Source organism: Protopterus annectens, chromosome 6.part0 (genome assembly GCF_019279795.1).
Source record: "Protopterus annectens isolate FY-2018-M chromosome 6.part0, PAN1.0, whole genome shotgun sequence".
In the NCBI taxonomy this organism is placed as follows: domain Eukaryota; kingdom Metazoa; phylum Chordata; order Ceratodontiformes; family Protopteridae; genus Protopterus; species Protopterus annectens.
Window position 1 is genome coordinate 1,948,281,723 of NC_056737.1, and position 144,179 is coordinate 1,948,425,901.

Sequence of the window (144,179 nt, forward strand, 5' to 3'; positions counted from 1 at the left end):
AGGCCTGTAATGAGTGGTGTACCCCAGGGATTGGTCCTGGGTGGGGCTTCTGTTATTCAGGATATACTTCTCTGAGGTGCAGGCCAAAACCAGTGGGCTATGGCTGACCAAGCTTGCAGATGACTGCAAGTTGGGTGCAGTTATCAATTCCCCAAGTGATGTGGACATCCTCCAAGAGGGTCTCACCCAGACAAATGACTGGTGCCAGAAACATGGCCTCAAGCTGAATGCCAAACATCATCCCCTTTGGGGAGAGGATGTCCCCATATATTATCACATTAATAACAACGTCCTAAGTATGCAATCAGTAGTGAGGGATTTGAGCACCCGGGTTGATAGCAACCTGACTTTTGACTACCATGTTGCTTCTGTTGTACGGAAGGCTTTCTACATGGCCCACCTCATAAGTAAGGATCTCTCATTCAGGGACAAAGAGGTCATAACATCCTTGTATTCCTTCCTTATAAGGCCAATTACTGAGTACAATGCCCCCTTCAGCATGTACCTTGCAAAGCACATGCAGCAGCTGGAGAGACCACAGAGGTTCCTCACCAGGAGAATCCAGGGCCTCAAACATCTACCCTACACAGATAGGCTAAAAGCTCTGTCCCTCTATTCAGTTTCATACAGACTCTTCAGAGGTGACCTCTGTCTGGCATACAAAGCAATCTCAGGCCCTGTCTTGATGGGACTGCTGCATATCTGCAAGTCAAGCTCCACTTGCGTAACCCATATGTGCGACCTCAACCTGGTCTGTGATATCAATAGAACTTGTTGGTGGGACAGATTTGTATCCCAGAGACTCCCCCATCTGTGGAATAGACTCCCTCTCCATGTCAAGCAGAGTACCTCATTATCCCTTTTTAAGCACAACCTGGATAACTGGATGGGAAACAGAAAATGCACCCCTGGCATCCCACCTGTGTCCCTGCTGGACGGGGGCTTTGGGTGCTGACTTGTCTAAACATGGGCTAAACTCTTGGCTAGGCTTATAAGGACCTCAGAGCCAATAGCCTAGTAATTTCCTATGATCCTATTATAAGATGTCTTATTCTGCCTTCTTTAAGATGCACACTCAAGCACACTAGTAAAGAGCTTAAATAAACTCTCAGGAAGTTCAATGCTGAGTATGAACTTAAAATGGCCACTAAAACAACAACAGCAATCACTAAATAAATAAATAAATAAATAAACAAACAAATTAAATAAATAAATAAATAAATAAATTACTACAAATATTTATTTAATTACAAGACCTGGGATAAGTTAATTTTATGTTCTTGTTATGCTTTAATGTAATAGCCAGTGAATTGTTATGGCTAGGCTTGTTTAGGCCCTGGGGCCAATAGCCTAGTACTCACCTATGAACCTATATTAGCCATGTACTTTTTGGTGATTTTCCTGAGATCTAGCTAAGAATTGCTCTAGTTTAACTCCAGTGGGAGTAGAGAAAGAACCTAGCCATTTCTAGGCTTCTGGTTGCTGTAGAGCCTTGAAGAGTGTCGTTTTGGTACTGGTCAGCGTATGTATTTGCTTTCTCATCTTTTCTGTGTTGTTTTAAATTGTCAGTGTTTGCATGGCCTTAAGCTCAATTTCTTTGAGTGTCTACATGCTTAGCTACAAGGCTACTAACTGGACAATTTTATACTTCATTTGATTAATATACAAATCCTGAGATAAGTACATTTTATGTTCTTACACTTTTTGTATGTAATAGCTGTGCACTTTTTGGTGATTTTGCTGCACTCTAGAAAAAAACTGGCAATTTCTAGGCCTCTGATTGTTGTAGAGCCCTGAAGTGTGTTACTTTGCCACTGACCAGTGTACATGTTTGAACATTTTCAGCTTTTTCATCTTTTTCTGTGTTGTTAGAAATTCCCTGCGCGTGCACTCTGATGATCACTGTAGCACAGTTTAGATGCAGACATCTTGAGAAGTTTATCGCTACACCTCCTAAGCTGCTCATATCATTACTCATTCGCGTGATTGTCAGTATCAGTTGTACAGAAAGCTGCCCGCAGCTGTGTAATGAGAAGCACTGTGCGTAACTAGTCTGAAAATCAAATGGCTTGCAGACATTTAAAACCTTAACTTTCTTTATACAACCTACTCCCACACCTCCTACTGCCCTTTAAATACTCAGTAGTTAAGTGAAGAAACTCTGGTTTGAGCTGCATTGTGAGTTGTTCTTTGTGTGTTGGTGTGTATAGTTTGTTTTAAACAAAAAACACCTCCAGTAGATCAACTCCAACCCTCATATGCTCAACTCTGCCTTCGCCCCAAATTAATAGGTACCAGGAACCACGGATTTATATTTTCCAACCATCTGTGGAGCCAGTCCATTTGAAATGGGCATCCTGACACAATGTAGCAGTAGTCTTATGCTTACTGACAATACCTACTAATTAATACAGCTGAAACAGTATATGAGAGATGTAGCTCTACAATGTTGCTGGAGGCAAAATTCTCTTACAAAGCCACAACACATAAGATGCAGGTTCTCAGTACCACACAACAGTACGTAAAAAGTGCACACTGCTCAGACCAAGCACATAGATCTAAATATATGTTTCTCTGTGCTGTGTGTAAAAGTAACCCACCTAGACAACAAAGGCCTCCTAAATTTAACATTAGAAACAAGCACATCACACTAGTAGCACCCCATGAAACATACATCTTGGACTTTGACTTAGCTCAAAAGCCATAAGGCAAACCTCCACACAATCCAATATTATAATCGTAGGTGACTCCACAGCATGTCTCTCATCTGTACCAGATTAAGTGGGTTACGAACTCCCGATCAGTGCCTCTGATTTCTGTTCTCTCTCATTGGTAGGTTTGGGTTAATATAGCTAATGAGAATCTGACACTGGAATGAGGACTTAGAAGCCATTGGTCAAAGAGACCTCATCAATCATCGTGAAGCAATACATTTTAAAATCACTGTTCCTGTGGTATGGGTCTTTTATTATAGGAAAAAGATGTCTTTTTTTGTCTGCAATTGCAAGTTGTCAGACACAGATGAATTATTGAGCTTCAAAGAAAAAGAAGCAGGACCGTAAGAAAGAGATGAATCTTGTGTGCAGCCATTGTCTTTGGTGGGTGGATGTGGATGTGATGAAAGGATGTTTTTCTCTCTATCTCTCTCTCTGTCTCTCAGGCAACAGTGAAACTTGACGGGAGGCTGGGAGCCATCCGGCAGCACTGTGGAGTGAGGTAAGCAAACTACACAAATGTCCCTGATTAATGTATCTTAATGTTGCTTTGTATTTATGGTCTAATTCTCATAAACGTTGTGAGTTTTACACTTTATATCCTTCAGAAAATGCATGCTAATGCAAAATCTGTTATTCCAGCGATGGTATGTAACAACATCATTTAAAATCTTTTCCTGATATTTGGGTCCTTGCCCTCCAGAATGTTTTGTCTTTGTCCCTGATTCTTGAACTAAGAGGTGGAGAGCTATATGCCTCTCCCTTGTATTAATGGTCTGTCTATCTGCTCCTTGTAAGATCTGTGGTTTTCTAGTAAACTGTTGATAACTGCAGTTACTACATCATCACACATATTTGAGTTTCCAACGTCATATCCTTCAGAAAATGCATGTTAATACAAAACCTGTTAATGACAGGTAACTAATTTCAGACTTCATATCATTCAGAAAATGCATGCTAATGCAAAACCTGCTCATGACAGACATTTCAGTTTCAGATTTCACATTGTTCAGAAAGCACATGCTTATGCAAAACCTGTTATTCTAGCAACAAATACAGCAGTAAGTTTGCAGAATGTAAAATAGTGTTCTTAAATTCCAATTTGTTGTCATTTATTAAAGAGTAATACCAAAACACAGTATCAGAGCATTATAGTTTGCTCGACACTTTGCTAAAAAATAAAAGCATTTAGTTGAGAGACTATTTTCACCATGCAGTAGGAAACTGGTTTGTGTTTCATGCAGCATGAAAACAGGGTGCTCCACATTTTGACCATTTGTCACACATTACTGAGGTCTGTGTTCCATATTGAGCTCTTTGCAGGTTAAAACCTATACTCCATAGTGAGACACACCAATGCCCCACTCATTAGGCTATTTCAAGAGAGGGTCAGGATCAGTTGCCTATGACGCACCAGGATTCATTACATCATGCAGGCATGCAAATCCTGTCAGCACAGTTACACATATGACACAGTTGTACATGTGGGTGCAAATGACTTAAAACATACCTCCTTGGACTATATGAAGAGTGACATGATGGAGCTCTTGAACTATGTGTCTGAGGCTGTTATGAGACTAGCCTTAAGAAGTTTTCTACCATCACTAAGAATGGTGCCATTATATGATCAAAAGATTGAGTTCATCAATTGGCTTAGATTCTGGTATCATTCAAAAGGGGTACAATATATATCAGCCTGGAATGAAATGATAGTCCAAACTGCTATGCCATGGATGGCCTGCACATCTCCCTACAAGGCTTTTTTATATTGCCTAAATCATTGTCCACTGCCATAGCACCTTTTTAGGTAATGTCAGTTTTCTAAAGCTTCAAATATAATTTATTTATTTATTTTTATTTATTTTACATTTGTTGACCGGGATAGTCCGACTGGATACATGTCCATTTTCAGCTGAGGCCCGGGGAGAAAAGCTCCAAGATAATAATACACAATGAACATTTAGTAAATGCTAGTTTCAAGCAGATTACAGTCATAAGCAATACCAGCATTTAGCACACATAGTACTTATTATAAAACACTTTACAAAACATAATATTATTTTCAAAGTTAAACATACATAGCATTGCATTCAGGTTTAAGACACACTGAGGAGCAGTTATACAATTGACCCTTCCTGAAATGGAGTGGTAGAAAAAAGTTAGACGTAGTTGAAGGTAAGGCACCTAAGATAATTAAAGATTTAATTTTTAATATTTTCAAGATGTAATTTAAGATAATTAAACAGAATATGTAGAAATAAAAAGAGATTTGGAAAAGAAAAAGGTATTGCTGCTCAATGCTAGGAGCCTTAAGGAACTCCACTATGTACAATCACTCCTTACCCTGGAAAACATCAATATATGCACTGTAACAGAGACCAAGTTCAAAACCAGTGAGAGCAATCCATCAGTGTAGGATTTCAATGCCTATCACATGTTTAGGTTCAACATATTAAACAAAGAAAAAATCTCACCTCCTGACTTGTTAAACAAGATAAAAACCTTGACCTCCTCCATGCCCAACTTACTCTTAACAAAACTCCTTATCATATCATGTCTACTTAAAGTAGTCCTCTAAGTCCCCACTTGAGCATACCTCCTACCTAACTAATATGGAGTCCCTTTGTATTAAGCCAGACAACTTTCTCATAGGACAAGTCAACTATTCCTACATAAAGTAGTACACTTAAATACCGTCAGCCATGTATATCCAGAGATGTTTAGGCTTCATTAATGCAAATTATCTAGATCAGTCAGTGTGTATTTTAGTTAGGGGTGATAAAATCCTGGATTTGGTCCTTACTGATACAGGGCAATTTTGCTTCCCACCAACAGTAACTTCCACCCTGGTCTAATCATACCATAAGTCAGTTACATTCACTATAAGACAGAAACCTGAATTATCTTCTGATACCTTGGCATTTTGAGATGATATAAAGGCTAATCCGCTAAAACTGAGCAATGACCTGGCTATATACAAAAGCCCCTTACATCTTGACAATTCTACTTATGCAGAATCCTTTACTGCCAAATTATGTGCACATGTAAATTACTGTGTAGATGCATCTGTCCCCCTCAGAAATAATACAATGGCAAATTCATAAATGTCCCCTCCCCCACACATGTTGGAACCCTAATGTAAGCAGGGTCTATAATAAAAGAAAAAAAATAATTGTACTCATAAAACAATAATTCTCAAGATGTCAAACATGCACTTGGTAAACTAAACAATGAACTCTAGACCCTGAACAAAGCAACCAAAGCCAGATATGAGATAAAAATAGCAGCCCAGATAAAGAATAACCACAAAACTTTCTTTAACTATGTTAGAAATCTCAGAGACAATGTCAAACACTGTCCAGAGTTAATAGTAAATTATATCACATGTCGCCTCACAGTAAGACGCTGTCCGGTTCGATTCACAGCTAGAGCGTCTTCTGCGTGGATGGGTGTACCTTCGTTGAAGGTTGTGCATCAGGTCTGGTAACTCGGCACATAAAAATCATCTACCAATCATTAGCGGACCGGAGTTCCGCTGTGGTGACCCCTAACCGGGAAAAGCCGAAAGACACAAACAAACTGAAACCTGGAGGACATATCCAATCTACTAGTGGACAAATTCACCTCAAACGTTACCCACCCTCTCCTCCAGCATTGTCAGATTACATACCTACATCTACACACCCCCACAAATCTCCCCAAAACAAGTTCACAAGACTCTGTCTAAGGCCAAGAACAGTTTGTCTATGTGGCCAGACAATATACCAGGATACCTACTGATCAGCCTGAAACTTGACTTGCTATACCCCCAGAGGAATAGGCAACATGCAGGATGAATGGACGACAGCAACAGTCATTTCATTGTATAAAGGTGGGCTTCAACAGACCCAGGTAATGAAAAACACATACGCTTGACCAGTCTCATCTGTAGACTATAGAAAGGATCAACAGGCAAAAAGAAGATCGAGTCCAAACCAAGCCAATATAAAAAGATTTATTAAAAAATGCAGGTTAGCACTTTCGGGTGGATACCCTTCTTCAGACAACATACATTGATTCTAAAACATCTTATATACATTTTAAAAAGTCATTAGACAATTAAACAATTAACTTTTACATTTCACCCACCTTTTTTTCAAGGCTGGTTTTAAAGGAACACAATTATTAAGACCTGGTGCTGTGTCTGCTGCCAAATTTAAAATCCATTTAAGCTCTGCATATTAAGTTTTGTTAACAATGTCACCCCCCCCCCACCTTCTTGTATTATTTACATTACCAAAAATGAAAAACTGTGACCCAGAAAGCATTTAATATGTTGATACAAGGCATTTTTCTCATCTCTTAATCTGATAGAAGACATATGATTTAATATTCTAGTTTTAAGTTTGCAGTTCATTTTTCCCACATAAAAACTTGAACATTGTTTACATTTTGCAAGGTAGACCACATTTGCAGTATGGCAGTCAGCATAAAAATCAAAGCTATATTTTCTATTAGTGATTGGATGTACAACATAACCTGCACTGTTTAGCAAAGTGCATGCCTTGCAATGTCTACATGGAAATGTCCCCAACCTTGAATACTTTATACTACTCTTCTGCCATTTTTCAGGTTCATGACATAGTAGGTCCTTTAGGTTATTATTATGCCTATATACAAATTTAGGTTCTCTATCTATACTATCTCTCAAGCCTTCATCGCTTAAAAGAATCTTCCAATTATTCTTGATAATATTACTGATATCATAGATCTTACTACTAAACTTTAATGTCACTTTAGACTTACTATTATATCTATAAGATGTTCTTGTAGGCTTTCTTGAATATTAAATCTAAAACTAGAATATTAAATCATATGTCTTCTATCAGATTAAGAGATGAGGCAAATGCTTTGTATCAACATATTAAATGCTTTCCGGATCACAATTTTTCATTTTTGGTAATGCAAATAATACAAGAAGCTGGGGGGGGGGGGGGGGTGACATTGTTAACAAAACTGAATATGCAGAGCTTAAATGGATTTTAAATTTGGCAGCAGACACAGCACCAGGTCTTAATAATTGTGTTCCTTTAAAACCAGCCTTGAAAAAAAGGCGGATGAAATGTAAAAGTTAATTGTTTAATTGTCTAATGAGTTTTTAAAATGTATATAAGATGTTTTAGAATCAATGTATGTTGTCCGAAGAAGGGTATCCACCTGAAAGCGCTAACCTGCATTTTTTAATAAATCTTTTTATATTGGCTTGGTTTGGACTCGATCTTTTTTTTGCCTGCTGTTTCTACTTTTGCACAGAAGAGTCCTTAAGAGAACGAAGGAAGTATTTTTGGTCTATTTTCTATTGAATTTTGCTGTTCCTCCCTCCCACTATGGCTGATATAGAAGATGATGTGGTAGAACTGGGCTACCAACCGCACAAACAAGTGATGACTACAGTGACTGAGAGATTTAATTATAATGTATTTATGTGTACAAATCCTCTGCTAAAAATGGATTTACCACGGAGTGAAATGGAAACATCAGAACAAGCTTTAGGTGAGCAATTGACTAAGACTTTTTTTGAACTTTTGAACTGTATTGATGACTCTTTAAGAAAACTAAAAAGGTTACAATGGCAACGTTTTCATCTAGAGGCATGTTTGCAATATAAGATAGTGCCCAGAGGGATTCGGGTGCTATGCATGCCTTCTCAGGGAGATAGTTTCCCAGAGCTACTGGCCAAATGGCAACAGATTAACATTGACACTAGTTTTCAGTACATGAGATTATTAATAGAGTTTTGTACACCAACTGAACAAGGTTTAAGGGAAGAAGTAAAAAGACTTCAGAAAGATCTACAATTGCATTATACCTCAGAACTTCATTTACAAAAGATCACAGATGTGTTAAATAATATAGCTGCTTTTGAATCTAAACTTCAACAAGTGAAAATGAAAAAGATCCAAAGAGACTATAATGATTTTGTATTAGGTAATATCTTCATGTGGCCAAGAGAGACTCCTAGAGCTGAATTTAGCGTAGGGGATGGAGATCATCAAACTAATGTTATTAATAATAACTTCTCTAATGCTGATAATAATCACACCGTGACTGGTCCATTTAATCAAACTATTCCCTCCGCTGTAACGCCTACACCAGTTACATCTTCAGCAGCCAAGGAACAGCTGATACAAACTGCTCATCAGACGCCAATACATGACATCAGCCAGCAGAAGAGTGAGCCAGTGCTGGGGTTGGGAGCGAGACCAAAAGTTCCCATAACGAAAAATGTGACAACTTTTCATTTGCTTCCTGTGCCGGTGAGAAAAAAGGAATACAAGAGGGGACGCTCAACCCAAAGAGAGGTAAAACGAAGGAAAATAACGAAGTGACTGTTTCTGGTTATCACGATTTTAATTCCCATAATGTTAACAATGTTTTTAGTATATATACTGTGCAATTAACAAATGTTCAAATGCAAGTATTGGGGAAAGGTCTTTCATTTGTACCAAGTAGAGCATCTGTTTTGAATGATGTTCTTTTGGATTTAAATCTGTTTGGTAGGAATGTTGCCTTAAACGTTATGTTTAAAGATAATATGCATGAAGCTAACACATTCAAACAGCCAAGTACCTTTGTGCCCCCAACTAATTCAACTGTAAAAACTTTTTTTAAAAACATGTGAACCGAGATATTAGACAGTTCTTTGAGAATGTGCACTGTTGTTTTAATAATTTAAATCAATCTGAAAGGATAGCTTTAAATACCTTAATACAAGACCCTAATATAGTAATAAAACCAGTGGATACCCTATGCTGTGGAACAAAATCCCGGTACATGTGAGGCAGAGCACCTCACTGGCTTTGTTCAAGAGAAATTTTGACCAATGGATGGGAGATCGCAGGTATACCCCAGGAATAACCTCAGTGTCACTGCTTGACAGAGGCACAGCAAAATAATGGGCATAGTATCCTTCAAACTAAAGGGGTGGCGAAAGCCACAAAACTCTGGGCTAGGCTTATAAATGCCCTAGGGCAGATAGCCTAGTATAAACCTATGAACCTATAAAGGGGGAGATATTGTAGTAATGGATTCAGAAGCATACATGAGATCATTAAAGACCTTATTGAACGATCAAACTACTTATGAAATGATTTCACCACTTAAGATTCAACACATTATTAAGGAAGTAAATGATAAACTTAAAACATTATTGACTGAACAAATTTTAGATAAAGAGTTATTTACATTCTTTTGTATTGAACATCCAATAATACCCCTATTTAAGGCACTACCGAAAATCCATAAGCATATACTGCCACCACCACTGTGGCCCATCGTCTCGGGGAGAGGATGGATCACTGAATGTATTTCAATGTGGGTAGAAGCTAAGCTGAAACCTTTACTTGAATTATATCCAGGTATTTTGAAAGAATCTGCACATTTTTTTGTCTGAACTATATGCGACTTGTCATGATTTGAATCTTAATGATGTACTATTAGCAACTTTAGATGTAAATAATTTATTTACAGTTATTGGCAATGACTTTGGAATTAAAGCTATTGAGGAAATTATGAAAGACAAAAATGTATATGATGTGATGAGAAAACCAAATGTCTGATACTAGAAGCGTTATGGTTGATCTTAGAAAATAATGTTTTTATTTGTAATGGTAGTTACTATAAGCAAAAACAAGGTATTGCTACGGGCACACCATGTGCTAACTCATACGCAAATCTGGTGTTTGCGTATTGGGAGCAGAAATATTTGCTTGACACAATGCATTTATGGAATGAATATGTCATGTTTTACGTAAGATTTGTGAATGATATTTTTATGTTATGGGCACATAATGAAAATTCCCTCTGTGAATATGTCAAATACATGGATACTACAACTGATTTTCTAAAGTTCTCTCTTAATTTTAGTAGTGAAAGAATAGCCTTTTTAGATGTAAATGTTATTAAAAATTAGCAAGGCATTCTGCATACTACCCTTTATAGAAAAGAATGCTGGAAAAATCACTTTTTGGATGCTCATAGTATACATCCTCAGTATACCTTTTGTAATGTAGTGAAGGGTCAATGTTATAGAGTTTCACAGCTATGTACAGATATTGATGTGTTTGATACAGAAATGGATATCTTGACACGACATTTGGTAGATAAGGGTTAAAAAGAAAATAAAATAGATAGGGATAGACATGAAGTGCTCTTAAATAGACAAGATAGAGCAAAACCATGGTTCTCAGAAAATTCAAGAAAGCCTACAAGAACATCTTATAGATATAATAGTAAGTCTAAAGTGACAATAAAGTTTACTAGTAACATCTATGATATCAGTAATATTATCAAGAATAATTGGAAGATTCCTGTAAGCGATGAAGGCTTGAGAGATAGTATAGATAGAGAACCTAAATTTGTATATAGACGTAATAATAACCTAAAGGACTTACTATGTCATGAACCTGAAAAAAGGCTGAAGAGTAGTATAAAGCATTCAAGGTTGGGGACATTTCCATGTAGACATTGCAAGGCATGCACTTTGCTATACAGTGCAGGTTATGTTGTACATCCAATCACTAATAGAAAATATAGCTTTGATTTTTATGCTGACTGCCATACTGCAAATGTGGTCTACCTTGCAAAATGTAAACAATGTTCAAGTTTTTATGTGGGGAAAAGGAACTGCAAACTTAAAACTAGAATATTAATTCATATGTCTTCTATCAGATTAAGAGATGAGAAAAATGCCTTGTATCAACATATTAAATGCTTTCCGGATCACAGTTTTTCATTTTTGGTAATGTAAACAATACAAGAAGGTAGGAGGGGGGTTGACATTGTTAACAAAACTGAATATGCATAGCTTAAAAGGATTTTAAATTTGGCAGCAGACACAGCACCAGGTCTTAATAATTGTGTTCCTTTAAAACCAGCCTTGAAAAGAAGGCAGGTGAAATGTAAAAGTTAATTGTTTAATTGTCTAATGAGTTTTTAAAATGTATATAAGATGTTTTGGAATCAATGTATGTTGTCTGAAGAAGGGTATCCACCCAAAAGCACTAACCTGCATTTTTTAATAAATCTTTTTATATTGGCTTGGTTTGGACTCGATCTTCTTTTTGCCTGTTATTTTTACTTTTGTAAAGAAGAGTCCTTAAGGGAACGAAGGAAGTATTTTTGGTCTATTTACTATAGAAAGGATATTTGTAGAATTAATAAATAAAGGTATAGGTAATCTACAGACTTTCCACTCAACCCAGTTCTGATTTGTCTAGGGCAGGGCCTGTCTATTTAATCTGGAAGCAATAAAGGAGGACAAATTAGTTCACAATGCATAGCTGGACCTCATGAAGGCATTCAAGACCATCCCACAATCAGGAACCATAGATAAACTTCCCATGCTAAATGTTATTCACTATGTAACTTGCTAGTCAGCAAATTGGTTCACAAACTGAATGCAGGAAGTAAGGACAGGTGGCTCTACCTTCTCTAACAGACCATGCACTAGTGGAGTACCCCAGGATTCAGTCCTTGGACCACTCCTCTTTTGCATTTACTTCTCAGATGTTAAAGTTAATGTGAAGGGTCTGTGGCTGGCCAAGCTTGCAGATGACTGTAAACTTGGTGCCATCATAAACTATCCAGAGGACTTCAAGATCCTACAGGAGGGCCTGTTCCTAACAAACAGCTGGTGCCAGAACCATGAAGTAGAACTAAAAGTAATGAACTATATAATTCTATCCTTCAGCAACCATGACTCCCATTGTATCTACCACATTGACACAATACCCCCCCACAAAAAAAAAAAAAAGAACCCGTAGTTAGTGATTGGGAAACTAGTGTTGACAATGAACTGCCCCTTGATCACTGTATATCCATTAGGAAACCCTTTTTCATTGCACAGCTTTTAACTAAAAGTATAGCTTCCAGGTTCAGGGATATAATCATTCTATTGTACTCAGCACTCATTAGGCCAGTCATTGAGTATAATGCCCCCTTGTGTATGTACCTGCCCAAACACTTGTCACAAATGGAATGATCTGAAATTAGATGTGACCTCTGTGTTGCATTAGAGTCTCAGCAGACTCTGTTCTGTCAGATGTGCTAAATGATTGCAAGTCCATTGGTATCATAAATACCCACTCAGGGGATCTCAGTCTCATTTGCAAAATTAACAGGACATGTTGGAAGGACAGGTTTTTATCAAAGAGAATACTGCCTCTTTGGAAATGCCTTCCATGCCACATAAAACAAAGCACCTCTCTTACTTTATTCACCCCCCACAGGTTTATCAATACTTTTCTCATGTATTGGGAAGTATGTACATACCCTAATATATCCTTGTTTGTCCCATCTTGGGGTTATTCTTATGCAAAATATAAGGGCTAATAAATATCATGGGAATGGTACCATAGGCTGCTTAAGGTTCTGATAGAGAAATAGCCCAGTGAGTACCTATGAACCTATAAAGAATGTCAGGAAGTTAAAAACTAGTACCTAACAATGTTCAGAATGAGTACACAACAATAGTAATAATAATAATAATAATAATAATAATAATAATAATAATAATAATAATAATACACATTCTGATCCAAAGGAAATAGTTAATATCCTATCTGGCAAATATAGTGCAAATGTTACTCCACCCACAGTTATGGCTATTCCAAATTCCACAGTTTCAGCCAACCTCTCAATTACTATGGAACAAGTTCTCTCAGTCATCTCAAAAGCTAAGAATACCTCATCCATAGGCCTCGATAATATAACAGGTTGTTTGATTATTAGTGACAAATGTGGTCTATATGAAACTCTACTTACCCTCTTTATTTTAAGCCTCTCCAATAGTTACATTCCCAAAGTTTACAAACCAGCTGCTGTAATGTTGTTACACAAGGGTATACCAACAACTGACTCTTGTAGTTATACATCTATTAGTCTCACTGGTATCACATATAAAACTGTGGAACATATTATCTCAGACTTCATTAATTTGGACATTGAAAAATCTTTTAACCCTGGACCTCATCAATCCAGCTTTATCAAATGAAGGTCTTGCCTCTTTAAACATATTAACTTTTTTGAAAAAGTAACCAAAGCAGTGGATAGCAGTTATATAGTACATATCTTGACCTGGCTAAGGCCTTTAACACTATTCCCCTTGCAAGCATTATTGATAGACTTGTAAATGTCAAAATAAGTTCTTATGTTGTGTAATGGATTGCTAACTGGTTGACTGCCAGACCCCATTATTTAGAGCCACAAGTGCCACTTCTGAAAGGAAAAAACATACTAGTGGTGTACCACAGGACTCAATGCTGGACCATCTTCTGTTTGACATCTCTTTCATAGACCTTCAAGCCAACTCTCTTTCCTTATGTTTATCTAAGTATGCAGACGATTGTAATTCAGGTGTTGTTATTCAATGTTCCATTGACTCACAATTGCTATAACATGGGTTAGACCATCTTAACAACTGGTGAAAGGACAGTGGTCTCAAATTAAATATGAAAAAAATGTAACATCATTCATTTTAGTAAACAAATCATTTTCAAATACCATATAGGTGATGCACTCCCCTAATCAGACACTGCTGTAAGAGATCTAGGCACTCTTGGTGATAACTCCTTATCATTTGACCATCATGTCTCTGCGTAGTTCAGAAAATATTTGGTCTGGCTCATCCAGTTTCCAAAGACATGTCCACTAAATTGAAAGAACTGTTTATTTCCATTTACTTTTATCTCATATCTCATCAGAGTCATTGCTGAATATAATGCACCCTGTGGCAAGCATTTGCTGAAACATATCACTTAACTTGACAGACTTCAGAGATTTATAAGTAAAAAGATCAGTGGTCTTAAAAATCATAGTTATCAGGATAGACTGACAGCCCTCACTTTATACTCAATCTCATGTAAACTCCTCCATGGAGATCTGTATCTAGCCTTTTGAACCATGAAAGTTTCAGTCCTCTTTGATGTCCTGTTTTTCACTAGGTTAAAGGAGCTAAACTTTTATCAACAGATAAACATGGCACATGGGGAAATCTCAAGAAACAAGGACAGACTGGAATTTTGGATGTAAGCCTTTAAGGGGAATAACAGTAATCACACAGAATATTATATCCATTGAGTAGCAGAAAGTATTCTAAGAGCTAAACCAACACAGGAATGGAAAAAGGAGGTTCTGCTGATAGAGCTGACTGCAATTAGGGATACAGACAATAGGCAGGAGGGGGGTGGAATTTACTGGAGAAAACTGGCAAAGGAACCAAGGTAGTGGGAGCAAATAATTAGAGAGGTAATGAAGATAGAATGGGAAGATGCCAAGAATTTATTTGGACAGCAGGCATACCTCTCAACTTCTTTGAGCAAGAAATCTGGACAAAGTCATAAATAAAAGTGGGACAAAGGCCCCAGAATAGGAATAATTTTTAAATATTGCTTTTACAAACTTAGAAAGTTGATAGAATAACAACCTTTACATGAACATGAATTTTCTGAAGAGTATGAATTGTGAAACTCAAATGTTTATCATTATTTTGTAATGTTAGTCCTTAATGATTTGTGACTAGTTTGCCAGAAAAGAACACAATTTTATGAAAAATGGACCAAAAATATGTGGCAAAAATCTGGACATTCTGTGAAAATTTGTACAGTTGATAGGCATGAATGTAGGTTAGACATTACCTTCCCTATCAGGGATTGATATCAGAGTACAGGCAAAGAAAAGGAAATAGAGGGGTCCTAAATGAAAGACCAGTACTGGTAGAGTTTTTAATAGAATCTAGAACAGAAGCTGCCATTAAAAAGGGAATAATTAGTAGAGCATAGCAAATATTGTATGATAACTATAACAATCAATCAGAGGAGGATAGAAAGGATTGGGAAAATAGACTGGATAAGCAAATCCCAAAGAAACAATGGGAGGATATATGTATGTCTCTCAAATATGCAACAAAATCTAGAAGATTTAGGATTTTTGCCTGGAAATGTTTACATAGATATTTGTGTACCCCAAGTAGATTCCAGATAATTTTCCCTCAGGCAGACTGCAAAAGTTGGAGGTGTAAAGGGAAAGAAAGAGGTAATTGGGAACATTTTTCTTGGAGTACAGTCAGTTGGTGGACTTTAAGGATTCCCTGTGGGATGCTCTGTTGAAGATGCTGAGTGGGCAAATTAATCTGATGAGAGAGAGAGAGAATTTTTCTGAGCTTTGATACATAATTGGAATTGTCTAGACATGGTAAGGCCTTGCTATGCCTAATAATGGTGGATGTGAAAAAAGCAATTACTAGAAAATGGGAATCAAAATGTAATCCAACTATACTGGAAGTAGTGAATATAATAACAGAGATAAAACAACTAGAAATGAGATCTTTAGAAAAGGGTAGGAGCAAAGTGCATAGGAAAAAATGGGAATTGTGGGAACAGTACTTACAAGGGAGGAATGAGGGTTAAGAGGTAGCAGGACTTAAATGAGTGATGTCTAATGTTTGCAGCTGGGAGTGTGTCAGTATGGTTTGTGATATAAAATGCTTGCAACTAGGATTGTGTTGGTGAGGTTTGTTTTCATTTGCATAAATATATGATTACAGGAATAAAAACAAGTCCACAGAGGATAAAGTGTCCCTCAACGACAACACTTGAAATTTTACCAAATAACAGAGGCATAAGCACAGCAGGTATAAAATCCAAATAAACTTTTAATAAGTGAGTGCTTTCACGTCAAATTTGATGCTTCATCAGACTTTCAAACAGTTACTAAATACAACAGTTTAAATACCTATTAAGTCATTTCAAACTGACCACTCACAACTCAAAAAACATTAAAACAAGACTCAACATACACTAAAAACAGCATAAACACATATAAAAAGCATATGAAAACAATGACATAAAATCAGAACATCAGAGTAAAAATGTTAATACATATAATGTCTAAAATACATATCTATTTAGTAAGTGGTTTGTCTATCAAAAAAGGTTTGAGAGAGATCCTGTCATTTAAACTGAAGCCTTTATCGCTTGAAGTTTAAGGATCCACTTTATCTCTATTTTCTCAGTAGTATTTTAATATTACCTGACCTAGGACTCCTCAAGGCTAATTCTAATGCCGTGAAAGTAAACTTATGTGTGGTCCCATTCTCACAGACATACCTTGCCAGTGCATTCATAGTATCTTCTCTATTTATAGCATATATGTGTTCACGGACACACTCCCTAAGGTTTCTATTAGTTTTTCCAATGTAAAATGCTTGGCATCTATTACATGATGCTAAATAATTAAGTCCCTTGTCCTGCAGTCTGCATATTTTGAGAATTCATAGGATCTCAACGTTGTGGGGTGGACAAATCTGTTAGTATTTCCTATGTAATTGCAAAAATTACACCTTCTACAGCCAAAGGTCCCTATCCTCTCATGTTATATTAGCCTTATTCTTCATACTATTCTCATAACATAACAAGTGTTTGAGAGATTTATTATTCTTGTAAGTAAATTTGGGACTGTCTCCAACTAGTTCTTTGAGTTGTTCATCAACCAGTAGTAGACCCCAATTTTTACAAATAAGATTACATACTTCTAAATTATTTCTAGTAAAGGGAATGACTACTCTACATGTATTAGAATCATAGTTCTGTCTTTCTTCTATGTGTCTCCTATCTAGGTGATGGTTCCTAGAAAATGGTCTACCTTTCCTTTTCAATCTATATTACTTCCTTCTATAGACAGAGTGCATTCATTATCTTTATAGCCTCTCATTCTAAAATTATTTTCTAATCTCTGTAATTCATATACACACTCATCATCTCTATTGGTCAACCTAGATGTTCTTAAGACCTGTCCTTTAACAATATTTTTATAAATGTGGGATGGAAGCATGCTGTTTCTTTATAAGAAATTATTCCTCTTGCATACTTTTTTATAGACAGTAGTACAAATATCATGTCCATTCTTCATTAGATGGACATACAAAAAATCAATTTGTACATCAGACCAATCACCAGTAAAATGCAAAAAAACTGGTGGTGCCATTTAAATATGGAATAAATTGTTGTAGCTGAACTACAGTACCTCCCATAAAAAGAATATGTCATCCACGAACCTCATATAATACAGCACAAGTTTAGAATAGGTGCTATGGCTTTTAATATGGGTGTTCTCCCAAAAGGCCATCACAAGGTTGGCATATAAATTGGCTCATGGGGTCCCCATGGCCATACCTGTCTTCTGAAGAAAATATCTATCACTATACAGAAACACATTATTATTCAGAACTAATGCAAGTAACATACAATATAAAATAATTTTGTCATGAGGAACCTGAGACAACTTTAATAAAAATTGTCTAATGCACTGTATCCCTTTGGTGTTCAGAATGACAGTAAAGAGGGAGGTAACATCTAGCGTAACAAACATAGAATCAGAATTATTCTGTCCTGAAAACATAAAGTCAGAGAGAGACATGAGGAAATGTTCAGCGTCTTTTAAAATACTATCTGTATCATTAACTAAAGGTCTAAAGCTTCTCTCCAAAAATATCGAAATGGGCTCAGTCAGCCAGCTCCTACTAGACACTGTAGGTATTAGAGGGGGATTAGTTTCATCTTTGTGTATTTTAGGCAACCCTCTAATGGTAGGTATAACCAGATTCTCAACCAAAAAATACTTACAGAGTTCACTATCCACTTGTCTATACATTAACATATCATATAATTATGTACAAACATCTTTCATTAATTTATCCAATTCTTGCATTGTTAGCATAGCATAGGTATTGGATTCAGAAAGCATGTTATCCATTTTTAAGTCATACACACATCAGTCCATAATAACAATCGACCCACCTGTATTAGCGGGTCTTATAACAATGTTTTCATTTCACTGTAATGATTTTATAGCCTCCCTTTCCACACTTGTTAAATTAAAGAACAGGTTCGAACTCCTATGACTATTCATCACTGATAATAAATCATTCTCAACAGCTCTATCAAATGCTTCAAGAAGTGTGCGCAGGTTAGGAGTAAATATGCTAGGTTTTTTAAAAATATTATGCTGCACATTCCCTTTCCCAAACATTTTCTTTAACATTACATTCCTTGTAAAGTGTTTAATATCAATAATTACATTTTTAAATTGATATTAAACACTTTACAAGGAAAGACAAATGTATAGCTGTAGCAGTCCTAACTAAAGCCAAATATAATTTTGATTTATTATAAATTTATTTTATATTTGTTTACCATTAAATGCCTGACTGGGCAGAGATGCCCATTTTCGGCAGAGGCCCGGGGAGAAAAATCTCCAAACAGTATTACATAAGATATTAAAAAAATACAGTATTAAATACAGTATTGAATACAGAAAAATACAGAGATAAAACTAGACAGTAATATAAGTAGCATACAGTATAACAATAATAATAAAGATGCACAGGGAACTATAGATAATTGGAGAATACAGCATTTTCATCTTGGACAGCATTTGTAGTTAGATGTTTTTAGCTGGGTTAGAACATACATTTAGCAGAAACAGTACTGAGACTCAACTGATTTTTGGCTATTAAAGAACATATATTTAACAGAAACAATATTGAGACTCTTGACTGGCTTATACATTTGATAAATATAGTTCAATTTAGTGTTTGGTGATGAAAGTATAAGATGGTGATATAGTGTGAAACTTAACCCACCCATCAGTTAACATAAACTTTGTTTCAAAAGCAAATAATCCTTAAGTTATATAGTAAAGCTGCCACTCATTGATATAAGAACACTATAAGCAAATTCACAAAAAAAACGAAAAGCACTGTAAGGACCAGCAAACTAACCCATGAATGGAGGTAAGCATTTGAGGTGAAAGATAACTGTAAGATCTTCTTTATCTATGTTAGAAAACAAAGAAATGACACTCAACATTGTTCTAAACTTTTCCATTATGGGACCCCTCACTCTGACCCCAATAACATCATAAAAATATTTGGAAATAAGTTTACCACCTATCTCTCCACCAAAACCCTTATTCCAACACCACTTTTCCCAGAATCCCTCACCATCAGTAAGGAACAAGTTCTTAATGTGCTTTCAAAGGCCCAAAACACTTCCCCTATGAGACTTGTTAACATACTGGGTTGGTTAGTAAACAGTGTCAAACATGCTGGTACCAATCCTCTTCTTAAATTGTTTAATTTCAAGTGAGCCACAGGCTATGTTCCTGGATATTGGTGCACTGCTATAGTGATACTCCTCCGCAAGAGGATGGGCCTTGAAAATTACAGACCAATCAGCCTCATAAGTCTGATCTGTAAATCCTTGGAGTGTATCATAACTGACCTCATTAACTATGGCATCAAAAATCTCATTAGGTTCATCCCACAACTATTTGGCCTTGTCAAGGGTAGACCTTGCTTGTTAAGTATTGCAAACCTTTTTTGAGAGGGTCAGTCAGGTGGCTGACTGCGGCCATGTTGTTCAAACAGCTTATCTTGATCTGTGCAACACACTTGATACAATACTGCAAGCAGGAATTGTAACGACACTATCTATCTTAAGCTTTGATCCTTATGTAGTAAGATGGATAGCAAACTGTATGAAAGACAGAACACACATCATCCGTGTATCAGGTGCTTCTTCAAATAGTGATAAGGTAAGCAGTAGGATCACTCAGGGGTTTGTGCTTGGTCCTTTCTTGTTTGGCATCTATTTCTTTTACCTCAAAACTGAAAAGCATGACCTCTAGTTGACCAGACTTGCTGATGACTGCAATCTATGAGTGAATTTCAAAACCCAAATAGATTCCTGTACCCTTTAGAAAGTGATTACCCCAGTTAATATCTGGTGTAGAGATAATGACCTTAAACTGAATGCTACAAAATTTAGTCTTGTTTCTTTTGGAAAACAAAAAGAGCCTGCATGTTACTGTATCGGCAGCACTCTGTTATAAATCAGAAAAGTAGTTCTAGGTACTTGAGGAGAGAGCTCCTTCTCCTTTGATGATCAGTTGACAACTGTAATCAGTTAATCCTTCTATTTTGCTGCAGCTAATTGCCAAAGGTATTTTATCCAGAGAGAAGAAAGCTATTTTCCCCTATATTCAGCACTAGTCAAGACACATTATAGAGTTCAATGCTCCCTTTGATATATACCTCACTAGACATATCAAAAAACTTGAAAAACCCTAGAGGTTCTTAACTAAGCAGATATCTGCTCTTAAGAACCTCAGTTATATGGAGAGGATGGAAGCTCTGTCCCTGTATTTTGTGTCTTCTAAACTCCAGTGGACTGATCTGTGGCTTGCTTACCATCACTTCATTTAAGATACTGTGGTCCTTGATTAGAACCAGAGATATGAACTTTTATCAGCAATTAAAACACATCTGAGTGATAGATTTATCTCTCAGCACCTTCCCTCTTCTCTGGAATAAACTTTCACTGCAAACTGTGAAATGCGATTCAATATCTTCCTTCAAATCTAACCTGGATGATTGAATGTGTACCCTCAAATTTAGTCCAGTACTAACTGGCCTCACCATCCTTGAGAAAGAAGATAAAGGCTAAGGATGTCTGTTTGACAGGGGGTACATGGTCATGGTCATAGGTCCTATAATCATAACACTAGCTATCTGATTCTGCTGTAAGTGCTCTTAAGCCGTTTAACAACTTCTAACTAATTTATTTACCTTTATGTCCACCTATGGGCCTTACCAGCCATATTCAGACCATTGTTTTAACAAATATACAAAATAAATGAAACAGAGCACAGATATTACTGTCAGTGAAGCTTTACTTGCTAGAAATCCTGGTGGTTTGTCACACTGCAGCTGATTGTCTTTGTCTCTACGGCATATCAAAGTTCTGCTTCTTTGGTGATCCTGTCATTGTATCTTTATTCAAATGGCCTGCCATGTCCCTTTCATATGTTTTTCATTCCATGAGTCTCAGTAATCCCAGTTTAGCTTCATTTTCACATGAATTACTGCTGAATTTATATCCCAGTAACATCTACCCCGACTTCTCCCTTGCAGTTTCATTCCAAGAATTGTGGTTCCACCACTACATACTTGTAGTGTACTTGTTTCAGTGTAGCAGAAAGTCGTATCCTAACAGCCTATCTGCATTTTACAAGGAACTTCCTCCTCTGAGTGACACAGCAGCATGGCAATTTTGTAATATTGCTACCATAAGCAACAGGGACTCCAAAACATTTTTCTAAGCCATTTCTTTGTATGCCAGTGTTATGTGCTTGATTGTTTGTAATACATTGTAGGCATAATTCCCTGAAACAGAACAGCTGAACTGCAGCAGTATGCCATTCACCATCACACAGGTGAGTAATAATTAGTCTTGACAATAAATAACAATTTTGGACTTTTTTGCAGGGGACTTTGTCCCCACACCCCCTTTATTTGAATATGTCAACTCTGACAAGAGAGGGGGGGGTATTCGAATATTCCCTCTTCTCTGAAGTTCTATGACCTCAAAGTGTGTATATTTAAATAAGGGGAGATGTGGGGTATAGCCATCCCACATTGGATGCACAGGGTTTGTGCCCTTGTAAAAGTCCTTAAGAACTACATATTTTTGTCATGTTTATGTACGCTGTCTATTACTCAACTTTTTTATTATGAAACTACATTACAGTGATCTGTGGGTGAACAGCAGAAGATCAAACATATCTCACTGCAAAACAAAATGGCAGTTCTGATACATGACTTGTCTTCAGGGAAACACATGTAGCATTAGTTCTGAGTTAGCAATGAAAACGGTACTATCTATCTATACCTGATATAACCTCTTACCATGTCCCGGAATTCAATATTATGTTTCTGTTTACTGAACAGCAGCATTGGAACTACAGTCAGGGTCATGTGTCTGATGCAAACAGGCTTGACTACATGTTCTTAATGCTTTACAAGTATTGGTATGATTTGAGGATGTTTGTTTTTGTAACCCAAGACCACAAGGAAGTACATAACTTTAGTCAGTGTTACATGTCAGTAATACATAATTCAGATACAGGATTCCACGTTTTGTAACTAAGTGTCATAAAACACAGTTCTGATGTGCCTCTGACAGCTGGTGTATCAGCACAGAATGCCATTTTATTAATCTTTTATCCATAATAATATTACATAATTAGTAGCATTAGTCAGCTTTAGCTGTTTATTAGCTTCTGGAAATTTACATAACATGTCAGTTTAAAATGCCTGGCTTTACCATTGCTTTCCTGTAAATGGTTACATTTATATTAAATGCATTTACAGCCTTGTACAAACTAATAAGAAACATCACAGTCTCATATCATTGCCTGTTTTTATCACTTGTCTGTGGTGGTACACTTTTGAGATATCTACCAAAATAGCCATCGAGAGAGAGAGAGAGAATAATGCTAAGTCTGGCACTTAGTGCAGATGATTAAGGTATTCTGCTATTAATTTGATGCTCTCTATAGGTCAAGGTACAGGGTTTGATTCATTCAACCTCCATATGCCTGCTGTATGACACTGAGCAAGTCACTTGACCAGGTAGTGCTTCAGAGTTGGTCCTGAATAGGTTTAACAACTGTAATAACTAAAAGTACTACAGTATTGTCCTCAGTGTTCATAATCAGGATCCCTGTGACTAACCACTTTAAATGCTATCAGAAAAAAATGAAAGCAAATGAAAAGTGAATAATTCAGGGTATCTTACCTGATTTTAAAACTGCATAAACAGGTTAGAGAGAGACAGGGAGATGTAAAGATATAGAGAGATATAGTCAGATAGACAGACAAAGCTCAAATTCTTTGCTCAAGAGTCAAGCGCTGCACGCAGAACTAGAGACCATTTTTAAATATTACACTAATTCACTTTTGATAGAATAAAAAGTTTTTGCATCAACATGCATTTTTTGAAGAATTAAAAGTATGAAAATCTAATGTCTGGCATTACTGATTAACTGTAATCCCCATAATCTGCACTGATTTATCAGAAAATTAAACATTTATAAGGAACAGGGCAAAAATAGCAGGCAGAATCAGGCTTCTTACGCAAAATAAAAGTTAAGAGTTATGAAAAGAAAGTGAGAGAAAGGCAGCAAGTGACATCTTTGCCGTATTCTCTTTGAGTATTTTCTGTTTTGGTAAATTGACTTGGTAGTGAAAAGGAGTTTTTATTTTATGCCATAATAATTTTAAGGAAGAGCAGTATACCTGGCCTGCACATTGGTACAAGCATTATTAGCCAGAAGCAGAGGATGATGATATGAGTTTGAACAACTGTGTAAGGAGGGAGGGGTGTGTGTGTGTGTGTGTGTGTGTGTGTGTGTGTGTGTGTGTGTGTGTGTGTGTGTGTGTGTGTGTGTGTGTGTGTAAAAGAGAATGTGCTTGTGTGTGTGTGGGACATGTATGCACTGTGAGGGGTGTGCATTTGTGTGCACTTTTGTAAGTGCATGCATGTATGTGTGTATCTGTGTGTTTGTGTGTAAGAGAGAGTGTGTTTGTTTTTGTGCTTTTGTGTGTGTGTGTGTGTGTGGGGGGGGGGCATGTATGCACTGTGTTTGTGTGTGTGTGTGTGTGTATGTGTGTGTGTGTGTGTTTGTGTGCATGTGTGTGTATGCATGTTTGTGTGCATATGTGCATCTGTGTGTGTGTGTGCATGTGAGACAGACAGAGGGAGAGAAAACATCCATATGCTTAACTTTTTGCATTATCTACTCTATAAAGAACTGCACACATAAAAAAAGTGTTGTGTGATGGTATAGCAAAACGGAGTTTACCTTTATCTCTCACTTTCTTAGGATGTTGGGCCATTAGGACCAGTATAATATGTATGTGTGTGTGGGGTGCACACAGGATTTATCAGATTGCTTCTTTGAACTCTGTCTATCTCTAACACAGCCTGAAGTATCTCTTCTTATGTATGTCTGGCATCTGATAGGATACTCTTGTGCATGGATATTCCTGCATAAAGTAATTTCAAATATAGCATTAAGTTTTATAACTCCAGAAAGTGTAGGCTTAAGTAATACCCAATTAGCCAATTAGGCATTCTGAAAAAAGAGCCATTTAAAATATATATAACTAGATCACTTAAAATATATATATAACTATAAACCAGGATAAATATGCAGTATCTTAATTTTAGTTCTAGCATATCTCATTGACAAATTAAATCATCTTCTTAAAAAGTGTTTAATACAGCATAAACAGTATATGCTTGGCTACCCGCATATTTATAAGAAATATACTACAACAATATAATTGTAGGAGCTACCTCATTGTAGACTTGTTCTGAATGACTGCATTTTGTAGTGGTGAGAGTCAATAATTGTTAAAGTTACATGTATGTACTTCTCAGGAAAAAAAAAACTTTCAGGTAGTATGTTAGCATTTTTATATATTTCAGTCACATGCACTGTAAAACACCATGTACCATAAAAATGTTTACGCACGTATGTGTGTGTGTGTGTGTGTGTGTGTGTGTGTGTGTGTGTGTGTGTGTGTGTGTGTGTGTGTGTGTACAGGCATGTATTTTGTGTGTGTGTGTGTGTGTGTGTGTGTGTGTGTGTGTGTGTGTGTCTGTGTGTATGTCTACAGGCATGTATTGTGTGTGTGTGTGTGTGTGTGTGTGTGTGTGTGTGTGTGTGTGTGTGTGTGTGTGTGTGTGCAGGCATGTATTTTGTGTGTGTGTGTGTGTGTGTGTGTGTGTGTGTGTGTGTGTGTGTGTGTTTATGTCTACAGGCATGTATTGCGTGTGTGTGCATGTGTGTGAGTGTGTGTGTGCACATGCAGGCATGTATTGTGTGTGTGTGTGTGTGTGTGTGTGTGTGTGTGTGTGTGTATATGTCTACAGGCATGTATTGCCTGTGTGTGCGTGTGTGTGTGTGTGTGTGTGTGTGTGTGTGTGTGTGTGTGTGTGTGTGTGTATGTGTGTGTGTGTGTGTGTGTGTGTGTGTGTGTGTGTGTATGTGTGTGTAGGTCTACAGGCATGTATTTTGTGTGTGTGTGTGTGTGTGTGTGTGTGTGTGTGTGTGTGTGTGTGTGTGTGTGTGTGTGTGTGTGTGTGTGTGTGTGTGTGTGTGTGTGTGTGTGTGCGCGCATGTGTGCAGGCATGTATTGTGTGTGTGTGTGTGTGTGTGTGTGTGTGTGTGTGTGTGTGTGTGTGTGTGTGTGTGTGTACAGCACAGTACACAACAATGCACCTACCCATACTTCTTACTGTTTTCAAGGACAGCAGTCACACTGCGGTGTCAGGCCTACTATTTATCTCGATAAACCCATACACTATTCTATACAAGGCTGACGATTATTTCATTTATTAAAACTCTGTATGTGATCTGAATCAATGTCATTGAATATGGTGGAACTGATTTAATACATAGCATTTCAGACATTTGTTTCCTGTGGCAGCTTTGGATACCAATCGTACCGTACCTCTTTTTATGTAAAAAGGTTATTTACTTCAGTTTGCCATGAGGAAAACATATGTCATATAAAAATCTTGCTTTGCTCTCTCTTTCTCGCTCTCTGTTTTTTTCATGACATAAGCTAAGATATTTGGGTATAAATATTGTACCATTCTTTTTTCTGCTATTGCGATAAGCACATAGAATTGACATTGTAACGTCTCAGCTGCAGTTTTAAAAAGTGAATATGAGCAACTGAGGCAAAGCGGCAGAATTTTAATTCACAGAAAGGTAGATAGAAAATTCATCACTCTAGCCAGTTAATGCATTTAGAGGGACTGTATTCCTATATAACTAGTGAGTACCATGTATTTTATTAGATTATTTGTATTTACTTAACGATTCCAGAAGAAACACTGCAGATTTCATCAGTGCCCCTACTGATTCTGTAACTGCATGTATCATTTACCAAATATATCAGATGTCTGTATTCTTGGAATATTGTATTTTTGCTGTCACTTGTCTCTGCAACATACTTTTGATGTTTGGTGTTGCAGTCATAATAGCTAAAGAGTAGTTGTTAGAGGCTGAAGTTGCTGACAGCATCTGTGATGGGGTGCTCCACCATAGGGGCATATTTAAATCCTATCATGTGGACATATTCACCATTCCACAGCCAGTAGACATGTCCATGGAATCTTTGAAGTGCATGAAATATTGATCCCTCTGGACACTAAGGTATGTATAGCTTTGACAGTTCTTACTGGGTCCTTCCAGTGACCATTAGGAGACATGATGGGTGTATCACAGGCATTTGCCTCACTTATACTGCACCAGTTCCTTTATGTTATGTTGCAACACATGGAGGAAAATATATGTTTCCCAAGGACCACAGAGGAGAGAATTAACATTATCTGGGCATTCTACAAAGTACCCCATTTTCCTGAGATTCTTGGGGACTATTGATTTCAGCCATATCACAAATAAGCTCTCGCCTAGTCCACATGGCATCTGGTGCATCAACTGGAAGGGATTTCATTCCATTAACTGCAAGGTGGTCCACAGTGAAGTATATAGAATATGGCTATGTACCACCCAGGAAGTACCCACATTTCCTATATATTTCATTCATTCAACCTAGACAACCTCCCAGCATTTTGTTTGTGATGATGTCACACAAGGACATCTTATTAGTGATGTCAGATATGACCAAGGCTCATGACACTGATATGCAACTCAAAGAGCATGGCTAAGATACAATATAATGCTACACTGTCACAAACCTACAGCTTTGTGAGCATGTGTTTGGATTGTTAAAGGCTCCTTTCTGCTGCCTAGATTTCCCCAGTAGCTCCCTGTAGTATGTTCCAGGTCCTGCAGCAAGATATCTGCCTCTGTGCAATTCTGCACAACATGGAGGTTCATAGCTAGAGTAGGGGACTCAGAAGACTAGATAACAGATACCAGTACTGGAGGAGGGGGCAGCTGAGAAGTTATCTGAGGAACCGGCTAAAGGGGAATACTATGTGAGGCAGAGGTGGGTGCAGTGCATAGAGGTATTGCCAAAGATGATGTGTCTCGTCTACAACTATGGGTGTGATTAGGCAAAACAAAGGTTAAAATTGTTTGGCTCATGCAATACTTCACCCATTCTGTGCTGTACAATACACTGACTGGCCCTGCTGTAGTCATTACCAACCCATATAACACATAAATGAGGGCAAGGTACAACTGTCATTGTATGCACAGGTTGGGAGAGGCACAGTGACAGGAATCGGCAATGGGTACAGTGATGGGGTTTAACTATGGATGTGGAAAGGAGTGTGCAATATGGACAGTTGATTGGCAGAAGCTGTATGTACTGTACTGGGAGGGTGTTGTGCTTCCTGAGAGGAGAAGTTATCCAGACCTCAAGGGTATTTGTACAGAATTTGTTCCAGGGGATGCAGCTCCTGCAGATTTTGTTGCACTTTGTACACACACACACGCACGTGTGTGTGTGTGTGTGTGTGTGTGTGTGTGTGTGTGTGTGTGTGTGTGTGTGTGTGTGTGTGTGTGTGTGTATTGTGGTACCTCAGGTGGGAATGATACAGATCATGAACAGCCCCTGCCATTGATGGCACTGGCACCAGCATCTTTGGCAAGGATGAAGGAAATAGCAAGACCATGACTGCCTGGTTATGCCATGATTCTATCCACCATACTCTACACATCTGCACCAGGCACACCATCGATGGTTGGTGTGGAGGAAGTACATGAATCTGACCTACTTGACCCATGGGGTGTGCCCACAGGGGAGTCAGATGAGCAGTTTCCAGTTGAATGGAATTAGGCTTTGAGTCAGTAGGCAGTGATGGAACACCACTGCCTGTCCAACATACCAGTTAGGTGTTGTACATCATCATGCAGCTCGCACAGTACTCCTATAATTTCTGCCATGGCAGTAGTAGCATCCACCAGTGTCTGGATGACCACTTTGCATATCCATTTTGTAATGCCCATAGTGGCTCCCATGTCTGGCAAGGAATAAGAGACAGGGAGGTGATGGCCACAAGTGCACTGCTTTTAACCCCTGTCTCCATGCTCTGTGGAGGTGCCATTGCCTACTGTGGGTGCATAGCCAGGGAATAAATGTGCTCCCCATAGTAAAGTTGCCAGGCATGACCAGTCCTGCCATGGGTTCTAGAGAGGTGGGGTGGTTTCCACAGGAAACAGTGCTGTGTCACTGGCTGTGGGTAATATTGCGGCCTCCACAGTCACCATTTCCAACAGAAGCTCTGTGTCCTCAGACTATACTACTACACCATTTCAAATGTTGGCTCTGTGTCCTCAGACTATGCTACCACACCATTTCCAGCAGTGGCTCTGTGTCCTCAGACTATGCTAGCACACCATTTCCAACAGTGGCTCTATGTCCTTAGACTATGCCACCATGAAACCATCACTGTCAGCATTCAATGTAGCGCCAACATCAGGCATTCCCTGTTCCATGCTGGAGGACCCCGTAACTGTAGCATCTTTGAAAGTAGACAAATAGACACCTGAATCTAACAGTTATACTGTATGACAATCCTACATCCAAATGATGCAGCAACTGTAAAGATGGCAGTTATGCAAAGGATGTAAACAAATGCACTTTGGGCATTATGTTTTTATGCCTCTATCCTCGATGTATTAACAAAGGAGATATGGCAGTGTTGAGCATCCCCAGTCTTACTGCACAGGCATGCCCCTAAAATCTTTAACTGACATATGGACATAGCAACCTGGTGCATACTTAACTGAAACATGGGATAGTGTCTCCAATTTAGCTCCTATATCTCTGTCTCTGCTTTGTATCTTGGTCTGTTTAGTTACCATAGGCTAGGACTACTGGAACTGTTCCATGGCAGTGAGGATGGTCTGTAACAGCAAGCTTCCACACTTGGCCATCTTCTGTTGTGCAATGTAGCTGGCCTGCTAACAAGCATGCCAGAATATGATGGTGACCTTGCAATGGAGTTGATGGACTGCCTAGTTGTGGCCACCAACTGCATTCAAATCTGCCACCATCTCATGACATACATGTTCATAGAATACCCACTTGCTCTTACCTGTGTCTAGTGTCTGATCTCTGTGTTTACACAGTACATACATTTACAGTAATACATTACTATATGCCTGGAAGAACTTCACTAGTTGCTCCCTCTTTACTGGATCATTGTATCTACCTGTAAATGTGGACATATATCTATGGTCAGTGAGTGGACACATACACAGCACTGTCTGTATTGGTCACACACCCATGTGGTGACTGCAGTACCATATAGTGCCACACCTGCAATACAGTAATATCATAGTGTGAGGATGGATTGCAGTGTGATATGTGACCTCTCTGATTTACCACTGCAACCTCCCTGTGGTCCCCAGTCCCTCTCCACAGGTAGCAGTGAACTTCCCAAAACAAAAATAAAGACATCTTATGGTTATCCATGCAATCTCTTCACCTGCCAATGGTCTGTGTACCCTGACCTCATCAGATGTGCCACACTCTTGTAATATGCAGAGCACTATGGTTATTTACTTCAGTGCTCAATCACATCCTCTTCCTTTGTCCCCTACTCCTTTGTCAGTGGGTAATTGTGGAGTGACACCACTTGCACAACAGCAAGAGAGTTCTACAGTTATCTAGTCATTCTCTCCACTTGCCACTGGCTTGTGTACCAATAGTCTAGCAGGTACAGAGTGGTCTGTTTCTGTACAGACTAATATCAGTATCAGCAAATTGTGTTCCCCTCAGTATTCCTGCAAAATGCAGTAGCACTGCAATAGCTGCTACTCTTTTTATTGTGCATTGTTAAGGCTTGTAGTGCAAGTATTATGTTAATGAGTCACTTTAGGAAAACTCTCTGAATTGTGAATTTAAGGCAAAGCTTTCCAGCCCTAGACTATGCAATGAAGTTTTTTTCCAGGTGTGCACACACCTGGAGGACTAAAAAGTGATCTGTGCATTTATGGAGAAGCCGATGACCCAACAGTGCCATGGGTGTCTTAAAACTCTAGTAACCTCTAGGAGCACTGCGCCACAACCATGGACACCACCATTGTTTCTATTGGGCTGATACTTTTGGGCCAGCATGTTTTACACCCTTTTCACCCCAGCATAATGATTGCACATCATGACTGTATGGTTGCATTAGCCTTCATCAAGCTTCCTTGCTACCTAGCAATATGTGCCAATCGGTGCCTTCAATGTGTGATGTCATAGCTTTGCTTCCATATTCCTGTAAATAGTGACTTCTTAAGTGGCCATTGTTTCTGAGGGTGCTGCTTGTGGACCGGATACAAAATGGATGCATTTATCTGCCTTGCCAGGCCAAGTAATTTATCCACTAAGTACTGCCCTTTTAACCTGGATTTCTGCCCTGTCAATATATTTAGAGAAATCCAGACATGTTTCACATCCCTTCTGAATTTAAATACTCTGAGTAGCACATCTAAGTATAAAGCGAATAGTAACAGGCCCAGTAGGGCACCCCTCCCTGACCCAGTTTCTAGATTAACATTCTCCATGCATAATCATTAACTGCCAAACTAGCAGCCTTTCAATAACAATTTATCAGAAAATGTACCCGCTATATAGCTCTATCTATCTATCTATCTATCTATCTATCTATCTATATGCACTTTTCCTGTAATGCAATATCCCAATAAGATCTCATAATCCACAGTATCAAAAGCATTCATTAAATCATTAGAATGCCTTTACAGTCCTTGCCCTTTACCTTGAAAGAACTGCTACAAGGCACCTTAAAGATGATTATACGCAGTACTTTGCCTAGTTGTGCTGTTTGTTTGCAAACAAAGTAACCTGGTTAAACACCACTCGTTTCTTTGAATGTTATAAGATTCACAGCCATAATTCACAAAACTAAGCCATTTCCATATACTGAATAAATATTTGCTTCCTGCCTTGCAAAAAGTAAAAATCTCCCTGCTCAAATTCCTCCTTGATCACACCTTTCTTAAGAAATCATTATATGCCAGTTAAAATTATACCCTGCTTAATAATCTTTGCAAAATTCATGAGCCTGTTAAAATATATGAAAATGCTCCCTTCTCAAAGCACAGGCATTGTTACTTTTATTGTTAGACAGGTAAAAATGTGTATGGTATGCAAGTCAAGTCTTTGTAGAAGTTAAATTGTAAAGAAGTTGACAGGAACTCATTTGATCTCCTTTGGCTATTTTCACCAGGGAGTTTCACTGAGACTTCTGCCTTCCTATGCTAAATGTTTTGCTCTCTGTAAAAGGTTTTCTCTCCTAAGTATTTCCAGTTAAAATATGGGCCTTGAAAGAAGAAAATAAGATGAAACAGAAGTGCAGGTGTCTCTGAATTTACCCTTTTTTGATAATGATCTCTAGATTTGCACATGGACCTTTTTGCTGACTAGGTTCTGAGGGAAAATGTTTAATGTATATTATAACGTGAAAAGTGTATTCAGACTGCAGAAGACTTTCTGTTTATACACAAATACTCAAGTGTAAATAGAAGATCATTAGAACATATTAGGTTTGGGAGGTGAAGGGGCTCATTTCCATATAAGTACCACCAATGTGTCAGAATGTCTTTCAACTCATCTGTACAAAGTACCTTATATTGCTGCTAGGACTGTTAACAGGGACACAGACCAGCTGCACAGGGAGATGCATAGAAAAGTGTTGGTATGACAGACATGAGGGGGAGGGAGGGAAGATGGAGGAGTTCTGGAGTTGATGGATGTGTACAATACAGATCTTTAATTTACATTTCCAATACAGTTTTCAGGACAGAAAGAGAAGAAAGTAGTTAAACTGCACATCAGGAAGATTGCCTGTACCTTGACTTTAAATTAACACAAGAGAATGAATGCCTTCATGTGGATGTTCCTGGAAATAATTGCACCGAATGCCATTAAGTTTGCACTAGTCCACACTACCCCAGAAAACCTTTCTAGTTTCTTGAAAGTACTAGCTGATGATGCAATGAAAAGGAAAGAATCTGCAGAATGAACTAAGTCAAACTTTACAAACAAGAATTGCCTTATCATCCATCCTGAGAGAAATTTTCTTGAGAAAAAAATCCTTCTTTTTGGCATGGAAGGCACTTTTGCACTATCAAAGCCTTTCAATGATGAATGCAAGCTTAGTAAGTTATAACAGATGATACAGCTGCTAGCTAGTTTGGCTTAACAGATTGCTATCAACTGAAGTAAAAGAGAATTCAAACAGTACTTCATGAAGGCAGTCTGTTAATATCCTTAAAGTTAAAAATAAGGGGAGTTTGTGCACAGAAAGTCATTTCTGGCAGAAGGACACAGATAAGACACCAGTGGTTTCAAGGGAGAACTAATTTCATGCATTGCACCAAACCAGCAATGAAAGTACTTTCAGCTATTGGGGATCCATCTAAAGAGAACAAAAAAGAGATCAAGTCCTTACACAAACTGGCTTTGAGGCTACTGGATTTTTTTAAAATGTCTAATAGACTACATCAACAAGATTTCTCTGTTTTTCCTGATTTTCACCCTGCACCCTCCTTTACTAAATTATAAACCCTATTCTTAGTACTAGCCATAGACATATATGTCATAAGTGCCACATGTTCTGTCTTGACATTGCCAGCTGCAAAGTCTCATAACCAGATTGCTAGTGCAGTTGGCATATATTCCTGTTCTTTATTAAATATCACATAAGATAACTGCTGTCTAACAGTGATAACAAACACACTTTTCAATATACATATATTTTCTTTTAATGTAGCACAACCTTAGACTCACTGTCATTTGTTGCTGCAGCCTTATTGCCTTCTGTTTTGAGCTGTGCAGACAATCATTTGAAGGACTTTATACTATTTGGTTTCTATGCCTAGAGGAGTTTCATTAGAGCTTTGCATGATATATTTACATAACCACATACCTACAAATGCGTATGTGTTTGACTATTGTTATGCAGTACTCTTGTGAACTACTCATTCTGTGGATTGTGTACAATAATAGACAACTATGTGAGTAACTGTGACGTCCCCACTCTGGGCCAGTAATCAAGAACCCTCAATCATAACCACTGACACTGGAGAGGTATGTTCACTTGGAACAAAAATGGATACAGCCAGTATTTACAGATGCAGCTCTCTGCATCAAGCACAATTTCCCTTAAGGAACAATGTCAGTCCAGGGGCTGGGTCCCCTCTCTCTCTCTGTCTCTCTCGCTCTCTCTCTCTCTCTCTCTCTCTCCAGATGCACAGTAAGACTCCCCACTGGCACAGGTGTAGAGTTGAGTCCTCAGCTGAGTGTCCAAGCAAAGACCTTCAGCACCCTCTCTGTGGAACTATTGCTTTGTCTCTCTGCTTCAAGAAGATGACACACACACTCTTTGAGATTTGATTTAAAAACACACACACACACACACACAGACACACACACACACACACACACACACACACACACACACACACACACACACACACACACACGTCTGGGAAAGGCTAGCACAGATTTACTAAGTATGCCGCATTATAGCCAGACACTCCAAAGCCAGCTGTAAGCCTCTTGCAAGAGTACCCAATTATACCGAGTAAAATTACTATTAATACAAATGGTAGTTTGACCAACACCAAGGCTTTCAGGAGCAGCCAGAGCTATCACCAAATCTAAATAAGTACTCTCAGGGATTAAAATATTCTCTAAAAGACCAGCCACAAGGAAAAGTTTAAATATATTTAATAATATGTAAGAAAAGAACATGAAAATACTAAATGTCAGATCGCAATAAACACCAGAGTTTCAGACACAGGAAATATTAAAATAATACAGATGAATAGATTCACACAGATGCAGAAAAACAGTACTTAACTAATCTCACTATATTTTCCTGACTGATCTAAATAATTACTATTCCCTGGTCTCTTGCTAGAGCAAGGCAAGATGAAGTAGGCGATGGGTCCTTCCTTGTCAGGTTCCAGGAACAGAGTGCAATGAAACTTCAGTCTCACCTACTAATATTTTTATTGATGGATGACAGAATGATATCACATACATCTGGTCATCTGACTTCTGGTTCCCATGCCACTCCCTTAGCTAGAAGCTGTCAGGATTTAGCACATATGTGTCAATAATACACACACACGCACACACACACACACACACACACACACACACACACACACACACACACACACACACACACACACACGCACACAGCCTTGCTAAGATCTGCTGCAGCTCCTGGAAGTCATAAAGCAATTTAAAACCTCCACCCTTCCAGAGTAGCAATTAGTTCAACCCAAAGACAATGCAGGAAGCTTCCTAGTACAGACTTTCTTTGTGTCTGGCTGCATTGAGTCCTGTAAGATATAACCTTTATGGCCTAAGCCAGGTAATTTAATTTCAAATGATTTTCAGAGTTTGAGATTGACCTCTTCTCTTTAAGTATCCTCTGTTAAAACAGATACATTTAAAGAGTTACAAAAATTCTTGTATATTTCGTTTTCTGTCCAGCAGAGCACGCTGATGGTAGATTTTTAATACAAATAACCTTACAAATACATTTTCAACACAAACATCTGTACAAATCAGTTTGATATTCAAATAATATATCATTCTTTACTAAATTCCAGCTAGCTGTGCTGGCATATGTTAAACATCCACTGCCCTACTTCTCCTGGCATAGCTGGCAATACCTCACATTGCCACACCTCTCCCTCTTTGAACACTCAAGCTAGTTTTGCAAGTGTCGCTTGAGAAATGTTGCCTGAGAGGAATGAGCCCTTCTGGGAATACATTAACCCATATCCTGTCTTGAGAGCCCATCTGCATTGGTATTGCCAACCCCAGTATGGTGCTGTATTGTCATATCATATGCCTGCAACCCTAGTCTCCACCTTAGTAACTTGGCATTTTGCTGGCTGGCTTGATGTACCCATGTTAAGAGGTTGTGGTCTGAAACTACAGTGAATTTCCTTCCATACAGATAGAGTTGAAGTTTCTCCAGTGCCCATATTATGGCTAGACATTCTTCTTCTATTGCTGCATAACATTCCTCCATAGGTTGGAGTCTACAGCTGAGATATACCACTGGGTATTCTTCTGCCTCTGAGGAAACCTGGCTGAGTACAGCCCCCACACCATTGTTTGAAGCATCCACCTGCACAACAAAGTCTTTGCTGTAATTTGGACTGGCTAACACAGGGGGTCCTCCCAAAGCCCCTTTACGCTTTTGGAATGCCTGCTCACAGGCTGGGGTATACACTACCTTGTCTGGCCTGTTTTTCCTCATCAGGTCTGTGAGGGGAGCAGCTATTGTACTATAACTGGAAATGAACTTTCTATAGTACCCTGCTGTCCCAAAGAATGCCCTCACCTGCTTTTTGGTAACAGGGGCAGGCCATGCCTGAATGGCTTCCACTTTGTCAGGTCCTGGCCTGATCTTACCACTCCCCACTCTATGTCCCAGGTAGGAGACCTCTGCAATACCCACCTGACACTTACTGTGCTTAATGGTCAACCCTGACCTTTGCAGTCTACCCAGGACTTCCTTGACATGCTGAAGGTGCTCATGCCAGGAATGGGTGTAAATGGCAATATCATCCAGGTAAGCAATGGCATAATCTCCTGATCCTGCTAGGATACTAACTACCAACCTGTGTAAGGTCACTGGGTCATTTTTCATGCCAAAGGGCATCTTTGTGAACTTGTATAATCCAAAAGGAGTCACAAAGGCTGACCTATCCCTAGCAGTGGGAGTCAAGGGCACCTGCCAGTATCCCTTGGTCAGATCAATAGTGGTCAGATACGTAGCCCCACCCAACTGCTCTAAGGCTTCACCTGTCCTAGGCATGGGGTAAGCATCTGACTCTCTGTGACTAGTTTCCTGTATTCCACATAGAACCTGGTGCTGCCATCTTTCTTTGGTACCAGCACAACTGGGGAGGCCCAGGGTCTGCTGGAATTTTGGATTGCCCCCAGTTCCAACATTTCCTGTATCTCCTCCTTCAGAGTCTGTCTGACTCACGTAGGCACCCTGTAAGGGGTCCTACTTGATAGGCCTTTGGGGTCCTGTTTCCATATGGTGCTGCACCAGGTGGATGCACCCAGGTTCCCCAGTGAACATGCCCCCAACTTTCTGTAAGGTTGTTCAGATTTCTCGAACCTGGGTAAGGGATAACTGCTGGGACATTGCTATCCCTTCCACTGAGGTGTCAGTCCAAGTCTCATTGAAGAAATCAGTCACCAGATCCCGTTCAGAGTACTCCTGCCATCCACAGCAAATGCTCAGCACTGGGGCCTCCCTGTCATGGTAAGGCTTCATCATATTAACATAATGCAATTTGTGCCCCTGCCTCCTGCCTAACAGTTCTACCATGTCGTTAACATCATTGACCTTCAATACAACTTTGAAAGGTCTCTCTTAAGCTGCCTACAGCATATTGTGTCTGACAGGAATGACAGAAATAACCTGCTGTCCCACAGCATACTGTTAGGCTCAAGCATTACTGTCATACCAAACCTTTTTCTGCTGTTGGGCTCCTGTCAGGTTCTCCTGGGCCAAACACATGAGCTGCCTAAGTATTGTCCTGAGGTTTAGGACATATGCCACAACAACCTCCTTGTGGGATTCACATTCACCCTCCCACTCATCGTGAGTCAAATCTAAAGTCCACCCTCACCCTATATCCATACAGTAACTCAAATGGTGAAAAATCTGTGGATTCCTGGGGTACCTCTTTGTATGCAAACAGCAGATGGGGCAAATATCTGTCCCACTCACTCTTAAACTGTTCTGCAAATGCCTGTAACATGGTATTTAGTGTAGAGTTTAACCCTCCACAAGACCATTAATCTGGGGATGGTAGGGGGTGTTTTCTAGGTGCTTCACCCTACAGTGCTTCCACAGACATGCCAGCAGGTCTGACATGAAATTGGCACCTCTGTCAGTCAGTATTTCCTTTGGGAAACCTACTCTGCTGAAAATCTCTAACAAAGCATTTGCCACCTTTTCTGCCTTGATGGAGGACTGAGCCACTGCCTCAGGGTATCTAGTAGCATAGTCTACTACCACCAGGATACACTTCTTCCCGTGGAACTTGTGGAACTCAGATGCCCCACAATTGTCCATAGCTACCCTCTGAAATGGCTCCTCAATCACAGGCAAAGGCATCAACGTAGCTTTGACCTTGTCTCTTGCCATGCCTACTTTTTGGCACTGCTCACAGGTCCTGCATTACCCTGTTACATCCCTTGCAATTCCAGGCAAATAAAAGTTCTGTATAATATCTCTCTTGGTACCTTTTATGCCCATATGACCTGCAAAAGAAACGTCATGGGTTGTAGCTAGAAGTGCCAGATGGTAGGCTCTAGGCACTAACAACTGATGTATTACCTCACCCTATTGCCCTCCCTCAGGGTCCACTCTCTATACAGTAACCTTTTGTTCCAGTATATAGTCTCCCCTATTCCTTGAGAATCAGGTGCCTCCCTAGCTACCTCCCTCAAGCATCTTAGTTTAGGGTCAAAGAACTGAGTCTGTCTCAACTCTGTTTTTGTAACTCTTCCCAGCTCCCCTCCCACAGGAAGTCTGGTATTCTCTGACAGCAGTGCCTCACTGTTAGCCTGGGTACTACCACTCACCTCTGCCTTTGCAGTCACTCTGTCCAAGGGAACATCAGTACCTATCAGCAGCTTTGGCTCACCTTCAGGCTCACTGCTACAGGGTAGCGCCTTCCCTGAAATAGGCAACTCACCAGGCCTGGCTTCAGGTGTGAGGTCTGTCTGGGTCTTCCCAGGCTACCAGACCCACATGCCTGTCTCCAAGCCTGACTGCATGTAACCACATGCACACAAGGTACTGCATTATCAAAATAATTCTTCATCAAGACATCTGCAGGGATTTTCCTCAAACACACCTACTTGCTTACTCCCTTTTCCACCCCACCCAGTCAAGGTGAACCCTGGCCAAAGGCTTTTGGAATGGGGTCCCTCCTAAAGCCCTGACTGTAGTGGATTGCCCAAGCAAGTACTGCTCCTCTTTAACCACTGTAGGCTTCATAGTAGTTATGCCAGAGGCTGTGTCTCTCTTAGCAATGGCCTGTTTTCCATCCACTAAGATAGGATATAACCTCTGGTGATAGTTTGGTACTCCTGTTGTCTCCAGACAACTTACCACTGGCATACTGTTATCCCACTTGCTGGGTCACCCACCTTTTGTTCCCAACCTTGCTTTCATGGACATCTATATGATACATGGCCCCACTGGTTACATTTAAAACATTTAACTATTGATCCTGGCCATGTACCTGAACTAGTGGCTTCCCCTGTTACTGGTGGACTCTGTTGGGTTGGTTTAGGCTGCCCATCATGGGTTCCCTTATATCCATGTACAGCACTGATTATCCCCTTCCTATGCAGTGATGCCTGCTTGCTAAGAAGATATCCCCTTTTTTCCTCAGCTCATCTGCATTCTGCTCATCTTACATTCTCAGTCTGCCAGTCAGATTCTCATGTCCTCAGGCAAATTGCCAAGGGCTTGTTCCCTCACCAAAAGGTCTGCCAGCACTTCAAAATTGGTGACCTGACACCTGCTCACCCACCTATGAAAATAAGTGCTTAACTCAGCAATATAATCACACATACTTTCATCTGCCTTGCGTCTATGGTCACAAAACATTTTCTGTAAGCTTCAGTTGTTAATTTAAAACATTCAAGGACACTCTATCATAGTTTAAACAATCAATATCAGACAATTTAGAAACAGCAGTTACAGCTTTTCTATGGAGTAAGGGGTTCAAGAACTGGATCCAGAGCCCCTGCTCAACATAGGTTCAAAGGTTCATAGGTAGGTACTAGGCTATCGGCCCAGGGTTCTAAGTAAGCCTAACCAACAAAGTTCCCTGGCTTACACCAACCCAAGAAAATTAATTTCCTGTACCCCTGTCAAGCAGAGCCACAGAAGTGATCCCCAGGGTGTATTTCCTATTTCCCATCCACTCATCAAGATTTTTCTTGAAGAGTGTTAATGAGGAACTTTGCTTGATATAGATGGGTAGCTTGTTCCACAGTATGGGAAGTCTCTGGAAAAAGGAATCTATCCCCCCAGCAAGTCCTGTTTATTGTGGTGACAAGGTTTAGAGCGTGTAGCTCAGGGATTGGGATTTCTTTAGGTGTAGCATGTCCAACAGCTCTGGGTTTGACATAGCTTTATATGTTAGGCAGAGATCACCTCAGAGTAGGTGATATGCTACAGAGTAAAGCTGGAGTTTTTTGAGACGATCAGTGTAGGGCATCTGTTTGAGGCCAGTAATTCTCTTTGTGAAGTACTTCTGTGGCCTTTCCAGCTGCTGCAGATGTCTTGTGAGGTACATTCCAAAAGGGCGTTGTACTCTATAATGGGTCTAATGAGTGTCAAGTAGAGGGGAACAATGACCTCTTCTTTCCTGGAGGAGAATCCTTTTGTGATGAGGTGTGCCATGTAGAAGGATTTCCTGACTACTGTGGCAATGTGATTTTCAAAGGAGAGACTACTGTCCACCTGGGTCCCAAGGTCTCATCACACATTCAGTGTTAAGAAGACTGCCAACTATGTGGTAGTTCATGGGTAAAGAGTTTTTACCAAAGGGGATAATAATGCACTTTTTGGCATTGAGCTTGAGGCCATTGCTCTGACACCAGGCATCTGTCTCATGAGGCCCTTCTGTAGGATGTCCACATCATTTGGGGACTTGACTATAGCTCCTAGTTTGCAGTCATCTGTGAACTTCATTAGCCAGAGGCCTTCTGTGTTAGCCTGTACTTCAGAGAAGTATTTACCAAACAGGAGAGGTCCCAGGACTAAACCCTATGGTATTCCACTTGTCACTGGTTTGAAGTCAGATTTGGAGTCTGCAACTTTTACAGTGTGGGTTCTGTCAGTGAGCCAGTTGGCAACCCATCTTGTGACATAGGGATTTATACCTAGTTTAGTGAGTTTAGCTATAATTCCAGAATGGGGGATGGTGTCGAAAGCCTTGGTGAGGTCAAGATAGGCTGTGTGAACCACCTTACCCTCATCTACTGCATTGGTGACTGCCTCAAAGAAGTCAACCAGGTTTAGGAGGCAAGATCTGCCTTTCACAAACCCAGACTGGGTGGGGTCCAGAGTTTGGTGGTTACCAATGTCTTTGTTTATGAATTCCATGATGATATGTTCCATGGCCTTGCAGACCAGGCTCGTCAGGGTAATAGGGTGATAGTTCCCAGGATCAGTGGTGGCTCCCCCTTTGTGGAGTGGGATAACTGTTGCTGTGTGCCATTCAGTGGGCACAAAGCCTGAAGTGAGGCTATGATTGAACATGGTGCTTAGGTGAGGAGCCAGCTCATTCTGAAGTTCATGTAAAAAGCAGCCTGAGATGTTGTCTGGTCCCATGGATGCTGTGTTTTTGGCTTTAGAGAGTGCTGCTGTTACTTGTGAAGCTGTGATTACAGGGATTCTGCATTCTTTCTGTATAGATATGTGCCCTTTAGGGGGTGAGAGGGGGGGTAATGTTAGCACTGAACCTATCTGCCAGGATGTTGGCAATATCAGTTGGTTCTGTAATTTTTGTACCATTGTGCTGTAACTCAGAACAGATCTGGGTGTTACCATTGAGATTCGTGACATAGCTATAGAATGCTTTGTGGTTGTCCTTAGAATCAGTGCCAATCTTGTTTTCATAGCTAGCTTTGGAGGATCTTATACGGGATCTCAGCTTCTTGCTGAGGCTGACCAGGGAGCTCCTCCATTCATGGGATTTTACTCTCTTTGCAACAATTTCTTCCTTCTGTTGTAGAGTTTGTTTATGGAAGGGGATGACCAGACTGGCTTCCTTTTTTGGAGGATAGTGTCTTGGTTATGTTTGGGATAGCACGATCCATGCACTCGTGTAAGTGCTTATAGAGTGCATTTGTGAAGGATTCATCAGTTGTAACTGTATTGTCCATCTGCATGGGTGTCATGAAGTTCAGCACTTCTGTCTTAAGAAGCATGAAGTTGGCTTTGGGAAATTTTTTTACCATGGTTTCCTTAATGGGGGGGGGGGGGGGGGCAGGATGTGGATATCTAGGGTGTGGATCTGACCAATGAGAAGTTGACTTTAGGTGTGGAACACTGGTCACTCATGTTGATAATGACTAGTTTTAGGATATTGTTGCCCCTGGTGGGGGTGTGGATAAGTTGATCCAGGGCATTGGAATTTATGAATTCCAGAAAGCGCTGAGCAAAGGAGTTGGTACATGAGTAATTTTCCCAGTTAATGGTGGGGTAGTTGAAATCGCCCAATATTAGGGTGTTTGGTTGAACCCTAATATTTTACAGTATATCAAGAAAAGAGGAGTGGGAATCCTGGGGCATGGTGGGGGATCTGTAGCAAGCTACAATTTGGATTGCAGTTTTGCCCAGAGTTAGTTGCACTTGGATAACCTTGGCTGCATTATGCTGAGCAACTAGCCTGGAGGTGTGGATATCCTTAATTAATATGGACACACCTCTGCCTTTGGTGTTCCAGTCCAGGTTAGATGGCTGAAAAGTGTGGTATGTGTTATAGCCTGGTAATGCAGGGGTGCTCTCTGGAGCCTTGAACCAGGTCTCAGTCACTGCACAGACATCGATGTTCTCCATTTTAAGGAGTGCCTCGAGTGAGTGCATTTTGAGATTTAGACTTCTAGCATTGAGTAGCATTACCCTCAGTTTTTGCTTGCCTGTTCCTGTTATGGTGGTGAATTTGTCATTTGAACCTTGCTTAAAAAAGGCACTATACAGGCAGCAAGAGCCTTTGTCAGTATCCAGAATCCCAGGGGTGACAGGTGCAGGCCATCTCTGGCAAAGCATCTTGGTCTGTCGACCATGTCGCCCCAGGCAGACAGATACTGGATCCCCTTAGAATGACACCAGAAGCTTAGCCATTTGATGAAGTCAATCAGTTTGTCCTTGTACTACGGTATCATTCTGGGCGATGGCAGGATGCTACTCAGGGCTAGAGTCATACCTGCCTGGGCTACAAGATCAGAGAGTTCTTCCATGTCTCTTTTCATGTAGTCCAGGGAGGTACATCTCAGGTCATTCACACCAACATGGACAATCACAGTGTCATATTTGTACTTGTTATGGAGTGACCTGAGTGTGTGGGTTATTGTTTTCATAGCTAGCTTTGGAGGATCTTATAAGGGATCTCAGCTTCTTGCTGAGGCTGACCAGGGAGCTCCTCCACTCATGGGATTTTACTCTCCTGGCACCTGATAGGCAGCTGACAGTGACCTTCTCCTTGTTTAGCTTGGTGAGTGGGACATCAGTATGCCTGACTATAGAGTCACCTATGACTAGTGTGTTGAGTACGTTGTTTTGCCTTATGGGCTGTGGTTGAGTGGCACACTGAGTCTGTAGGCTATGTGTCATTTGGGTTGTGTTGGTGGTGGGAGGTTGCTTGCATTTCTGCTTTGGACATATCTGTTGCTTGAGCAGATTATTACTGAGAGCCTCCATGAATGTTTTTGTGTTTCTATGTGTGGATTTTGGTGGTGTAGGTTTAGTGGGACTATGTGATGAGTGTGATATGGTGCAAGTGTTTACCTTTTCCTCTTGACTATCAAGTTCAGTCTTAGTTAGAGAGAGCTTTACCTCCAGTTTGGCTAGATAAGTGCATCTCTCACAGGTTGTAGTGTTGGGTGGTAGGAAGAGTGGGTTGTCTGTGTACATGAGGCAATTGCTACATTGCCCCAAGATGCCCAGATTCATCAGATAGACAGGAGAGAACACTGGGAGCTGACCCTTGGACATGCCTGAATAAAAAATAGTTTCCTCTAGACAAGGGAGGAAAGTGAGTACAAGAGCTGTTTTTCTCTTAGCAAGTGAGGAAGGTAAGTACCAAAACTGTTTTCCTCTAGGTAATGAGGAGGGTGAGTGCTGTAGTAATTTGTAGTTTATTTAGTGATTACAAGTTTTGAACAAGTGCTGAGCACGAATAAGCAAATTCAAGTGCTAAAACTAAGAATCTGTATCTGGATCTTGTTGTAGATAGGCTACCTAGTGCTTACCACTCCCACTGATAAGCTAGAAGGCTTCCCTCCAACACAGAAAGACTTGGGGGCACAGAAGCTTACAAACAGTCCTGGATACAGCAAATCTGTATCTGTTCTAAACTTGTTACAGGGAAGGTGGGAAGCAAGCGCAAATGCAGGCTTTTAAACCAGAAAGTTGAAGGAGATGGAAAAACTGCCCAAATGGCCAATAAACTACAATTTTGGGCCAGAAACCACTCTTGTGGTAGATAGGCTACCCAGTGCTTACCACTACCACTGATAAGATAGAAGGCTTCCCTCCAACACAGAAAGGCTTGGGGCACAGAAGCTTACAAACAGTCCTGGATACAGCAAATCTGTATCTGGATTAGACTACTTACAGGAAAGGCAGAAAACAAGCTTGGAATTTATATATATATATATATATATATATATATATATATATATATATATATATATTCAGTATGGAGAACATCGATGTTTGTGCTGTGACTGAAACCTGGTTCAAGGCTCTGAGGCACCCCAGCACTATCAGGAGACCATCCAGGTGCAATTAACCATAGGTAAAACTGCCCTACAGTTTGTAACATGCTACAGACCACTTCTCAAACTCATAAATGTCTCTCAAACACCATCATATCCTTGAGTTCATAAACTCAAATGAAATGCTCCAGGTATCCTTCACCTTTCCACATACTGGCAGACAGGTTCAAAATTTCTCCCTCCCTCTGATCATGAAGGATTCATCATCAGATCAGGAGGGGTCATTCCTGTACTCTTTCACTTATCAGACAATGATGATTGAGTACAACTCCCCGGAATGTACTTTTACCCAAAACCTGCAGCAGTTGGAAGACCCCCAAAGTTCCTCACCAAATACGATGCCCGACGAACTCCAGCTCTTTTCAGTCGCATACCGCCTGCTCAGAGGTGATCTGTGCCTGACATACAAGGCCATGTCCAACCCAGAATTAATGATAAAGGACGTGCTGGAGGGACAGAGACTCATCAGAGAGAGACTCTACACTATGGAACAGAATCCCAGTCCATGTGGGGCGAGGCCCACTAATGAGTGGATGGAGAAATCTTGACAGTGGATGGGAGATCGCCCCGGTTATCCCTGGACCATCTCACAGCAAACTGCTGGACTGAGGTACACAGTATAATGGGTATAAGGGGTGGTGTGGACACACAACACACACACACTCTGGCTAGGCTGCCTCTGCCTAGGCCTAGTATGAACCTATGAACCTATGAACCTATGTGTGTGTATATATATATATATATATATATATATATATATATATATATATATATATATATATATATATATATATATTCTTTTTAGTTAAGTGGGCTGGCCTTCTCAAAAAGTTCTCTCTGTATTAGAAAGAATGAGCTAATGACAGTAGCAAAAACACTTTAAATGCAGTACAAGCTGGCACACTTGAGTGTGTAGCAATATTAAGGCAAATACAGTTTAAATAAATGCAGATACGTTAAAAATGACAAAAACAAGTTTATGAAAAATCAAATAAGAGCACTTGAACACTTAAAAGCACACATAACAGCAAAGTAAGATATTAAGGTAGAAGACAGTTATGTAAGAGCAGCTCAAGAAACTGTCATTTTTTTTGTTTGGAGAGTGAGGGAACAGAGCAGATTAAAATGCTGTAGGAGATGTCCTTCCCAAGTGCTCTCTTGTAAACATTATGCTGTTTACATACTCTTTCAAATATATGAATAAAACTATCAAAATTATCACCCTCTGTAAACTGTTGAAGAAATTTTCCAACATTTATTGCTTCTGGAGTTTGGTTATTCTCTTTCCCATTGCCTGCATGACCCTGGCAAAGAGTCAGCATCTCTCTCTCATGTTGACACTGCTTCTAATTTTCTTCAGCCTCCAAACACTGCAGTCTTTCATTTTCTTCAGCCTTCAAATGCCACAGTCGCTCGCTGATTCTAATTTCAAACGTTTGTCCTCCAATTATTCAAGTCTCTTTAATTCCAGATAAAGTTTTAAGTCTTCTGAGGAAAAGGTGAATTGTCCAATTTCTGAGGGCTGAAAATTCCCATCACCAGACTGGTTAACCCCCAGGTTGCTGGTCTGAGCTCTGACTAAAGCTCTTTAGTCATTTCCTCTTTAGTCAGGTTGGCATACACCAGTCCTTTGGCTTTGCACATTTTGACCAACTGCTTCTTTGTTAGCTTGCCATAATCCTCTGCTGACATCTTTGCCTGCTTTCCCTGACTAAACTAAACTAACAAAAAATAAATAAAACTGTTGTGGACTTTATCTTGTGGCTGCAGACAATACACAATTCTTTAGTGACAACTACTTACAGGCTACATAAGTTCAATTAATATCCACACCACTGCTCACCAATATGTCCCCACTCTGGGCCAGTAATCAATCCTCACCAACGACAGTGGAGAGGGATGTTCACTTGGAAAAAAAATGGATACACCCAATATTTCCAGATGCAGCTCTGCATCAAGCACAATTTTCCTTAAAAGCACACAGGGAACACAGTCAGTCCTGGGGCTGGGTCCTCTCTCTCTCCAGATCCACAATAAGACTTCCCACTGGCACAGAAGTAGGGTTGAGTCCTCATCCGAGTGTCCAAGCCAAGTCCTTCAGCACCCTCTCTGTGGAACCAGTGCTTCATGTCTCTGCTCCAAGCAGCTGACACACACACTCTTTGAGATTTGTATACAGACACACACACATACACACACACACACACACACACACACACACACACATACACACACACACTTGGGCTGGCACAGATTTACTAGCTATACAACCTTCTGCCTATACTATAATATAGTTACACCACCACCAGACACTCAAAAACCAGCTACTGTAAGGCTCTTGTAAGGGTACCCGATTCTACTGAGTGAAATTAATATTAATACAGATGGCAGTCTGACCAACAGGAAGGCTTTCAGAAGCAGCCAGAGCTGTCACCAAATATTTATAAGTACTCTCAGGGATTAAAATATTCTCTAAAAGATCAGCCACAATGACAAGTTGAAATATATTTAATAATAAAGAAGAAAAGAACATGAAAATACTAAATATCTATTTACAGTAAACACCAGAGTTTCAATCACAGGAAATAGAAAAATAACACAGACGAATAGACTCACAGAGATACAGAATAACAGTTCTTAACTAATTTCACTATATTTTTCTGACTGATCTAAAGAATTACTATTCCCTGGTCACTTACTAGAGCAAAGCAAGATGAAGTAGGTAAAGGGGCCTTTCTTGTCAGGTTCCAAAACAGAGTGCAATAAGACTTTAGTCTCACCTAATATTTAAATATCACGTTTAGTGATGGATTACAGAATGACATCACATACATCTGGTCATCTGGTTTCTGGTTCCCTTGCTACCCCCCCTTGGCTCGAAGCTGTCAGGATTTAGCACATATGTGTCAATAATATACACACACACAGAAGCCTTGCTAAGATCTGCTGCAGCTCCTGGAAGTCATAAAACAATTTCCAACCTTCACCCTTCCAGAGTAGCAATTAGCATGCAGGAAGCTTCCTAGTACAGATTTTTGTCTCTGGCTGCATTGAAAACTGTAAGATACAATTTTTATGGCCTAAGCCAGGTTATTTAATTTCAAACTATTTTCAAAGTTTGAGAGTAACTTCTTCTCTTCCAGTATTCTCTGTTAAAACATATACATTTAAAGAGTTACGATAATGCATGTATATTTCTGTTTCTTTCCAGCAGGGCACACTGATGGTACATTTTTAATACAAGCAACCTTACAAATACATTTTCAACACAAGCATCTGTACAAATCAGTTTGATATTCAAATAACATATAATTCTTTACTAAATTCCAGCTAGCAGTGCTGGCATGTGTTACACATCCACTGTTGTACTTCTACTGGCATAACTGGCAATACCTCACATTGTCACAGTAACAAGCATGTCACTTAACATTTCTCAGTAGTCTACATTACACATATTATTGGAAGGAATATTTTCTACAAATATCAAGTGAATTATTGCTGTTAATACACGGTATTCTGTGCTGAGCTATAATTATTTAATCCCATAAAACTCTCTTACCGTACACACACACACACACACACACACATATATATATATATATATATATATATATATATATATATATATATATATATATATGTATAGGGAGAGAGAGAGAGAGCATGCTAGAGAGAAATATACAGCTTTAATTCACTTACATTAATTTGTTTATTTGTTATATCTGAAAAAAATTCATGTCTTTGCTGGAATCTGCAGTTCTTTGAATTTCATTCATTATAAATGTAACTTTGGTGTGTTAGTGCTTGTTTCTCTGTGACTTGCCTGAAAAAAGTGTTTCATCTGTGAAATCAGTGTGATACCCAGGGTGCAAAGCAAAAAATCAATAAAATGCATCATATGATTAAGCCGCAGTGGTACAGCAGTAGCATTGTTACCTCACAGCAAAGGTTCTCCCGTTCGATTCTCGGCTGGAGCACCTTCTGTGTGGCATCTGCATGTCCTCCCCGTGGTCGAGTGGTATTCGAAAGACATGCGTGAATGGGCTTGCCTTGGCACCATAAAAATTGATTGCCAATCATTAGCGGACCGGAGTTCCGCTGTGGCAACCCCTAACTGGGAAAAGCTGAAAGAAAAACAACAACAACTGTGTAAAGGTATATTTAGAAAGCACTGTATGATAAGGACTATAATCATTTACTCACATGAAGCTATTTATTATGTACGAATGTCTTACATTTGTTGATGTGCAAATAAGAAATTCTGCATAACAATGCATTTATATTACTATGAAGAGCCTATATATTTGTAGAAATGCAACTGTTTAACTGCTCAAAGTCAGTTATAGGTTGTGCTATGACAAGATCATACTTGGGTTTAAACTATGCTTTTAATTTTGACTGCTGTCACCTTAGCACTCAGGGTGTTACAGGAAACAAATAAGAGATCGAATGGAAGAACTTTGGTGGATGGAATGTGTGCAGGGCAAAAAGTAGCCTAAAAAATTGAATTGCTAAAGGAATATAACCTCTGTCATACTGGACAGAATGCTTGATTAAAACAAACAAGCAAGCAAACAAACTAACACATTTTTAGGGAGCATTGACACTGTAGAAAACATTATAACCTCAGATCAAGGGAAACAGGGCATAAGACAGGAAGTGCGTAATAGTATCCTTCGGGAAGTCATCCACCCATGGTAACTATCACATTGACAACACACCCCTTAGAGTTGACTCAGTAGTCAGGGACTTAAGGATACACATAGATAATAATCTGGTCTTTGACCATCACGTGTTTGCAGTAGTAAGGAAATCCTATGTTGCACAACGTATAAACTAAGGTATGGCATCTAAGTCCAAGGAAGTCATTGGTCCACTGTATTCCACATTCATCAGACCTATCATTGAGTACAATGCCCCCTTTGGTATGTACCTAACCAGGCATATCCAACAACTGGAATGTCGACTCAGATTCCTCACTACAAGAATACAGGGCTTAAGTAAAATGTCCTATGCAGACTGCCTCAAGGCTCTGTCCCTGTATTCTGTCTCCTACAGGCTTTTGAGGGGAGATCTATACCTAACATACAGGGCATTGTCAGACCCCACTCTGATGGACCTCCTGCATATCTGCAAAACAAACAGTGCCAGAATTACCCATTCTAAAGACTTAAACCTTGTCTGTGATATAAATAGGACCTGCTGGAGACACAGGTATGTATCCCAGAGATTACCTCATTTCTAGAACAGGCTCCCCATCCATGTGAAGCAGAGTTCCTCCCTACCCCAAATCAAGTGCAACCTGGACAATTAGATGGGGAACAGGAAATTCATCCCTAGTTTGACATCTATGTCTCTAATGGACACAGGCAACCTGTAAACAGTTCATCTCCCAGGCCCTAGCTTGTAAATGTATCACCTCCCAAAGCCCTGCTTACACTTAACAAGGTTATCAGAACTTGTCAGAGATTTGGGATGCATGACTAGGCTTAAAAAGGCCCTTGTGGTTGTTAGCCTAGTAAACATCTAGGAACCCAGAATCCATGAAGGCAAACTCCTTCCAGCTTGCTCATAAATCATACATTTCTATCAGTTCCAAACCCACAATATTTACTAATCAATTGAGACAATAAGGCCTAAGGAGACCATTTAGGTATTTACTTACTCATCTCATGTAAGGGCCAGATTCCAAAAGAGTTGCTCTCACTGTAAATGACTTACTCTGGTATAATCCCACCTGAATTCTGAAAGACTTGCTCTTGATGTAACTGACACTTTGGTGCAATGCCTGTCTATAAACAAGCTTGCTCCAGAGGCCCGATTCCCAAAGACCTGCTTTCAGTGTAAATGACTTTAAATTTATTTGCACTGAGATAATTTTTTTTTTGGAATTGGGCTCCAAAGTTCTAAATGTTAATAAGCATATCTTACAGACAATGATTTGTCACACTGATATCCAGGGCAGATCCGGAAACAAGACCAGCGGTATGAGCATTTTCAGACTAGCTAATCAGAAAGAATGCAGACAAATTCTGCAGAAGTTGGAAGGATAGTGTAAATCTCAACATCATGGCCTGAATAAAGTGAAATACAATAGCTGATACTCATAGCCGGCCTTAGGCATAGGCCAACTAGGCAGGTGCCTAGGACGCTGCTATAGCTGGGGCATTTTTCCAGTATTTATTTGGTGTAGGTAAACCAAGATGGGGGCACCAGGTGGTGTGGTAGGGAGCGCTGTGGAGCCCTTTTGCCTAGGGCACCAGCTGACCTAAGGCCGCTCCTGCTGATAGTACAGGTACTACAACTAAGGCACACAGGAACCAGTTTGGATGCATCTGTACTGTTCACCACTAAAGCAACAATTATTAACAGAAGAAAGAAACATGTGACAGCCATCATGGAGCCGAGCCTTATGGGCATTGCTCTTAAAGTAGACACTCACTTTATACATTAGTTCTTATTCTAGGAATATGATGTACAACATTATAAATATTACTGATAATGTTTTACTAGGATTGTCATATAAAATATGATTAATATACTATCATATCAGCATTTTGTGTTACATTTACATATTTGAGCATTTGTCATATTTAAAATTATGTATAGCAGATCTAAATTATTGGTCTTTTCTTTCATTAGAAGACTTAATAATGCAGTCTTTCCATCTTCTAACCATCTTGACTTGCCTTTAAAATGTAGAGGCTAGATAGTCTCAGCTGGTAGAAGTAGTCAGAGCTAGTAAAGTAGACATGGTAGGAAATATAATGTTACTCTGAGAAAGATCAGGAGAATAACAAGGTGAAATAACCTAGAATGAGCCAAAAAGGGGCAAAAAGAAAAAAGAAATGCTAAGTATGAGTACCGATATTTAAAATCTATATGTAAAATACAATAAACTACAACTCAGATCTGGAAAAAAAGCAACTGGATTGTGAGGCTTTGGCAGAAGAACAGTTTCTTTTGTTTTATGACAGAAAGAGATATGAGATATGCACAGAATCATGACTAGTAAATAATCATTCTGGGATATACAACACATAGAGAAGGAGGGTAAAATGAAACAGAAGTGGAGGGAGTATAAACTATATGTAAGAAAAATGGTTAAAGTAAAAGAGCAACTGAATAAACAAGGACAACAGGACCACCGTGGGTTACAATGGATGCTGAAAATAGCAACAGTTTGCGCGAGGACTATATACAGAGCCCTGACTTGTGACGACACAAGATGATAAAATATTAGAATGAAATATTAGGATGGTAGGGAAAAAATTATAATTTATGACAGACTTGAATATATCCAATATTTAAATGGCTACCTTGTGGCAGCAACATTCAAAAGCAAGATTATTTATAATTACATTCCTTGTACTATAACCTAAGAAAGAACAGTTTTTGACTTTGGTAACAGAAATGAAGAGATAAGCAGATCTAAGATATGGAAATGAATAGTCATCTGGTATCAAGATCCCCAAAGACTTTTGTTCACAATCAACTTAACTTTAGAGTCAGACTAAACAAATGTGAGCGTTTTGGATTTCAAGAGAGCAGACTTTCACAAAATGAGCTAGTATGTCAGGAAAGCCCTGGAAAGCATAAATGGCAGTCTAGAGGAGCAATGGTGATACTCATACCTGTCATCACTGAAGTAACAATCCTGTGTGTGTAAGAAATGCACAAATCAAAAAGGAAGACATCACTGTGTTTCTCAAAACAGGTAGTGCCAAAGGTTTGGAAAATGTAGGGAACTTAAGAAATAAAAAGCACCACAGAAAGGCATAGACATTCAGAAAAAGAAGTAAAAAAAGTATTCCATACCCTGCTAAAAGGAAAGGACAACCATTTTAGTCAAGATAGGTGATAAAACATTTTAGTAAAAAAGAACATAAAGGAAAATTGGAAAATGATATTGGAGAATGAATTTGAGAAAATAAATGGGTAGAAAAGATGCCGACAGTAATATAATTAAGCAAGGGCTGGTATTTACAGTCAGTTACACAAATGTGTTAAGGATTTTGGGGTCAAGCATGATCAGGCGCAGCTGAGCTATGATTCATAAAGGTAATTTCCTGTAGTGCATGGTGTCTGAGAATGTACTTTTGCTTCTGAGCGGATCTTCTTCTCCTTTCAGCTTTTCCCGTCAGGGGTTGCCACAGTGGAACTATGGTCCACAGAACAATTAGCAGGGGAGGTTTACTGTGTTAAGTTGACAGCCTGGCACCCAACCTTCCACAGAGGGCAACACACACACACACACACACACACACACACACACACACACACACACACACACACACACACACACACACACACACACACACACACACACTCACACTTAGGGTCAATTTAGAGTGTCCAATCCACCTGCAGCATGTCTTTGGGATGTGGGAGGAAACTGCAGCACCCAAAGGAAACTCATGCAACCATAAGGAGGACATGTAAACTCCATACAGAAGGCACCCCAGCTGAGAACTGAAGCAGAGAACCTCTTGCTGTGAGGCAGCAACCCTAACCGCTGCACCACCACGGCCTTCCTGCATATGAGCACATAATGAGATGGAAATGAGGAAAGATGTAAATATTTACAGACAATTAAAAGGCATATTCATCATATCCAGTCAAATGAAAGTGATAATGAAAATACATCTGATCCCGGTTCTTTCAAAGAAACTGGCCATGAAGGAACTTCAGAAGCTAAAGGTACGCAAGATAATGTTGTTGATAGGAATCACCATAAAATACTCACAGAGTAGAACAGTAACTTATTCAATGTACTGGTTTCAACAAATGATGGGAGCAGGGTAAATTCCCCAAGACTGGAGAAGAGGAGCTATGATCCCTTTTCACACTACTGTAAACAAGACATATACTGAGAACTTGTAACCTGTCAGTCTGACAACAGACGTAGGTAAAACCATGAAATCAAGTCTCAAAGAATAACGTTAACATATTTGGAAGCCAGCAGAGTACCAAAATAGCATGGTTCCTCATGAGGAAGGTCATGCAGGACTAATCAAACTGAGCTATTTCTTAGAGCAACCTGAGTAGTAAACCAGAAAAAGATTGTGACTGTGACCAACTCAGATATTAGAAAGGCATTAGACTCAGTTTCATATAAAAAGTTCACTAACAAATTGAACCGCCTTGAACTTGGTTACTAGCATGCCAGTATGGTTTCAGCAGTGGCTAGTCAACAGGACATAGCCATAGTAAATAGATTCTGTTCAGATGAAAGTATAGTCACTACCAGGGCATCACAGTATTTAAAAAAAAAAACTGACACCATTTCCTTCCAATATCTGTGGAAGTGACATGGCAGAAATGGAAGGAAAATATGATGTTTTGCTGACGACACAAAGATATGCTGCAGAGTCTGTATACTAGAAGGTCTAAAAAGTATAGACAGGAGCCTAACAGGATTAGAACAATGAAGTAAAATACGTAGATAATTTGGTGCTGGAATGGAAATTGTTGCAGATGGGAGGTGATGACCTGTGAATTCATAACTGTAAGGGAAATAATGGCAACAAAATATTTATTTATTATTATTTATTTTACAATGTTTCTCAGGAAAGTGCAACTGGCCAAAATCTCCTTTTTCAGTGGAAGCCCAGGGAGAAAAGCTCCACATTTATAAATAACAGTATGATACATATACAACGTACATATACAAATGTTTATTCAATCTCAGATACAAGCACAAGATGAAAGACAGATGTTATACATTTCATTACTGCAATCATATAGTCTAGGTAGGAATACAAAGAATAACAGTACTGTGATTGGAGGTAAAAAACAAGCAATTTAAGTATACAAATGCTTAGTAGGGTATGCTATTCAAATACAAAAAATAACTGGTTGTGTTCTTTTAGCTGCCTTAAGACATCTATTTCTTAACCAGGGTTTGTACAAGAGCAGGTCCAGGATTCAGATAAGTGTGATTTGAGAATTTATTTTTAAAGTTGGAAGTGTTAGTAGTTGTTCTGATATTTAATGTCAAGGAATTCCTAGTTTTGGCTATGCAGTTTGAGCAAAGTGAAACTCTAGCTGCATTGTAAGGTATGGATATTTTTAAGAAGGATTTGTTAGTGGAATGCAATACCCTGTTATTGGAGTAGTGTATTAGTAGATTTTGAAGTACTGGTGTTTTTTCTGGCTGATTTAGTATTCGATGGGCGAAGGTGAGTTGGTTATAAGCAAGTAGATTTGGTATTTCGAGACAGGATAGTTGTCTTAAAGCCAAACAATAATGGGATCTGAAATTTGATTCTGTAGCAAACTTTGCAATTTTATTATAGCAAGCTTCAAGTTTTGTTATGTCAGATTTCCTAATATTTGTGAGAATTTGTGAGGCATATAGTAGCATAGAGATAAGATGGATGCTTGCTATAGTGGCCTTTGAAGATTTGTTTAGAAAGAGCCAATTTCTGTACTGGTTTCCTATTTTTTGTGAACTAAAATAGAAGTGAGCTAGCTATACTGAACTAAAATAGAAGTGGGCTAGCTATACTCATATCAGATGATTTAAAGGTACAAGGGAGTAGAACATACCAGGAAGGCTAAGTTGTATTTATTTGATATCTTATTTCGGGGTGGTGCAGCAGTAGCATTGTCGCCTCACAGCAAGAGGTTCTCCCATTCGATTCTTGGCTGGAGTGCCTTCTGTGTGGAGTCTGCATGTCCTCCCCGAGGTCAAGTGGCGTTTGAAAGACATGCATGAATGGGCGTGTCTTCTTTGAAGGTTGGGCGTCGGGCTGGCACCTTGGCACCATAAAAAAAAATCGACTGCTAATCATTAGCGGACCGGAGTTCCGCTGTGGCGACTCCTAACTGGGAAAAGCCGAAAGAAAAACAATAACAACTGGTTTAGAACTTTGAACCACATGGACCTTTCCCAGGTTTAGACCAAGGTTAAGAAGAAGAATCAGACAATAAATGTCAGAAGAAATATCAAAAGGTAGAACTGGTTACACAAATATAGTACAAAACATTAATTACAAAAGTTATAACATTTTGGACCTCACTAGAGTTATCTACAGTATATAAAGAAGCAGAAATAAAAGTGGAAGCAGTAGTAAGGAGGAAAGATACATCAATGGGAAAAACAAGAGAGACAAGACAAAAGAAGGAAAAAATGAAGGGGTTGGAGTGAGGGTAAAGAGATAAGAAGACACATATCAGGGTCAAAGAAGAGTAATAAGAGGGAGGAAAAGAATGAGTGAGAAAAAAAGGAGAGGAAGGAAAAATAAGAGAGTAGGACAGGAAATGCCATTTGTTAGTGAAGATGTAATTTGTATACGAAGATAATGTATGTGAGTAAAGAGTAAAGAATTATAGGTAGATACTTGTATTATGAAAATGTTTGCATTGTGGTTATTTGAATAGGAAGGTTCTTAAGTCTGAATGAAACTTAAAAAGTGTTCAATACAGCATATCTTGATATATGGGGGGGTGGGCTTTAGTATTTTGGTGGTGGAGGGCAGGAGAGATGTTAGGTTATAAACAGTTGATTAGTAATGAAGTCTACCCACTAGAAGGGAAAATTATTTTACTCATGCCCCAGGATTTAATAAAATCCATGTAGTCACCATGTAGAGCCTACACAGAATATTATTGTGTTCGTGTACACGGTTCCCCCCCGGCAGCACACCATGCATATTAATGATGGCGCATTGCCAAGGGAGAGACGGGAACAATGGTTATTGAATCAGTGTAGGTAGAGGTATAGTGCTACCTGTGTCCACAGATTAGTAAGAGACTCCCTTGACTGTCCTTTTATTTTATTTTAATTTTATATATTTTTTAAAGAAAAGCACGTTTGTGCAGTGCAAAGCGCAGCAATGCTAAGCAGTGCCCATAGATAAGATAGCAGACACCTGCCAGACATCTAAAAATAGAAACTGGATGTATTTAATTACTTATTTAAATGTGTGTGTAAGCATATCTGAGTGTGTTTGTGCAGCCTGGTGCAGTGCTCCGCACTGCTTATAGGTAACTCAGTGGTATATGTGAGGGTATACTAGATGTGCTAATATCCATGTAGCCTAATGGGTAGAGTTATGGCTCCATATGCAGTGGGTCCAGGGTTTGAATACGTGGAAGGGAACACATGTATTTAATTTTGATAGTCATATCATGTAGACTATTTTAAAATATGACCCTACTGCAATCTGCTAAGTGCTGCTTGACTGTGCTTAGACCTACTAAGCACTGCATAAACATGGTAATGGCTGCCAATGTTTATGTGCTGCTTGGCTGGTTTGCACATTGCTAAGCTCCGGTAAGACTATGGTTCTTCAGGTTTTCCCACTTTTCAGCTCAGCTGTGCTGGTTTGTGTGGTGCTAAATGACACGGTGATTTTTTAATGTTGCCCAATATCATGTAAGGGCAGGGAAACAACCTATATTAAGCTCAATAGGCAGGAATACAGCAGAATCCATTGGAGTGCTTTCTCTGACAGTTACTATGGCTGGTGTTGGTGAAGGTACGCAATTTCCGGTGCAGTGTTGGGGCATTCTGGAGTCCAGGGTCATGGTTGGACTCCTAGTTAAAAACCATGATGACCGGCTGTTGCAGGGAAGTTTCCAGGGCTTGGAGTGTAAGGAGGAGGTCTGGGACTGGCTGGCCAGAGAACTCACCAGTGTTACTGGTATCCCCCGCACAGGTGAGCAGTGTCATTTATCACCATGATGACCTGAAATGATGAAAGAGGGGACTCTTGAACACCTGGATCCAAGAACCTTGGGCAGGGAATACCCCACAAGTTTTTAAGTAATTTCACCTCTGTTTTAACAATATATAATCTGAATGTCTGCAAAGCTGGTATGCATAAGGGTGTTCTTCTGTCCCAACAGCTGCAGGGAAGTAAATACTGTGGGGCAAAATAGCCAGGGAATTGTTATGGATAGGCTTGTATAAGCCCTAGGGCCGATAGCCTAGTACCAACCTATGAACCTATGAGAGAGCTCACAATGTCGAGTCACATGCCGGGCACTTGGCCAGGTTGCACCATGAGTGCGGTGACTACGGATATATTATGCTAACTGGAGTGAAATAAGCCAGAAAGAGTAAAGTATTAACTGCATTAAAGTATATACAGTAAAGTTTGTAGTGCCATAAATGTGGAATTGCAGCTGTATTGCAAGAAATGTATAATGCCAAATGTAGTGCAATAAAAACATGAAACAATACCAGTAACTGGATTAAAGTATATCCAATAAAGACAGTAGTGCAATAAATGTTTTATTAGAGGTATATTGCAATAAATGAATAATGTCAACTGTTGTGCAATAAAATATGAAACAATACCAATAACACCAAGGAAAATGGTGTACATCAGGATTGTCTTGTTGTAACCATTGCAGTAGAGCTGTATGCATTTAGGCTGTAAGATAAGTTGCTGCAGTCAAGTATAACACTGTCATAGCTGTAGAATGCAAATCAAATGGATGCAAATTGTATTGGTTAACTCATATAGTACTGTTAAAGGCAGTCTCTAGGCCAATATTGTTCACATAATGCTTTGTCGTCCGTAGATATCAGGTAGTAAAGGTATATGAGTGGGGTAGCCCTCTCCATGAGCTGATATTGTTTGTTGACTTCACAGATATTTCACACCACTAACAATAAATTGTGTGCACCAGCATTGTTTATGCTGATATATAGCATACCTACTATATGTGTTATGCTTGTATTTCATGCATGTGTGTTCTACTGTCACTGCAGTCTAGTATAACACTGTAGTAGTACTATCAGGTCATATTTTGGTTCCAGGTGAGCTCTAGGCAAATATCAGTCAGTCAGTAAACAGCAGTGACTCAGTAACTCAGTTTCTTAAATCCTCTTTATATAGTACATTTTGCCACATACAGACCAGGGTTCAAATCCAGCACTATGTAGCACTAAATATTACAGTGGCAGTCACATAATGCTTACAAATTCTCTCTCCACAGGAGCTAAAGGTAAATGAGTGAGGTAGCCCATATTATGAGTAGATAATTGGGTGTTTAATGTCACAAGCTGTTAAAATCATTACCAAGAATGTGTTCATCAACAATGTACAGTCAGACATAAAATATAATCCTGGTATGGCTGTATGCCTGGAGTGACTGTTAAAAGTTGCTGCAGTCAATGAATACATCTTATGCAGATGTCCCCTGCAGTCACTGCCATTGGGTTTTATTCCCATGCCTGCCAAACAATGCATGACAGCTGTTTAGTGTCTGTAGTGTATACATACATGCCTCTCAAGTGTCATGATTTCACGTTCTGTAATTAATAGTGCATAATCCATTTGTCACAGGATTACCATGGAAATGATTACCTAGATTGCAAAGTATCACCAAATCAGCTCACAGAACACCTCGGTAGTTTTATAGGTTCACCTGATGTACATGTGTGACCTGTAGTTGTGTACTGCAGTTTTTAATGCTTGGCCCATACTGTCCCATGCAAACAGCTTGAGTGGTATGTACATGCTACATCAGCTATAAGAGACTTGTAGTCACTGTACACATAAACAAAATACAGACCCATAGAGTAGCTGGTTATACTGTTGTAAAAAAAATAACCAGAAATGTTATTAATGGACTTTTCTCTCTCCCCTACCCCTAATCTATATTTATTTCTTATTGTTATTCATTAGTTATGGTTTACTATTAAGATATGTTGTTACAATAACTGTATTTTGGGACATGTGTTTTATTATTGTTTAGTTTTATAATGGTTGCATATTAACATATCTTGTTACATTACCTATTTTAAAGGCATTATGCTGTAACTGTTACTGGGATGCTGTTAACATACTGACTTTATTTATTGCTGTGTTTCACATAATATGCATTGATATGTAAAGGAGTTATTTCCAATGTTCTGCCATGCTGTTATTACTAACAACTAACCTGTACTTATTGCTATACCTCCATTACTACAACATGTCAGGGTAGGCCAGTTCTGGGTGATCCACTTATCTTGCCTCAACCAGCCATGGCACCAGATCCTAGCATGTTTGGGACCCAGATCGGTGGTGGCCCCTCTGCTGCCCCTGAACCACCTGCAGCTTCGGGTGGGACCACCTCAGGGGATGGGGCCCTGCCTCCCCCTGGGAGCAGTGGTGGGGGGGCATTGTCACCCAGTCTGAACTGCCAGTCATGGTGCAAAGGATTGTTCATCAGAGCTATGAACGCTGCCTGCACCAGACTAAGGGCATGCTGGCCAACCTGTTGGGGCAGCCTCACCCTGGTGCCAACCCTCTAGCACAGCCACCCTCAGGACAGCAAAGAAGCAGTGTTGACAGTCCAATGGTCGGGAATGTGGGTCATGCTGCTGCTGTTTGGAGGCACGTGCGACTTGGATTCCACAACACCCACCCCATCCAAGGTGTTCACCCACCTCATGTGTCACACACTGCCCCTGTCTGCTGTCTTGTCTGTCTGCAAATGCATCCTCTCTGACACAGCTTACCTCCACATATGTACCTAAGTCCCTTCCCCAACATTCCACTCTCACCTTAATTAAAAAAAATGGGCACCTGTCCCCCCAAAAAATATTGCCCCATGCATAGCTCTCTATTTCATACATGTGCCCACTGGACACATGTAATTTGATCCAGTTGACTTGACAATACAGTTATGCTGTCCTCACCTTTCTCTCTGGGGTTTGAGAGTTCAAATTCATCTACAAAATCTGTCAAAGTGCACAGCTGTTGTTGTACAAGAAATGGATAGCTATGGTTCTTTCCTACACCCTTCCTGCACATCCCTACCTGCCTTTCACTATGTTTTCCCCCTGCTTGCCCCCATTTCACCACTTTCCTATCTCCTGTTTTTTCTTTATATTTTTTAGTGCGGAGCTGCACAGTGCGCCTCATCGTGCAACTTCGCTTAGCTCAGCTAAACAGAGCTCTAATGAGTATATGCTTATAACATTGTAAGTGACATGTACAAAATAAACAGCTCTTCTATGTTTCAAACCCAAGCTCATCACACCTGCAGTTCATTGCATTAACCTACCACCCCATCCAGATTTTAATTAAAGCAGGCATTTTCAACAAAACATAGTGATTGCCATTTACAGTCATTAGGCGTGTCTCAGTGGAGCTGTGTGCCATGCAGCATTGCCCAAACTGAAATTAAAAATTAATGGGATAAATGGGAGTGTACTTTGGAGTCTGGTGCAATAATACACCACTAGACAGCCAAAGACATAAAATGGATGTAAGTGAGGCCTGTGATAGTAGGTAAATGTGCCCTTGTAACAGCAACATGTAGAAAGACACCTGCTAAGGCATTCATGGTAAAATACATATTCAATTGAGAATCTGTTGCAGAAATACATTCTTATAAAGCCATACACATACTGATGGATGTAGAAAATGTTTGTCACAGCCTGTATGTGTGGACATATATCTTGCAAATACACCTGCTATAGCAGTGACTCAGTAGCTTAGCCTGTTAAATGCCTTCCAAGTAGTACATTTTGCCACACACAGTCCTGGGTTCAAATCCAGTCTTGTGTTGCAGTTCAATTATGTTATTGTGAAGACAACAATTAATGACTGAGCCATGCAATCTTTATCCGCACAGGTTACTGCTAATTAATGAACTGTTATCCAGTTTTGCAAGTCAAAGGCATGCAGGAGCTGCCACACTGCACATATCTGTATAGCATGACTATATGTCACCTACTACTCTGTTATTGGCACTGTTGCATAACAGATGTATCTTAATCACATGCCTTGATTGGACTGCAAAGGGTACCCTTATCCTGGCTCTGCTGTAACGACAGGGCTGCCATAGCTGCCACAGTTACATGCATAGCTTGTTGTCCTCCAAAGTGTTCACACTCCCCTGTACGTGTTCTAGGCTGCAGCAGCAGCTGCAGCCTGCAGCACACACACCTGCATGTACAGGTAGCTACTACAGACCTACCATACCTCCCAACCTCCTAGCACAAAGAATCCAGACACATCCATACTGAAAGGGGGGACAAATGTCCAGCGATTGGGACATGTTTTACAGTTTGCTCCTAAACTGATAGTAAGTTGATATAATAACATGTTTTGCATTAGCATGCATATTCAGAGGGGTATGAAGTCTGACACTCAAATGTGTGTCTTCCATTACTGACCTCAACCCACAATGTTTGCCAGTGAATTGCCAGATGACTACAATGTCATGGGACACTGACTACACATATGAGACAAAACTGTGGACATACTGCATAAATCTCTACAGTTTACAATTATGGTACCTACCCTCTGTGATGCAGTAGTCTCCACACCTCAGTAATGTCTGTAATGTCCATCTTAACAGCTAAGAAATGGACTACATGAAGGCCTTATATATTGCACTGTGGTGGCTAATGATAGTGCAATTCAGCTGCTTTGGCTGAAATTAACATATCAGTGCCACAGACCGGTGTAGAGACAATTACCTGCTAATGAGCAGTACCTTAAAAAGGCAAGCAGCTGGTTATGGGGAACAAGTCTGTATGACACTTACCTCACACAGAGGGCATATTTTCAAAAGATTACTGGAAGCAAAGTTCAACAAAGGATTATTGCACTCAACCAGGTATGTAATTGATTTCTCCATGTAACAGGATGCAGATGGGCAGGTGGAGGCATACCTCTCAACTGTACAGATTTTTGCCTCATGTTTTTGGTCTATTCCTCATAAAATTTGTGGTTTTCTGGCAAATTACTAGGATGACCTGAGGACTGAAATCCCTAAATAATGACATACATTTGAATTTCAAGCTTCATATCCTTCAGAAAATGTATGTTAACACAAACCCTGTTACTGTAGCAACTTTCTAAGTTTATAAGAGCAATATCTAAAATCTGTCCCTATTTTTGGCCTTTGTTCCCCCATTTTGCCAGGCTTTGTCCAGATTTCTTGTACTAAGAGGTTGAGAGGTATGGATGGAGGTATGGGGAATAGGGATTACAGCAGTAAGCCTGTCTTAGATCTATGGTAATGACATGTTATTAATACTCAGCTGTCCTACACCTACAGGCATGCCTCTCAACTGTTCCTGATTTCCAGTCACATCTTAGCTCTGTCCCTCTTATTCCCACCTACAATGGTTGGCTGTTGTAGGGAAGCTAGTGAATGGCACATAAAACATAGTGACAAAAGGTAAGGGTTTATACTCCTGTAACATCAGACGATGTACACAAATTCACCTCCTTTCATTCTGTCAATATCACATAAATAGTTCTAACATTTTAAAAGTGTCCCTGATTGTCTCTGATGTACTCTGGCTAAGTCTATGATTCTGTTTACGTTGATTCCTGTCTGACTGAGAGCTATGCCTAACATAGCTGTCAACCTGTTGCAGAAAGATATATGAACAAAGCCATAATTAATGGCGGGACAAAGACCCAAAATTAGGCACACTGTAACTATTGCTTGTGCAAAGTAAGAAAGTGAATGGAATAACAGATATTACAGTAGCATAACTGTATTCTGAAGGGTATGATGTCTTAAACTCAGATGTCTGTCTTTATTTTCTGACATCAGCCATCAATGATTGGCCAACCTTTTGTCAGAAATCCACAATTTTGTGTGAAAATGACCAAAACTATGAGGCAAACATCTTGATATTCCGCAAACATCTGTATAATGGAGAGGTATAATGCCTACAGAGAAGATATAGTACAGCAGATTTGGATTGTTTTCTGTCATTGTGGCACAGCAGTGTGCCGTGCAAATAGGAACAGCTGAGCTCCAATGAGCTTACAAGTCATCAGACACCCCCCTCCTTTTTCTGTCAGCTACCTCTTCTCTGGACACCAACACGATTCTGTGCCTACATAAATAGGATCTGCAGACACAGATACCCATTTGTGCTATTTAGTAACCCCACCTCATTTGCATAGGGATCCGTGCAAAAAACCTGGAAACTACATGAATCCAGGCCCTGCCTCATTGGCAACAGCACCATTCCACCATTGTAGATACTTCACGCATGGTCCTATAATACATTACTGTCACATACTACTAAATCTGGCTTTTACAATATATATATATATTTTTTCATAACAGCATGTTTGCGCACTGCAGCGTGCTGTGCAACATACACAGATCATTAAAAAAAATTATTTTAAAGTATTTCCCATATGGTTTTGGACACACAGTGGATAATTCTGCACGTACCTGTATCTGGTTCCATTGAACTCTACTTTTGTAGCCCCTGTTGTCTGTTTAAATTCCTGTACATGGACTTTTTCCATGTACACTACAGACAACAACACGGGGTCTGTAAGACTGCCTATCTACTTGCTGGATCACTCCACCTCCCTCATTTGCATGCAATTCACCTGCGTATGAGGTGATTTGGATGCCATGGATACGTCCGTATTGGCATGTGCTTGTGTGCCACCCAGCTCTGTTTACTGGATCGCAAGTCTGCTTACATTTGTGTAAGCAATGTGCCATGATGCCTACATGGAAAAAGGTCTGTGTAGGCCTTATTAAATTTCCCCCATTAGCTCTTACTTGCTAGAAGGGAAAATGATTTTATTCATGAAGTCTATTAGCTAGAAGGGGAAATGATTTAAGGTTGATTAGTTTATAGACTAGGTCTGCTATAGTGCTTCTGACATGCCGTAGAAGTTATTTGGTTTGAGAGAAGTGGGATTCTCTTTGTGGGGTTAGGATAATGGCTCAACATATATTGTTATAGGTAGTTTTTAGATTCTTTTTTGAGGCAGCTGCAATGATTGGGAGACCATATTCTAATCACTGTAGCCCATGGCAGCTCTCCTTTATGGGGAAAGGAAACAAGATATTTTCTTGGCCCAAAAGAGAGACTATTTACTTTGGACTTTGTAATTTGTATGTGGTTTTGAAATCTGAGGTTAGAATTAAGTCTTAAATCAAATTATTTGCAGTATTTGACTGTTTCTTTTGCTTCTTGGACAGAATTAAGTAACAGCCCAATTAGCTGTAACTCTGACCATCCTTTGAGGAGTTCCAGAAAACTTGGCCATGTATTTTTGCAATTAGTTTGTGAAAATGTAGGTTATTAGATAGCATTGTTAGGTCTTTTGTAGTTGCTTTTCTAAAATTGTTGGGGAGGGATTTGATCTGCAAATGACCATGTTATTAGGATATAAAATGATGGAGAGGTTGGGAAGTTCTGCTGGAAGTTTGTTTCTGAATAAGGAGGAAAGTCAGGGAGCGATTACTGATCCCTTGAGGGACACCTTTGAGAATGGAGGTGGAGGGGAAGATGCATGGCCGTAGTTGTATTTTAAAGTTTCTGTCTGTCTGTCAGGAATGCCTTAAATAAGCTCCAGAGCTGATCCCTACTGATTTCGGTGAATTTAGTAAGAGGTCGTGCTTCACTTTATCAAAAGCTTTGTGAGGTCAATAAATAGTAGTCCCATAAGTTCACCTTATTCGCATTCTGGAGGAGGCTTCCGTAAGAACATGAAGAATAATCACTGTATATCCAATCAACTATTAAGCTATGAACTGTAGTCTCTGCTATAAAAACATATTTTTTTCAATTCAACATTCTTCTTTGATTTCTATCAAATAGACTCATATTTAGTCAGACCACCTCCTGCATACTCTCCAACTAATAGTGTTATCCAGTGGTCTTTAAGTAGCAGGGTGATAGTGGAGAGAAGTACAAAGAGACCTTCAATCATTGTACAAAACAATGGAGTTAGCTCACTTAATGATTTTCCAATATGGAATTCAAGCAATGACATGGGCTTAGTTTCATTCTATAAACAGTGCATAAACTTGCCCATATGATAGTCTGCCACAATTTATATGCACCTTGCTGGGGGCAGTAGCTGCACACTACTCTGTTTGGAATTGTGCAGAATGTCCAGATTTGAGTCTTATAGTTTTGGTCTGTGTTCCACATAAAACATATATATTTTATGGTAAATCATTGAGGATTGAATGACAGACATTTGAGTTGCAGACTTTATATCCTTCAGAAAATGCATGCTAATGTAAATCTGTTATTCTAGCAACTTTCTAAGTTTATGAAAGCAATGTTTAAAATCTATCCAAGATTTCGGACCTTTGTTCCCTGATTATTTTTTGCTTTGTCCATAATTCTTGTGTTAAGAGGTTGAGAGGTATGGTTATTTGCTAAATGAACCCCAGTCGAAAATGCACATTTGGGAAGAAAAAGAATCACCCATCTAATCCACCACAGTCATTATTGCAAAACCTCAGCTCACATCTGGAGACCCGTGACTCATTTCTTTCCTTATCAGTTAAAAGAATAAGGTGTTGATAATATGTCATCTGAAAGCATTCTGTCTTAGCCTGACTGTCCTAACAACGAATCAACTTACCTCAAAACTTCACTTTAAAGAAAATGGCTTTTGACATACACAGATGTCTCTAATCTGCTTTTAGGTCAAGTCATGTGCCTCAAATTAAGTGTACAATTTGTCCTTCTTTAGAAATTGGATAATGGGGAATTATTAGTTCTCATTCTGTCAGTCTCTTTTCAGTGTTTGGGTTTCTTACACACTTTATGATTTGTGTGTTTACCAAATGGAGTATAGAGAACTTAGCAGTATAAAATTAATTTTGTCCTTCTAACAAATTATGATAAGCAATCTCTCACTTGCATTGATGACCTGCATTTTTGCCTGGCAAAGTTCCTCACCCTCATTCTTTGATCATTTACTTTGTGCACCCCATAGTTTAATGGTCTAGTGTAGCTTAGTCCTGTTATACAGATGAAAGTTTCAACCCTTTCCACTTGGAGCAAGCAAGTGCTTCCTTAAAAAAAGTTAAACATTTATTAAACAATTACTCAGACTGTTTTTGAAAGTGAATGTTTTGCAGTTGGTAGAGACTTTCTGAGACTTTAAAATGGTCAAATGGAGGAATGAGAGATGTGCTTGCTCATTCTCCAGTTTGGATTGCTCTTCATGTGACATGCATTGTCTTGGAAAGTGTCTCCTTAGTGACAATCTTTATTGAATAAATGTGTGAATTTTGGTGCTTGACCAAATGAAGCTAGTTGTCTATGCCTTCTGAATCTCTATGCTTTTCATTCCTTTTAAAATGTTATCTAATTCTAGAAAAATACCTACCACTTGTGGTGTACATTCCTATAATATATAGACTTGACTATTGCAATGTTCTGTCCCCCAGGAATTAAGGGGATACTTAACCACAATTAGTACTAAGCACTTTGAGTTTTACACCAACAATTTGGCCATGAAAGGGTAAGGTGGCTCCAGTTCTGCAAGGTCTATCATGCTTGCCTTTCTGGAGAAGAATTATGTTATGTTTGGGCTTGCTTGCTTATAAGGTTTTATATAATGCTTTTTTTGTCTTCTTGTCATATTTGATAATATGGTCTGTCTCAAACCATTTCTCAACCTTGGGGATTTCCTGTAGATGTCCTTTGTTTAGATCACTCTTGTAAAAGTCCTAACTAATGAGAATTCAGCTGCAGAAGGTCTGACATCTGCTTGTGCATAAAAGCAAGAGTGATGTTTCATTTTCAAAGTTTGCATGCACTTTGCTGTATTTTTTGTTTGCATACTTTGTCAATGTTTTGATGATTTTTGCGCAACTGAGAGTCTAAGAAGTAACAGAAAAAGTCTACAATTTATCTGAAGTAGATGTGATTTTAAATGATCTCTTGGAGATCTTTACTTTGGGAAATCACAGCTTAGGCTCATACATTCATAGGACTGATTATCAACTACCTAATAAACATCAAGAAGTTGTACAGTATTCAATAATGTGTCAAGTCAGTGAGGTACAATGACCCTCTTGGAGTGGCTAGAAATGTCCTTTAGAAATAAATGGTGTCTAGAATATAATTTTCTGATTCTGTTATAGGCACACAGGTCAAAGTTTAAATTGTTGCAAACCATTGTTCTTAGAACTTACCAGTGATGTCATTTTTATGACTTGATCATTTACCTTGAAATCATAATGCATGTCTTTTTTTGCTAAGTCTCTTGATACTACACAGACATTAAAATAAATGCCATTACTGTTGCACCAGTATATAATTTGTGTAGCCTTATTTTGGGAACTTGGACATTTTTATTTTTCTGTAGTCTTTTTTCGGGTCTATGTTAAATATTCGAACGATTAAATGTTCGAATCACTAAAGATCGACCTTTAGTGATCGAACATTTAAATGTTCAAATATTTTAAAAAATTAAAAAACAAATAAATAAAAAAAAAACTAAAGGGGGTAAGCAGGGAGGCAAGCCCCCCCCTGTACCCCCACACTCCCCACTACTTAAATATACCAACTCCAAGATCACGCTACAGTGTAGGAAATGGGAAATTTTCCATTTCTGCACTGTAGCACACTGAAGTGCGATCTCGGAGTTGGTATATTTAAGTAGCGGGGGGTGCAGGGGGGCTTGCCTCCCCTGCATACACCCTTTACATTTTCTTTTTTTTTTTTTGTAAATATAATTTTTTTTATATGTTCGAACATTTAATTGTTTGATCACTAAAGGTTGAACAATTAAGTGTTTGAACATATAACATAGACCCTCTTTTTTCTCCCCTTCCCTCATTCTGACAACCACCCTAGTGCCTCATGTCCTTGCCAGGTTTACCAGTTAGCCAATCTACCACTGGTCCAAGGCCCGAAATTAAATTAGGGCCAGTGAAGATCTTAAGGATGTCCTGGGTCAGTTGGTCAGCCCTACCTTGTTTCATCCCCCACTCCTTTGTGCAAGACCTGTGGTATGCCAAAGAGGCTGGTGTGCAGTGAAGCAGTGTGGCATATTGCCCCACCTCTGGAGCAGCTCATCCATGTCTGCAACCTTTTTTCCCTTTTAGATCACACCTTCCATCGAATCATCCCTAGCCTGCATCAATGAGAATTGCAGGAGATGCCCACAGGGTCGCCCTTCCTTCTAGGGATAGTAACACCCATCCCTCCTTGCTTCTCTGTGAATCACCTGAGCCACTAATTGATCCCAGGAAGGCAGAGCCACAATCAAGGTTTTATCCCTCTATGCCATATAACTTGGGCATCTTTACTTGAAATATGTATGTTACTCAATTTCAGATCCTAATCATCAACATATTTGGTTTTCCAGAGCATGTTTTCACTGTCTGTCTAAGAAAAATAATCCCAAAATGAGTGTCCAAGTATTCCCAGTAGAGATCTCTGTGGAACATTAGTAGTACCCCCACCACACTCACACACACACACACACACACACACACACACACACACACACACACACACACACACACACACACACACACACACATACACTAGCTGGACAGGCCACCATGCACACTGACTTTTTTAATTCTTTTACGCAGCTAGTATTTTACCCAGTGAGCTACATTTAAATACTCAGTTTTCTCCCTGTGCAGAAGAGTGTCACAAGGCAAACACAGCCAGGATAAGCAGTATGCACTCTCACTTCTTCATTAAGTGCTGCTGATACCTCTTTAAAGAGTACTGTGAAACTGAGGAGGGAAAATCTCTTGGTAACAACCCCCTGCTGTACCATGTCTTACAGAATTCGGCCCCATATGTTATTTTGGATAAGCTGTATTATGAATTTGCCCATGATTTCACATAGAATTCTACTGAAACTGATGTATTTAAAATTGAAATGATCTGATGTTGCTCTCCTCCTTTGAGAACAGGTCCTACATTCTGCACCACAGATCAAGTATATATCTACGTGCTAACATTTCAATATAGCCGATATAGAAGGACACGTTTTTCCTGAAAAAATAGTACAGTTCTAGAATTTGGATTGTCTGGGTACTGACAAAAATAAAAAGGTTTTCATGGAATTTGGCATCTGAGGCCAAAACAGTCATTCACCATAACTTGTATTTCTCCTTACGTTTACTAGTTGTAAAACTGTAATTTTACTTTATTCCATGTTCAATATTTAGAAACTGTTAAATGTTGCTTTCAAACAGATAAATTAGAAAAAAAGTTACTATGGAATCATGCCAATGACCAAAAATTGCACTTAATTAAATATGTAATTTCTCGAATTTCAGCTTGTGACAGTAGAAATTTATTATTATTGCAGTAAACATACATCTTTATCCCTTCCCTTATGTTTTCCTTGATTCTGGTCCCATGGGACTTTTGTTCTAAATGTTATCTCTGGCAAAGTTATCATATCTACAGTTATATAAAGAATGACTCCAACTGTGTCTGATGCACTCCAGCATATGTTTTTCTTTATTGTGAAGACTGCACAAAAAAATCTGCAAGTACAGTCATTTTCTAGGGTCTATGTTAAATATTCGAACATCCAAAATGTCGAACATTACATGGTTGAGACCAAATGTTCAACATTTGGATGTTCGAATATCAAAAAAAAAAAAAATAAAAAAAATAAAAGCACACCTTAACAGTATGAGCAGGGGGGGGCAAGCCCCACTGCACCCCCCTACACCCCCCTACTTATATATACCAACTCCGAGACCGCACCTCAGTGCAGAAAAGGGAAATACTCCCTATCTGCACCGTACAGCACCGTTGAAAGTCAGTCTTCCAACACTTGCAATTTCGAACGTTTGGTCTCGACCATGTAATGTTCAAAATTGTGAGCGTTTGAAGAATTGACATAAACTCATTTTCTATGTCTGTGTGATGAATTGTTAGAGTCAAACTTTTTCATTTCACTTTCCAAATGTAATTAAATAATGCTTTATTATTGTTTTTGGCCTTTCAGATTAAACTTAGTTCAAAGAGCTGGAAAATTTGGTAAGACATGTAAGCAGGTTCTGTACTTTATATAACCTAGACTTGTTATATAATCCAGGATTGTTTTTATGAGTGGTGTAATTTTTTGAAAGTTAGTACCCATTTTTCTTACTTATACGTTCATAATTTTGTTAGTCCACCAAAAGTGTTTTATTGACTGTATCCATTTTATCTATTTCTTACCCATTTGTTTTCATTAATGTGGAAATTAAGTCTTATAGGGCTCTTTGATTGCAATAGTATCCTGAGCAGATTTATTTGTGTCTTTGAGGTCAGTATACCAGTCTGTATTAATTGGTATGTATATTATTGCTCATAGCTTTTATTTGTAAAGTTTAAGAGGGTGAAGTATGATTTATTTACAACAGAGCTTTTGTTTATTCTTTGGTTAAAGATAAGAATTTATATTAGTTAATAAAGGAATATATAATCATGGTAAGGAGCAGGAAGGTCCTAGGTTTGTCAATATAACAGCTAAGATATTATTATTCCTACTTGGATGTTGTACTACTTGTTCCAGGTTGTTTTGATTAACATATTCAATTAATATTTGTACATACTTAGTCGATGTTCATTACCTTACCCCGTCAAAGTATGGGTAGTTAAAATAAGGACTGTGTTTTCATTCATTTTATATCCTAGAGTTCTATCAGGAAAACCTCATGTTCTGTACATTCTACAGTAGGGTTCTTAAAATATTATATTCAGCATTGCTGATTTTAATGGTGTATGAGCAGTTTCCATTCTGAAATCATTGTACTTCTAAGTCTATGTCTGTTTTATGCATATCAGAATCCCCCAATGACTAGGATGTTATGGAGGTTACTGGGTCAAATTGTTTACATATAGACTATTGAGTCTGGCTTGGTTAAGATTTAACCCCAGTTATTTTGTTATTAAGGACTTTCCATGCTGCCTTGTTGTGGTGATCATCTATATAATTAAAGTATTCTGCTCAGGGAGAGATCCATTAATGTGTAATTTGTATGCAGTTCTGATTTTGTGGAATGCATGGATTACCGAAGTGTAGCAGGATTTTTATGTTTGTCCATTAAAACCTTTGCTCATGTAAGAACATAGGAAAGTATAATGAGGCCCTGGTTAAATGGTCTGCAGAACACATTCCTCCCAAGGTGTAGGAAAAAGCACGAGAAGACAGTGCAAAACTTGTTCTGGTAACCCCAGGGTGGTTGAGCTAGACCATGTTCTCTATTGCAGTACAGCATGCGGAGAAGTTGCTTCTGTTACCCTTCAAGGAAGAGCTGTTATTGTAGAGTTATGGCAGGGTCTTGTATCTAGATGTTTGGGGTTTTACTTACCCACAAATAAATTAGTTCCTGTAAGGTGCTTCTTTTTTTATATGTACTTAGGATTTTGAATGTAAGGTTAACAACCCGCTGGAAATCTTGTTTGCCCAACTGGAGAAAAGCTTTACAGTGGTATCAAAAAGAAAGCATCTCCAGAGGACAGGACAGGTGGGAGGATGACATAATGGTTAAGGTGCTTACCTTAAAGACACAAGATGCAGGGTTTGATACTCACATGGGGGTAACTGGCTAGGCTTCAAATGGCCCAAAAGGGCAGTTAGCCTGGTACTAATCTATGAAACTAGTTGTATTGAAGTATCTGGAACATCTGACCCAACTGTAGAATAAGAACTGGTCCTTCATTAACATATTGTATACCATTTAGAACTGTGAGTGTGTCAGCTATGTGAAGCTTCCTTAGGTTTTCTCCCTTCTTTTAAGCTCATTCAGAAGTGATATTCCATTTTAAACCAAGGTGAGTGGTGGTTGAAGAGTGGAATGCAAAGTTTATTTTCAAAAGTCTCTCCTTGAACTGACTGCTGCAGCTCCTTAAAAATTCTTATCTTGACCCAAGTCTCTTCTCACCTCTATAATCATAATGTATCTTTTCTATTTCAAAGGACGCTCTTCCTTACTCCTAGTAAATCACTTCCCATACCTACCAAGCTAACCTCATTAGGTTCCAATACCCAAATCTATGACCCCTTAGAAGATAGATACCTATCCTTACTCTATTCTAAATTAGTCACCCTCCTCCTCCGCTCTGGTGATATACACACTAACCCAGGGCCTTCACATAACTCCACTTCCAAACCAAACTCACATAGTTCTCCCCTCCCCCACAAATCTCTTCTCCTTGCTACACTTAATGCCAGGAGCCTTTGTAATAAAATACCTGCCTTTCATGCCTGGATCTCCCACAATAAATCTTACTCTTCTCCTCCTCCTTAACAGTGACACCATATACTAAGCCCATACCCTCATTTGACACTGCCGAACTAACCCTCACCCATCTCAAAGTAAACAATAATAAATGTTTATGCATTGCCACCCTGTACATACCACCTGGTAACAATATCCCTATTCTGGAAGATATTCTTACCTGGTTTACTTCCAACATAAACAATGAGACAATAATCTTAGGCAATGTCAACATTAACTGGTCTTCCATTGACTCATCTACCCCTTCTCAAAGCATCAACCTATGTCATTTCACTCAGCTAATCAAAACTAATACTAGACCAAATAAAGATTACACCACAGGTAGCGTCCTTGATTGGATACTAGTCTCCCACCCAAACCGAATTTCTGATAGTGGTACTCTCCCTGACTCCCTTAGTGACCATCTCCCTGCCTACATACACCATTCCCCTTCCCCCCCTCCTCCTTCAGCACAAACACATTACTACCCGCAACATGCAAAACTTCAACCCCCTACTCTTCTCTAATGCCTTAAAACAGATAGACTGGAACCCTTTAAGGTCCCTTCGTTTAGACACTGGTGTCTCACACTTCAATACAATTTTTACTGATCTTCTTAACCACTTTGCCCCATGCAGAGCCAAAAGACTCAGATCCAAAACAGCCCCCTGGCTAACCAAAGACACAAAAGTCCTTATGCACCTCCGAGACAAAACCTGGAAATACCATCAAAAATGCATAACTCCCAATCCTCTTGCCGAATACAAGCAACTGCAAAATCAAGTAAAAAAACAAATAGCCATTGACCATAAATCCTACTGTCTTAAACTTCAAAATAATCATAAAACCAACCCCAAAAAGTTTTGGAGTAGCATTGCATCAATACTATCTCCAGGCAAAAAAGAGAACCATTGCCCTGACCCAGACTAACCTGACCTCCACCTAGCTACCCAGTTCAACTCCTTTTTCATTGACTCCATAGGCAAACTCACCTCCTCTTTCTCTAATGATATCCCCAATAACTCTCAGTCCTCCCCTTTCACTCTCAAATCCATTCCTACCCACACTATAAAAAAGCTCCTACTAAAGTTAAAACCTTATTCTAATGCCCCAGATGACATTCCATCCAACTTTCTCAAACTAGCCACTGATGGCTTAGCCCTTCCCATCAGCATCCTAATCAATCACTCCATCCAGGAGTCCTACGTACCACACCTCTGGAAAAAAGTCTTCATCATCCCCCTCCACAAAGGAGGTAACAACTTTTCAATCCCTAACTTTTGCCCTATTGCTATCCCATCCCCTGTCTCTAAGATACTCGAAAAATGTATTCATCTGCAACTTTTACCTTACCTACTGGACAAGCAACTACTGACTCCTACACAGCATGGGTTTAGACCAGGACATAGCACCACCACTGCCCTCCTTTCCTTCCTCAAAATCATCAACTCTGCTCACGACTCCAGTAACATAGTTTCTACCTTCCTCCACGACTTATCCACGGCTTTCGATACTGTCTCCCATGATCTTCTGCTTTCTAAACTCTCTCATCTTAATCTCTCCTCCTCTTTTATCAAATGGTTCACCAGCTATTTTTCAGCTAGGAAACAAGCTGTAAAATGGAACTACTGTACTTCCTCTTTCCTTCACACCCAACAGTTGTACCTCAAGGCTCTATATTGGGTCCCTTACTATTTAACATTTTTATCAATGATTTCCACCAAAAGATCCCCAATGCTAAACTCGTACAATACGCAGATGACTCCACTATTATCTGCTCTGCCAAAACTCTACCCATATTAATAAACCTTACTCAAGAGGCCTTTTCCTCCACTGAGTCCTGGATGCTTGACAACCATCTAGCCCTTAATGCCTCCAAATCCAAAATAATGATCTTTACCCCTTCTAGACATACTGCTGTTGACAATGCATCCTTCTCTATACTCAGTCTAAACAAAACATCTATTGAAATAGTTCCCCATGCAAAACGTCTGGGCATCCTTATCGATGACCAGCTAAAGTCTGACATCCACCTACAATCCAATATAAAAAAAAAACATAAAAAACTCAGAATGCTTTATCGTCACAGACACTACCTTTCTCTTTCTTCTAGACAACTCCTATCTACCACCTACCTCCTCCCTTTATGGAGCCCCACTACTCAGTAATCTCCAATCAACCCTGAAATCTAAACTATTCTCATGCTATAATAAAATTTCCAAGTTTGCCACAGGATCCAAATCCTCTACTCATCATTGTAACTCCCTCCATGCGCTAAACTGGTTGGAACTCCCAAGCTACCTAAATTTCATTCAACTAACAACAGCACACAAGCTCATTTTTAAACCCTCTAGCTGTATATCACTCTCATCTTCCTTAAAACTTCACCAGCCACACAGAACACTTACATCCACAAATCAGAACCTCTTGGAACTTTACAAGCCTTTAATTCACAAGGGCAACTATTACTATCATTCTTTCTTGCTAGATTATGGAACTCTCTTCCCCCCTCACATTAGAACTACCCAGAATCTCCCTTCCTTTAAAATATTACTCCACTCTCACCTCTCCTCTCTCTGGGAGTGCTCCTGTACCCATCCTAACTGAATCCTGAGACCTGTCTCTACCTTATCCTACTCAAAACTCTGCCACTGCTTACATTTTTTTGTCTACAATTATGATGTACTAAATGAACATAAATTTGTTATTTCTTGTAAATATCTTATAAGTGGTAGACTTAGCTCATATATTTCAATGTTTTGACAATATTCTCTTTCTGTTTATAGAAGTTAAATTGTTGCTCTTATATGCTGTACTAATATCTTTTAATATTGTCTTTCTGCCTGGAGCTTTTTATCCTCGGGCCTCCATTGAAAATGGGCTACCTTGGCCCAATGGAGTTTCCCAGTTAACAAACTGAAATAAATAAATACATACATACAATATTTTTGACAGGAGTAATTTGATCTGCTAATTCTATCTTACCATCTGGCACCTAGGTTTTGCGTTACTATTTTGGTGTTATGTTGAATTGCCTTTTATTAAATTCACATGCTGACAGCCCTGGCTAAAAGAAATCCTTACACAGTCATTTGGATTCTGCTAGGTGCAGATATTATTGGATTGCGGTATCTGTTTCATCATCTCAGGGGCCCTGGTTAATTCATGTACCCTAAAGATCAATCCCAATCTTCTACATTCAACAGATATCTTTTTGCATCTGCTTTCCATCTAACGGGTCCTATTTACCATTAGTTCCTCAAAACATACTTATTATTCTCCACATTGTAATATATTTTACTGCTTCTATATTTGAAACCTGATGTAGTTTTTGGACTTACCATCCTTGCCAAGCTGTAATTTTAGTTTCGGGCACTAATTCTTATTTAGTTTGGGCAAATCATTTATATATTTTCTGTCCAAAGTGTATTAAGGTATCTCTATCCATTAAATGTATGGTTTGGCGCCAACATGACATATGTAGTTTATAGTATGACTGGCTAGGTAAATAATTGTTTACAGCGTAAAAGTGATCTAACAGCATGCAAATTTTTTTTGTGCTCTTCAGCCCCTTCAGGTGAATTTTCAGGCATCTTACCTGGGCAGGAGATTTGGTATCCTGAGGCAGATATGATTGGATATGGTTCACTATGAATAATCCTGTCATTTTGTTGATAAATATAAATATAATCTAAACTAAATCTAAATAAAACATCTAAATACCGGAAAGGTCACAGTCTCAATCATGTAACACTCTTGAGATTAAATCTAAAATAAAACATCTAAATACCTGAAAGGTCACAGTCTCAATCATGTAACACTCTTGAGATTAAATCTAAAATAAAACATCTAAGTACCCGAAAGGTCACAGTCTCAATCCTGCAACACTCTTGAGGTTACAAACACATACAATCAATTCATATCACCCCTGATTTGGGGACAAGCACTAACACAAGTGACCAGAGCCAGATCATGGCCAAATATAGCCCTAGGCAAGGTCAATGCCCAGAGCCTCTCAACCATACCAATATCCCACTAATGGGCTGTCTTTCCAAAATGACCATAAAACACCATTCAAACCTATCAGTGTGTGTACTGTTTTCTTCTTTACTTATAAAATTATCACAGTGATTAGGATTTAATATAAAATTTTTATTTCAAATTTTGCAGCAAAAGCATTGACAGCAATTTACTAAACAAAACAAAAACTGCCCCATTGAAACCAGACTTATCATGAACTACACTAAAACTTCTCCTCCACTGAAACTCTCATTGTTTGAAAGTGCATCTGGCAAGTCATTAAACTACAAGAAACTGTAGGGGTTCACAATCAAATATACTGAAGCAATATTTAGTGACTTTGTGAAGGGTCCAGGCATTCAAAGACAATGTGTAATGCATTTTGTTAATGGCCTGGCACTGTCCACTTGGTACAAATGTCCCTTTTCAGAGGCAGACCAGGAACACTGTCTAATGAAGTGACTTTGTCAGAGTCACACAGACAATTGAAAGCTAAGGGACTCTAACCCAGTACTACAGGAAGCAGCTCATTAACCTTATAGCCTTACTCATCTTGACTATGTGCCAGACACTCTTGTAGCTAAACACAGTGCAATTCACACACAGATGCCTGTAAAACAAGCTAAATTAAGGATGCACTCAGAGTTAAAACATTAACACTAAACTAAAAGACTTCATTTTGTCCAGTTTATTCATAACTATATAATAGACACAAAGTCAACAGCCAACAAAACAAGGAAAACAAGGTCTGTACCTAAAGAATGTGGCTAATACGATGACATTCCTCTTTAGAACAATCATTTCCTTCCTTTACACCATAACTACTTTAGGGTGTAGGAACCAAGTATTACTACACACACACACACACACACACACACACACACACACACACACACACACACACACACACACACACACACACACACATGCACACACAGACACATACACACACACACACACACACACACACACACACACACACACACACACACACACACACACACACACACACACACACACACGCATGCACACACAGACACATACACACACACTCACACACACACACACACACACACACACACACACACACACACACACACACACACACAACTATCAGCTACAGCCTTTGTATGATTGTGTACACTGCAGATGTTCACTTGTGATCAAATGAATGAACAGATACATAAATAATGACTCAGGAATGTATTTTAGCTTACTGTTGTGAGAACAACACAGTGAAACCAAATGCACCCCCCTATAACCTCCCAGCCTCTTAGCTCAAAGACCCAAGTTTAAAGGTCACACAAGCTATTCAATAAATACTCCAAGGAAAACTTAGCAAAGCTAAAGTTTTCATTGTGTAATACCTTAAACCTCCTGTAATGGAGGCCCATGGGATATAAGCAAATGACCCTTTAATATCATCATTTGCATATACCCCATAAGTATCCATTACAGGAGGTTTAAGTTATTACACAGTGAAAAACTCTAGCTTGGCTGGGTTTTTCTTGCACACACACACACACACACACACACACACACACACACACACACACACACACACACACACACACATGGATGGCTTACCATACTATTGTTGAATGCCTGTTTGTCAATTTGAAATAACCTTCTGAAGATAACAGAATATCAAGGGTAAGGGGATTTGTCCTTTACCCTTGCATTGTGCAATCTTGCAGTCAGCATGTTCATCAATATATCTATATTATCTATATGTCTATATAATCTGTAGGTATTTATCTATGTGTGTATTACACAGGTACACACACACACACACACACACACACACACACATATATATATATATATATATATATATATATATATATATATATATATATATGGGTTCACTTTACATGCTCAAAATGCTAAAATATCGAATTTTAGAATTTCGAGCTTGTAAAGTCAAACGGACGGAAACCGCGAAACCTAGAACTGTCAAATGGATTATGTTGAACCCACGGTAGGGATAGAGCGTTAGGTAAGTGTACTGTTTTTAGGGTTTTGGGGAGAGTTTGTGCGTGTTTGAGTGTGTTGGGATGTTTGAAGTGTGGGTTAGGATAGGTGTGCAGTGTGAATGTGTTAGTGTTGGGAGTGCTGGTGTTTGTGTGTATGTAATGTTTGTTTGTGCAGGGGGCTGTGGAATGTGTGATGCTGGGTTGTGTGTGTTTTGGAGTGTTGTGCGACCTCAACGTTAGTATATATAAGTAGGGGGTGTGTGGGGTGCAGGGGGGCTTTCCCCCTGCATATACTAAGGGTAGGTGCAGTGGTGGCTGGTGACTTCAAATTAAAGGAGGGCTGCAGGAGACAGCTGAATGGGTGGGGCCAATGGGAAAAGGGTGTGGCCAACTAGAAAGGGGTTGGAGCTATGCTCAAAACCACAACAACTGGAACTTTAATTAAATACGCTGCCCTGGGTGCCAAACAGTCATTACGAGAGTCCAATCAAGACAAAATGAAGTGTAGAAAAAAAAAATATTTCAATGCATTGGCTACATGACAACTTACTTAATATCCAGACGGAAACAGGTTGTGAGGCATGAAAAAATAAATTACTTTTTAAATACATTACTGGAATGCCAGTCAAAATCAAGTATAAAAAAACAAGCAGCACTCAACTCAAACCACTACTCCTTGCACTGCAGTTCTAATTATAATTTATACTCAGCTTTATAAAATTACCAAGTAACATGCTGAAAGTAGCAATCTCTGTGATACCCCCACTTGTAAAAATGTTCCTTATCCAAAAAAGACCTGCTGCCTGACACAACTATCTACTTGTTTCATGGGAAGACATGATCAAAGTAAAAAATGAACAGCAAACAAGAAACAAGCTCAAGATAAATTGCTTAAAGGATTCCTGCACAAGTTATGGACCACACATGATAGATTGGCATTCTGTTTAGTTTACGGGTAAGCCTGCAAAGATGACTGCAAGTCTCCAACAAAAGATGACTGCAAGTCTCCAACAAATGTAATGAGCTTCTGAAAATACTGTAATCCTGTCCTTTTATTACAAATACTGTCATATGCATTTCAATACCCAAGGCTTATACATTATCTAGTTATGTAAATATTCTCGGCATGGAGACAACGAAAAGGCTTTCAATGCTGGTAATTCTTTAACAGTATGCTTATTAAAGCTTACTTGCATTTTACAATCTCCGACAAGCTTACCTGATGGTCATTAAATCATTGCTGCTTAAATAGAGCAACAGGGCACTGTGACAGCATGCATTTCCTGAATAATAAGAAGCATAAATCAACAGTATAAAAATCTGACAGAAAACCAGAACATTCTGCAAAATCAAGGACAGATGAAAAGCCACGGTCGTACTTGTGGTCTACCTTGGATGGTGGAATACTCTGCACACTTACACTGCATAACAGCTCCTTGCCTTCGTTGGACACATCCAGAGCCACTACAATGGGGAGTGGGGTGCAACAAGTATGTCACAATTTAAAATGTCTCTGGCTGACAGTGATGGCTCTGACACTCATACCTCTGAACTTCAGAGCAAGAAATCTGGAAAAAGCCATATACAGAACTAGAAGTGGGACACAGGCCCAAAAATAAGGACAATTTTTAAATATTGCTCTTATTACCTTAGATAATAGAACAGTAGTAGGTCTTGCATTAGTACGAATTTTCTGAAGGGTATGAAATCTGAAACTCAAATGTCTGTCATTATTTTCTAACTTCAATCTTTAATGACTTGCCACTAATTTGCCAGAAAACCACAATTTTACAGACCAAAATGTGATGCAAAAATATAAAGTTGCCACACAATACAGCTGGGAACCTGTCAAAAAAGGGACACCTTTTTAATATTAACACTGTTAACTTGAGCAGCTAACAAAATAAGAGCATCTACATGCATTTCTGAAATAAAAGTAATCTATAACTCTGATCATTACAGTTATATATAATTGTAAATCCTCCACATTTTTTCCAAAATTGCCAATTTGAGGAGGGATTATTAGGGGAGAACAACATTTTGAGCCAAAACTGGGGACAATGGAGAGGTTTGGATATTCCTAATTCTATAAAGCGATTTGCACATACCTCTCAACCTCTTAATGCAGGAAATCTGGACAAGGCCAAATATATTGGGGGAACATACAAACACTACTAAAAATTGCTCTTGTATAAACTTAAGACAGTTGATAGAATAACAGGTCTTATATTAGCATGCATTTTTCTGAAGGTTATGACATCTGAAACTCAATGTATGTCATTTAGTGACTTCATTCCTAAATGATTTGCTAGAAAACCACAAATTTTATGAGGAACAAACCAAAAATAAGAAGCAAATATCTATTCATTCTGCAAGCATATGGACAGCTGAGAGGTATAGTTCAACCGGGGCTGTCTGAGTTTGCTACCCCCCCTCACAAAATCATGGTCGAATGGAGCCTCCCCCCTGCAGCCATTCCAATGTCCCATTCCTTGGTTATTTTACCCCATTTACAATAAACACTGTAGTGTGCATACTGCTTTACTTCTGCAATGATTTAGATTTCATTTGAAAGTTTTATTTTGCATTTTACAGCACAAACCCTAATAGATATCTGTTAAACAAAGCAATGCAGTCTCACAATGAAAATAAACTTAGCATTAAAACGTCTCTGCCCTTGAAACTCACATGCATTGAAACCCACATTCAAAGAAAATACATTTTGCCAGTGGCAGATAAAGATTAACTCTGGGCTGTTTTCAAAATCATAGGCCCCTTGAACATGAAACATACACATGCTCTTTGATACACCTTCCTGACTGTATTACATTATATTCCTTGTACAATACAGTACAGATGTTAAAGGGCATTTTAAATTTATTGTTTTGAACATTTTTCCAGTAAACAATGAAACAAAATGCATACACCAATGACAAAACTGCCAAATTCAGAACATTTCCATCATAAAAAGTCTACTCAACCTTCTATAGTCCACTAGTATCAGTAAATATGCACAATCTCTGAAGTAGTAAAATCCACATTAAAGAAATCTATAACTAATAAAGAGGTTGCTGCTAGCAAACAACTTTATATGTCATTGTTTCAGCTACAAATAAAGTGCCTGTTGCCATTGAAGAATAAATTGCCTATGTTGCATGCATTAAAAAAATGATAAGCTAGTAATACCGCGATAGGGAATGGATAGCAAACTGATAACAGGTTCATAGTTACTAGGTATCTTTGCCAAAAAGGACTGCAGCATCCACCCCCTTTACAACACAGTACAGTATCAACAATGCATCTACCTACTGTAGGAGTAGAACCCACAGCCTTCTGCATCAAAAGCAAGTACACTACCTGTTGTGCTATTAACAATGCAATCAGACTTAGCATAAGCAGCACTAAACTTTTGTTCCCCTGCAGCTCTCAGCTCCTTGCAAAATCTACTCGACACTCAGCTGTATCTCTGAACTTTGCAGCACAAGAAATCAGGAAAAATCCAAAATGTATTGGGGGGGGGGGCAAAAGGTCAAAAACCAGGAACACATTTTAAACATTGCTTGTATAATGTTGGAGAGTTGCTAGAATAAAATGCTGTGTTACCACCATACATTTCACTGCCAAGTCTTGAACCGAGAGGACCCTGTGCAAAACAGTCAGAGCAACATACCACTATGCCATATCAGCTGTTTTGTGAAAGAGGAAGACAGAAACTTAAATGGCTACCATTTAGTGAATTCAGTTCTCACCATAGCACAGCTGTCAACCTCTTAGCACAAACCACCTGAACAAAGCCAATAATGGGTGAATACAGCCCCCAAACATATTCAGTGAATTCAGTTCTCACCATAGCTCTCAACCTATTAGCAAAAAACTAGTAAAAAATAAAAAAAACACTGGTAATACCAAGGTAAAAATCACCAATACTTTTATTTGAAGTATTAAATATAACTGACTAAGCGCTTTCACCCTTGTAGGGCATCTTCAGAGTCAGTTTTCCACATTTAATCACAGCCATTAAATACACATTTCAATTAACAATACAATCAGGATATAATTAATTACAATAAGTCTATCTTCCAAATCATCAGGTTTTAACCCTTACACTATCATTAAGCTGGTTTTGTATATTTGTGTATCTATCAACACCAAACTTTTCTTGTAGTGGTAACCTATACAAATTTCTTTCAATGCCAAAACTGAAAAAAAATGTACCGGTGTGAAAATAACAATACTAGTGTATCTTTAGCAAAAACAATATATATATATATATATATATATATATATATATATATATATATATATATATATATAAAATGTTAAAAGTAAGTAAATACAATGTGTGAAATACCCTTATACAGCTACCCAGAAAAATCAACATATACTATGTTGTTTCTGTGTGTTAAATACAAGCAGCCTTATGTTTTAATATGCATGCTAAAGATAGAGTGTCATTGATGCCAGGTGCACTGCTAGCGTCCAGTCGCACTTGCCACAGGCATTCTCTGACCTCCAAGATGGTTTTATAATCACCCCCAAAATCCTTTGTGTAATCTGTCTATAACAAAAAATAAAAATTTCTTGAAATTAGTACAATCTTTTGTGTGGTTGTATAATGAATTAGTTGATTTCTTGTTTTTGATATCCCTGTTGTGTTCTAAGATTCTTTGTCTCAATTTTCTTGTGGTCATGCCTATATAGAAGGCTGGCAGGATAAGCAGGTAGCCACATAAATGACCATATTGGTGTTACAATTACAATAACCAGGACTCCTCAACGTCCTCTTAAAATTCCCCACCGAAACGTATGGGCCATTACTAATGTATTTGCATGCTTTGCAATTACCACATTTGGCCATCTTAGCAGGCCTTTGACCAGTGAACAAGGGTGTTCTCTCTAAATGTTCTTTAATGTTTAAACCCCTACTGTTTATAAAAAGGGGGAACTTCCCTAGTGTGTCTTGCATATATGTGGGGAGTATACTTTTCCATGTCCATTAGATAATGTTTTTAACTTCAATGGCCATGGAATTGTGTTGTAAGACTATACCAGTTGGAATAGTCTTCACTTTTTGTTTGTTGATGTTGTTGTTGTCAACATCCCTTTGACTATCTGTCTGAATAGGCCTGAAATCTGTGGCCCTTCTTCTAATAATATCTTGTTGAACTGTAGTAAGTACATCCATGGGGTAACCTCTTTGGACAAACAAGTCAATTAATGCCTCCAGTTCTTCCAGAAATCTAATATCATCACTTACAATACGTGACACCCTAATCATCTGGCCTTTGGCCACATTCTTCTTAACATAATAAGGGTGGCAACTATCATAGTGTAAAAATGAGTTGCTATACGTTTTCTTCCTAAATAAATTGGATTCTACCTTCCCATCTTTGATATATAATCGTAGATCTAGGTAGTCAATGGTATTTCTGTCCGCCTTGTTGGTGAATTTCAAGAATGTTGTTGTGTTGTTCAAATAACCTATAAACTCATCCAACTCATCTCGAGTACCTTTCCAAAGGAACAAGATGTCATCCAAAAATCCCAGATAAATAATCATCCTTGATCTATAATCAGATGTCAGTACATACTGTTCCTCCCACTCAACTAGTACTAAGTTGGCATAAATGGGTGCACATTTTGCGCCCATAGCCACCCCAGTGGATTGTCTATAGAATTCATCTTCAAACCCAATATAGTTGTTTTCCAACACAATCCGCATCAAGTCAACCAGTAAACCTCTCTTCACCTGATGCATGTAGCTATGTTTATCTAAGCTCCTGGCAAGCCAGTCTAATCCAATATCATGGGGAATCACCGAGAACAAATTTATTATGTCAATGATTACAAACCAAAATTTCCCTAAATGTGTATCAAACAAAGTCCTATGGCAATCCAAACAATACCATGAGTCTTTTGGTATGTGTGGTATATTGTCAAGAATTTTCTTGTTCATGATATCTATAAACGCTGCTAATGGTTCCATTTTTGATCCCCTAGCCGCCACTATCGGTCTAAAAGGTGGATTGATAGTGTCTTTGTGGATTTTGTGAATTCCAAATAAACTGGGCATGACTGGATGTTCCACTAGCATGTAATTATACTCATCATAGTTGATTATTCCTTCACAAAGGAACTCATAAAGTTGCCAGTCAATCTTTGTATATGCCTTCTGGATTTCAAATTTGGAAACTAATTTGTAAGTGTTGGAATCACATATAATACTCTGCATATTCCAGGAATAATCAGTATTCGTCATGATGACTACCCCTCCCCCTTTGTCTGGTTTCATAACCCTGTAGTCACTACTAGACGAAAGTTCTTTTAAGGAAAATACTTCAGCAGATGTTAAATTTCTGTTGCCCGTAGGTGACTTTTTGTCATTCAGTCTCCTAATCTGAGTGGTACACAGACGTTCAAAAGCTAGTATCAAAGGGTTACATGGTGGTGTGAACACACTACTTCTTTTAAGTGTAAATGTTTGTGTCTCTATCAATGTGATGTTTGTTGCCAAAAAACAACCTTAAATTTAACTGCCTAGTTAGTATACAACTTCAAATTGATAAGTAATTTACTAATATCATATTTGAAGTTTGGAACAAACGAAAAACCCTTTTTCATTAAACTTAAATGACTTTCAGATATCTCCAAATCTGAATAGTTGTAGACATGAAAAGATTTGTCTCCAGTTATGATGGGGCTCACATTAATGTTAGTCTCCAAAAATTGAGTCAAGGTGGTACAAAATAAATCAGAAGAGGTGCCTGCTGGTACGTCATTATCGACCGATAGGCCATCCTTGGTGTTGGGGGTAGGGTCAAAAACCTTCATCAGTTGTGTTTCTTTCATCTGTGGTGCCAATTGTTACTGTTGAAATTGTTCCTACTCTGTCCCCCACCCCTCCAATTGTTTCTTGATTGGAACCCCTGTTTTTGGGGCATTCTCTGATCCAAATGTTCTGGTGGGTGAGCAAAAAACACCCGGACAAAGCCAGTAATAGGGGAATATAGCCCCCAAACATATTCAGTGAATTCAGTGAATTCAGTTCTTACCATAGCTCTCAACCTTAGCACAAAACCTGGATGAAGCCAATAATGAGGGAATACAGTCCCAAAAATAGGGACAAATTTCAAATATCCATCTTATACACTTAGAAAATTGCTAGAATAAAAGCTTTTGTGTTACCATGCACTTTCTGAAGAATATGAAGTCTGATATTCAAATGTGTGTCATTTTTAACATTTGTTAACCAGGAAAGTCTGACTTGGAACAAACGCTAATTTTTAGCAGAGGCCCAGGGAGAAACACTCCAGACCGACACATGTCTTTGTAAGATGGGAGGACACTACAGGAAACAAAAATAGGGAGGGCATACAGACTCCACACAGAAGGTAAGGTATCCCAGCCAAGAATCAAACCAGAGAACATGTAGCTGTCAGGCAACAATGCTACCACTGCACCAATGCACTACTGGCTTTGCAAGGACACAAAAATACAGAAACCACAGATTTTATGAGGAACAGAACAAGTATGAGGGAAAAATCTGCAACATTTTTACAAATGGTGGTGGGTAGGGAATTCAGGCTCTTGCCACCTAGGCCCAAGGTGCAGGGTTCAAGCCTTATTCTCTACCCACCACCATGTAGCACCTGGGGCATTTCACACACACACACACACACACACACACACACACACACACACACACACACACACACACACACACACACACTACCTGGATAGATGTAGACCCCTTCGTTGCAGCATTAAATCCACAGCCGTTGGAGCACTACAAGCCTGCCTGGGCACTACATCCTTCCCTATGTCTGTTAGAGCATTAAATCCACCACAGCCCGCGAGATGTTCTTCCCCCGACGAGACTCCCAGCCTGCCGACGTTGCAGTCAGAGTCTGATCTCTTTCCAATGACAGTCTATGCAGTTACAACTGCATAGACTTCTGGGATCTCTACTCTTGAATGTTTCCTAATCCGGACTGCTGCTGAGACAGTCTGCGCATGCTCCAGACTGTCTCAGCAGCAGTCTAGATATTGGAAATGCTGCTAGTGTGCATGCGCGAAGGTCTGCTATTTGCGATCGTTTTTTTATTTTTATTTCTTCTTTTCTATTTTATTTTCTTTCTTTTATTACAGCTGGGGGGACTGCAGTCTGGCAGTCCAATAGCACGGGCTGCCCCTGGGTAGGTGTGTATATGTGTTTGGTTGTGTGCGTGTGTGTTATATTTATTGTACAGGCATGCTGGGAGGTATGTCCGCTGGTATATGTGTGTGTGTTTTGTAGTGTGTGATGTGTGTTTGATGGGAATTTGTAGAGTTGCGATTTTGTGTTTCATGTTTGTATATGTTCGGTGTTTAGGGGATTTGACCTTATAGTTTCATGATACTGAATTTCGATAATTCAGTATTTCGATACTATGAAGTGAATCCATATATATATATATATATATATATATATATATATATATATATATATATATATATATATATACACGTATGCATGTGTGTATATACTTGTGAGGGTATGAGGGACATAGCCCCCTATATGGGGTGGACATCCCCCTGGAATAAAAGACTGTTTTGATGCTTGTTTTGGAAACTCAATAATGTCATTGTTGATATATTTACTCAACTATGCTTTTCTTTTCATAAATGTTCATAAATTTAGACTTTTCATAAATTCATAACAATGTGTGTGTACATTTCTGTCTATATGCATGTGTATTTGGTTAAAACATTGATCCTAAATACACTCAGTATAAAAGGCAAAAGAAAAGACCTACAGCGTATCATACAATATCTGTTTAACCTCATTTTTTCCTGCTGTCTGTGTAGTACATGCACAAAAAATACAATATTTCTGCACTATGTTTTTTCTTTCAATAAATCTTTCATTAAAACATCTGTAATTGATATTGTGTAATTACATGACAGCTTCCTTATGTCAGTATTAAGTCGTATTTAACAATGGAAAGCTTCAGGCAATTTTACATACAAAATATAGCAAATTGAAACATGGAAACGTAATGCTAGGTAGACACAATTCAACCAATTTCTCATTGACAGTAATCTTTGGTGGTATTATATTTCAGCTGGTTGATAACATTGCTGAACTGAAATTTATATTATCCTACATATAAGCAGGATTTTAAAACAAATTTATGGCAAAAACAACCAACGTGCTTCTGCTGATTTATGTAAGTACCATTTATGAGCTTGTGAAGTCTTATCACCATTGGGTCACAACCTTTATTATGTACATGAGAAGGTTTGCATGTCACAGTGGAGTAAATCACAAAAATTCCATTTAACAATAGATTTAACTTAAGATAAAAATGAAGACTATAAAGCAATACTTAGTGTTTATAGCGGTGTTGAAGCAAAGGAATGTATGTACTTTACTATAAAATAGCAAAAGATGCGCTGACATTATTGTGCACTCTGAAGATCTTTGGAACCTGTTTGTAAACATTTATACGGCCTTATTTAGAGCTCATCTACACCTTGGATTTCAGCTGTATTTTTTCCTTCATTAATCATGCATTAAATGCATGCGCAGTCACGGCTATTCTTCTTTTCCTGTATCCCTGTTGTGAAACTGTAAAAAAACATGTAATTGTTTTTCTCAGAAAAGGTGCAGCACAGATGTAAAAAGTGAAGATCTGTACCAACTCCAGCTATTTTGTCAGTAAAGATGCAACAAAGACCTGAAATTAGCAAGCTATTCAGAACAAATACTTTTTCTATAGAAATGCAACAGAACTTTAAACGTGAAACTTTCACACACATGCATACATGCATGCACGCCCACACATGCACGTGTGCATGCACACACACACACACACACACACACACACACACACACACACACACACACACACACACACAGACACACACAAACACACACACGCAGATTAACATGGATTAGCATGATGACTGCCTATACTTTGCATACATGCTAAACTATGGAACTGTCTCCCGACCAACATCAGAAATATCTCATTTGCTATCTAAAACTACTACAAGTACTATTTTAAAAACATCCTTGAAACCATCTCTGTCAACAAAATGGTGCTGTAATTTTAACACACTATTTCTAAGACCCCTTCATATTTTAATAATTTCCGCTGTTTATTTTAAAATGACAATGAAATCATACCTATAAAAAAAAACTGCTCTTGTCACATCACCATTATTATGTCTCCTACTTCAGCAGCAAAATCAAATTATAAGATCCTCACACACTGTCACCTGCTTACATGTCTCAAGTGAATATCTGGATAACATATGCATAGGCCTCATCTGCTGCCTGCTGGCTGTGTGCTATTGTTTCAGGACTTTATGCATAAACTATAACATAATGCTGAATATTCTTTACATGTATGTGACCTTAGCATGGTACAAATACTGTAAAGTGTACTTAACTATTAAACTATATATGTAGACCAATGTTATGTAATATATTTTTATTGTTAGCTTATGCTAATTGCCTGTGAAGAAGTATGTAATATGGAGCATTTCTTCCCAGGCACATGATGAAGAGTTTTTTTTTTCTCAGTCAGACTTTCCTGGAAATTAATTAAAGGCAAATAAATAAATATGTACATGCATTTATTTTGGCTCCTTAGACTGTTGTTTCCTTTCAAAATCTGTTACCTTTTTTGAATTTAGCATTTTCTGTTTTTCAATAAACTTTGCTTTTAGGAAGTTATTTGTATTTAAAATGTTAACCTAATATGACTTCTTTAATAATTGCATAAAGGTGTTTTTTTTTTTTTTTTTTTTACTAAAAGAACTGCCTAACTGAATGTTTCCAGTATTAACTAATTTCAGGTCAACAGCTCCAGAGTTTCTTCATGTAAAGTGACTATATCTTTCAGACTCATCTTAGCAGTTGATCTTGTCAGTCTGAGTGTTACTTTTCAAGTATTTTGTGGACTTTAAGCAAGCCTGAGAGCTGTGAAGGCAATATTTTCATGGACTGCAAATGAAAAGAGGAAAGCATACTGCCTAGAATTAGTGAACGCTTAACTACAAAGCTTGCCTGTTTATTTTTGCAACTGCTAAATAGTCATACAATTCAAAGGAGATTAGATTGCCTTTATGTTCTTGGACTATGTCAGTGACAGAACCAGATATCTGTTAGTGTTTTTCTTAGGTCACCTACTTGTTCATACCTTTTAGTTTACATTTCTCTCTGTAAGAGGTGTTTTTTTGTATATTTGATTTTGAAATGGTGCTTGTTAATTTATTTGAATATAGAATTTCATTATTCTATTTCAATTATTTTGGTTGGCTGATATTTGACTTATATAAGGACAGTCACACAAACTGCGTAATTATGACTATTGGCACTTGCCTTTTTTTAAGAGAGAGAGATAGTTAACAGCTGCCATATGTTAACTGCATAGTTGGTTCATTTAGAAAAATATAGCAATTGTGGCCTTGAAGTGGCAGGCTGGTATGACTAATTGCAGAGTGTTGCTGTACAAGCAAGAAAGTGTAGTAACACTGAAAAGGCATGCATGTATTTGTGTGTGTGTGTGTGTGTGTGTGTGTGTGTGTGTGTGTGTGTGTGTGTGTGTGTGTGTGTGTGTACAGTAAACTCTTAGTTAACTGGAACCCAATAAACCAGCACTCGCAAGCAACTGGCAAAAAAAAAATTTGAAGAACTACAATACAATTTTCATGTGTTGCACTTTCTGCCCCCCCCCCGGAGAAAAATACCTTATGTTTTTATAGTTTTAAAAAAGAAGATAGGAATAAATTCCCTCTCTCCCCAACCTGAGAACAAGTCAAACCAAACAAATAGTATAGGGTACAATATTAGTCAGGCATATTTTTAATAGTAACTGTCAAGCAACCAGAAACTACAGTTATCCGGCATCTACCAATTCCCATGTGTGCTGGTTAACTGAGAGTTTACTGTATAAGTCACTGTGAATGTAAAGTAGTTTTAGTCATGATAACGGTACTGGTTGTATGACAACACGGAAATGCACTGGGCTGATAGTGAGATGGCTGAATTCCCAGGAAGCCAGTGTTAATAACTCTGCTCTTCTTCTGTACAGCGTGAAGTTAATTCATTTGTGGCCAGTGTTAGTCATAGCCCAAAGAAGCAATGCTCATTTGTTATATAATCTTAAGGTGGAACACCTAAAAGTGTGCATACCATTACAGCCACAAGGTAGATATATATAGCCCGTAGCACCAAAAAAAAACAGGATCAAAGGAATATGGTAAACAGAGTCAATGGCACAGGTCAGCTATAATCAAAACAAAATGCCGAACTCAGAAACGCCAAAGAATTTATTCCCAAAGCAAAGCTTTTGGGACAATTCCCTTCATCAGTGTTAGATCATAACACTGTCATGTCTAACACTAATGAAGAGAATTGTCTCAAAAACTTTGTTTTGGGAATAAATTCTTTGGCATTTCTGAGTCTGGCGTTTTGTTTAGATATATAGACTGACACAGCAGAAATTTTATTTTTTAGACATAGTAGATTAGGAAATGGACAGAATAAGCTCTGAAGAGTATGAGAAAATGTTAGAGGTCAAATTGTGTATTTTAAATTGACTCCCATATACTGGTATGACAAAAGAGGAGTTGAGAACCATCTTGTGTCTAACTGAAGTTCAGTCCACTGAATTTTCAGGCAGCCTAGCAGGGGCTGAATATATGTAGCATGCAGCAAAAGGTCAATAATAGTATGTCCTGTGATGATCTCAAAATAATTCTTGAACTGTAGAAACTGGAGCTGTAGCTGGATATGAGAAGTCTAGATACATGTGAAAGAATAAAAGGCCTTGAGGTGCAAAAGCAGTAAAACCACAGAGAGGCTGATATTGCAAGATAAAGAATGCCAGCACAGGAAAGAAATGCTCAAAATTCACCATGTGGTTATGCACAGCAGCAGTGAAAACCCACCCCTGGGTGGTAAGGCCTGCACTAAATATTTCCTGGTTTAATTTCTCCAATTCTTTTGGGTTTCTAGTATCAAGATAGAAATGGACCCCGTTCCTAAGTTAAATTATGATTAAAGTTTGTGAAAATAGTATTGTTTCATCTTTGATGTTTGAATCTATGATGTTAGCCAGAAGGGCTCTTCCCAGCACTCACAATGTTCCCAGAACTGTCTTCTTCTGCAATTTCCTGTTTAATTCCTCCAAGTCTCTTGGGTTTCGAGTACCATGATAGAAATGGACCCCATTCCTAAGTTAAAGTATGATTAAAGTTCATGAAAATAGTATTGGTTCAATTTTTGATGGTAGCCAAAAAGTGTCTTCACACTACCTACACAGTAGGTGACCAGGTGTATACCTATACCTATACCAGGCCGGTATGACCCTGACCGTGAGCAGTATCCTACCCTCACCAAGAATGATGCCACAATACAGAGACAAAATGATCAGCTTTAATAATTGGCTTAATTACTGGTGTCATTCTAAGGGGATCCAATGTCTGTCTGCCTGGGATGACATGCTTGACAAGCCACGCTGCTTCGCAAGGGACGGTTTGCACCTGTCACCCCTGGGCTTCCGGATATTGGCAAAGGCTCTTGCCACCCCCATAGTGCCTTTTTTAGGCAAGGCTCAAATGATAAACCTACCACCCTAGAAAACAAAAATGGAGAAAAACTAAGGGTAATACTGCTCAATGCCAGAAATCTAAACCTCAAGATGCACGCCCTCGAAGCCCTCCTCAGTATGGAGAACATCGATGTCTGTGCTGTGACTGAAACCTGGTTCAAGGCTCCTGAGAGCACCCCAGCACTATCAGGTTATACCTCATATCATGCGTTCCGGCCTCAAAATCTGGACCGAACCACAAAAGGAGGGGGAGTATCCATATTCATAAAGGATACCCACACCTCCAGGTTAGTGGCAATGCACGAAGCATCGGAGACCATTCAGGTGCAATTAACCATAGGTAAAACTGCCCTACAGTTTGTAGCATGCTACAGACCACCCTCTCAAACTCAGGAAACCCACACAGCCTTCCTGAAGACACTGGAGAGTATGAATGTCTCTCCAAACACCATCATATTGGGTGACTTCAACTACCCAAACATAGACTGGGAACATTACTCAAGCCCCAACACCCTAGCCCAAAGGTTCCTGGAGTTCATAAACTCAAATGCTATGGAACAGCTAGTCACCATTTCCACAAGAGGAGAAAATATACTAGACCTGATCATCACAAACATGGGGACAAAATGCTCCACACCGGAAGTATATCCCTCATTGGTGAGATCAGACCATAAATTAATCTCACTGGAGATCCACATCCCGCCCCCAACCCCAGCAAAAATGACCACACTGCAGAACTTCTCTAATGCAATCTTCACACTTCATAACACTGAAGTCGTTTCCTTCAAGGCCCCGAGCCAGTGGAAACCACAACCCACGCTGCTGAAACCCTTACAAATGCCTTCTACGAGCACCTCCAGGAATGTATGGATCAAGCAATCCCTAATAAAATCAAGACCCTTTCCACCAAAGGCAGGCGCCCAGTCTGGTGGACCCCAGCCATAAACAAACTCTTCAACAAGAGGAGAAAGCTACTACATGACAGAGCAAAATCCCTAAAAGGGAAGGCATCTCTGATCACTACTAGCAAAAAACTACGATCACTCATAAAATCATCCAAGGCCAACTTTGAGAGAAAAATCGCTAATGACACAAAGGACAATCATAAGGCCTTCTTTAGCTATGTTAGAAACCTGGGTGGAAACTCCCAGATATGCTCAGAATTAGTCCAAAATGATACAAAAATCACTGAACCCACAGACATTGCCAACATACTGGCAGACAGGTTCAGTGGAAATTTCTCCCTGCCCTCCCCCCCAAAAGGAGAAATATCTATCCCACTAGAGTCTAGCCTCCCAAACATCTCAGATGCCCAGGTGAGAGCTGCTCTTTCTAAAGCAAAAAACACAGCATCAATGGGACCAGACGGTGTCCCCGGCTGTGTGCTACACGAACTCAACGAGGAACTAAACCCACACATAAGGCTGCTGTTTAATCTTAGCCTTACTACAGGATACGTACCCAAAGAATGGCGTACGGCAACTGTGGTCCCACTCCACAAAGGCGGTGCTTCTATGGACCCTGGAAATTACCACCCCATAAGCTTGACGAGCCTTGTCTGCAAAGCTATGGAGAGGATCATAATGGAACTCATAAATAAAGACATTGGGGACCTACAGACACTGGATCCTACCCAATTTGGCTTTGTCAAGGGCAGATCCTGCCTCTTGAACTTGGTCGACTTTTTCAAAACAGTCACTAAGGCCATTGATGAGGGTAAGGCAGTTCACACAGCCTACCTTGACCTAGCAAAAGAGTTCGACACAATACCCCACTTGGGCATCATAGAAAAGCTCACCAGCTTAGATGTAAACCCATATGTCACAAGATAGGTTGCAAACTGGCTCAAGGACAGAACCCACAGGGTTAGAGTTGCTGGTGCCATGTCAGACTCTAAGCCAGTCACGAGCGATGTCCCACAGGGCTCAGTCCTGGGCCCCCTCTTGTTCGGCATTTATTTTTCTGAAGTGCAGGCAAACATAGGGGGATTGTGGCTGACAAAATTTGCAGATGACTGCAAACTGGGCACCATAATTGACACTCCATCAGACACAGACATCCTCCAGAGAGGTCTCATAGAAATGGATAACTGGTGCCAGAGCCATGGCCTTAAGCTAAATGCCAAAAAATGTATAGTCATACCCTTTGGGAAAAACAAAGTAACCCCTAATTACCACATAGGTGGTAATCCATTAAACACGGAAGACGTTATCAGGGACCTGGGGACCCAAGTTGACAGCAGCCTCTCTTTTGACACTCACATTGCCAAAGTGGTTAGGAAGACCTTCTACATTGCCCACCTGATCATGAAGGGATTCACATCCAGATCAGGAGAGGTCATTGTACCCCTGTACTCTTCACTTATCAGACCAATGATTGAGTACAACGCCCCATTCGGAATGTACCTTACCCGACACCTGCAGCAGTTGGAAAGACCCCAAAAGTTCCTCACCAAAAGGATAAAGGGGCTCAAACATATGTCATATGCTGCCCGACTGAAGAAACTCCAGCTCTATTCAGTCACATACCGTCTGCTCAGAGGTGATCTGTGCCTGACATACAAGGCCATGTCCAACCCGGAATTAATGGACATGCTCCACCTCAATAAATCCAAATCCACCAGAGCCACGAGAGCAAGAGACTTAAACCTCAACACGGATATAAATAGGACGTGCTGGAGGGACAGATTCATCACCCAGAGACTCCCTACACTATGGAACAGAATCCCAGTCCATGTGAGGCAGAGCCCCTCACTGACTCTGTTCAAGAGAAATCTTGACGAGTGGATGGGAGATCGTAGGTTTACTCCAGGAATCATCTCTGTGTCACTGCTGGACAGAGGCACAGCAAACTAATGGGTATAGTATTCTCATCCTAAGGGGTGGTGAAAGCCACACACACTCTGGCTAGGCTTATAAATGCCCTAGGGTAGATAGTGTAGTATGAACCTATGAACCTACAGTGTGCCCAGTAATGACTGCTTCTGCAATTCATATGGAGTTACATGCATTGGTAACATATCTGAATATAACTGTAAATTATTTTTTTATGTGACTCATTGCTGCTACTTCTATTGGAACTGTCTGGGCATCCTTCTTCACATTTCTCTCATTTTTGTCTGCAAATCATGGTATTTTATGACTTTATGTCTCTCTGTACATAAGATACTGTAATCACTGGGTGGAGCAATTTCAATGAGCTATGCAACGTTTGTCTTTATGGATTACTATATCTGCTTTTCTCACATCTGTTTTTGAACTGTTGGTAATGCGTAATCCCATGTGATATAAACTTCATCATTCTCTATAACGCGTTGTGTCTCATGTTTCCAATGCTTCTCAGCTACTTCAGTATTGCAGTGCTTGCATAATCCCCAGTGCAACAGTTTTGCCACATTATTATGCCTTTCAGTATATAGGCCCTCTGCCAGTAGTGTATCACACCCAGCAACAAGATGTGCAATTGTTTCCAGTTCTGTTTTACAGACCCAGCATTTGTCTGTTTCTCCCATATGTTTGATGGACTTTGTAAACCAGTATATACATAGACCACTATCTTGGGCTGCTAATATTAACCTTTCATCTTTTGGTTTAAATTCACCTCTCCTTAACCATGCTTGAGTCAGATCCTGATTGACATGAGTTGTTCCAGGAGTTTTCTGCACTTGCAACTATATTTATGCCTTTTTCACATTTATTGCCATCTCATCTGATCTTTCTCCTTATATTCTTTTATTATTTGTTGTCTCATTCTGTTGCTGTCTGATTTTCTCCTTTGGTTTCCATTCCTGCTTGACACTGATATGCTTCTGCTAAACTAAGCAGGAAAGTAATTTTAGATTTGTTCTCTTCAGGTTTCAAAACCTTTGGATCTGGTCAGGTCATCAGGTATGTATGCAGTAGTATGATTGCAGATCTATACAGGTAATACATTTTGAGAAGGCCCATCTCCTTCAGACCGAGGAATACATAATATTGATATGCACTGATTTTTATATATCATTTGATAAATGTGAAGCATTTTTCTTGTTTTCCTGTCCAAGTGATCCAATATCTTTTGGGGGTCAAGCAGCAAGCAAATAAATCCAAACCAGCCCAGAAGTTGAAAATGTTGAAACACAGGTGCCCAGTAGGAAGGTAGCTGGAATAAAGAAGCTGAACTATGACAAAGTAAAATCTTTTTTAATACAAAATGGTGAGCGCTTTCACAATGGTAATCATTGCTTCATCAGACAGTTCATTCAAACAGCAACAGCACTTAAATACTTTACTAGAAAAACCAATCCTACCACTCAAAATTAATTCAGCACTCAGCAATCAGTAATTACTATGGTTACGTCTTGTATTGTTGTATTAAAAAAGAAGATTTTACTTTGTCGTGGTTCAACTTCTTTATTCCAGCTACCTTCCTACTGGGCACCTGTGTTTCAATCTTTTGGGGTTAGTCAATCACCCCAAAACTGTAAGAACAGGAAGAACAAATTGCTTTATAGCTTGGACTTTGTTCCTAGATGTCAAGGCTGTTTTCAGTATTAATTTTAGTTTTGTACAATATTCCTTATTGAGATTTGTTCGTATTTGTTCATGTTTTATCAATGATCCTTCATCAAGTCCCAAATATTTATACACTCACTCCTTGCTCAAGTTCTTTTATATCACATTCCTGTCCTAGGCTGATATTTTCTTGGTGCTGAAGCTTTCCTTCTTTAAATGTTGCTTTTGCACATTTATCAAGACCTAATTACATTCTAATATCATCTGAGAAAGTTTGGACCACTTCTAGTTGTGCTTTCAGTTACTCATCTGATGAACTATATGGTTTTAAATCATCCACAAAAAGAAGATGAGAAGTTTTTACATTTTGTTGTTGTCTGGGAACCAAACTGTAACCATGACCTATTCTGTTAAGCAGACAGTTTAATGAGTTAAGAGCAAGACAAAACAGCAGCTGTGACTAAGAGTTACCCTGGAATATCCCCCTTTGAATTTTTATCCCTGGGATAATAATTTGTCTTTTATCATTGCTTAGCTGCAAAGTGGTTTGTCACTGTTTCATGGTCAGTATAATGTAACTGATCAATGTAGGGTGTTATTTTATACATCTATAAACATTCCTTTATCCATAAAAGTGGGATACTGTCAAATGCTTTTTTGTAATCTATCCATGCCATACATAGATTCTTCCCCTTTTTATAATTTTCTGTTATGACTTTATTTAACAACAAATGAGCTTTTGTTCCATATGACTTTCTTTTGCTACCCTTTTGTTCTATTGCTATGATTGAGTTTTCTTCTAAATGACTATAAACTCTGTCAGCATCAGTTCCAGTTTATAGTTTATTCATCGTTTGAAGACAAGTTATTGTTCTATAGTTTTTAGGATAGCTTGCAGGTTCACTCTTAAGGAGTATTGCTTTTCCTGTTAACTAGGTTGATGTCTGTTTGGGTGAGCATATAAGTAATTCTTACTCAGGGGTTAAATCTTCATGTAAAAATGTTAATACTTTTAGCCAGAAGTTAATTACTATATCTGGGCCTGGAGTTTTCCATTTAGGAGCTTTTCTTAAATTTGTTTCAATTTCTCTGGCCGTGACTTCATCCTATTTCATATCCTGTACATTTGAACGTCTTACTGTTTCTTTTAATTCTTCCATACATTCAGCATCTTTGTTACATTCCACAGGGTCTTCATAGATGCTTCTCCAAAATGTCATCTTTTTTGGTGGTGTTTCTATTCCTTTTGCTTTGTTTCCCAATTCTCCATAAAACTTCTTTGGGTCATCAATAACTTGCTTATTTTGCACTTTTCCTTTATATTTATCTTCATATATTCTAAGTTTTTCTGCCTGCACTGATATCTTTAGTTTATTATTTGCAATAGTGTATAATGGATCATGGTCTATTGTAATAGTGCTCATTGCTTTTATCACGCCATCTTTCTAAGTATTTATGTTGATCTGTTCCCTCATCTATACTCCTCTAACAGTGATGCTTCTTGTCTTAATTGCTTTACAGTTTTCACTATTTGATACTTCCATGATGACATTTGATTTCTTCTCTTCCTTTCCCTTATTGCCATGTATTTTGTGGTAAGACCTTATCTGTTATTAAATTAGATGCACAGCAATATTCCTCTGTGCATTAGTAGTACAGGGAGATGTCCTGGGGTAACTTTTCTATTTCCCATCCATAGAGCTAAACTGGGTTTGAATACAGACAGGGATGAGCTTTGCTTTATGTGGATGGGGAGTCTGTTCCACAATAGCAGTACCTCCTGTGAGATATACCTGTCCCTTCAAAACATTCTGTTGATGTTGCAAAAGAGGTTTAGATCTCTAAAGCAAGTATTTATGATGCCATTTGACTAGCTGATGTGTAGTAAATCCATCAGTAATGGATCAGAGGATGCCTTGTATGCCAGACAAAGGCCACCTCTTAGCAGTTTGTAGATACAGAGTATAGTGACAGGGCTTTGAGTTGGACCATGTAGGACATATTGTTTAAGCCTTGTATCTTTTTAGTAAGTTATCTCTGTGGGTGTTCTAGTTGTTACATATGTCTGGACAGATACATCCCAAAAGTGGGATTATAGTCAATGACTGGCCTAATGAGGGCTGAGAAAAGGGGGGCAATGACATCCCTAGATCTAGACACAATCCCATTTTTATAAGCTGAGCAATACAGAAGAAATTTCTTACAACAATGGGCACATGTTGGTCATTGTCCACATAAGTTACCAAATCATGAACAACTAGGTCAACTCTTAGGGGCTTATTGTGAATGTGGTAGTTCCCTTGGGTAGATGACTTCTCAAAGGATACAAAAATGCATTTCTGGCATTTAGTTTCATTCTCTGATTTTGCCACCAGTTATTTATTTGGGACAAACCTTCTTGCAGGATGGCTAAGTCATTTGGGAATTCAATGACTGCTTCTAGCTTGCAGTCATCTGCAACTTAATTAGCTAGAACCTATTTGGTATTGGCTTTTACTTCAGAAAAGTAGATGCCAAACAGGAAATGCCCAGCACAGAGCCTGGGGAACTTAGGAAATATTTTTTTTTTCTGAAGTGGCTGTGATGTGTAAAAAAACAGTGAAAATATTAGAAGGATGGGAAGGTTAACCATTGTGGAGATGAGGTGGACAGAACATGTTTATAGAATTATAGCATTACGTTCATATATAACTAGCAAGTGAAGATACAATCTGCTTCATCAAATATCAGACTACATGGTGGTTAACATGAAAATTATAATTGCAGGGACTTAAATTGTAATTCACAGGGAAGTTGTAAAAAGAAAGGAAATATGTAAGAAATACCGGAAGTGATACAATGTGGTAAATTAGCTGTGTGGAACAAAATTCAATGGACTTATAGAAGAGGGGGACTTTGTTCTGAAATTGATTTTTTTGTATTATGAGAAGGCTTGTGGATAGCAGATGGTGATACAGTCATGATGGGTTTTTCAGATCATTTAACAATAAGGATGGAGGTGATGGAAGGAAGGAAAATAGGAAAGCTAATAAAAAGAATAAATGAGAAATTATGAGATGAAACTGGAGAGTAGAAAGTATTGCCATTATGGAAGGATCATATAACCATGAACAACTTCTACAAAACTGGTCTGAGTGGTAGATTGAACTTAAAAAAATGTAAAAAACATATTTTTTTCAGTGGCGGTATGATGTAAGAAAGAAAGGGAAAGTGAAGTATGGGAAAATGTATAGAAATTTATTTAGAGAATTTAGAGAGTAATACAAAAGAGTATTATGATATGGAGTAAGAAATATATAAAAGAAATCACAAAAAATAAGGAATTACTGTATACCTAGATATATTACTCAGAAGGGAGGAGGTATCAATATATTTGAGTGAAAGAGTAAAGGAGGATATCAGCATAATTTGAGAAATGAACAATTTAAAAGGAGGGGTAAAAAGAACACAAGAGCAAAAAATGAGTTTTATGGAACAGCATGTAGAAATTATAAATAAAAGTATAATGATGAAAAAATGAATGAGTATGGAAAATAAAGACATTTCCAGAATGAGTTTAGGAAGAATTTGAAAAATAAAGTATTATTAATGAACTGGATAAAGTAATTAAGAAAGTAAATATTAATTCAGTATCAAACCCAATATTGTATTGAGTGTAGAATTTACAAGAAATTAATGGACTGGCAAAAAGAGTATTTTGTCAACGGTGGTGGTGCTGCGGTAGCATTGTCGCCTCACAGTAAGACGTTGTCCTGTTTGATTCTCAGCTAGAGCGTCTTCTGTGTGGAGACATGCGTGAATGGGCGTACCTTCGTTGAAGGTTGTGCATCAGAGCTGGCAACTCAGCATGTAAAAATCTACTTCCAGTCATTAGCGGACCGGAGTTCCGCTGTGGCGACCCCTAACCGGGAATAGCTGAAAGACACAACAACTGAATTACTGATTGAAGGAAGTGTTTGTTTATGAAGAATTATGCAGTAGGATATGAAATGTATATGGAAGAAAGATGAGAAGAGTGAAACAACTAGTGTGACATATCACACTAAATAACACGGCTTATACAATTTTATAGGAATAATACAGAGAAATTTTAAAGGCAGGAGGAGAAATATTATAAAAGAAAGTATACTGGGTATAAAAGGGAAAGGATTTCAAGAATTGTTTTTGGCTGTGAGAGAAATTGTGGATGATGTTATAAGTAAAAGTGAGGATATGAAACTTTCGGTAGGTGATATTAGCAAGGCATTTGATTCAGTAGGACATGATGCATTGTGGGGTGTTATGGAGAAATATGGAATAAGTAATAAATTTAAATGACAAAGTGTGTGTGTGTGCGTGTGTGTGTGTGTGTGTGTGTGTGTGTGTGTGTGTGTGTGTGTGTGTGCATGTCTGCATGTGTGCGCGCTTGTGTGTGTGTGTGTGTGTGTGTGTGTGTGTGTGTGTGTGTGTGTGTCAACACATCAAAGTAATAGACTGAGACTATTAGTGAATGGGTGGCTGAATAAATAAATATGCATGAAATGTGGTTTAAGACAAGGATATCCCATGAGTGGAATATTGTATGCATTGGTAATTAATGAGATGGTGAGTGAAGTAGCTTATAAAATGAAAGCTGCTAGATATATGATACAGAAGGAGGTGAGGACATTTGCAGTTTTGGCATGCAAAGATGATATGGTTGTAGTTACTAAGAACAAAATATAGATAAGGGAAGTATTGATTTGTCTGAATGGATATTTAAAGGAAACAGGAATGACCTTGAATAAAGATAAAAGTAAGGATGGAGGAATATAGTAAAAAGCGCAGGAGTGTGCACATTTTTAATGAAGGAATTGACTTTGCTAAGAGTAAAATTTGTGAAAAATGATGTAGTTATGATGCTTTGATCTAAGGATGGAAAACAGCAAATGTACTCCAGGACTGCCCCCTGTACTACTAACAGACAGAAGCAGCTTCTAAATGCTTTATCCTATGCATAGTTTCCCTCAAATTACCAGTGGTATAATCCCAGTTATTCTCACTGGGGGTAATATTTAACTATCAACCATGGGATGGGTAAGACCAATTCCTATCCAAATGGGTTATATTAATTTGAGCGTAAAAAGAGAAATTCGCTAAGCTTGAAATGGCCTGAAAGGACAGCTACCCTAGTAATTACATATGAACATATATAATATGAATGGTTGATAAAAGAATTGAAAGAAACATGTATTCTGTGAAGGATGTATATATTGGCATTCAGGATAAAGGTTTATTGTATTTGTTATCAATGTTTTTCACTGTTTGTAGGTAGGAAGGGACTGCTTGTTAACAATATTTGCTTTGATTCATATTTTGTTTTTTACCTTTAATTTCACTGTTGGTTGTTAGAAAGGGATAGGTTTTAGACAGGCAAGCTCTGGGCACCCCCCAAGGGGCATAGACAGCTATAAATTTACTCATACTGCAGAGAGGAAATTCCTGAGCATATCTGAACAATCCCATCTTGGTTTGTAATTTATTTCTTTATTGTCAAAAAGAAGTGCTACCAATAGCAATAGTGAGCGACGTAAAGGAATTACGACTTTTGTCTGGCTTGTAGAACTTGTATGGTCAGAACAACTTACTGTACTTTATTTAGTTGTATATTGCTGGTGTGATTTCTCATAGAAGCTGATTTTAAGTTCTTTTTGAATTCTCTAGTTACTGATTTTGATCTTTTCTTTTGTAATATTGTATTAATTTGAAGCTGAATATGGATTCCTTAAATAAGTATGCAATTAACGATTTGTTAATGCACAAATATCCTGACAGTGTAATAAATGCTATGCATATTTAAAGGTAACAGCTGGTTACACTGATCTGTGTTCCTCGTATCAAAAGTTGGATGATTTGCTTACCATTGTTAGAAGTAAATCTAGACTTAATAATGATGATTGCACTTGTGCAACTGGCATAGCTTGGTGAACTGTTGTTTTATATATTAATGACTGGACTGATGAACTAAATAATGTTAGACATAGAGCAAATAGGAAATCCTGCATCTATTTTCTACAAAGATCATTCGACCCCTATGAAATAAGATGATGCCGCTGACAACTCTGGGATTCTGGATGCAAGTATTCAGCAATCTGAGGATCCAGTTTGTTTAGAAGGAAACAAAAAAAAGAAAGAAAGGAAGAAGTTCACAACAAATAACAAGGAAGAAAAAGAAACTGATTAATGACTGTAAAGGAAAGAGAATACGTAGTAAAAAGGACACTGCGTTGTTATGTAACACACAGGTTACAGGGAATGATGATATTTTTCTGTCAGAAAACCTTCAGTCTACTGAAAAAGTCATCATCTTTCCAACAGTGAAGGTAGAAAAAAGAGGCAAGGGGCAGGTGAAAAGGAAGAAATCAAAACTGAACATAGAAGGACTGAAGAACATTGCTGTAAGAAAAAAGAGGAGAAAGACAGATGTTGACTACATGGCTCAAGCTGTGGATTTACAATACTAGCTGGATGAGAATTTAATACACAATGAAAACAGTGGAATTAATAAGACTAATAGTGATGAAGATATATCCTTTGTAACAACTGATAGAGCAGATATCACTGTATTAGAAGCTGAAGATTCTTCAGAGCTGGCTAGCAAAGATATTCTTGTAATTGGAGATTCAATTATTAGAGGAACTGATACTTACATTTGCAGAGATGTTAATGAACATCGAATAGTGTTATGCTTGTCAGGAGTGAAAATAGAAGATGTGAGACAAGCCTTAGAACACCTTAATGTAAGGAAGTATGGCTCTGTTTTTATTCATGTTAGTACAGATGATATCACCCACAAGGATTCTCTGACCGTTAGTAGGGAACTGATAGCCCTCTTAGATACTATTTCTTGTACTGGTGTTTGGACATATTTTTCACAAATCACCTATAGAAAGGATAAGTCAGGTCACTGTGAATGAAAACATTTTTGGGGTAAATACCTACATGAAAAAAATGTCCTGTTTTAAAAAATGGAAATGTATAGAGCGTCCAAGCCTTCTTTTGGGCACACGTGTTCAGACAGGATGGTGTGCATTTGTCTAGATCAGGGAAGGGAATTTTTGCAGCAGATATTTTGCAATATTTGACAAATACTAGGCAGGACTTTTGCAATGTTAAAAATTTAACAGCCCACAGATAGCAACATTTGATGTCTCTCTGATGGTTGTTAATGCTAGGAGCATTAATAATAAAGTTTTTTACTGGAAAATTTGCTACGTCCCCACAAGATTGATGTTACTGTTTGTGAAATATGCTTAAAGAACAATGACTGGAAATCACTTCTGTCAGGGTATAGATGTTTTTACTGTAACAGACATTCTAATAAGAAATCAGGTGGAGCTGTTATAATAGGGATTAAAGATAACTATGAGACCTGTGTTTATTACATGTTCAGTGATAACCCCAGCACTATAGACTGTGTAATTGTGACAATAAAGACAACACTGGAACATATAACAATTGTTGGATTGGATAGACCACCAAAGTCAAATGCAGATGACCTAGAAGAATCATACATTTCTTGCATGAAACACAGGAGGGAAGAATAATATTATCTGGGGACTAAAATTTATAAGAAATAGACTGGAATAATATTGATTCTACAACGTTAGTAAGGAAATTATTCACAGCATATATTCAGGAGCAACAATTGCTTCAGATTGTAAAAAAGCCTGCCAGGGAACTGAACATACTAGACAAGAAATTACTGTAACTTCAGGTCAGGTTTTACCACTATTGATGTGCAGTGATCATGAGGTTATAAAAGTTAATTTGCTGCTAGATAATTCTGCCAAACTGAAATCTAAACCAATGCACAGAAAGTTAATTACAGATTATATGGAAGCAAAACAGTCACTATGTAAAACTAACTGGGGTGAGGTGTTCAGTGGTAAAACTACAGCTGGAATGTGAACATTTTTGAAAGAGAAATTGTTTGAGTGCAAAAAATGAAAAAACAAATGTTTAACATCAGGATCTAGGCATACAACATCAGGGGGATATATTTCCATAAGAACAAGATATCTGATTAAGGTGAGAGACAAAAAATATAAGAAATGGAAGAGATGTCGAACTACAACTTTGAAAACTGAAATAAACAAGCTGGACAAACAAATTAAGTATAGTGTACAAGATGAAGAAAAAATTGAAGAAAATGTATATAAAGATATTGAGCATAATAGGAAACCTTTTTATAGATACAGAAGCTGTGGAAGCAGTAAAGACACACAAATTGATAAACTGTATGCAGATTCTAAAATTTATTCTCAGACACAACAGATTATAGATATATTTACAAAATCTTATGCAAAACAGTTTGGCTCCACAAAAGGAGTGGTAAGTTGCCCTAGTTTGGCTCCACAAAAGGGGTGGTAAGTTGCCCTAGTGACATCCAGGTAACCCCAGATACTGGAATCAAATTAGATTCTATTGAAAAAAAAACCCTGCACAAACTGGATCCAAACAAAGCACAGGGAGGAGACGGAATTAGTAACAATGACCTGAGAACACTTCAGCAAGAACTTACCGTGACATTCATTATTCACTAGGTCATATAAATATGAGGAGACTCCTCAAGACTGGAGACATGCACTTATTAAACCTGTTTTTAAGGGAAAGGGGAATGGGACAAAACCAGAGTCATAAAGACCCTTAAGTTTACTTTCATGTTGTGGAAAAATAATGGAGAAGGTAATATTGGATAAGTTATTGTCAGAACTGGATACGTTGGGACTTGAAACCATATAGCAACATACATATGTTGAAAACAGATCTATTACCACCTGTGACATGATGTCCTATAACAATATAATAACAGCTATGAATGAAAAATTGTGCTGTGATGTAATTTATATAGATTTAACCTCAGCATTTGACAGGATCGTACATATAACTGATCAATAAATTAGTACAACTAGCTATCGATGTACTCTTGATAAGATGGATAGCTGCATGACTTACAAATAGGATATGGCAAGTATCATATAGGAACTGGACAGGCAAAATCCTTGGCTACAGTCAGGGTGTCCCACAGGGCTCTGTCCTAGGCCCTTACTTGTTTAGAGTGTAACTTTCAGACCTAACTTTTTCATCTGAGCTGTTCTACAGTCTATATGCAGACAACCTGAAATTGGGTAAACTGATCACATGTGTTACAGATAAGACATGTCTGCAAAATAACTTGACTAAATTGACCATTTGGGCACAGGAGAATAATATGCTGATAAATACATCAAAAATAAGCATATGAGATTTGGTAGGCATAAATTGAAAGGTGAATATTTAATACAGCACACAGTGATTGAAACTGTAGACTCGTTTAAGGACCTGGGCATATGGGTAGATTCAGGTATGAGTTTTTCTAATCATATCAATCAATTGGTTAATGATAGTTATAGAACTATAGGTTGTATAAAAAGATTTATAAAGTCTGGAAAATCAAAAATAATTGTTTTTTTGTTACATTAGACCCAAACTTGAGTATGGAATAACAATATGGAAACCTTGTAAGAAAACAAGCCTAAGTAAACTGGAAACAGTACAATGGAATTATACCAAGGGTATCCATGGATGTGAAAATTTAAGTTATTATTAAAGACTAAAATATCTGAACTTGTACAGTGTCTGTTACAGATATCTAAGAGGAGATCATATTCAGGTAAATAGGGCATTCAGTGACAACTACCTCTGGGAATGTTTGGGGTTAACAAAAAGTACTAGCGAATCATCAGACAGCTTATGTAGGAGATTCTATAGGAATGAGAAGTGTACTAATTGGTTCTCTGACAGAGTAGCTGATGCATGGAACAGACTATCAAATTACATTAAAGAAAGTACTAGTTTAGATATTTTTAAGAACAGCCTGGATACTTATTATGGGAACAAGTGTTTTAGTATATTGGCAAGCTAGAAGGGCATTAATGTAAAAATAAGCTCACAATCAATCTTAGCATAGCTATACTTCAAGTCTTGTAGCTCACCCTGTTATAATATAGCTATAGAGAACCCACTCTAACAATATTTTATTAGATCTATCTGTATAGCTATAATATTTCAAATGTTTATACCTACAAAGTATTGCTTGTACCACAACACATTGTATGTATATGTCTGCAAACAACTGACTGTATTAGATAAGTGATGCCTGTAAATGATATAAATTACTAAGTGCTTGTACTATGAGCTGTCTGATATTTTCTAATGTTTTTCTGCCTTATTTCTATGTAAATACCATTGTTCTTATCTGCTTGATGATGTATGTTTTACTGGAACTTTTCTCCCCTGGGCCTCCACTGAAAATGGATATGTGTCCAGTCAGACTTTCCTAGTCAACAAATGTAAAATAAAATAAATAAACAATTATATATATGTGTATGTATGTATCAGGTGAATTTGGTGTTAATGGGGAAATAGCATATACATCAAATATCTATATAATGCCAGTAAAACACAAGAAGGAAATTGTGCAATTGGTGTTTTCTTTCATATGGGGTTCAAGATTAAATCCAGTTAAAAGACATGTTTTGCATATAAGTGAGGGTGAAGGAAGAGTGGGGTTACAAACTCCAGGTGTTTATTATGCTTCTTTAAACTTGTATAGAGTCTTAAAGTGGATAATGGAAAAGAATGAGAATTTAATAATGAAAATGCTTAAATATAAGTACAAAGCATTCTGAGAGATTATGAGAATAAGAAAAAAGAGGAAAAGAATATGAAAATGAAACTAAAAATTATAAAAAATACTAATATGGAAAATAGAAAATATATAATATAGAGAAAGATAGAAGGATGTGTTATAATAATGTGATAAAACAACATTATTATGTAAATCTATGGGAAAATGTACTAGGAGAAATACCAGTTGGCATAATGGTTAAGATCTTCACCTGCCATGCACAAGGTGCAAGGCTTGATCCTGATTGCTGGTAAAAGTCTAATAGTTTGAAGAGATATTTTGCCTACCTTGGCCTGGCCAAGGCATTAAACACAATACTCCACTCGGGCATTGCTGACAAATTCAAGAGGTTAGGTATAACTCGTATGTCACCTGGTGGATAGCCAAACTGGCTTACAGACAGGATCCAGGAAGTTAGAATTGGGAAGTCCACCTCTACAAAGAGGCCAGTCACAAATGTAGTCTCTCAGGGATCAGTCCTTGGACTGTTCCTTTTTGGAATTTACTTCTCTGAAGTCAAGCCCAATGTCAATGGTCTCTGGATGACTAAATTTGCAGATGATTGCAAACTAGGAGCTGTCATTGAATCCCACACTGACACAAATGTTCTCCAGGAGGAATTGACACAAATAACTGATGTCAGAGCCATGGACTAAAACTAAATGCCAAGAAATGACTAATATATCCTTTGGGAAGTCATCTACCTAACTATCATATTGACAACACATCCCTTAGAGATGACCTAGTAGTCAGGGACTTAGGGACAAACATATATAGTAATCTAGCCTTTGACCATCATGTGTCTACAGTAGTGAGGAAATCATTCTATTTTGAACAACTGATAAACAAAGGTATGTCCAAGGAATTCATTGTTCCACTGTATTCAGCATTTATTAGATCTGTTATTGAGTACAGTGCCCCCTTCGGTATGTACCTAACCAGGCATATCTAACAATTGGAATGCCCACAGAGGTTCCTCACTAAAAGAATACAGGAGTAAGTAAAATGTCCTATGCAGACCACCTCAAGGCCCTATCCTTGTATTCTGTCTCTTACAGGCTTTTGGGGGATATCTATGTCTGGAATACGGGGCATTGTCAGACCCCACTCTGATTGACCTCCTGTATATCCCAAAAACAAACAACACCAGAATTACCCATTCTAAAGACTTAAACCTTGCCTGTGATATAGACCTACTGGAGAGACAGATATGTATCCCAGAGACTACCCAGTCTATGGAACAGGCTCCCCATCCATGTGAAGCAGAGTTCCTCTCTAACCTAATTCAAGTGCAACTTGGACAATTGGATGGGGAACAGGAAATTCATCCCTGGTTTGGCACCAATGTCTCTACTGGACAGAGGCAGTCTGTAAATGGTTCGTCTCCCAGGCATCTGCTTGTAAGTGTTTCATCTCCCAAACCCCTGCTTACACTTATTAAGGGTATCAGAACTTGTCAGAGATTTGGGATGTATGGCTAGGCTTAAAAAGGGCTTTGTGGTCATTAGCCTAGTAAACATCTATAAACCTATGAACCTAAGAGAAGTGATTAAAACCATTAAAGTAAGGAAAATAGTGTGTGTGTGGTTACTGTGTTTTTGTGTGTGTGTGTGTGTGTGTGTGTGTAAATATGTACAGTTTGTAAATAATGTTTTTTATGTTGGTTTCCATATAAAGGGCCCCTACTCTTTTCAATAGGTGTCATGGGATCTTTTGCATCCACTTGAGCTACCATCAACTCAAGCAGATGGGCCTCAGCTCACCATCTCATCCAAAGGACAACACATCAGGAGCACAACTCTCCCCTTCTACTACACTAAAGTGTGAAAAATTAATCTACTGGGTGGGAATAGAACCCATCACCTTCTGCACCAAAGGATAGTGTGTGACCACTGACAGTGCTAAGGTGTGTTGTGAAGGTATTTCAAGTTGAGCACAAATAGACCGGTGGATGGGGAATAGGAAATTTACACCAGTCCTGGCACCCATGTTCCTTATGGACAGAGATAGCTTATAAATGTTTGGCCCTCAATGTCCTGTTGGGATACAAGACATCATTATTCTTTTGGGAAAACTTGGATAGGCTTAGAAAGGCCCAGTGGGCCATTAGCCTAGTAAAAATCTATGCATCTAGTAATTTGCCAGAATATTAAAAATGTTTGAAGCAAAATCAGGGATATTCTGCAAAAATAGGGACTCAAAAGGGAATGTCTGGTCAAAATAACACATTTCAGGATTTATTTTTTGGATCTGTGTTTTTTTTTCTGAATGTTATAATTTTCCATGAAAAAGTCTCAGCAGAAGACTTTAAGAATTTCCAGTTTTAATGAGTAAGACAATTAAAACTACATATCCTTAAATTCTAATGCATCTTTATTTTCAGGCTGTTTATTATGATTTGACATTACCATAACATCCATACCATCAACAAACAAAATAGAAACTGCAGCCGTAGCCAACTTCCCATCTTCAAAATATGGAACACAGTACTACCTCTCATAAGATAGAATAAATGGGCAAAATATGGAACATCTACTAACAGCTAGGTAGGGAGCTCACAGAATGGTTAAAATGTTATTATACAGTGATAGCTCATTAGTATTCAAAAATGTGCATGCTGATTTGTCAACACAACCAGTGTGCCCATTATAAACTGAGCATATACCAATAGAAAAAAGTCAGGCTGATGAAGTAGCAGACTTTCTTCTATTAGTATGTGCTACAGAGGCATACATCTCAACTGTCCAGATTTTTGCCTCATATTTTTGGTCTGTTCCTCATAAAGTGTGTGGTTTTCTGATAAATCACTGAGGACTGAAGTTACTAAATAATGATATGCATTTGAGTTTCAGACTTCATATGTATGTATTTCAGCTTGCTGATGTCAGATCCACACAGTGCAGCACTTCTCTGCTCTCTCAACTTCTTAGTTCAAGAAGCAGAAACATGGAAAACAACCAGAATCAGCTTTTAAATATTTCTCTTATATGCATAGAATGTTAATAGAAAAAAAGAGCTTCACATTATCAAACATTTTCTGAAGGATACAAAATTGGAAAATCACGTCACCATTATTTAGTGACCGCAATCTACAAAACTTTGCCAGAAAGCCACAAATTTTACAAGGAACAGAACAAAATAATTCTCAACTTCTATGCTCAATAGTTCTTGACAAAACATTTTTTTTGGTTGGGATCAAATACCCCCATAATGGACCCATTTTCAATTCTTTTTTTTGTCTGTTTGTTAACCAGGTAAACTCATCGGAGAAAATATCTCTTTTCAGGGATACTCCAGAAGTATGGGCATTCTGAGGAACATGGAGATGGGAGGATTTAAACCCTCTACTTTTAACCATAGGAAGAAGTCCATTAACAGCTAAACAAGTGCCAGATATAATGAGCTTAAAAGGTTAACAGAAAAAAACAGGTATTGCATGGACATGTATTTTATGAAAAATTTAATTCAGTGATTTAACCCCCCCAAAAAAGATAGAGTTCTTACAGCTGGTGTGGACAATTAAGGCTTCCAGGTCTTAATGAACATGTACAAGGTTAGATTCTACCTTCACATTTGCCTGCTGCATGACTCTGAGCAAGTTTCTTAACCAGACAACTCTGACGGACAAGAGCATTTTTACAAACACACACACACACACACACACACACACACACACACACACACACACACACACACACACCTTACCATGATTCTGAAGTCCTGTCCTTTCTCCATTTCAGACTCCTGCTGCGCTACTCCAGTATCAAACTCCCTGCACTTTTCAAAATGACTACTGCTGTTCCACATGTAATGTAAGCTGCTGCTGTCCTGTTCCATTCAGACTTAAGCAAAATCTGCTGTCTTTGTACTGAAATGTCCCTATACATGCCTGGTTTTTGATTCTGGTTACTGGGACACTCAAGGGGGTACACAGGTTCACAGGAGGGTGGAAACATGTGCCCCCTACAGCACCAGTACTATCGACTAATAAGTTTAGAGTAAGAGTTTTTTTATGGCAATATTCAAACTATAAGTTTAATGTTAGGAAGTCACTATTTCATAGAATTCTTGGAAGAATATATAAACAAGTGATTCTTGAGAGATTGTTAGAATGGGCTCATCAGGTAATTAAATATTTGGCTAAGTTGCTCTTAAGGGCACCTATGTATTTAAATACATGAGTCTGTGAATCTTAAAACACTTGGGTATTTACCGAGAATAATTAAAATAAAGCCAGGGATAAGATGCACTTAGATTTAAGAAGGAGAAGCCTGGTGGTTTTGTCTTTTTGAGGAACAGTCATTTTTCCTATCCTATTGGAACCTAAATATGTATGTCATTAGCAGTGTCTGTAATGCATCTTGTATGGGTAGGGGTTACCTGACAGAATACTGTATGATAACCTTAACTTTACACTAGAGAAAGGAGGCACAGGGTTGCCAGGTCTGTGGATTCATTATGCTCAGGCCTGATTCACCCCAGTTTTAACAACATATGTAGAGATGCTGGATAAGGACTATATTCCCTCATGAATTTGAACCATGCAGACTGTTGCCTAATCTCTGTATGTCAAGGCTAGTGCTTCTTTTCTTGAGCACTAAATATATTTTGCATACAAATATGACCCATTCTTAACATAACTGCTAAGCAATGTATTGTAACTGAATATCTGCGCATGTCATATATCATGTAGTACCTTTTAAGGAAATGGGTATGACATTGACAAGATAAAGTGTCCAGCATGTCTCAGATAGTATATCAGCTATGGTTTAACTGATGCAGTAAAGCTTATATAAAGAAATACTCAGATGGAATGTGGGATGCGATGAGGTAAACTTGTACCAGAATAGAATCTAAGCTATACTTTTTGGTCTTGAGCTATTCATGTTTGCTTTCTTAGTTACTATTCTGTGATTTAGACAATAGATGCTTGGGTTCGGATACTGGAATATCTACATTTCCATACTGCAGAATACAGTACATGATGTGGAATGATAACCACATAGAGGATTATGATACTTTTTATGTGTTTGAGACATGGATTTTAAGATTTTAAGAAATTCACCTTAAGGTCAGAATGAAACAAAGCTCAAAAGATAAATCCTGACATCCAGGTCAGTGGCTCATAACTAGTGATTTAGGACTGGAGAGACCCAATTGTAACTATTGTAGTGCATGGATTATTATCTGCTCCAATGTACTACTAGCTACAGAAGAAATAGGAGCACAAAGTGTTTTATTTATTTATTTATTTATTTTATTTTACATTTGTTAACCGGGATGGTCCGACTGGATACATGTCCTTTTTCAGTGGAGGCCCGGGGAGAAAAGCTCCAACAGAGTTACATTGATAATTAGGTACAGTAAATGAGCTGAAAGAACTTAACACAAACATAGGCTATTTACATACAAGTACAAGACTGCCATTACTATTTCTGAGATTCCTACAAATGTAACATTAATAACATAACCCCCCAGGAGTGCCCACTTCCCTGCTAAGCCCACTACTTTTCTGTCTCATACCAACTCATAATTCTTTCTAGCATGTCGAAGGGTCAGATGCTGGCATCCTCTCCTGCCCAGTTGGTGAATCTGGGAATTCTGAGACAATGTTACAATTGCCTCATGTACACGGACAACCCTCTCCTCCTTCCACGTAACACTAACACTTGTGAGAGATGCAGCTATTTAGCCAGACTGGAGGCTGAGCTCTCTCAACTCAGGACTGGCAAGACCAGGCAGGAGGAGAAGGCAACTACACACACCACAATACCAGTCTCACATAACTCAACCACACCACTGAATCAAACACATAAGCACACTAAGACATACTCGGAGGCTCTGAGTAAAAATTTACCTAAACAGCAGAGGCCTCCAAAGCAGACACCCAAGCAACTGCAAACTCAATACACCACACAAACAACACATAAACAACAAAATCAGTGTGCAAAGCAGTCACTGCCCTTAAGGCCAAATACAACACCAAACATACTTGTCATAGGTGACTCCATAGTCAGACACACTGACGTCCCACTCACCAGGCTGAACAAGGAGAGGGTCATGGTAAGCTGTCTATCGGGCGCTAGAATCCGCCACATAACACAAGCACTCAGGTCACTCCACGGCAAGTACAAGTATGACACAGTCATTGTCCATGCTGGTGTGAATGACCTGAGACGTACCTCCCTGGACTACATGAAAAGAGACATAGAGGAGCTCTCTGATTATGTAGCCCAGGCAGGTATGACCCTGACCCTGAGCAGTATCCTTCCTTCACCAAGAATGATGCCACAATATAGTGACAAGATGATCAGCTTTAACAATTGGCTTAATTTCTGGTGTCATTCAAAGGGGATCCAGTGCCTGTCTGCCTGGGATGACATGCTCGACAAGCCATGCTGCTTCGCAAGGGACAGCTTGCACCTGTCACCCCTGGGATTCCGGATATTGGCTAAGGCTCTTGCCACCCTCATAGTGCCTTTTTTAGGCAAGGCTCAAATTCTAAACCTACCACCCTAGAAAACAAAAACGTGAAGAAACTAAGGGTAATGCTGCTCAATGCCAGAAGTCTAAATCTCAAAATGCACGCACTCGAGGCCCTTCTCAGTATGGAGAACATTGATGTCTGTGCTGTGACTGAAACCTGGTTCAAGGCTCCTGAGAGCACCCAGCACTATCAGGTTTCATCTCATATCATGCGTTCCAGCCCCAAAACCCGGACCACACCACAAAAGGAGGGGGTGTATCCATATTCATCAAGGATACCCACACCTCCAGGTTGGTGGCTACGCACGAAGCATCGGAAACCATCCAGGTGCAATTAACCATAGGCAAAACTGCTCTACAATTTGTAGCATGCTACAGGCCACCCTCTCAAACTCAGGAAACCCACACAGCCTTCCTGAAGACACTGGAGGGTATAAATGTATCACCAAACACCATCATATTGGGTGACTTCAACTACCCGAATATAGACTGGGAACATTACTCAAGCCCAAACTTTCTAGACCAAAGGTTCCTGGAGTTCATAAATTCAAATGCCATGGAACAACTAGTCACCATCCCCACAAGAGGAGAAAATATACTAGATCTCATCATCACGAACATGGGGACAAAATGCTCCACACCGGAAGTATATCCCTCATTGGTGAGATCAGATCATAAACTAATCTCACTAGAAATCCACATCCTGCCCCCACCTCAAACAAAAAAGACCACAGTGAAGAACTTCTCTAAAGCAAACTTCACACTACTCAAGACAGGTGTGGTATCCTTCAAGGCCCCGAGCCAATGGAAACCACAACCCAAGCTGCGGAAGCCCTTACAAATGCCTTCTATGAACACCTTCAGGACTGCATGGATCAGGCAATCCCAAATAAAACCAAGACTCTTTCCACCAAGGGCAAACGTCCAGTCTGGTGGACCCCAGCCATAAACAAACTTTACAATAAGAGGAGAAAGCTATTACATGATAGAGCAAAATCCCAAAAAGGGAAGGCATCTTTGATCAGCACTAGCAAGAAACTACGATCCCTCATAAAATCATCCAAGGCCAACTTTGAGAGAAAAATTGCCATAGATTCAAAAGACAATCATAAGGCCTTCTTCAGCTATGTCAGAAACCTGTGTGGAAACTCCCAGCTATGCTCAGAATTAGTCCAAAATGATACAAAAATCACTGAACCCACAGACATTGCCAACATACTGGCAGACAGGTTCAGCGCAAACTTCACCCCCTCTCCCCCCCAAAAGGAGAGATAACTATCCCAACTGAGTGTAGCCTCCCAGACATCTCAAATGCGCAGGTGAAAGCTACTCTCTCTAAAGCTAAAAACACAGCATCAATGGGACCGGGTGGGGTCCCCGGCTGTGTGCTACATGAACTTAATGAAGAACTAAACCTGCACATAAGGCAGCTGTTTAATCTTAGCCTCACCACAGGATATGTGCCCAAGGAGTGGCGTACGGCAACTGTGGTCCCACTCCACAAAGGCGGTGCCTCTACGGACCCTGGTAATTACCGCCCCATAAGCTTAACAAGCCTGGTCTGCAAAGCTATGGAGAGGATCATAATGGAACTTATAAACAAGGACATAGGGGACTTGCAGACCTTGGACCCAACCCAGTTTGGCTTTGTCAAGGGCAGATCTTGCCTTTTGAACTTGGTCAACTTCTTCGAAACAGTCACCAAGGCCATTGATGAGGGAAAGGCAGTCCATACAGCCTACCTTGACCTTGCAAAAGCTTTCGACACAATACCCCACTCGGGTATTATAGAGAAACTTACCAGCTTAAATGTAAACCCATATGTCACAAGATGGGTTGCAAACTGGCTAAAGGACAGAACCCACAGGGTTAGAGTTGCTGGAGCCATGTCAGACTCCAAGCCGGTTACAAGTGGAGTCCTACAGGGCTCAGTCCTTGGCCCCCTATTGTTCGGCATCTACTTCTCAGAAGTACAGGCAAACATAGGAGGACTATGGCTGACAAAGTTTGCGGATGACTGCAAACTGGGTGCCATAGTGGATAGTACATCGGACGCAGACATCCTTCAGAGGGGTCTCACGGAAACTGATAGCTGGTGCCAGAGCCATGGCCTGAAGTTAAACGCAAAAAAGTGTATAGTCATACCCTTCATGAAAAACAAGGTAACCCCAAGCTACCATATAGGTGGCAACCCACTAAGCACAGAAGAGGTTATCAGGGACCTGGGGACCCAGGTTGACAGTGGCCTCTCGTTTGACACTCACGTTGCTAAAGTGGTTCAAAAGACCTTCTACATTGCCCACCTGATCATGAAGGGATTCACATCCAGATCAAGTGAGGTCATTGTTCCCCTGTACTCTTCACTTATCAGACCAATGATCGAGTACAATGCCCCATTCGGGATGTATCTCACCCGACACCTGCAGCAATTGGAGAGACCCCAAAAGTTCCTCACCAAAAGGATAAAGGGACTCCAAAACCTGTCATATGCTGCCAGACTGAAGAAACTCCAACTCTATTCAGTTGCATACCATCTGCTCAGAGGTGACCTGTGCCTGACATACAAGGCCATGACCAACCCGGAATTAATGGACATGCTCCACCTCAAAAAAACTAAATCCACCAAAACCACTAGAGCAAGAGACTTAAACCTTAGCATGGATATAAATAGGATGTGCTGGAGGGATAGATTTATCACCCAAAGACTCCCCATGCTGTGGAATAAAATCCCGGTCCATGTGAGGCAGAGCACCTCGCTGGCTCTGTTCAAGAGAAATCTTGACCGGTGGATGGGAGATCGTAGGTTTACCCCGGGAATCATCTCTGTGTCACTACTGGACAGAGGCAAAACAAACTAATGGGCACAGTATTTCTAACATAAGGGGCGGCGTAAGCCACATAACTTTGGGCTAGGCTTATAAATGCCCTAGGGCAGTTAGCCTAGTATAAACCTATGAACCTATGAACCTATATTAGCAAGGACGGTAGGCAGTATAATGACATAGAGTTAGACAAGATACATATTTCTTTATCACAGTATACAAAGTACTTATCATCTTAGCTAGTTGTTTATGTTTTAGTTAATGGCACAGGGCTAGTCTGGGTTTGAGCAAGGACATAGCCAGTGTGACTTGAAGTGGAGTTTTAGACTATTTTTGAATTGACTTAGAGAAGTTGCAAGCGTGATGTTATTTGGGAGAGAGTTCCATATTTTACCAGTGGTGTTGGCAAATAGCGCGTCACCACCTAGGTTGGGAGATTTAGTTGTTTGGACAAGGAGTCTGTTTGCTGAGCGAAGGCAGCTTAGATTGGAGTAGGGAGTCATTAAGTTTTTTAGTGCTGGGGTATTCTCAGGTTGTTTAAGGATTTTGAAGGCCTCTATGAGTTGGGACTGGTGAAGAAGGTGTGGGAATTCTATCCATCCAAGCTTTTTCAGGTTAGTACAGTGGTGTGTTCTGTAGGGTAGGCCTGTAATTAACCTGGCAATGTGATTATAGCAGGATGAGAGCTTGGCTAGATCAGATTTGTTAAGGTGAGTGAGGACAGGAGAGGCATATAGTAGGGTAGAGAGAAGGTGTGAACGGGCTGTGGCTGCCCTGGCATTCTGGGTAAGGAAGGCTTTAATTCTATATAGGGTCCCAAGTTTCTTGTTGACTGACTTAATGGCTTGGTTGATATGTATATCAAATCTGAGTTTATTGTCAATGTTTACTCCTAATAGCTTTGTATAGGTGTCTGGGGAGATGATGGTCCCATTATTGGATTTTATAGTGAAGTTTTCAGTCGGAGATCTATTAGTTGGGTAGAAGAGAAGTAACTTGGTTTTGTTTGGATTTAAGATCAGGAGATGGTTGACAAGCCAGTTTTCGACTTTGGTGAAGCTATGTTGGGTGGTAGTTAGTAGATTTGCAAGAGAGGCATTGGAACATATTATAGTCGAGTCATCTGCATATTGAATGCAGGTGGCTTCAGGGATGACTGTTTGGATGTCGTTTATGAAGACTGAAAAGAGGAGAGGTCCTAATATGGAACCTTGAGGAACTCCTATGGTATTTGGTAGTAGGCAGGAGAGCTTGTTTTGCCACATTACTGCTTGTTGTCTCCCAGTGAGGTAAGCTTGAAACCAGTCAAGGGCTGGAGTATCTAGATACAGGGTTTTTAAAGTATATAGAAGTAAATGATGGTTTACCATATCGAAGGCTTTCGATAGGTCCAGGAAAAGAGCGGAGGATATTTTTTTATTATTCCGGTTAAGATTAATGTTTTCAGTAAAAGAGAGGAGGGCAGTGGTTGTACTATGATGGGGTCTGAATCCATGTTGAGAGTCTGTGAGTAGCTTATTTTGGGTTAGATAGAGCATTAGTTGGTTGTGCATGCACTTTTCCATAATTTTGGCAAGTGGTGATAGTATGGCTATAGGTCTATAGTTGGATAGTTCTGTGGATGAACCTCCTTTGTGGAGTGGAATAACATAGGATATTTTCCAAATTGAGGGGATTGTGGCCTCGGTTATGGTTCTGTTAATTAGGATTGAGATAGGGTAGGCTACGACATCTGCAGCAATTTGCAGGTATTCAGCCGGCAGAAGATCGGTTGAAAGGGTGGTTGGCTTCAGTTTTTTCAAAAGGGATCTGATAAAGGATGTGGACACTGGCTGGAAGTTAAAAGAGAGTGGTGAGTCAGGTATAGTGTTTATAGAAGTGTGGGGAGGAGAAAGTTGGTTAGCTAATGACTGGATGGTTTCTGTGAAGAAAGTATTGAATGAATTGGCTATATCTTCTTGGCTCTTGTCAGATAATGTTCCTGGGGTCGGAGTAGTGGATTTGCCTGGTTGGAGAAGTTTATTTATGCCTGCCCAGTACTTTTGAGGTTTATTCTGATGTTTATGTTGCAGATTGTAGAAGTAATTTTTCTTATCTAGTATAATGGCTTTTTTAGTCTCATTTCTAAGTTGTTGGAATTTGATACGATCTAGGGGTAGTTTGGTAGTGCGCCATTTCTCCCACGCTTTGTCTCTAGTTGTTATTTTGGTTTTGGTGTCTGTTGTTAGCCAGGGTGCTAGTTGAGTTTTAATTCTTATTGAGCGTTTAGGGGCATGCAAGTCAAGTATAGTAAGGAATGAATTGTTAAATGATGACACTGCCTCATCAAGGGGAAGGAACTTTAGTTTTGTCCAGTTACATGATTTGAGTTCAAGTTGAAATTTAGTTGGGTCAAAGTTTTTCTTGGATCTGATAGACCTATAAATAGGTAAGCTTGTACAATTAACTTTGTCTTTCATGATGTATGTGAGCAGGTGATCACTAAGATCATTAGGGAGAGTTCCAGACATATAGTTCTGGGGATGACTGTTGGTGAGTATCCAGTCTAGTATACTCTCTTTTTGGTTATTGTTACCTGTACATGTGGTAGATGATATTATCTGAGAGAATCCATGTAGGTTAACAGGGATGGGGTTGGACTGTGCTGTGCATTGGTTCCAGTCAATATTAACATCGCCCAGGACAATGGTTTCTTGAGGGTAGTTGTTGGCTATCCAATGTAGAATGACCTCTAGTGTTTCTACATTGTTCCCAGGGGGAATATAGGTGACAATTAGGTTAATGCTCTTATGATTATTTAGTAGAATGTTTAGAGCTAGTATTTCAGCGTTAGAGACCTGGGGTGGTTGTATAGGGTTAGTTGTGATGTTAAGTGTGCTATTATATAAGACGGCTATTCCACCTCCTCTTTTCTTTACTCTATCTACCCTAAGTATATTGTAACCAGGAGGCAGGATCTCATTGTCTTTGGTTGATGGCCGGAGCCATGTTTCAGATAGACACATTATGTTGGGGAGGTATGTGGCTAGTACAGCATGCAGGCTATGTATCTTATTGTTTAGGCTTCTAATGTTTAAGTGGCATATTAGGAGGGAGTTGACCAGTTGGTGGGAGAGTGGTGGGCTGGTAGGATTTTGAGTTAAGGTTGGGCCTGGATTAGGATGGATGTCCCCATCTTTGGTTATGTTTTTCTTAGATACACTAGTAGTCTAATAACTTTGAATAGTAGTTTTAGTTCATATTTGGATTTTGGTGTTGATTGGAGTGGTTTTTAGAAGCAAGTGGTTGGAATTTATAATTTTGGGGTAGTGTAGTAGTGGGCAAGTTCATGAGTCAGTGGAGGTAGGGGGGTCTTGGTTTGGCATTTTGGATAAGAGAAACCTACGAATGTGAGATTTTCATAGCTAGTAAGAAAGTATGGCAGAATTAAGAGTGGTAAGATAAGAGGAAGGAGTTTATAATTATTTATAGACATGTTATATGTCATCAATGGGTGGGGTCAATGTGCTTCAGAGGAATAGTAGTGGTTAAACAGTAAAGTGGTGGGGGGAGGAAATTGGAGAGGAAGTTGTGTAGGTTGGAGAGGAAGTAGGGGTGTGGCCTAGTGGCTATAAATGTAGACACAGTGGGGGTGGGTGGGATAAGGGGGCAGGGAGGGGAGCAAAGCTCCCAGGAGAGAAGGTTCTCAGGAGAGAAGCTACAGTTTTACAGCTGTGAAAGCTATAAGTCACGTAATGCTGTCTCACAGACAATGTAGGTAGTAACTTAACTAGTTTAAAAAATTGTTAGGCAGCTCATTGTTAACACTGTTTTTGTGTGACAGCGAACAGTATAACCGTTTTTAAAGCTGAGAAAAAGTTCTGGATGGAGGACTAAGGTGACCAGTGTTATAATCTAGCATGAGACTAGAGCTTAACATCACTAAGTGGATGCTTACAAAAACGTAAGTATCTTTCTTATGTGAGAAAGATGCTTAACAAATCTTTTCCCCAGTTCTGAATGGAATTGTAGAGTTTCCTACACACATCACTATTATGCTCATTTCAGCAGTAAATAAAATAATCAAAACTTGCACAGCTTCTTAAACCACATTGATATACACTCATTGTACCATCTAACTGGAATATTAATATTGAAACTCCTTAATATTTTGGCAGGACTCTAAATTACAAAGGCATCAGCACTAATTCAATGCAGTGACATGAAAGAGTTTGATAGGTACTGATATATTTTACTTATCTATTTATTTGTCTTTGTTTACTGGCAAAGTCCAACTGGGTTTAATACTCATTTTCAGTGGAGCCCCGGGGAGAGAAGCTCCATTTACTTACATTGCATTATACTAAGTTCCAGTCAAACAGAGTAGTTACCTTTCTATTTACATTTATACACAAACAGTAGTTAAATTTCTATTTGCACATATACCAACAGTAGTTACATTTATACATACATTCTAAGATTCTACAGAGGTGGACATTACTAAAGAAAAAGCACACATGCAACTTATTGGATTGTACAGGCAGCAGTTATAGGTTCATAGGTTCATACTAGGCTATTTGCCCTAGGGCATTTATAAGCCTAGCCAGAGTATGTTTGGCTTTCGCCACCCATTTTAAATTAATTTTGCTATGCCCTTTTTCGTGGTTAGTATACTGTGCCTCTGTCTAACAGTGACACAGAAGTGATACCCGGAGTAAACCTACGATCTCCCATCCACTCATCAAGATTCCTCTTGAAGAGAGTCAATGAGGGACTCTGCCTAACCTGGACTGGGATTTTATTCCAGAGTGAAGGGAGCTTCTGGGTTATGAATCTGTCCCTCCAGCATGTCCTATTTATTTCAGTGCTGAGGTTCAAGTCTCTCGAGCACCGTAGCTCAATGGGATTTGGATTTTCTGAGGTGCAGCATGTCCATTAATTCCAGGTTGGACATGGCTTTATACGTCAGGTGCAGATCGCCTCTGAGCAGGCGGTATGCCACTGAGTAGAGCTGGAGTTTCTTTAACCGGGCAGCATATGGCATCTGTTTGAGCCCTTTGATCCTCGGTGAGGTACTTTTGGGGTCTTTCCAGTTGCTGCAGGTGTCTGGTAAGGTACATCCCAAAAGGGGCATTGTACTCAATTATGGGCCTGATGAGGGATGAGTAAAGAGGCACGATGACCTCCCCTGATCTAGATGTGAATCCCTTCATGATTAGGTGGGCTATATAAAATGTTTTTCTAACCACTTTGGCCACATGGTTGTCAAATGAGAGATTGCTATCAACTTGGGTCCCCAGGTCCCTAATTACTTCTTCTGTACTTAATGGATTACCACCTATGTGGTAATTTGTGGGCACTTTGGTTTTGCCAGTGGGGATGACTATACACTTTTTGGCATTTAGCTTGAGGCCATAGCTCTGGCACCAGTTGTCTGTTTCTATGAGGCCCTTTTGGAGGATGCCTGTATCGGCTGGAGAGTGGATTATGGCGCCCAGTTTGCAGTCATCTGCGAACTTGGTCAGCCACAGTCCTTCTGTGTTGGCCTGTATCTCCGAAAAATATATACCGAACAAGAGTGGTCCCAGGACTGAGCCTTGTGGGACGCCACTTGTAACTGGTTTGGAGTCTGACATGGCTCCAGCAATTCTAACCATGTGGGTTCTGCCCTTGAGCCAGTTTACAACCCATCTAGTGACATAGGGGTTTATATTTAAGCTGGTGAGCTTATCTATAATCCCCGAGTGGGGTATTGTATCGAAGGCTTTTGCAAGGTCCAGGTAGGCTGTGTGGACCACCTTCCCCTCATCAATGGCCTTGGTGACTGTTTCAAAGAAATCAACTAGGTTTAAGAGGCAGGATCTGCCCTTAACAAAGCCGAACTGGGTAGGATCCAGTGTCTGTAGGTCCCCAATATCTTTAGTTATGAGGTCCATGATGATCCTTTCCATAGCTTTGCAGACCAAGCTAGTCAGGCTTATGGGGCGATAGTTTCCAGGATCCGCTATGCACCACCTTTGTGGAGAGGGACCACTGTTGCTGTACGCCACTCTTTGGGTACATATCCTGTAGTAAGGCTGAGATTGAACAGTAGTTTTATGTTTGGGTTTAGCTTTTCTTGGAGTTCATGTAGAAAGTGTTTTGTCAGATTAGTAAGAGGTTGAGAATATTATGTTTAAGGAGAGTATTGGGATTGTGTTGTACAGTGAAGCATTTTCAACCATGTGATGAGCATGTACAAACTTCTGAGTTTGTCAGGGATACTTTTCCAGAGTTTAGCAATGCACTGGGAGTAAACAGAGTCCCCTGCAACATTATTTGACTTATTTGTAAGTAAGAATTTGTTACTAGAAAGGAGCCCTCTTGCTGGACAGTAGGGTAGCAATAAGTTTTGTAGTCCGGGTCATTTTTCTGGATGATGAATGAGTATGTGTTCTGTAGTCAGTTGTGAATATGTTAAGACAGTTATGCAGTTCAAGCATGTTGAATTGTTTTAAGCTAATACAGTGATGTATCCTGTGAGGGAGACTGGTGGAAAATTTAGCGATCTCTTTGAAGCACAAGGCAAGTTTCTTTCTTTGTGTATTGTTTGTATTTGTTAGGATAGAAGTGGCCTGTAAGAGAGTTGGCAGTAAGAAGGTGGTGGCTAGAGTTTTTCTTGCAAAGAAATATACTGTGCTTCATTGCTTAAAAGGAATTTTTGCAAGGATAAGTCACAGTTTCTATACTGCAATGGATCATAACTAAATAAAACAAAAATAATAAACAGCTTACAAGATCTACTATTACACATTATAGTTTAGCTTTCAATGGCAGTAACAGCGATATGCCATTATTTTGTACTTAAATAGTACAGTATAATACAGGCAAATAGGTACCATCTTGCCTCGCTGCCAATATATCACCCAGTACTGTGCATGTTCTTGTTGGAAGCAGTGATGGTGCAGCGGTTAGCGTTGCCACCTCACAGCAAGAAGTTCTCTGGTTTTATCCTTGGCTGGGGTACCTTCTGTGCAGAGTCTGCATGTCCTTCCTGTGGTCACATGGGTTTCCTCTGGGTGCTCCGGTTTCCTCCCAAAGACATGCTGTAGGTGTATTGGACACTCTAAATTGGCCCTAGGCATGAGTGTGTACATGTGTGTGTGCTGTCTGTGGAAGGTTGGGTGCTGGGCTGGCAACTTGACACCGTAAAACTCCACTGCCAGTCATGAGCAGACAGGTGATCGGCTGTGGTGACCCCTAACTGGGAAAAGTTGAAAGAAGAAGACTGTGTATGTTCTTGTTACTGGGGAAATATATCATATGAGGTGCGATAAAAATGAACAAAAATTACTGGGTAATTTAAATGTAAGTTACAGATGCATTCATTTAGTGATATTCTTGAATTCATGGCTTTTGGCTAATCTGCCCACACTCTTGGATAAAGGGGGTCAGTGTGATCCCTGTGATGATGTGAATGCCTGTTCAGCCCCCAGGGTACAGCATGGTGTGTAATATCACAAAAAATGTCCAGCACATTTCTGGGAGTAAAGTAATAAATGGAGCTCCATTTTGGATCCTTATTACCAGATGATCCTGAATATTTCCATGATGCTGGCAACCATATGTCCTTTGAATCTTAGGAAGTCACTTAATCTGAGTATGCTTCTAAATCTCTCCTTACAAGAGGCACTTTTACCTAATGACTTTACCAGTTTAACTAAAAAGCCTTCCAAAAATGATAACTTGTTTTTGGAATTCAAGGTAGGCAGGAGAGGCAAATGAAAAGTGTGAATAATAAAATTTACATCTGTAAAATTTGGAAGTGGCCTTGTGAGGAACAGTGCATATTCAATATTTGCACAATGATATCACAGAAAAACATAAAAGGGAAAGAAATATGCAAATGTTTGCTTTCTCATCATGTTAGTGTACACGCGTTTTAAAATTTAGCTTAAAGACTAATACTTATGCTTACTTGTTTTCCAAAGATTGATGAATTTATCTATGATTTATTTCCAGTCAAATGGAAAACGCAGGGTGATTCATTCACTGATGTTTATTGGCCTGCATCTACTTTTACATCCCCAACTATCTCAATAGACAGTGCATTCAGGAAGAAAATGTTAAAAAAATCAGGGAACTAACTATCTTAATATGGTTTGTTCTGAACAAAATAATCACATTGCACGCCAAGAGAGACATCACTTGAAACAAAGCAAGTGTAATAAAGCTGACTGATAGGGAAGGAAGCACAGTTATTTCAGATATGAAGAGGATAGATAACAGCAGGACTCATAAAGTGGATTACTGTGAATTTTATTTTAAATGTGAGATGAATCATATGCCAGCCTTAAGATAACGAATAATTATCTCCTTTAGTGAACTTCTGTTAGATAGATGGGATGCAAAATATGTTTTTGTTCTCTTGAGAAGGACTGGGCTGAGGTTTACAACCTGATAACCTTTCATAATGAGCTCACTTAGGCTGTTTGTTTTACAGAAGAGGAGAAATAGGGGTTTATGCTGTGAAGTTAAAAACAAATTCAGTAATAAAGCTGAGAGACAGGAAAGGTGTGAAGGGTCACAGTAATCATCTTATGGGACATCATTAATAGTTTGTAGTTCTAGGAAATATTTTTATGATAAATATGGTGGATACTGAAATGCCTCGTCACTGTGACTCATGGACCATGAGACAGTGGACAGTTTTAAGACAGCATGAACTACATCTGCTGCACAGGAATGAGAGGTGGTTGTTGGTGTGGAAAAGCCATGTAAAACTAGACACAGAAGTGTGATGCAAAAATTAAGTTCTCTAGAGAAAGTCCTGAGTTTAAATAACAGCTTGGGACAGTACATGGGAAACACAACACATAACAGATGCAATGAGATGCTTTCACTGTAAATTGAAGACCCAGCCTTAACCATATGACCTACACCACAGACATATCAGCTTTACTTGGGAGAGCACACGCTTGCCTTTGATGCTGGCTAGAAGATCACACAATTCTTGGTTCTATTCCCACAGCAGGTGCTTGGATTCATTTTCCATTATTGATACTGCAGTATAAAATAAGGGGCATGCTGCACTTGTGAGTGTATTGTCTTTAGTATGAGAAATTAAATGATGATTCAAACTTCCTGAGCGAGTAGTATTTTAGGTGAGGAAATGTAGCTGCCTCAACCTGCACCCTGTGCCAGTCCCATGAAATAGCACCAGAACCCCTCAGCCCCTTAACTCTTCAAGTGCTGAGCAAAAAAAAAAAAAGGACTTACTGCGCAGTTTGCAGGATGCTCCTTGCATTACCCAGCCTATGAACCCTATTAGCTTTCCTCAGCTCTTCAGGTGAAGAGAAAAAAAGCAAGTCTACTGGAACACCAGCCAGGTGGCCAGATGCAGGATATGAACTTCTCTTCTTCCTACGCCAGCCATTCAGGTCCCATTTTTGTTCCCTACACCTAGACCCTCGTTCCTCACATGTTAGTGAAAAAAACGAATCTCTTCTTTTAAACTGTAGCAGACAGTTGCTACAGTTTATATGTTGTCTACAGAGAGCTCTACAGTGCTCAGGTTTTAATTAAAAAAATATTTTCACCTTTAAACTTTAACAAAATGCTTTCTATAAATGTATGAAACAGTTGCTACACTTTATAGCCAGCCTGACTGGAGTTTTACAGTGCTCAGGTTTTAGTTAAAAACAAACAAAAAGCACATACCTTTTCACAGAACAAAATAATCACATTGCAGGCCAACAGAGACATTGCTTAAAACTGCTTGCTACAAATGTAGCAAACAATTACTTCAGTTTTTACCCAGCATGGACCACTACAGGGCTCAGGTTATAGTTAAAAGGAAACTTTTAAACTGTATCAAACTGCTTGCTATGATGTGGTGAGCAGTTGCTACAGTTTAGACCACACACAGAGTGCTATAACACACAGGCATGACCATAAATGCAATACTGACTTATAAAAAGCACACAGTGCCCCCAACACTTTGCACCGGGGACAGTTGCCCTTCTGTCCCTATCCTGGCTACACTACTGCTCAGGGGATGTAAAAGATCCCATAGCACTTATCAAAAAGAGTAGGATGCTTGTTTTATTACTATTCAGCTGTTGACATTACACTGCACTTTTACATAAATATATCAATTATCATTTTTGCACCCTGTCAGCAACCTCACGTGTCCTGTCACAACCATCTTTTATGTCATCCATTATGTCTTCAGTTTCTAGAACTTTATTATACGATAGTTGATATCTGATTTTCCACAAAACTCATGGAGGAATTCATGAAGGTACCAAATTTCTGGTATTCTGCAACTGCCCTATAATGGTACTGCATGGTGCTTTAGCATGAAGACGTGCTCTAGCATGATCTGTGTTTGTGCTGAATGCTAATGAGGCATTCTTAGGAGAGGCATATATTAGTTAGTCATGTGTTCTCTCTCTCCTGGAACCACCTCCAGGAAGGCATCTATATGATGAGTGATTCAAGAAATTACTCAGGGGAGTAGATCAGTACAAGTGTCTCCACTACATTGTTCAACTACCTACCATAACCATGGTATAGGGCTCAAGGGATGGGGGAGCAACTATACTCCAGAGATACTTCATTGGTGAAGTGCCTTGACAGCACCAGCATCAGTATAGTGATTGGGGGTGATGGAGTCAGTAGACACCAGGGATAACTCATCGGTGAAGTGCCTTAATGACACCAGCATAAGTTTGGGAGATCAAACGGTTGAGGAATCCACTAGACAACAGGGATATATTCAACTTAAGTGTTTTCTCTGCACTAGTATCAATATGGAGATCAGGGAGGAAATAATTGGACACTAGGGATACATTCAACTTAAGTGTTTCCTGTGCACTAGTATCAATATGGAGATCAGGGAGGAAATAACTAGACACTAGGGATTCATTCAACTTAAGTGTTTTCTGTGCACTAGTATCAATATGAAGATCAGGGAGGAAATAACTGGACACTAGGGATACATTCAACTTAAGTGCCTAGAAAACACTGGCATCAGTACAGAAATCAGAAGTACAGGGGGTCACTAGACACCAGTTACTACTCTACCATTAAGTGCTATAACAGCACTGGCATTGCTATGTGCTTGGTGGTGGCGGGAAAACACCACACACCAGGGACATCATTAGAAAGTGGTAATAACTTCAGAGATATGCAAATTAGCTGATAATGAGGTCTTATGTCTTTGTGTGTAACATGTCTCTGAATTGCAAATGACCTCATCATTGGAACAGGGCCTTCTTAACATGAGTTGTATGACTCAAGCTAGGCTTTTTAATAAATCCCTTTTATATTGTTGAAAACAACTTTAATAAATCCTTTTATATTGCTGAAAACAATAGTTTACACCATTTCTACACCTCATTCTAGATTTTTTTTGTATCTTCCATATAATATCATATTCAAATCAATTTCACTAAAACTTCATATCTAATCTGATCCCTAAATAATTTTCAAAACCGCTTAGAATTCTTACCTATCAAAACTATATATTCTCTCATTTCTTTGAGTTTGCATATGCCCTTCTTCTTGTACTTTATAGTACATATTTTGACCTTCCTGCCCACCCTTACTCATGTGTGTTAACCCTGACCCTAGCAACTCTACACCTACATACCCTTTCCTTGACCATACCATTATGCAGACTGTGTCTGCAAGTCAGTAGTCTTTTTTTTGACAAATTGCAAAAGGAGTCTATTTGTTTTCCTGTTGCGAACGGTCTGCTTTTGACTGTGTTGGAGTTCGAGTATGTATGTTTTCTACACGCTGGCATCTATATAATCTGTATCAATAATGACAGAGATTTGACTTTCATACTTCATAACTTTCAGAAAATGCTTTATAATGCAAATCCTGTCATCCTAGCAACTTTCTAAGTTTATAAGAGCGATATTTAAATGATGTCCTTGATTTTGGCCCTTTGGCCACTCCCCCCCAGTTACTGTTGACTTTGTTTAGCATCCTTGAGCTAAGAACTTTGGTCTGGAACCGTTTATATCAAGTTTGATAATGGTGTGCAGTTTCACCTCTAGAGTTGCATGTCATCACCTCTTACTATGTATAGAAGGAGCAACTACATTAACTTCAAATGACATTTTGTGACAAAGTTTGAACTAAAACCATTTTTCAGTCTTGTTCCTTTCTTTAAAACAGTAGTATTTTTGGATGCCTTGTCATAAACAGTTTCTGTTTCAGCTGCCTTCTCTACAGCAGTTCCAATGCTGGCTATCTTTAATGGTACAAGTAAGGAAAATGGAGTGTTTCTCCACGGGCCTTCGCTGAAAGTCGTCTTCGTTCCAAGTCGGACTTTCCCGTTTAACAAATGTTAAATATAAATAAATAAATAAATAAATAAATAAATAAAATGAAGCAGGTAGCTTGGACCACTGTTTCCTGTTAAAAAAAGGTGAATAGCAAATAGCACATGACTCTTCCTGTTTCCAGTAGAAGTGTGGCATACTAGTCAGAAACATGTTTAAAAAAACAGAGTGATTAAAATGATGGAAAAATAAATGGACATTACCAAAGAGATCCTGTAAAATCTGGAGACTTTAATGAATTATATTGCAAAATTCTAACACACATGGTAATTTATTTTTGGTTCTGAAAATAAGATGCGTGTTCTCTTTCTTTAACTGATTGCTACCACTACCATGCTGGTTATATAGTGTCTTTTTCCTGTGTTGCAGACAGCTTCAGAAATCACATGCGATAAGGGGATTCAGAAAATCGCGTGACGTGGTAAATCACACCAGCAAGTACAGATATACCTCCAAAACCAGGAACTTCATGTGCAGGGGTAAATCAGGTCTGAAAACAGAAACATTTATTCAAAACAGAGACAGCAGAGAGGTCTTTTGTAGATAATTGGGACTTGAAGTTATGTGCAAGAATTTTCATTTTTTGGGCAAAAAGATTCCTGTATGGAAATATTGTGTACCATTATCAGGCACTACTTGTTCAGGCACACCAGGTCTGCAAGTATGGATTTCATTATTGTTATTACTGATTGCTCTATAGTACCTCTTAAATGAACAATATCAGAATAACTGAAATAGTAATAACCTGAGATTGTTGTAGTGGAATAGATCAGCAGTTACTGTTAATTATGGAAGTGATGGAATTATGTCAAGAAGCCCACAGACTTGAATCATCTGCACAGTGTGTAAAGACATATCTTTCGCCAGTACGTTATGTCATATGTTCTCTCTTTGCACTTTGTTATTACTAGATGTGACTCATCATGCGACTTCAGCAACATATGGTTACACAGTCAGTGATGTAGGCAGACATTTTGCAATTTTACGCCAATTACCAAACTGTAGCTCCCCTACCCCATACATCTAGTCCCCTCCAACCACAAGAATCCATCCTTCAGCAAAAATCTCATTAGGAATGCAGCATTCTCAAGAAAAGGCCTTGATACATAAATATATATATATATATAACAATCATAAAGCATGGCAATTATGCTTCATAAAATATACAGTTTAAAACAACTCATTGCACAATACACCTAATTTTTAAAAAGTGTATGCAGTGGTGTACATGAGTTATATCTGTCTCCATCTGTGGGCAAAGTTGAGCAGGGAAACCCACCTTAAGTTGCATCAGTCCTTGCATGCATTATGGCTCATCCCACAGGAAATTACAGCTTGAATAAAGGAATGCCATTTCTACATTCCATCTCGTCACCCTGTCGAAAGGAAGTCACACGGAAGTTGTTATTCTAATTCATCTCTCAAACAGCTTTCAGTTCTTGAAACCTCCCAGTAGTCAATGGTAGCTATGTTACCATTCACAGTACCTCTCCATAACCAGTCTTCCTTGCATTCCTTGAGGCATACCCTGCCCAGAGTATCTGCAATGTGTGTAAACTACCTGGCTTATATTCTTGCAGCTTGTACTTCTGTGCCACTAATAACAATCTTTGTAATCTTATATGTGCTTTGTGCAAGGATTTTTTAAATATTCTTTTAAATGCCTTGTGGTCAGGCTTTGCTAGGGCTGCTACCTGACATGATTTTTTTCTGACATTCAGGAAATTGGGAAACCAGGGTCAATGTCAGGAAATCCAGTTATGGTAAATACTTGAAACACATTTTGAATTGTTCTGAGTGCCAACATGCTCCTGAAGTATGTTTCCTAGGATGTTTACTGTTTGACTTAGATTTGCTATGTGCATTCATATGCACTGTAAAAATACTGTGGCTTATAGCTGTATATATATATATATATATATATATATATATATATATATATATATATATATATATATAAAATTATATATATATGTTTGCATGTGTGTGTCGGGGGGGGTGTTGAAGTGTATATAAAATCAGCAAATTGGCCATCATTTTTTCACTTTCCATCCCAGTCAGACATCAGCATTGCACAAAATAGGTGGCTATCTTTGGTGGTCTGTGTCACGAAAGGAGATACTGCCATCCCAGCTATCTGGAATTTTGCAAATAATTATATGTCGACAGTATAATGTTGACCAAGGGCTCTGGGTATGGTTCCTGACCCTCTTACTTTCCATAGTAAAGCTGTAACTGCTATTTCTAAATCGTCTGATACTGATTGCTTAAATTATAATACAGTCAAAAATTGTTTGTTAGAGTGTTTTAAATTAACACCTGAAGCTTATAGAAAAAGTTTCATGAGCATAGATGCAAGGCAGATGAAAGTGTGTCAATATAATGCTGAGTTAAGCACTTATTTTCATATATGGATGAGGGGTGCCATGTCACCACTTTTGAAGAGCTGGCAGACCTTTTGGTAAGGGAACAAGCCCTTTACACTTTGCCTGAGGACATGAGAATCTGTTTAGTAGATAGGCAATGTAACACAGCAAATGATTTGGGGAAAACAGGAGACCCATAACTAGCATGCATGGAATCACTGCACAGGAAAGGGATACCCAGTGCTGCTCATGGGTCTAAGGGAACCTATAGTGGGCAGCCTAAACCACCCCAACAGAGTCTACCAGTAGCAGGGAAAGCCACTACTCCAGTTATACATCTAGGACCAAGGCTTAAATGTTTTAAATGCAACCAGTGGGGCTATGTAGCATATAGATGTCCACAGAGATAAGGTGGGGAACAAAAGATAGGAGAGCCAGTAAGTGGGAATGACAAAATGCCAGCAGTAAGTTGTCTGGAGACAACAAGGGTACCAGACTACCACAAGAGGTTATATCCTATCTTAGTAGATGGGAAACAGGCCACTGATAAGAGAGACACAGCCTCTGACCTAATCTCGGTGAAGCCTGCAATGGTTACAGAGGAACACTACTTGCCTGGGCGGTCTACTCAAGTCAGAGCTTTAGGAGGGGCCACATTATAAATACCTTTGGCTAGGGCTCACCTTGACTGAGAGGGTAGAAAGGGAAGCAAGCAAGTAGGTATGTTTAAAGATATTAAAAAAACACCACAGAAACAGAAGATTGAGGCTGTAAAAAACCTTTTACTTCACAGTTGCTAACTGGTACCCCGGCTTTTCGCCTTCAACGGTCACATTACATCAAAATACAGACACTTTTTTAAATACGTCAAAACCCCAACACTTGATTCATCAATTAATTAAATACATTAATTTAAAGTGACAGAGACCCCATTTATCAAATGAGTTTAAGCTTAAATTATACTACTACAATTTATATAAAGGCATTTAAATATGTCAGGAAATTACTTGAACTAGAAAGTAAGTTTATTTTAAATTATAAGACATTGTCACCAAGAGGTCTTAATTTGGAGGTTAATGTAGTATATTATGTAAGTCTGCATATCATGTAAAGTTGTTTGGATAAATAAATCTGTGAGGTAACAAATTAATATTTAGCTTAGAAAATATTCTAAAAAGTTATTTAAAATGTTTAAAGTTGATTTTTTTAATGCTTTTATATAAATTGCAGTAGTATATTTAATCTTAAACTCATTTGATAAATGGGGTTTCAGTCACTTTAAATTAATGTATTTAATTAATTGATTAAGTGTTGGGGTTTTGACGTATTTAAAAAAGTGGCCGTGTTTGATGTAATGTGACAGTTGAAGCCGAAAAGCCGAGGCACCAGTTATCAACTGAAGTAAAAGGTTTTTACAGCCTCGATCTTCTGTTCCAGTGGTGTTTTTTTAGTATCTTTGTTGCTGAGTGCATTTCTATTGTGTTTGAAGATAGCCCTGCAGATGTCCTGATAGGGAATGATTTTGATAATGCAATACCTTGTGTGCATGCAGTTACATGCAGTCAGGCTTGGAGACAAGCATGTGGATCTGGTAGCCTGTGGGAGATCCAGACAGACCATAGACTTGAAGCCAGGACTGATGTGGTGTTTACTTCAGAGAGGGCGCTACCCTGTAACAGTGAGACTGAAGGTGAGCCACAGCTGCTTGTGGCTACTGATATTCTCTTGGACAGAGTGACTGCAAGGGCAGAGGTGAGTAGTAGCACCCAGGCTAACAGTGAGGAACCGCTGTCAGAGAATACCAGACTTCCTGTGGAAGGGGAGCTGGGAAGAGTTTCAAAGACAGAGATGAGACAGGCTCAGCTCTCAGACCCTACATTACATGGCCTGAGAGAGGTAGCCAGGGAGGCACCTGATTCTCAAGGGAAGGGGGAATCTGTATACTAAGGCAAAGGGTTACTGTGTAGCGAGTGGAACCCTGAGGGAGTGCTAGAGGGTAAGAGAATACAACAGTTGGTAGTTCCCAGAGCCTACTGTCTGGCCCTTCTAGCCTTAACCCATGACATTCCCTTTGTAGGTCATACGGGCGTAAAGCTTACAAAGAGATGTAGTATGCAGAACTTTTATTTGCCTGGGATTTCCAGAGATGTAACAGGGTACTGCAGGACCTGTGAGCAGTGCCAAAAGGTAGGCAAGGCAGGAGACAAAGTGAAAGCTCCTTTGATGTCTTTGCCTCTGATTGAAGAGCCATTTCAGAGGGTAGCTATGGTTATTGTGGGGCCTCTGAGTACCCTAAGTTCCACATGGAAGGCGTATTTCCTAGTGGTAGTAGATTATGCTACCAGATACCCTGAAGTGGTGGCTGTGTCCTCCACTGAGGCAGAAAAGGTGGCAAATGCTTTGTTTGAGATTTTCAGCAGGGTAGGTTTCCCAAAACAAATACTGACTGACAGAGATTCTAATTTCATGTCAGACCTGCTGGCTTGTCTGTGGAAGCACTGTAGGATGAAGCACCTCAAGACCACCCCCACCATCCCCAGACTAATGGTCTGGTTGAGAGGTTAAAACCCCAGACTAAAGACCATGCTACAGGCAATTGCAGACCAGTTTAACAGGGAGTGGGACAAATATTTGCCTGACCTGTTTGCTTACAAGGAGGTGCCCCAGGAATCCACATGTTTTTCACCCTTTGAGTTGCTGTATGAACATAGGGTGAGGGGACCTCTAGAACTGGTTTGTGATGAGTGGGAGGGTGAGTGTGAATCCCACAAGGAGTCTGTTGTGGTATATGTCCTAAATCTCAGGACAAGGCTCAATGAACTCATGGGGTTGGCCCTGGAGAACCTGGTGAAGCCCAGCAGTAGAAAAATGTCTGGTATGACAGGAATGCTTGAGCTAGAGAGTATGCTATAAGGCAGCAGGTTATGGTTCTTATTCCTGTTAGACACAACAAGCTGCAGGCAGCTTGTGAGGGACCCTTCAAGGTGGTAAGGAAGGTCAGCGCTGTTAGCTACATGGTAGAACTGCTAGGCAGGAGGCAGGGGCACAAATTGTACCATGTTAACACCATGAAACCATACCATAATAGGGAGGCCCTGGTGCTAAGTATTTGCACTACAAGGCAGGAGATGTCTGAGGGGGATCTATGGCTACAGGAAGCCAGCCAGCAAACTCCCAAATTGCTATGGTGGACCTAGGGTTGCAGGCAAATGACAGGACAGTACAGCACTGTACTGGGGTCAGCAATGCCAAGGCAGCTGGAATCTCAAGACAGGGAATGGGTGAATGTATTCCTAGATAGCCTCAACCCTCTCAAGTAGCATTTCACAAAGGTCACTTGAAAATCTAGCTTGGGTCTTCGAGGAGGGTAGAAATATCATGATAGGAGATACTGCTAGCCCAGCTATCTGGAATTTTGTAAATAATTATATGTCATTTCTGAATATTAACATGATTCATATGCTTGTGTTACGAATGTATTAGAACTGCACGTTATGTGTATATCAAACTGCTTGTACAGAAGAGTGTGCTGAAAAGGGTTGTAAAATACTAAACTTTAAAAATGTATCCACAGTGTACCCTATTGGAACAGAACAGAAATGTACATACACTATTCTAACTGTTTAGATGTATACATTTTAACAACGGAAACTGGAACACAGGACGTTAATTTCAGAAAGATAGTTAAAAATTAAATTACTTTATGACCACATAATAAAAGGATGTTATCTTTCAGTTTCAGTGCAGTAATAGACACAATGTCTAGAACTAGAGGTTCTCAGCATTGTCTTGCAAGTATTTTATTGTTTTATGACTTCCAACAAGTACCAAGATTTGAGGAAAAGCCCTTGTTTATGTATTTTTACAGATAGATGCTAAAAGCTACCAGCTGCATCAATGGGGGTTTTACCTGGGATAGTCAGATGACAAGAAATGATTTCATTCTGCAAGCTATCCTAGCAGTAATATTTGGGATACTAATTTAAGAACTCTCTGAGAGAGATTGAGTATTCTGTATTTTTCTTTGACCTGACAACATCAGCTGGAAGACCCACTCACCACATCTGCCTTGCTTGTTCTGTAAGTAAGATAACTAGGGTGTAGTAATTCTCTTAGATTCAGTCAGGAATATAGTTAAGTATAGTTTAGATATTTTCTTTGTTCATTTGAGACAGTCTTGCAATGTTGTTTTAGATATTTCCTGTGATTTTGAACTCTCTTGATGTTACTGTGATTATATAGTGAGTATTTTCTTGTTCTTTTATTATTTATTATTAAATATATTTAAACCTTTAATTGTGGCTGATATTTGTGAGACATATTTAAGTTTTGGAAGTGCTTGCATATTTATTTGGTGACACTTTGGGCCACTCTTAATAGCCTTGCTCTTGGTCAAACTACCATTTGTATTGACAGTAACATTACACAGTAAGATTTGACACCCTTTGTTAAGGGCCTTAAAGTAACTGATAACAACGTGGCTGGTGGCAGTGATAACTACCTTATAGTTTCGACAGAAGAAGGCATAGCTAGTAAATGTGTGCTAGCCTTTCCCAGGGGTGTGTGTGTGTGTGTGTGTGTGTGTGTGTGTGTGTGTGTATAAATCAACCCTCAAAGTGTGTGGGTATCAGCTACTTGGGCAGGGACATGAAGTACTGGTGGGATAGAGAGGGTGCTGGAGGTCTTGACTTGGCCACTCAGCTGAGATCTCAACCCTATAGCTTTGCCAGTGGGGAGTCATATTGGGGATCAGGTGAAAGTGGAAGAAAGCAGCCCTGGACTGACTGTGGTCTCTGTGTGCTCTTACGGGAAATTGCACTTAATGCAGAGAGCTGAATCTGGAAATTCTGTGTGCGTACCTGTCATCCTCAAAATGTATATCCCCCATTGCTGCCGGTGGTGAGGATTGAGGCTCCTTGATTACTGGGCCAGTGTTGGGGCATCACAGTCTGGACAGGATGCATTTGAAAGGAAAGCATAATTGGTACAGTAACACAGTCAATACACTCTTGTTTCCTTCTCTGAGTTTTTGGTTGTGGCTCCATATGTATGGAGTTACTATGGTCTCCTACAGCACCATAAAGACAGTTCTTCCAATTTACCTGTAGAAAGCATGCTCTGTGTGTGTGTGTGTGTGTGTGTGTGTGTGTGTGTGTGTGTGTGTGTGTGTGTGTGTGTGTGTGTAAAAATATTGGAGGATGCATAAATAATTCTCCTGGGTAGTTAAAAAATAAGGCATACAATGCATCTTCAGAGCTTATGGATGTCATCATTCCTGGCTGAATAAGTGGCTTAGTAGAGTCCTGTACTGTACTGTACTGTGGGCCTTACCTACCTGACAATTATCCCTGCTCAGAGGTGGGCACAGAGATTCCTATAGTTTGTATAGAGGCTAAGGATATTGTGTTCATTATTTCTTTAATTTTCCACACAGTAAAATTTCAGAGGTATGCATACAAAGTCACAATAATTTGATTATTTGCTGGGGACAGTGTGGTCATTATTTTTTTAACTTTTCTCAAAAGCACACATTAGAGGTTTGAGCAGAAGGTTGCTATAGCTTGTCTAGGACCAGTATACTGTGTAGGAACAAGAAGCTGGAATAACTACTGTAAGTGGTATTTTAATTTTCACTTTTTTTACAGCTGAAATCAGATTTATATACATGGCGCTATCTTCTGGGGGCAGGGGCATTAAAGCATACTGCATATGTACAACGGACAGCAGTAGGCTGAAATATGTTGTACTCTGTTTTTTTTCACTTTTGTCATAGTGTGACTTCAAAGGGGTACACAGAAGATGCCTGTTATGAGGTTGGGGTTGAGGAGGCATGCTGTGTAGGGGTAAGACAGCAGCAACTTGAAATACATGACTATGGCCACTGGTCCTTTCACATTCATCTTAATTTAGTACTGGGGTACACAAAAAGTAGCTATTTTTTGGCATGGTGTAGTGAGGAAGGCAGTCATCACAGATATGATTTCTGTGCCCTCATTCCCTCATAAGCATTTTTTTCTCAACTTATACCTAACTACTACTGGGTTTATCAGGAAGTACTGTGTCATCAGCCTTTTGCATATTAACTCCCGAACATAACCCATTTCTTCCTTCAAAGAAAAAATTAGTTAGTTTCTTTCCTAGTCACAGTGTTTTATTCAGACCATTAGAGGTTGAATGTTTGTAGAAAAATAAAGCTCTAAAATGCATTTCGGAGCATTTAGAATACCAGAATTTAATTATCTTCTTTTACAGTACAGTCTTTGCCAGTTAGGATGTGTCGACAGACTCTAGGAAAAAGCCGACAAGTAAGATAAAGTGTGAAAACAAAACATAAAAGTATTCTGGGTTTTATGAAGAAGCAAGCATGGTGGAAAATAGGGGAGCAATGGGATGTATGCCTGGGTGACAGTAGACAGAAGGTTGAGAATTGCCATGGAACACATTACTTACGTCCCCTTATTATCTAAGGCTGACCATGTACAGCACATTTAAAAATTATTTTTAAGTATGGATGGTGCAGTGGTGCAGTGGTAAGTGCTGTTGCCTCACAGCAAGAGGTTCTCTGTGGTTTGGTTCTTAGCTGGGGTGCCTTCTCTGTGGAGTCTGCATGTCCTCCCTGTGTTCATGTGGGTTTCTGCTGGGTGCTCTGGTTTCCTTCCACATTCCAAAGACATGCAGTAGGTGGATTGGACACTCTAAATTGGCCCAACGTGTGAGTGTGTGGTGCCCCCTCTGAGGCGGGTTGGGCCTTGGGCTAGCAACCCAACCCTGTAAAACCTGTACCTGCTATGGAAACAACGAGTGCTGAAGGGTGCTTCTTGCCTGATGTGCTAAATGCACGGGAGTGGATCCAGGACTTCTAGGTATGGCTTGTTAAAAGGGGTGTGGCTACCCTCATTCAAGGTGGTGTATTTTCATTATGCAGGGGTGTGCTTTATTTGTCAGGAAATGGAAGGATGAGAAAATGGCAACACTAGGTTCTGTAGTAATTTTTTTCCCAATATATGTAGTCATTAAACTTTTGACAACCAAAGACTATTGCAAAACTACAGTAATATAAGTAGAACTTACCATAACAGTAGATATTTGAATGATCACTACTACAGTAGCCTTAGCTATATGGGATATATCCTGTCAAGGATATAATAGTCAGCCAGCTTTCAAAGCTTCAGGGCACCTTCCACATGTCCAAACTGTCAGGCAGCTCAAGCTGAGCTGGATAAAAGACAAGTTTCAGCACAAAGCCATTCAGAGCTTTCCTGACTGCAGAGTGAGGGAGACTGAGGCTTGAAAGGACAATGCCTAGAACAGCAAAAAAGTAAACGTCCACACCCTGGCATAAAAACACACCAAAAAACAAGGGGGATGAAGTGAGGATGTGGTTACTGCAGCAATGATCATTTAAACATCTAGTTTTATGGCAAGTTTTACTTACATAATGGTACTATTTTCATCATACTGATCACTGCTGTGTTAGCTTTAGCCACATGGGTTGATTACCTTAGCTAACTACATTTGAGAGGTAGAAGGGTACGAGTCCAGGAGCCATGGAGTATAGTCCCATCAAAGCATGATCTGGAATGTAGAGAAGGACTCAAGCTTTTAATGCTTTGTAAAAGTATCTACAGGGGACCAATAAGCAGCTTCCAGAATGGTTCTAGAATCCAAACCTTTCCAAAAAGCCACAGATGAAGCCAAGGCCCTGGTAGAGTGGGCCTTGACCTTATCTGGAATAGTTTTGTTATCATGAATATAACAAAAGGTAAAAACCTTAGACAACAATTTGGAAACAGTTTGCTTTGGCACAGATTGTCCCTTCTTCTTACCTTCAGAAGAAATGAACAACTTATCCAAAGATCAGAAAGATTTAGTTCTTTCAAGACAGTATTTGCATTGTCTGTGACATCCAAGGTATGGTGTATCCTTTCTCCCTGATTTTTAGGTTCAGAAAAGAAAACAGGCAAATGTATAGTTTGGCTTAAAGTAAACTTGGATATCACTTTAGGCAAAAAAGGATTAGTTCTCAAAGAAACTATGTCCCTATGGAAAATGAAATAGAGTTGGCTCACCTTGAGAGCTTGGAACTCTGATGCCCTTCTTATAGAGGTCAAAGGAATGAGTAAACCTATTTCCATGTTAAGAACCTCGAGTCAGCCAAATCAGCCAATGGAGCAAGTGTTAGCTTCTCTAACACAAAATTAAGATCCCAAGGAAGGGCTACCAGTTTCTTGGAGGCCTCTTATGCAAAACCCCTTTCAAGAACATTTTGACAAGAGGCTGCATTGAAAGAGGAGGATCTATGTCCAGACATGATGAAATGAATGATATTTGAACCCTGATAGAGGAATAAGCAAGGGAATAGGATAGTAACTCAACACAAATATTATAGAACTACAGAACTACTAGGCCTGAATTTGTGCTGGTTATGTTGTTGGTACTAATATAACACCCTTATCATTTGCTAATATGTGGTTTTCTAGTAGCAAGCATTCTTGTCTCCATTAATACCTGATGCACAACCTCAGTAAATAGGTGCCTAAAAGAACTAAGGCCATATCATCCAGCCAGTCAATTGAAGTTGATTGATTTTGGGGTTTATCAAGCACAAAAAGAACAAATTCTGGACTTCAGAAACACCACAATATTTTTAATAAAAACAAATAAATGACAAAGCTTTCAGGATAAACTCGCTTCATCAGTGTTCATAAAAGCAAACGATGCATTGTATCTAAATAACACATTCAATAATAACCACAAGACACAACCCCCCCAATCAAACAACACAGATAATTAGTCTTATTAATAATACAAATGATTGATCTTATTAACAATTTAAAGATACATCATCTTTCAATAAACACATGAAAAATCATCTCATATTTTTTTTGTCTTCCTTTAAGAACCAGTTTGATACTAACAGCAGTATTTAAACCAGGTATGCAATCAACTTTCAAATGTAAAATCCAATCATATTCCATTATTTCTAATTTATTATTAATCTCACTTCCTGTAACATTCTTCAGTAGTACTTGAGTAACTCTAAATGTAAAAGTGTGCATTTGACTGCATTTCCTCAGTAAATAGACTCCCTATGCTGTGGAACAAAATCCAAAAACATGAGCAGAGCAGGCTCTCCAGCCTTGTTCAAGAGGAATCTTGAATGGATGATGGGGGGGAGAGATATGAGATATACCCCAATTACTACAGTGTCTTCACTGCTTGACACACAGCAAAGAAATGATATAGTTTTTTTTTTATTCAAACTAAGGGGCGTGAAAACCACATAACTATGGGCTAGGCTTATAAATGCCCTTGGGCAGATTTCATCATATGTTTTGCAAGGGAATTATTATTAACCTGTCGTCTTATCTCAGACTGGTGTTCATTTATTTGATCCCTAAGCCTTCTTGTACATTTTCTTACATAAAAACTATGACAAGTCCGACAGGTAGCCAAATAAACAATATTAGTTGTATTGCAGGTGGCATAAACTCTAAACACGTTTCTTTTATTAGTTACTGGGCGTACAAACTCTTCATTTGTTAAAATCAATCTGCAACATGAACAGTTATAACATGGAGAAGTACCATTCTTTCTAAAGGTGTTAATCTTAGATACACAATTAATTTTCTTGTAGCATTGATGCTGTTTCAAATGTTTACAGTTTCTGAATGCGAAGCTCGGTGTTTCCCCAATAATATATCTAGCTTCTGGTAGAGCAGAAAGTATTTCCCAATTATTATGTATAATATCCATAACATTAGTTTTTCTACCATAATTTATAACATATCATACATATTGCTCATTTTTTTTACTATTTTCCTGTTGATTTACTTCATTTTGCATAGATTATGGCTTGGCCATCCATTGCCTTTCTCCAAAAACCTTTTCTTTTAGTTCTTCTAGCATCTTTTCTTTATATCCTCTCATTCTAAAGTCACTTAATATTTCTTGCATCTGCTCATTACAAGTGTGAGGGTCTGTATTCAGCCTACTAGCTCATAGTAGCTGACTTTTTACTATACCGTTAAATCTGCGGAGGTCTATATCACTTAACCAAACGTTTAATTCATTGAACCTTTATTCATCAATGACTATATGTCAAACATCATTTCAGTGTACGACAAAATATTTCCCAGGGTAATTAATCACTTGGCCAAAGGCACACAGGAACACAAATTGTACAAAATCAAACCTACCCAAATGGGGGGCTTTGCCCCCACACCTGCCCTAACTATATATACCAACTCTGAGATCGCACTGTGGTAGGGAGAAGGACAAAGTTGTGGTGCTGGCCAAGTGCTTTCTTACTCTGGGAAAGAGTTCGTCATTCGTCGAAATGATGTTAAACATTTAGTAGTCAATGAATAAAGGTTCGATTAATTAAACATTTGATTAAGTGATATAGACCTAATGTGCTCTTAGGATATATACTTTTCTGGTGTAGGTATTTATTAGCCTACACTTGTTTCTTAAAGATACTAGTATTAATCTCAGTATTTTTCTTACAGATCTTATCCAAAAATTGGATTTATTCCTTAGAGAAGTTTAACTTAAATTTAAGGAATGCTGTAGTTGTATCTAAATAACTTACAAACTGCATCAGTTCCTCATCATTTTCAACCCACAGTAAAAATATCATCCACAAATTGCTTATAAAGGGAGATCTTTTCAAAATACCAAGTTGTTAGATCAAATATGATTTCAGACTCCCATTTGTTAAGTTCAACATTAGTGTATGAGTTTGCAACGGAAGCCCCCATTGCTACCCCAGAGGTTTGGTGATGTAGCTATTTCTCAAAGATAAAGACATTACTATTTAGAACCACTTCAAGTAAGTCACAAATTGTTTATACCTGTCTGTTAGTAATGGCACTATCTGCACATAGAAATTCACGAGCTGCTTATGTTCCATAGTCACCCCTGTTCTTGTGTGAGTAGATCCAGTCTGTGAGGAAGCTTGTGGTAATTGCCCCTGGCTATTTCCAAAAGAAGGGAGAACCATAGCTGCCTGAGCCAAAAGGAAGTCACTACAATGATTTAGGGGATTTTGAATTTTTAGAAGTACCTTGGATATTAGTGGAGAGGGTGGAAAAGCATACAGGATCATTCCTGTCCAAGGAAAAGAAATGAAAAAGCATCTATCTTTTAGGCCTTCTTGCACTGAGTCCTGGAACATAATCTTGTCAGTTGATTGTTCAGAGAGGAGACAAAGAGGTCTACTTGAAGACTTCCCCACAGATGGAGCAAATCATGGAAGACCCCCGATCCAGTTTCCATTCGTGAGGATTTGCCTTGGTCCTGCTTAGCTTGTCTGCCACACAGTTTTGCTCTGACAGAATGTAGGATACCTGTAGAGTGAGACTGTTGTGAAGCAATACCATGACTAGTCTTCAAATTGGGTGCAACTTAGTTCCACCTTGCTTGTTGATGTACCACATGAGTGAGGTATTGTCTGTAGCCACTTGAGGAGGTCCTGGGAATCAAAGATGGTTCAGAGAGCTGAGTGCCTTGATTGGGCAAGCAAATCCTTGATATCTATGTGCATTCTTCTGTTCTTGGTGTTCCACACCCCCCCTGCACTTTTATTTCTCTTGAGACCGTCTTCATGTAAAGTTTGAGGAGTCTGTGGTGATTGACTGATTTGGAGCAGGGAGATAGAAGGGCAGACATGGATTTAGGGATATCTGTTATCTGTACAAAATATTTCTCTTCTGACAAACCCCAGCACTAGGACTTGAAAAGATAAATGATGTTGATGCTGGGATCAAAGAGATTTCAGATAACATTGTATCATTCTCATGTGGAGTCTTGCCAGGGTTATCATGAGAATCATAGATGCCATGAGAACCAAAATCCTGAAGTTTTCCCTTATACTGACCAAAGCTTGAGAGGAAAGCCACAGGAGTAGATCTAGATAAAGATCTATTTTTTCATGAAGAAGAAATGCTCTTTGAACTGAGGTGTTTAGTTGACATCTCAGGAACAAAATCCCATGTGAAGGAATCAAAATCACTTTTAAATGTTCTCTTGGAATCCCAGCTTGTGTAAGAGATCTCTCACCCAAGAGAGAGACTCCTGAAATTTTGAAACAAGATTACAAAGATAAGCAAGCCAGCTAAATATGGAAAAATGTGGATACCCTGCAGTCTGCAATGAACTATAACTGAACATTTCATAGGTTCATAGATTAGTACTAGGCTAGCTGCTCTTGTGGGCCATTTTAAGCCTAGCCAATTACCCCCATGAGAATCAAATCCTGTACCTTGTGTCTGTAAGGCAAATGCCTTAACCATTATGCCAACCTCCCCCCTGCAGACTTTGTGAACACTCTTGGTGCAGTGGATAGTCCAAAAGATAAGGTAAAGAACTGATAATGTGATCCAGACACAAAGAAACTCAAGAAAATTCTAACATCCTCTGTACCAAAGACATAGTTTAGTTTGCAGTTCAATCATTTGATTGCGTTGCTTTTCATGATTTCTAGAAATTGTTTTAATCAAAACTTTAAGCCCACCCAATGTACACTGAAGGGAAACCTGCCAGGGGATATGTCTCCTTTCTATTATGGGGAGAATATAGTAATTTGTCAACTTGGGTATGATATTCTTGCCTATATATTTTTTGTTAAATGAAATTATGATGTTTGTCTTTATTTTATATTTCAAGGCTGCTCACAGATGAAATATATTTCCCAGTTTTGATACTCAGCCACTCTAGATGTCCATGTGCAAAATTTGATTACATCATCCAAAGTCTTAAGCTGGGGTAATACACAAGGGGAATATTGCCTCCGCATTTTTAAACTTGTGTTGGAACAAAGCAAGTGTGCTTATTTCCTCTGATGCCTTGATATAGAACATTTATGTGCTTTGCCACAGACTGATTGTGGCATATATGCATCTGCAACTGGACTTTTGCTCTTTCATAACCTTGTGTAATTTTTTAGTAATATCACTTCAGCAACATCTGCTATGTGGTATCTGCTAAGTGCACACATTTTACAAAATTATTCCACAATGACAGCCTGTGATGCACTATATATTATTACTGCCAGGAACGGGCCTTGACATTGTCATTTCTTCTTGGTACAAACTTTGTCTCTACATTTTTTTCTCATTAGTTAATTATTAGAGGACCTTGAAGTATCCCTTCAGTTCACTGAACAAACCAGCTATTTCTCAGTAAATACACTGTTTGCAGTAGCTGAGAACAGTCACGCAAATGCACATGTGAAAAAACTCCCTAGGTAAACCTTATCATTTTGCAATATTGTAAACCTTCTGTG